This window comes from Staurois parvus, unplaced genomic scaffold (genome assembly GCF_062004578.1).
Source record: "Staurois parvus isolate SC_StPar_1 unplaced genomic scaffold, SC_StPar_1.0 ptg000395l, whole genome shotgun sequence".
In the NCBI taxonomy this organism is placed as follows: domain Eukaryota; kingdom Metazoa; phylum Chordata; class Amphibia; order Anura; family Ranidae; genus Staurois; species Staurois parvus.
The window spans coordinates 3,485,777-3,629,955 of NW_028318191.1; the positions used below are offsets into that span (position 1 = coordinate 3,485,777).

At 42.5% G+C, this 144,179-nt stretch overlaps 1 protein-coding gene across 1 annotated transcript; it reads right to left on the bottom strand.

Moving 5' to 3' along the window:
* Nucleotides 1-9,330: 9,330 nt before the first annotated feature.
* On the bottom strand, nucleotides 9,331-107,522 carry CUNH1orf116 (chromosome unknown C1orf116 homolog). The gene is made up of 4 exons (XM_089686371.1): nucleotides 107,350-107,522; nucleotides 34,667-34,831; nucleotides 27,513-27,690; nucleotides 9,331-13,905 (listed from the first exon to the last, which is right to left on the bottom strand). Exons 2-4 carry the CDS (start codon nucleotides 34,778-34,780, stop codon nucleotides 11,855-11,857), a joined length of 2,343 nt encoding a protein of 780 aa, XP_089542497.1. The 5' UTR covers nucleotides 34,781-34,831; nucleotides 107,350-107,522; the 3' UTR covers nucleotides 9,331-11,854.
* Nucleotides 107,523-144,179: the final 36,657 nt, after the last annotated feature.

Genomic DNA, 144,179 nt, shown 5'->3' on the forward strand with positions numbered 1-144,179 from the left:
GGAATCCAATTTTCTGGGATAGAGGACCAGGATTTCCTACAAAACTCCTACAGGGTAATGGTGCCCCTTTGCACATGTGTATGAACGAACAGTCCCAAACTCAAACTTTGCTGAAAAACATTACCAACAAAAACACTGAGCCCAGGGAACTTTGCTGAATATTCACACAACTCAGTCTCATTATCTATTGGGATGGCTTCATTTTCTCTGTAAGGCTCTGGCAGACCTTACAGCAGCCACACTAGCAATAGTGCAGCCCCTACCAAAGCAAATGATGCCTTGAGTAATATATTCCAATTTTTTGTTGTTGCATCTTTAAAAACTGGAACTTCATTCACTGGGAATTTAAGGCTCTTAGATCATCTCTACCCTCTCTTTTTAAGCAAATTCTTTCTCCATAGGGTACATCTTAGCAACATGTTTGGAGGGACAGACACTCTGAGGGAAACACCCCTTCCGCACACACCACATACTTGAGATGAGTGTGTAGTAAAAATGACTGGGATTCTTGCAACAGCTGCCATGGAACTTTAGAGACCAGGGGTGGACTGAGAACTCATGGGGCCCCCGGGCAATAGGAAATCATGGGGCCCCTGTGTCCTCGCCCACACTCAAACCACACCCAAAAAAAGCCTGTGAAAAGGTACCAGGGGCATCTCATGGGGCCCCCTACTGACCCTGGGTCCTCGGGCAGTGCCCGAGTGGCTAAATGGTCACTCCGCCCCTGTTAGAGGCATACATTCAGGAAGTGGCAATTTCAGCTCAGAGCGGATCACTTCCATGGAAAAAAAAATAAATTAAAGGCTTCTGGGGCTGCTCTGACCCTGGGGTTTCTCTATTGCAGAATCCTGAGAAGAAGAGTTATCCTCCACCCCATCCTTAGCCCATCCTCTGCCTCTCTCACTGTCCGCCATATCCTTAAATGAGTGGGGAAGAGAAAATGTCCCCATTTCCAACCATCTTGCCCACTATGGCAAACTTTCCAGAGAACTGTCACTGAAACCCCTCAACAGGCCTTAACATTTAAAAAACTCTGACTCTTAGAGAAAATTGCACCAGGGGCTACATCTATAATCTTCCTGACCTGATGTAGGAAAATGGGGAGCACCCCCCCCATCATGCACCCACCTATCCTCCTGTTAAGAAGTACTCAACTGCCTGCTGATCTAAACAATGGGCACTGTGCTTTTAGGAAGCAGTCTCAAACAGCTGAGAAAACACTGTTTCCCAAATAAAAAGAAACGTAATAGAGACATATACTGGTTATCCTGGGAAACCACTCAGTTGCCAGTATCCCACAGGAGCTGGGCCCCAGGCAGGTGTTGTGGGGCAGCCCACCTCGCACAAATGAGGACTGTGTGCAACCATTCTGTAGATGCTACCCTCTTACCAAAGTACCCACTCACCACCTAGAAGGGATCAAGAGCCTGTCCAATATGTTACTGTAAAGCTGCCCCAGCAGTGCAATATCCATACCAGGCACAAAATCATACATTGCGCTAGTTCCCTCTAGAGAAACCGATCTGTTAGCACTATACTATTAAGCCAGTGACATGGCTGCTAGGACCTTCCTCCATGAAGTAACTGTGCTTGTCCTCCCAGGCATGCACGTCCTTGCGCTTCCGAACTCCTATGGCGCCCCCCCCCCCGGATGCACTGCACATTTGCGAGTGTACAGACCAGGAATTCAGAGGTAGAATCAAGTTCTGCTCAGGGTGCACAGAATTGTAAACAAAAAAAATATGCCAGTAGCTCAAAAGAAATGGAGGGTGGCAGGGACAAAACACATGCTCACTATTAGTGTGTATGCAGCCCAGAAACAAGTACAAAAAAATGGCAGGCTCCCTAAAAGACAAAAACACGGCATCCACAGAATATGTACCATTTTCACCAGGGCATATGGCTTTCCAGAACACCCCTGCCCCCTAATGTATAATAAAGAAGGAGCAATGTTACACAGGCAGCTAAAAAATACTTTTTTTTAAAAGCTAAAAAGTACACTACAGATTCCAGAAGGCTACCTGGACACCCACCATTCTAGCCACAGGATCTGCCCATTACAAGATCAAGATCTAATCTTCACCGATTATGGAGAGCAAACCCACAGGGACTCTATCACCCATTTTTCGAGGTCCACTGCCCTAGAGAGGCACCTAGGACAGTATTACTGCATAGGGTTCTGTGCCCACAGAGTCCAGCGCCAAAGGGTCACAATACAGGCAACTCCCGCCTGTTTGCCCATTTGTATTGAAGTGGGGCCTGGGTACCGTCTATCTTAGCATCCTAGCTGTAGGAATGGATCAAACTCCTGAACCCTACTGGAACCATATTAGAATCTGGCAATATGATGCAGAGAGCTGCACTTCAGTGACCATCATTTTCAGACACTGATGGAAAAACTGAGGTACTTCCTGTATGGGAGGTATTATATAGGGGGAACTTCGTCTTTTTTGCCAGTGCCCATTCAACTATAGGTTGTACATAACCCTGTGACTAAGGAATGGGATTTTTCCAACACACCAAAGTGCAGAGATAACCCTTAATAAAATAAGGCTCAACAATTACAATATTTTTTACCTCAGTCTATTAGGCTGCATTCACACTTACCCGTTTTTCTTCTGCATTTGTATTAAAAAAGTGAGAGTGGCCATGTATTTCTATAGAACTCTTCACACTGATCTGTTGCGTTTTTTAAAATCCTGCTTGCTGCATTTTTGATGCAAGTTTGGTGCAGTAGGAAAACCACACCAAAAACACACTTCCCCATTGATATCAATGGAAAACCTGGCAAAACACAAAAAACGCACCTGCGTTGCATTTTTGGTGCCGTTTTTGAGTCACATGTCCTGTAAAAACACACAGCAAACACGGTAAAAACACTACTTGTGTTTTTGCCACAATTCAGTGTGAAAGTAACCTTACATTTGAAAAAAAAAGTTAACAAATCCTTAAGCTTAAATTGGTGTTAAACACAAAACCAAATGTAATATATTGCAGTTTAAGAATCATTAAATGTGATGGTTGCATTAGTATTTTTTTAGGCTTTTCTATAGGCTCCTAGGTAATTAGCACATGGGGTCACATCTGGACAGAATTGTCAGTTTGGGGGAGAGGAGTGTTAGATGTTCTAGCAAATTTAAATACAGTAACAAAATTGATGCTGATACTTTATAATCTGTTACAGCAAACCATTTTTTTACTTTTGGGATAAAGGTTTTACATAAATAAATAAAAGTTGCTCATTTTAAGTTAAATGGTCTGTCTCATCCCTCTAACTGAAAGAGAGCTTTTCTGTTGAAAAACAACAGACTTACTGGCCAGATCATCAGATGAAAATAGAAGAAACAAGGTCTAATAAAAGGAAACTAATGCAGCCATCACATCTAAGAACTGTTAAGTTGCAATATAATAAACATTTGCTTTTGGGTTTAATACTACTTTAATGTATGAAAATTTCTGGAAAAAAATGCCTCAATAAAAAAGGAAGAAGCATGCTGACTGTTAAAAGCAGTACAGATTTAGTTGACATTTTCATGCATGAAGCACATCATGACAACCTTTTAATTTTTTTTTTTTTAATAATATGAGCATCTGTCCCATTGTACTGAGTGCACATTTATCGGTCTCTATCAAAGGCTTATTGTGTGTGATGCCAAAGTCCACCTTTCATCTACATGAGCATAGTTCAGGTTGCAGTTATTAAAGGTGATATTTGAAGACTGCTGAGTGTTATAAATGGTTCTGTGTAATTTACGCAAAAACTAATCTGTACATATCTGCATCACTATCTGCTTACTGTGTGTGATACAGAAAATAAGCAGTAGTAGACAACAGCATTTCCAGAATGTGCCAACCAACTGGCCATTGTTTTGGTAACAATGTTCATAATAACTATGCATCCCTAAATCATTTTCAAAAGTCAGCTAATTTTTATTCATAGTGGGTATATACAATTTAAAGTGGTTCTAAAGGCTAAAGGGTTTTTTACCTTTACCATTTTATGCATGAAGGTAAAAAACCTTCACTTGCAGCTTCTCTCTTAGTCCCCGGGCTCCCCTTCCCGTAATAATTACCTGAACCCAATCATGATCCAGCACTGTGCCTCAGTCTCTCAGGTATCTCCTTCCTCTTTGGCTGAAACACAGCAGCGGGAGCAATTGGCTGGATAAAGGATATCTGTTTTCTGTCATGTAGCCCCCCTTTTACCCTTCAGCCTGCCATGGCCACCACATAACTTGCACCATAAGCCAGGACTTTAGGAGAGAAGATCATTGAACAACCTAAAGCCTGGCCAGGACTTTGGGGGAGAAGATTTTGAAGTATGAAAACTCAAAATGCAGCCACCCCTTTGGGACAAATAGGCCCTGTGCGCAAGAAAAAAAAACTCTGGGCTGTAAAAGAATAGCTTTTCTGGCAGTCTCTTCAAAAGTCACTGCTTTGCTGCTACTGCAGGTATTTTGACACTAAGTGTGTTGAATATCTGCTCTCCCCACCATATGCTGTGGTTCCTCCTGCCAGCTCCTATGTATTGTGATGTATGAGCTGGTGGGAGGAATTGTAGGAGAACGTATTCAACACAGTGATATTAGAAGATACAGGCCACAGGAAAAGTAACTGTGCATGACATTCTTTTACAGTCCAGTCTTTTACAAGTGACCCGGTGACACCTTCAGCCTTCTAGTTGTCTCAGCATTGTTTTTTCCTTGGACATGCGCTTCTTTTGTCAGTACAGAACTAACAGTGCTCCTACAGATATGTTTATGGCTGTGTTTGACTAAAATTATGTATTTTGTGGGTACAAGGACAGTGGCAAATGAGTGCAACATGAACTATGGGTAGACTTCGATTCTATTTAAAGTGGAACTTTAGGTTAACAATTAAAAATTGGCAAACAGGCAGGAATTTTAATGCAGAAGAAACATGCTTTGTCTCTTCTGCATTAAAGCTACTTACTTGCCTGTCCACCCCTGTACAATGAGCTGTGCAGGCACAGCTCACTGTACAAATTTGGCAATGCTGAATTTAATGGAGCTCCCGCGTATTCACAGGAGACGTCACCCCCTGCCCAGCCAATGACATCGGCTGGAGATTGGGACCCGGAAGCCGCCCTCCTGAAGAGGTCAGCGGCTGGGCGGGGAGCTCTGTGAAGGCACTTCGCTGAATCAGAGGTGAATATACATTATATTGGCAAAAGTATTGGGATGTCTTCCTTTACACGCACATGGATTTTAATGGCATCCCAGTCTTAGCCTGTAGGGTTCAATATTGAGTTGGCCCACCCTTTTCAGTTACAACCGCTTCAGCTCTTTTGGGAAGGCAATCCGCAAGGTTTAGGAGTGTGTCTATGGGAATATTTGACCATTCTTCCAGAAGCGCATTTGTGAGGTCAGGCACTGATGTCGGATGAGAATGCACTAATTCATCCCAAAGGTGTTCTATCAGGTTGAGGTCAGGACTTTGTGCAGGCCAGTTAAGGTCCTACACCACAAACTCGTTTATCCATGTCTTTATGGATCTTGCTTTGTGCACTGGTGTGCATGTTGGAACAGGAAGGGGCCATCCCCAAAGTGTTCCCACAAAGTTGGGAGCATGAAAATGTCCAAAATGTCTTGGTATGCTGACACCTTAAGAGTTCCCTTCACTGGAACTAAGGGGCCAAGCCCAATTTCTGAAAAACAACCCTGCTGTCAGGGAAAGAGATGAGGAAGTCCTGGCAAATGCAGCAATGCCCAATATGGCCACGCTAATTCGCGCACAAATGTGCGCATATGCATAGGTGCACAGCATGCAATCACGCATCTTTGTGCACGAAAACGCACCAGCACACGCAAGGTGCGATAATTTCTGACACTCAGTGGCCTTTATAAGGACTGCAGCTCCTCACAATAATTGCTAGACTGTCAGCCTCCTGTTCCCGTGTTCCTGTGTGTATTCTCCTGCTGATTATCTGTTACCGACCCGGCTTGACCCTGACCTGCTTTGGTGGTTCTCGTGGCTCTCTACCTCGGCTTGTCTCTCGGATCTGCTCCTGTTTACTCCTGGTCGATTACCAGTGTATGACCTTGGCTTGATCCTGACCTTGCTCTTGCCTGATGTTCTGTGTTTAACCCTGGCTCTGGCTTCTGAGTTTGCTTCCTGCTTTGCCCATCCACCTGGCTCCACTAGTCCTCTGGAGAACCCCCTCCTGCATCTGGTCCACCCATGGGTATCGTCTCATCAGGCATCACCAAGCATCCGTACCATTGGCAACCCATGCTTGGGCACTGCACCTTCTGTTAACACCTTCAGGGGTACATTGCACTCAGCAGTATGGGGAGCCCTCTATTCACCTCAGTCTCCGGTCAGGTACATGACACCGCACCATAATCCCCCCTTCACCAAACTTTGCTCTTCGCTCTTGTGCACTTCGCACAATGCAGTCAGGCAAGTACCGTTCTCCTGGAAACCGCCAAACCCAGACATCCATCGGATTGCCAGGCAGAGAAGCATGATTCATCACTCCAGAGAACACGTCTCCACTGCTTTAGAGTTCAGTGGCGGCGTGCTTTACACCACTGCATCCAAACCTTTGCATTGCACTTGGTGATGTAAGGTTTGGATGCAGCTGCTCAGTCATGGAAACCCATTCCATGAAGTTCTCTACTCAATGTTGTTGTGCTCATCTGAAGCCCACATGAAGTTTGGAGGTCTTTAGCTATTGACTCTGCAGACAGTTGGCGACTTCTGTGCACTATGCGCTTCAGCATGCGCTGACCCCAGCTATGTCATTTTCTGTTGCCTACCACTTTGTGGCTGATTTGCTGTTATTCCCAGTTGCTTACACTTTGTTATAATACCACTAACAGTTGACTGTGGAATATTTAGAGCGACCTATTCTTTCACAAATGTCTGCGTGCCTGAATCCAATGATTTGGAGCGGTATCCCAATACTTTTGGCACTATAATCTTCAAATATATTAATAGCAAAAAGGCAAGGTCTGAGCATGTAGGCCCTTTACAAAATAATCTAGAGTGGGTTACAGGGGACAAAGAGAAGGCAAATGTATTAAATACCTTCTTCAGCTCTGTGTATACAAAGGAGCATGGGGGAGCTCTTGTCCATAATGGGCATGGTACTGACACAGCTCCAGATGATCCACATTGGCTTACAATTGATATGATCCAAAAATATTTAGACAGAATAAAAGGTGAATAAAGCGCCTAGACCAGATGACACACACCTATGGGTCCTTTAAGAGTTTCTAATTTTTAGGGACTCTAATGACTGCCATAGTACCACTGGATTGGCATAAGACCAATGCGGTGCCGATTTTTAAAAAGGGGTCAAAATCGTTACCATGTAATTATAGACCTGTTAGTTTAACTTCTATAGTTGGGAAGCTACTGGAGAGTTTAATAAAAGACCACAGACGAGTTATTGCTGGAAAAAAAATATTTTAAGCAACAGACAGCATGGATTCATGAAAGACAGAAGTTGTCAAACAAATCTGATTTTTTTTTTCTGAAAAGGTTATCAAAACTTTGGACAGAGGGGTGGCGGTGGACGTGGTATACTTGGATTTTGCAAAAGCGTTTGACACAGTTCCCCACACACAGCTAATGTGTAAGGTAAAGTCTACAGGCTTGGAAAAATCTGTATGTAAATGACCTCATCTGGAATATGCAGTTCAATTTTGGGCACCAATTCACAAAAAGAACATTGGGGAACTGGAGAAAGTACAGAGAAGGGCAACCAAACTGATAAGAGGCATGGAGGAGATCAACTATGAGGAAAGATTAGAGGAACTGAATTTATTCTCTCTTGAGAAGGAGATTAAGGGGGGATATGATCAACAAGTATAAATACATTAGTGGTTCACATAGTGAACTCGGTGTAGAGTTATTCATCCTGAGGTCATCACAGAGGACAAGGGGGCAATCTTTACATCTGAAGGAAAAGAAAGTAATCTCCAAACAGGGAAAGGTTTCTTCACAGTAAGAGCTGTGAAAATGTGGAATACACTCTCTCATGAGTTGATTCTGGCCAGCTCAGTGGGTTGCTTTAAAATAGGCCTGGATTCTTTCTTGGATACACAGAATATACCTGGTTACTAACATTTAAAGGTAAAGTTGATCCAAGGAATATCAGATTGCCTCTCTGGGGATCATGAAGGAATTTTTTTCCCCTGCAGAAGCAAATTGGATCATGCTTTACTGGTTTTTTGTGCCTTCCTCTGTGTCAACTGTGGGTGTAGGATTATAACTTTTTTTTTTTTTTATGGTTGAACTGGGTGTCTTTTTTCAGCCAGACTAACTATGTAACTAGGTAACTATATATAGTACATCTTCTGTACCTTCAGCAGCTCAGGGATGACCTGATGCTCTAGATTTGTTCCTCATTGGGCCCAGAGTCCCAATCTGCCCCTGAATCAAGGCCACCTAAATGTTGTGTCTAGTAATTCTGGACACGTTGGGGCTGACTTGCTAAAAAAGCAGAGCATGCTCACTTTGCAAATGTAATTTTTACTTTCTAAATAAAAATAAAATAATATATATATATATATTATACAATTGCTACACAAGCCATACTGTATTTGAATGTTACTACATTTACCTTTCCTTTTCAGTCTGCAGTGCTGTAATATTCTGTAAAATTCAATGCAACATGGCAACCTAGATGCATTCCATACGACCCCAGAAATGTATTTCCTGCTTCGGTGATAACAGAAGTCTGCATTAAGATAAGTCAGATTTTAGGCATCCTTTGCAACAAGAAATTACTTTTGTTAACATATTCCCAAAAGATAATCATGTCTAAAGGGATGCTAACACTGCCATTTCCTCATAAGAAACTCTGCAAATGTATCAGCAGATTAATAATGAAAAAGTCACTCTCATTCAGATTCACTCTGTGGACCACAAACAGCTTTTTCATCAGTGCAGAAATAGGTAGTTTGTTAAAATCCTGCAATGTACATACATCCGCTACAGGAGATTGTTTTTTCTCAACAAAATTGGAGTTGCTCTTTAACAAATGAACTGGAATCCTTGATCACATGCAAGGAAATTTTTTTTGTTGTTTTTTTTTAAATAAAACACTGGATTTTTACTTGCTTGTTTGGATGAACAAAGTCAGCTTCACTTCAGTCACTAAGCTTAGTGAAAATTCACTTTGCTATGTAAACAGCCTATACTCCTTCAGTAAATGAACTCAAGGGTGCCAAACACAGGAACTTTGTAATAGACCCTACCACACAGAAAATGGAATTTATGTAAGAAACAATATAGCACTATTATTTTAAGGATTCTGATATTCAGCATTAAATGCAAAAACTAGTGATTAATTCAAGCTTTCTTTCTAAAATCTTTTATTTTATGTTCTTAAGCAAATAACAGGCAATAAAATATGGTAATAAAGCCAAATCAATAAAGACATGAACCATCTTTAGACAGACATACAAATGAGAGCCTGTAATTTGTAGACATTTATTTTGCATGTATTTTAGAACATAAAAGTTCAAAATTTAAAGTGACTGAAAACAGGTAAACGTATATTCTGGCTTATGAAGTCTGGTTTCACAATTACAAGAACACCCACCAAATTCAACCACTTACATCAAAAAGTGCAGATTATATATTAATGGCAATGCAGAAGTATAATAAAGTGTTAACCGTTTCTCTATTTACATTCAAGATAGATGAGTGCCCGTTGCCAAGGCACTAACCAGTTCATCAAGCAATGTAGATTATTTCCAGTTGATATGGTTAAGGTTCAATTAAAAGAATGAGAAAAGTTGTTGTACACAAACAGCAGAATTATTTAGGACGACGATGGAACAGCAACATCCAACCAGTTCATTAAAAAACATTGATTACATACAGTAAATTAAATACAATGATATTGTTTAAATGTATAACACAGAATGTGCACCAACACCAGAAGAGCTGACGTTAAAGGGTCCATCCAAAAAAAAACCAAACAAACACAGTTATTGTTGGGATTCTCCCCCCCCCCCCCCAAATCTGGATTTCCAGCTGAAAACCACCTACCAAGAATGGCACTCTTCATATGCAGCAGTGGGAGCCTCACTCTATATGCTGCAGTCTCTAGAATTGAAAATAAATGAAAAATCAAGTAGAAGGGGATCCTTTTGCAAGATCTGTATAAGGTTAGGTTGGGAACCTGAGGCCAGATATTTCTCTGCTTGAGTTCTTCAGGCAAAATGAGAAAAAAAGTTTTTTAAAAAAAAAAAGATTTTAAAAAAGCAGCTACCCAGCTAGCAGCTACCCAAAACAGAAATTTCGTTTTTTTTAATGAACATATTATTCAAATGTATCATTTGTAATGAATGTTATTCATGTATGCACTAGCATTAAAAATTTCTATTATGCTGTTTTTTAATCATAAGGATATAAGGTATCTCATGTGAAATCGTCTGAAAATCAAATATCCCTGCTAAGTGTTTTTTTTTTCTTGCAAATCTTGCCTTATATTTTATCCCTTTAAAGACCCCAGAAGTAGAGAAAAATATGTATCGATCTGCCAGAAATGCATTGTTGTCGACAACACACAACATTTATGTGGACTGAGTGGTGTCAGCTCTATCCAATGTTTTTTGTGAAACAATTCAACCACGCCTACTATCCCACATCTACAATGTAAAAGTTAATCATTCAATAGTCCAAGAGAAGATCTAGGACTCTTCTTTAAGATAATATAGAAGTCTCCAGAGGACATAGAACAGTTTTATATTTCTGACAAGATAAACAGGTTTTGGCACATATTGAACAGAAATAACAAAATGCTTTAAATGGTGTAATAAACAGACCAAAATGAAACAAATAAGAGAATTGCATTGCTAGGGTGTTCATATACATAATAGGCAGTGAAATGGAGACATTCCCTTTCATTTTCTGTGCAGCACTGTTGGAGAAAAATAGGTGAGAAAGGGAAGGCCAATTTAGGCTTTAGTACCAAACTATATTTACCCATGCTAATGTCACCACTGTATGATGCCATTTGTCTGTTGGACACTTACTGTATGTATGACCTGAGAAATAATCAACAGCCCAGTAAGTGTATGTTCTGTAAAATGTGATATACTGCATGTGTATATTACACATCTATGCATTCATATGTACACCTAGATGTATATCTTCTTGTATAGATGTGTATGCACATATATATATATATATATATATATATATATATATATATCTCCCAATACATGCACAATAGGAAATATGTACACGTACACGCTCCAACTTGTTTTACAATACACAGGGGTTGATTTACTAAACACAAATAGACTGTGCACTTTGCAAGTGCAATTACAGTACACAAGGGCATTTGCTCCAGAGTTTAGAAATTGAGGGGAAGCTCTGATGACTTCCATCATTCTATCATGTGCAAGAAAAAATGCTGTTTGTTTTCCTTGCATGTGATTGGGTATTCCTTGCAACATCATTTACTAAGCTCTTGGAGCTACTGCATTTGCAGGGTGTAACTGTGCTTGAAAAGTGCACAGTCTATTTGCCTTTAGCACTGTGATAACATTCAGGTCTGCACTTAGAAAGGTTTTCACCCCCTGCTCAGAAACAAGTTGGCAAAGACCTGTAAATCTGTGTGTCCGATCGCTGCAGATAGACTCTTGGTACACGCAGGGCAGGGCAGGGCAGGGCAGTCTTTTCACATCCTATTGAGGACCACAGTCTTTATTTCACTTGTGGTACAACTGCATTAGCAATAGAAAACAGGGAGGAGAATTAAAAGGAGAAAAACAAATGTTTGGCTGCAGCAATTCATCTGGACACTTTCCAATAAAAGATCAATAAGGTTTTATAAACAATAGTACTTCAGAGTAATGTCTATTGCTCATTCTTTGAGAATGCCAAGCTTTTTCAAGGCTTGTCGCCTATGCTCATCTGTGGATCCTTTTGGTGCAATCTTAACGCTTGTGACAGGCGCAGATTGACGAGATGGCCTTGAAAAAAATGAATGCTTCTCTGTGCTGTCTGCAGCTGCAGTACTGGGTTCTAGGTTTGCAAAGTCTTTCCCTGTACCAAGGGATGCTGGTCTTGGTCTGTTATTTCGCAAGAAATTTCCAGAAAATAGTGGCTTCTTAAAGAAAGAATTGCCTCCCTTTTCGATACTCGGAAGAGAATTACTAAGACCCACTCCAGATCGTTCCAAGGTATTTGACTTGATGCTTATTTGTCGCAGACCAGGGACTGAACCCTGAGGAAGACGCAAGTATGGTTCATCAGACGGTTCAAAATGAGTGCTGTGTCTATTGCTCTTATCAACAGGTGGCCTGTCTTTTCTGTCTTTTCCATCATTACGATTAAATTTAGGACTGTGTTGAGTAGCCAGCGGTTCTTTTGGAGGGGAAAAACTAGCCCTATTCCTAGGGCTGGTACTAATCATGTTAATATTTTCTAAAGAAACCGCTTTATTTTCTTGGGCTATGCTACCATGAAAATGTTCAACTATTTTAAAATGTTCAGATGCTTTGCCAAGCACAGGATTTTTTTCTGGTACTGCTTGAACGGGTGCTGTGCTTGTCTGCAACTTTACAGGATTTTTACTACTATCTTTACCCTGATTCAGAAAAGAGTCTGGGTTAAAGTAAGCTTCTCTGAATGCATGGTCGTGTTCACCTGTCAAATTTTCCTTTCTTTGAGGAACTGGATTCAGTTGTGGGGCATTTTCATGGCTTTCAGATTTTACATTCTTGGAATTATTATTTGCTTCATACACATCAGGTAAAGATAAAGTAGGCAGTTCATTTGGCTTTTCTTGGTTGTTGGTCTTCTCACTGTGTTTGGTCTTTACATCACTGGGTATGGGGCCATAACTCATAATATTGGTTTCTTTCTGATTCACTAGAGGAGTTCCACTTGCAGGCTGTCCAGCTTTCTCAGACAAGTTTGATTTCATGCTTAGCCTATTCCTAGCAAATGCTTCATTTTTTACATTCGGTACAACAAGAGGCTGTACTGGAATACTTTTTGATGAATCCATTTCCTCTTGTTGATTTGTTACAACACTTTTGCTTTTATCTTCGTTCTTCCCTGGTTTACTTCCACAAGGTGCTGCAGGATGGTCTGTTTTGGACAGTGGAACAGAATTATTTTCCTGAGAACTAAATTTCTTCTCCAAGCCTAGTTTTTGAAGTGCCTCATGCCTGGCTCGTTCTTGTTCTTTAGAATGGAGAAGATTTGTAACCCCAGATTCATTAGCTTTGTCTGTGCTCTTTTCATGTGCTGAAAATGTTCTTAATCTTTTCTGTGGGTCTAGATTTGGAGTATCTCCCCTGCTTGTTTTAATAATTATATGAGGTGGTAAAGCACGTGGCTTGGGTGCTGTAGGTGGACCCTGTTTAATGTGTGTCTCTGAAGGCTTTTCTATGGCTTGACTGAGGTTCTCCTGTTCACCTGGTAAGAATTTGTTTGGTGAAGACACCCTTGGGTATACAAGCGGTGGTAATTTTTGGTCAGATTGCTTTAATGTAGCTGGTGCTTCTTGATGTTCTGAAATTACGGCAGGTTTCAGTACTATTCTATCAAACCGGACTTCACGTGCATCTGTGGGATCAGTGACGGAATGTCGTTTGTCTACAATCTGGGGGTCTCTGAAAGCCTCAGGAGGTGGTAAAATTAAGAACTCTGATAGAGGAGATTCTCCTGTGTACTGCTGATTAATCATAAACTTCCTTTTGGGTTTCTCAGGACTTGGCTTTGGTTGGTCTTTTTGGAGACCTGCTAGTTTATTGTCAAATGGTTGCTTTGTACTGTCTTCTTTGGGAACTTGGACTCTTGGAAAACTGTGATGTCCCTGTAAAACTGTGTTTAAGCTAATAGCTGTATTTGTCCATTCTTCCTGTTTAGGCAGTGCTGCGACCTTCGGTGATATTTTCTCATTGCCTGTAAAAAGAAAAATTAGAACAAATTACTTTGACATAATTCTTTGGGTTAAAATTACTTATCAAGTGGATTCTATAGTGAATTAAATGTTGCTTTGATACCATCAAGATACTAGAAACATGCTTAGTTTATGTTTACTCTACAACAGAGGTATCTAAACCTCCTGGGCCACATTGAAAGAAGAATTGTCTTGGGCCACACATAAAATAACAACAATTAGGCCCCATTCACACTTCATGATTTTTAATCCCAGGCAGAATCCAGCCATGAGGCACTTACCTGGCTGGCACTAAGTTAGTGGGAGCCCCTGCATGTGCCACTGATGCTACTACAAACACAGCATCCCTGGCATCCCTCAAGACATGCCCAAGCCCTGTGTGTCTGTGCTGGCCACTGCCCTTGGTGCTATTAAAAAAAAAACAAAAAAAACACAGCATCCCTGGCAACCCTCTAGACATGCCCTGGCCACATTCATAGCCATAAGTTTTGTGTTGGGCAGCATATGGCCCGCGGGCTGGATACCCCTGCTCTACACAGTCCAGTAAAGAATGAATCTTATCAATTACACATTTTTTCCTATTGTTATTTTTAATAGGATTGCAGGCATTTAAACATGAGTGTTTACTAATTTCTCACTCATGCCAGTAAAAATTACTAATTTCTAGGTCTCACATGAAGCATGAAAGGCACTTATAATTTATACTAGATTTGAGGCCACTACATTTTAATTATCCCAAATAGGGTTCATCAGTTGCTGCACGTATAAAATGATAGTTTCTGTGCATTCCTAACAAACCTTTAGATACTTAATTAGAAGTCAGCCAAAAGCTGGCTTCAACCCTATGCATTTTTTACTGCTTTTGGGCATGCGTCGATGCGTGCTGCCATTTCTATGATCAGGCTCTTTAACATGCCATGACACATCAAAAAAACGACATGAACTTTTTCACCAAATGCACATCAATGCATTGCACAAAAAGCAACAATTAGCAAAGTGCTGTAAAGATTTAACTGCCTATAGAGATTTCCTCTTCCTGTTTTGTCTGATACATGTCAAATGACCAAGCAGTAAGAGAGAAGAAAACTTTTGGCAAACTTTCAATCCAAAATAAAGCTACACTGCAAAACAAAAAATGTATTATACATAAAATACCTCTATAAATGAAATCTTTTGGCATAGAAAAAAAAAACTGCTTGGATAATGGCATTGTAGCATGAGTTAGAGCATGGAGTGCCGGCACGGGACCCGAGAAGAGGAGGATCGGGTCTGTTCTGTGCAAAACTATTGCAGAGAACAGGTAAGCATAACGTGTTTGTGATTAAAAAGAAAGAAAGAAAGAAAAGAAGCAAATATTATATTGCAGCTTACCAATTCTGGGATGTGATGGCTGCATTAGTTTAGTTTTAAGGCTTTTTCCCTTCTATCTGGTGTAGAAAATACATATAACTGTAAACAAACAAGCATAGTATAATAATAATTTGTGTGAAACAGGTTATATACTATATTCGTTTGTTTATGGTTATATGTATTTTATACATTGTTATTTTCTTTTATGTTTATCTTGTATCTACATACCCTCCTTGTCCTGATGAAGGTATCTTATTGCAAAATGCATTCACAGATCTGGATTTGGAGAAACATGCCTGCCTATGTGCATTGAATACTACACATAAGTATGCATAGCAGTTAGGCTAGCTAATACACTAATTCAGTAGAGAGTATACTGTATGTATGTTTTATCCTTCCAGGATATACATTTCTGGATATATGCTTTTCCCCTTTTAATACGTGTCATTGTATTTTATTAACCACTTGCCCTCCAGAGGATTTACCCCCCCTTCCTGACCAGGCGATTTTTTGCGCCACGGCGCTGCATTACTTTAACTGACAATTGCGCAGTCATGCAATGCTGCACCCAAATGAAATTTACATATTGTCCCACGAATAGAGCTATCTTTCAGTGGTAATTGATTGTCTGCATGGTTTTTATTTTTTACACTGTAAAAAAGATCGACAATTTTGAGAAAAAATGATATTTTTTACTTTTTATTATTTTTATAATATTTTTACATTTTACTACATGTCCAGTAAAAAAAAAAAAAAATCAAATTTCATCATAAATGTAGGTCAAAATGTATTCTGCAACATGTCTTTGAAAAAAAAAAAATCCCAATAAGTGTAAATTAATTTGTTTATGTTAAAGTTATAGCATTTACAAATGGTAGTATATATACTGGGATTTTGTTTTTGTTTCCTACATTTTTACTAGTAATGGCAGCAATCAGTGACTTATAGCAGGACTGCAGGACTGCCACACACATTCTGACACTGGGGGAACTGACTTGATGTCACTGACATCCCCAGTGGCACCAATACAGTGATCAGTGCGAATAACAAGCACTGACACTAATGGCACTGGGCAGGAAGGGGTTAACATGTGGGGCGATCAAAGGGTTAACTGTGTGCCATTTTACATTGTGTGTTTTTGCTTCACTGTAAGCACACTGCTTTGTATGGCTCTGCTATGCACAGCTATGCAAAGCAGTGTGCAGGAGCTGACAGGGGAGAGAACTGTATTGTTTACAAACAGTTCTAACCCCCCCCCCATCGGAGATGCTCGGCAATCACTGGGTGCCAGCGAGTAATCACTGGCCCGGGACCCAGTGATTGACAACCGAGGCTGCGAATGGCTCAAACCCAATACCTGGAACTACAAAATCACGTGTGTATGTATATATATATATATATATATATATATATATATATATATATATATATATATACATATATATATATATATATATATACATACATACACACACACACACACACACACACACACGTGATTTTGCACACCCATCCCGCCCTGTAGCAGTACTTCTTCTTTTTCTCCCTTTTGATTATAAAAAGTGTAAGCTGCGGTTTGGCTTTAATTTGTCAATGTATCTATATCTGCTAATACAGAGCTCACTATTTCAAGTCCTGAGCAACTAGTCAGGCCTTAATAGTTACTCACCACCAGTTGCCCCACCCAACCCCGCCCCCAAACACACCCTCATAAATTATCTCACAAAATTACACTGTTAAAATGTTTTATTCAGAATAAAAAAGGTACAAAAATAAACATTAACAGCAGCAACAACTTTAACAATACTAACATAAAGCAATGTAAACATGAAAGGAAAATAAGTGCTTTACATCAATAGAGAAACAAAAAGACGCACAGTGCGGAGGTCAGCGGTGTGACGCAAGGAGAGGGGTACAGAGTGTAGAAAGGGAGGAGAGGAAAGGAAAGGAAGGCAGGAAAGAAAAGAAAGTAAGAAAGGAAAGGAAGAAGAAGGGAGGGAAGGGACAGAAGGGGAGGAAGGAGAGGAAGAAATGTCAGACTCACTGGCTCAGTCCGAAACATCACAAAGCTGCCAGCTGCTCTGTATACAATATTCCACTCACACATCCCCTTCAGAGAAGCTGCACAGACTAGAGTGTAGGCAGGCACAGGGGGAGGCAGAGTAGATCCAGTCTCTCTCCTCTCCTATTGGTGGGGGGAGGGGATGGGCACTGAGGAGCACATGGGGGGCCCAGAAAAAAAAAGGGAGATCCAATGGATGGTCAGGGATGACCGATGCAGTGGTGGGGGCAGTTACAAGCACCAATCTCCCTGTATGGCTTTCAATGAAGCAGTTGGAAGCTGTGTCTCCTCCTGTCCATCCCACGGCTTTCAGCTGCTTCACTGAAAGACATACAGGGAGATCGGTGTTGGTTACTGCCCCCCCCTTCGCCAAACCAATCAGCCACCCCTAGTCCTGGCCCTGCTCACCCCTATATTATTTCCACTGGCCAAATGCGAGCAGGCGAGTGCAAATGTTGAGGGCTGTGCTAATACAGTTAACAATACTCCCCCTGACTGACAATGCTGTTGCCTGTTGTGCTTCCTGTGCTTATTCCTCCTGAGTTGTATCTCACCAATAAAGGAGGGGTGTTACTAGCCAGATCACCAGGTGTAAACAGAGGGGAAAAATGCCAAAAGAAAAGAAAACGGATGCAGCCACCACATCTAATAACTGGTAAGCTGTACTATATTACATTTTTTGTTTTGGGTTTAATCTCACTTTAAGGATGATCGAAAAAATACCTCCCGCAAAAAGCATGTTTCTATGAAGCACATCTCTATATTTGTTTATGAAACCCAGTGTTCCAAGCAGCTTAGGACGTGCTGAAAATAGAAGGGAGGCTCCGACTTTGCATTAATTTGAAATGACTCACATGCTTATAGACGTATTAAATTATTCATAGCTGAGTATTTGGTCATACATTTCTGCAATTAATTGTTGCGTTTCTTATGTAAGATTAATTGTCACATACATTAAACATGACAAAAGTTTATCTCTTTCTCAGACGTCAGGTTGCACACAAAAAAAAAAAACAAATATCTCTTGTGATAAATTTTGAACACTAAATTAAATTCTTCTTCGGTTCATTACTCAGCTATATGAATCATGAGACTAGACACATACAACATTATCGTCTGCTTTCACCCATCTATCGTTACCAGAGAAAGAACACATTCAAACTTCTGCAAACTGAATTCCTTAGCACAAGCATGAAAACATAGTGTAGAAAACCACTGACAAAAGGGACTCGTGGACTTATAAAATTGGTTCTACAGTAATGCCAGTTTCACACTGCTGCACTGTGCTGCATATAATCTTGCTGTATAGAGGATGGGAGATTTTTCCCCAGAGTTCTGCTTTAAAAGTGGTTGAGGCCTCGGCTGTCCCCAGTCTCCCTCACCTCATTGGCTGGGACAGCAACAGGAGCGGTCAATCACAGCCAGTGAGCCAATGAGGAGAGAGCAGGGGGCAGGGCTGAAGCACAGCTCTGTAAGGCTAGGTTCACACCAATGCAGTTTGGGTTTGACCCGTTTCTGCATTGAATTTTGCGTTTTTGCACCTGCGTTTTTGATATGTTTTGCATTTTCTCTTGTTGCTAGGCAGATTTAAAATGCAAAATGCATCAAAAATGTGGCAAAAATGCACTACGTGCTTTTCTGCAGCATTTGCATTGAAGTTTATAGAACCAAAAAAGGAACATTTTTGCATTCAAGAAGTCCCTGACCCTTTCCAAAAAACGCACAGGGTGAAAACATGGATGTGAATGTGTCCCATAGGAAATCATGCTAAATGGACTTTAGTGCATTCCTGCAAAACGCAAAACATTGCGGAAAACACTTAGGTGTGAACCTAGGATTGACGCTTAGAGCAGGGCTTGGGAGCAAGCACTTACCAGTGCCCTCATAGCAAGCAGCTTGCTATTGGGCGCACTGGTCAAAGGGGAGGAGCCAAGAATAAGAGGTTCTGGGTTGCTCTGTAGAACACCATTGTACAGAGTGAGAAAGTATGACAGGTTTGTTATAAAAAAAACGATCTTTAATATCAATTTAAAGTCTAAATCCACAAAACTAACAATGGAGTGTAAAACATAGAAACTCACACCTTAAACTGTATGCTTTACTTCACTTGTAGACTGCACGTGAGGAACTCAAAATTTTTACTAAAGTCGAAACATACTAAATCCACAGCTAATCTCTCAGTCCCAGTTTTGATTCACTTCTAGGTCTAGGAGCTTGTCAAAAACCTCCTATTAAAGTGTTACTAAATCACAACAGTAAAGTCAGTCTGTAATTGCAGTAAAGCATGCTTGATTTACTCACTGTGGAACCCAAGAGGTTAATTCTCTGTATTGCATAAAAATACTGTTTGACCCTGACTTCTCGGATCCTCCCCTTCTTCCAGTGTCCCCCCTCTTATCTCCTGATAAGACATATCATGTGGAGACACTCTGCACGTGCTCAGTTTTGTGTGTATTGCTAGAGAGGTTTTTTTTTTATCTTGGGAGAGTGCATGTGATCAGCACAGGGCCAATCAACACTGTCCAGACAGAGATAAGGGGTTCTGCATCCTCCTAGAGCAGAAAGAAAACTCCTCCTACAAGCTTTAACATGTGCTCTGCTGAACACTGATAATCACAAGACTGCACTAACTCCTGATGAGAAAAAGGTATTTAGCAGTTTATATTTACTAAAATAATTGAATTTCCATGTTCTGTGTACTGTGGATATAGTGAATGCAGGATCCTGGGTTTAGTAACATTTTAACTGTATCAGATCTATAGTGCATTGTAACACACAAAAATATATGCTATGTGCATTACCTGCATTTAAAAATGCTGCAGGACCTATATTTTGTGCATTTACAGGGCATTAGTATTGAATACAACACCCCCCCCCGCATGCAAAAATGCGTGTTGTAGGCACTGTTTCTGTGTTTAGTTATCTTATTTAAAAAAAAACATAGGATTTTTGTATGCGTCACAAAACAAACCTCACTTTTCATACTTTCCATAAATCAGCCATTGTGTTTTCACCTAACCCTGGATTCACTTAAGCAAAATACTTCCAATACTTCCATGTGAATGCTGCATATGCTTTTTGCATGTGTGTTAGGAAGGAGGTGAACAAACCCATTGTCTGAGGGGCACAATGTAGCTGGACTAGAAGGCAAAAAGTTACAAATCTGGCTCTGCTCAGTGGTCACTTTGTCCGGTTTATAACAAGTCTTTGCTTTTTAAAATAAAGAATGGGCTTTATTACGGAGGGGGGGTATTTTGGGGCTTTCATTACATTTGGGGTATATTATTTTTTAATGGGTTTATAGGATCTTTTAGGTTTGCGATGCTCAAAGCTGAACTTAAAGATATTGATCACTGGTCATCCGCACTCTCTAATCTTCCAACTAGGTCCACTGAAAAGCATGTTTACTGCCCTGCATAAAGCATAGCACCCCAGGTCAAAGAAAACAGGCAAGTGGTGATCTTTTTTGGTCAGCAATACAGTGAACGCTGTATGGTTTGTTTGAAAGAAATTAAAAATTTGTAAAAATGTGCGCACCTAGCCCTACCTCACAATATACCACACAGATTCACTACATTACCATTTTTATACCCTTGTATGCAGTATTAATGAAAGTTAGACATGAACCTGGTTAGTCCTTTTCTCTGTGGTTGCAAATTGCACCTGTCCAGTTTTACACTACGATCTCCTAATTTTTCAATAGGAATATCTGCTTGTATTCTGTGGCTAGTACATTTAAGTCCAGTTTTGCTCATCGAAAATTACCTGCTGACAGCCAATTTAATATTGCTGTATCATCTGTGTTATGTAGTTCTTTTTTTAATAGGTCTAATATCTGTGACTGAGCCACTGGACAATTTTACACTGCTTTATTGTCTCCATTCTCTTATTTCTTCAATGAAAAAGCCTGCCTATACTTTGTTACTCTAGTACATTTGTGCCTTTTCTTGCTCACATAAAAACTGTTCTGCTGCTGGCTAATTTTGCACTTCTTAATGAGTGCTTGCGGAGCTCTACCCCCTTAGGAGTCACCAAAGATTTGGGTCCCCCTATATTCCTGCACATCCAGACAACACGCATTTTCCACATCAACTTGCATCCGGGAGACAGTAACCAGTCCTTGAGCTTGTTTTGAAGTTTTAGTAGGAGATTTAGAATTTGGATAGGGTTAGGGGTGTATGGGATGCCCAGTGGAACTTTGAAACCGAGGACAACTTCCTGGAACTATATACAAGTTTTTCACTGCAAAATCCTCTTCTTGGAGAGCTAGCCGGTGTCTCCAGTTGTACCACACCAGATCCCAGATTAATCATTCTCTCATCCAGCTATCTGAGGGAAATCCCTGAGCAGGGGAATCAGTGCCTGCCACGGTAAAGTAAGACAGTCCCGGGTAGTTAATCTTGTTTCCCACCAGAGTGTTCCTTCCCCTATCTGGCCCAGGGGGTGCAGGTCTACTTACTTAGTCCTTCTCCTGTGCTGCTGGTGGGTTGGTGGCCGCTACCAGGCCTTCTAACTGGGCCACTCCTTCCCTGCCACATAGGTGGTCCTCTCTCAGGGGGCCAGTGAAGTTCCAAGATTTCCTTCTTCCAAGGTTCCTGCTTTGAGGTTAGCCACTTCACCTCTGGGCCCCTCCCAGGCTTCTGCTATCCAGCCTCATTTCCTCTCCATCTTCTACTCAAACTCCTCTGCTGCTAAGCAGGCTCAGTAACTCTTAAAGGCTGTCCAGGCTCCTTGCCAAGCCTCCTGTTGGGGATTGGCCAGGATCTTCTAAGAGTACAGACCATCCACTCCTCACCTCCACTCACTGCTTCTAGATCTTTCTCCAAAGTTCTAGAGCAGGGGGAAGTCCCAGAGATCTGGTCTACAGAGACTCACAGCTCTGTCTGCAATTTGACCCTACTAGCTATCACACGCAGACTGCTATTCAGCCCTCCTAGCTAACAATTAGAGTCTAGATCCCCCTAGCTGACTAGGAGGGTGCTACACTTGATAGAAACTGGCCAGTGAAACCATGGACAGCATGAGAGAACTAATAACTAATAAAACACAATGCATTCCAATTAAAGTCCATATTCCCCATGCTTATATTTTCCAATACCAGTGTTCCCTATTTTAAGCTATTCCAATCAAATTGTGCTTGGTGTTCCCTCCCCTATGCACTCCTCACTCACCAGACGAGGTGGACTCCTAGCTTTATTTGGCTTCAGAGTCAGGAAACACTTTTCTCTAGTGGGGTGTGCTCACGGATGTTTCCAGGATTCCATCATATAGAATACCAGATCCACAGTTGTAATAAGAAAGGTTTAACTTGCCAATGAATTCCATTTGTCATCAAATGTGTACCAAAGGGAAGCAGAAGAAACTCTAATAGTGTTATTTTGTCATACTATTTATTATCTCTCATAAAAAAAAAATATTACATTTACATTTCATAAAACACAAAATTGCCTTGTACACAGGTGATGCAGTATCCTGAAATGGCACCGGAGCGCCGCCGATTTGCGTGCGCTCCACCTCACCAGATCTGACATCACTCCAGTCGACTGTAAACTGAAATGTGTGTCAATACGTTTCACCCTCCTACAGCTCTGTGAAAACGCCTTGTAGGAGGGTGAAATGTGTTGGTGCAAATTCCAGTTTACAGTTGATGCAATTTCTGGTTGATTGGCGTGATGTCACTTCCGGTGAGTGGAGCGCACGCAAATCGGTGGCACTCTGGATCCATTTTAGGATACTGCATCACCTATATACAAGACAATTTATTTTTTATGAAATGTGAGTGTAATATATTTTTTAATTAGAGATAATAAATGGTATGACAATATTACACTATTAGAGTTACACAGGCGCTGACTTAAGAGTGTTTGATTGCCAGTCTCCCAATCTCCTGAAGGTATCAGTATAACCCAAATGTCTAAGAATTACTAAACGCCTGTGGCCCTCAATGAACAATCAAGAAAAAAGGTCTTAGCCATAGATACCCTTTCATGACTGTCAGATGTCCCCTGCTATCCTGATGAACCATCTTGGTAATAAAACGCAGCACTAACTGCTGTCTATGGAACCACTTTGATGTCAATTACAAAGCTGAGTTTTGCCACACTTGATATGAACTTGGCTTTAGATATACCCAGGGGTGGACTGACCATTTGGAAACTCTGGCACTGCCCGAGGGCCCGGGGTCAGTAGGGGGCCCCATGAGATGCCCCTGGTACCTTTTTCATAGGATTTTTTGAGTTTGGGCAGGGACACAGGGGCCCCATGATCCCCTATTGCCCGGGGGCCCCATGAGTTGTCAGTCCGCCCCAGGATTTACCCTAACTTGCATGCAGCAGAGTCTCCTTTATAATGGCAGCTTGGCACCAATGCAGGAGGACATGCGTACAAGGAAATGCCGCTACATGCCAGTGCATGCTGGATATTAGCCAAAGCTCGTCTTTGTGCTGGTACATGTGCACAAGCATTAGCTGCACAAGAATGATCACTAGGTGCATGAGAATGGGCATTAGCTACATGAGAATTGGCATCATCTGTACTAGTTTCCTGACACTTACATGCATATCCACCATCGCCCAGCAGACTACTTAAACATGAACTCTGTACAAGCTCTTTGTTGAATGGACTTCAGTCTGGCGCCTGTGTTCCTGATCTTGCTCAATGTGATTCTGTGACTGACCCGGCTTCCTCCCTGACCTCACTTTCAGATTACCCTTCTCTGCTTTGTTCACTGTATCTCCACTACCAGCCTTTTCCTGGATTACTGGCTATACTCCTGTCTAGCAAATTTGTATCTCACTGCCTGCACGTTGTCAACCTTTGCCTGTATCTGACTCTGATCCTGCCTATTACTCGGTGCCTTCCAGCTCTGCTACTACTAGACCAGGCTTGCAACCCGACTCCGCCTTTAACTCAACTCTCAACTTGGCACATCTTCATTGTACTATCAGCTGTACTCCTGCTCACTTGATACCAGTGCCCTCAGGTTCCAGTCCACGGTATTGGCACCCTGGCACATGAGACAGGCCCTTGCAGACCCTGTCTCAACTTGCAGGGGTGCTTAGGCAGGAACTGTGCAAGTGGTCACCCTTGTCATCCCAGGGTCCACATACAGGTATGTAACACCGAATATTGGACACCTGGTGGAAAACAAGGCAGTTTGCCAGTTGAACTATATAAATTGCAAGGACTTTAGCAAACTTTTTTTGCAAACTGATACCTTTCTCTGTTCTGAAGAAAATGTTTGTTCTCCATGTCTTTTCTTAGACTGATAAAAAAATCAGTGAGAAAATCGTCCAGGTCTGCATCCCTTCTTTTTTTTTTTTGGTAGAAAAATTGCTGATGGTTATATGCACACATCTTGTTGTGGTAGAGTATGGTCCTTTATGTGCCTTCTGCAATCAGATGGATGCTTGTGTTTTCAATCAAACATTTGCTTATTTTTTCTCCAAAGAACGATATTGGCAGCATAGTTCCTAGGATAAGCAGGGGGCTCATATTTATCTGGACAATTAATTTGTTGGAAATATATATTTATGTACTGCAGTTTGATGTATATTGTATAATTATGATTGACTAATGTTGTATTTTTGATACAATTGTAGACTGTATTGCGGATTGCCTTTTTTTTTCTTCCTCTGAGGAAGCCTAGGTTGGGCGAAACATGTTGGGAAGTACTGTTTGTGCACCGCAGGAAACAGTCAAGCATGTTGTGATTGTCAAGTTTGTTGTAACTATTCATATTTGATCTATTTTTTTTTTTACATTAATTGCAAAAAAAATGTTTTAAAGATTATTCTAATTACTACTATGCACCTTCAAAATACCACAACCTACTATTTTCTGTATACTTAAAGAGGGAAGGCCTTAAAGGGTATCTGAAAAAAAAAAATACTTACTCAAGGAGATGCCTAAAATTTTACATTAAATTACAAAGGCCTCTGTTGGAGTGATATATTTTTTTTTATTTTTCAGCAAATGTGGTGCTTTCTTTTAAGGGAAATTTCAGTACCACTAAAAAAGTAAAACTAAGAAAGATAATGCTCTTCGACAGAAAATGGTTTCAATGTGCTGCTTTTCTAAATCAATATAATATATTTTTATGACCCATTGCAGCTCTGTGACTTTCCTTTTTTTCATTCTATATCCTACTCTTTACTTCTTATCTGACTCACTTTTATTACACTGTTTTTCACTCTTCCTTAACTTTCGCAGACTGGTGTTATACTTTGTGAAGCACCACTGCTTTGATCAGAAGAAAGAAGTGGATCTCCTAAAAGATTTTCCTAAATAAGATGTTAGTACAAATTACAGAAGTGTCATACATAGAATTCAACTGTGTGGTTACAAATACTCTTTTCATGTGATAGAATCCTAACCATACCCTGATGCTAACAGACTTTGGGCACTAGAAAGAGAAAAGCTATGATTCAAAAGGGCATGTATTAAAGTGATTATAAAATGAATTTTGTTATTAAAAGAAAAAAAATTACTACTTACTAACTCGGTGCAATGGTTTTGCACAGAGCAGCCCCAATCCTTCTCTTCTGGGGTTTCCCGCCTGTGCTCCTGGCTCCTCTCCCCTGACGAGTGTCCCCATAGCAAGTTGCTTGCTATGGGGATACTTGTGCAAGCTCGATCCAGAGCTGTGCTATTTGTGTTCATAGACACACCCTGGCACTGTCCCCCCACTCATAGGCTGTGATCGATAGCAGTAAGAGCCAATGAGGAGAAAAGGTGAAGAGAGTGGCAGCTCTTGGGCACAGAGCTGGATCAAGATTGGGCTCAAGTAAGTGTTTACGGGGAGCTAAGGGGATCCTATGCACAGAAGGTTTTTTACCATAATGCTAGGAATGCATTAAAGGTTAAAAAAAAAAAATTCTACTTTAACAACCACCTTAAATTCAGTCATGAAATAAGTGTTGTTTTTAAAATTAACAAAAACAGGGTGAACACTTTGTCTGAACTTACTATAAAAAGAGCTTTTTTTTTTTTTTTTAAATAGTTGGGAAATACATAACCAGCAACAGTTGAGATAATGAACATGAGAATGCAATGCTCTGCAGTCCAGAGTATGAAACATATAACATAGGGTACAGCAGTAAGAAGTATGTAACGTATAGCACAGCTTACAGAATGTAGTGACTAGACATATGTCTAGGGTATACACAGTGCAAAGCTCCTCACTCAATTGGTGGTTGAATGTTTTGCTTACCCGTGTGACCCACAGTTAAATGGCTTACCCATCCTTATCTGACCATCAGACAAGCATCCCTGTCCCGTCAGACCTCAGCTTTGATGGTCTCTTGTCCATGGAGGAGTTCAATACATTGGGAATGCATGAAATTAACTATTTAAAACATACTACCAACAGTTAACCAGAAAAAAAGATCAAAATTGAACAAAAAATAGTGAACATTACTGCAAACAGCAGATGTACCAGTCACCTGGGCTTTTAAAGACAAAGAGCTAATTCTAATTCAACTACAGTATATTGCCAGTATTGGAGTTGGAGTCATTGGTTGTTTTTTTGTTCTCAGGAAGCACTGTGAAGGGTGGCCACTGCCACACACGCAGTCAGAGGGATCCCCTCAGAGTGTAAACCTGTACCACTGACCCAAACACAAAGGACAATCTGAGAAACTGAGCAATGAGACAAGAATTAGATTGCCCCATTTTCTACATTTCAAACCCGCTGACTAAGTTTGCCAAATTCCATTGTGGACTGTGAACCATTAGGAATTTTTGCTACAAAAAAAAAAAAAAAGATAGTGGTGTTCCCTAGACAATTATTCATCTGAAATCTGTAGTCCACTTTCTGATAAGATTTATTAAGAAATTATGTGGAAACACCACCATATAAAAATAAGGCAAACCTTGCAGCAGGTTTTTCCTGACAGTTTTCTCAGATTTTTGGGTATATTCTGCGGATTACAAATATTGTGACCTTATTATTTATATGCTGCCAAAAGGTACCAAATCTGGATTGTCAGCCAGTTGTTTTGGAGCGGAACACTCAAAAACAATCCTGCATTTCTGGATGAAAGATTATTGCCTTTCATGCAATGCGTCAAAGAATTTTTTATTTACTGTGATTGATAAGTTTTCAGTGGCTTGAAACCACCCAACTTTGTTTTATCACTGTCCATGATGTTTTTTTTTTACCTCGATTTCATGGAAGTTGAAATTTCAGATACTTACCAGCAGAAAAAGCAAACTTCATTTGTTCTGAAGGTAGGAGGCTATCCGCATTATTTATTTCCACTTCATCATTTGATAATCCACTGTCTTCCTCATTGTCTAAGGACTCTATGGTTTCTTCAAGAAACATCAAGCATTCTCGCTCCTCAGCAGAAAGATGGTCATATCCTTCTCCACTCTGAAAGACCAAAAGCAAAAAAGTCTAAAGGACAGTGGTACTTGGTTTGTAAATGCACACTTTTGTAAGTAAGGTGTACTGTTACTTGAGTCCTTGATGGTATAGCACTGCAAGATAAAGTATACAGTATGTGTCATATGGTCTTTGTTTGTAAGTTTCATATGTCTTTGTTTACAAGATTATTTTCCATGGTTATAAAAACTTTCTTGCGTACATGATATGTGTAGCACTACCCCCTTAGGAGCCGCTAGAATATTTGGGTGCCCCTATAGCTCTGCACAGCCAGGCTTTACACATCTTCACAAGAGCTTGTATCCAGAGTCCTGCTCCATTCCAACACATAACCTTTATTTTGGAACTAACCAACGACTCCAGTTGTCTGTGCTCAATCAATACAGTGAAGGAAAAAATATTTGATCCCCTGCTGATTTTGAATGTTTGCCCACTCACAAAGAAATGATCAGTCTAAAAATCGAATGGTAGGTGTATTGTAACATACAGAGACAGAAGAACAACACAAAATTCAAAAGAAATGCATGTCTAACACATTATGCACTGCTTTTCATGTTCATGAGGGAAATAAGTATTTGATCTCCTATCATTCGGCAGGAATTCTGGCTACCAGGTGTCTTTCATACAGGTAACAAGCCGAGATTAGAAGCACTCTTTTAAAGGGAGTGCTGCTAATCTCATTTTGTTACCTGTATAAAAGACACCTGTCCACAAGAGCAATAAAACAATCGGATTCCAAACTCTCCACCATGGAAAAGAGCTGTCCAAGGATGTCAGGGACAAGATTGTAGACCTACACAAGGCTGGACTGGGTTACAAAACTATCGCCAAGCAGCTTGGTAAGAAGGTGGCAATCATTCTCAAATGAAAGAGACACAAAACAACTGTCAGTCTCCCTAGGTCTGGTGCTCTATGCAAGATCTCACCTCGTGGAGTGTCAATGATCATGAGAACAGTGAGGAATCATACCAGAACTACATGTGTGGATCTTGTCGATCTCCAGGCAGCTGGGACCACAGTCACCAAGAAAACAAATGGTAACACACTACGCCGACAAGGATTGAAATCCTGCAGTGCCCGCAAGGTCCCTCTGCTCAAGAAAGCACATATCCAGGCCTGTCTGAAGTTTGCCACTGAACATCTAAATTATGCAGTGGACTGGTTGAGGTCCGATGAGACCAAAATCGAGCTCTTTGGCATCATCTCAACTTGCCGTGTTTGGAGGAGGAGGAATGCTGCCTATGACCCCAAGAACACCATCCCAACTGTCAAATATGGTGATGGAAACATTCTGCTTTGGGGGTGTTTTTCTGCTAAGGGGACAGGACAACTGCACCGCATCAAAAGGGACGATGGACGGGGCAATGTACCGTCAAATCTTGGGTGAGAACCTTCTTCCCTCAGCCAGGGTATTGAAAATGGGTCGTGGATGGGTGTTCCAGCATGACAATGACCCAAAACACACAGCCAAGGCAACAAAGGAGTGGCTCAAGAAGAAGCACATTAAGGTCCTGGAGTGGCCTAGCCAGTCTCCAGACCTTAATTCGATTGAAAATCTGTGGAGGGAGCTAAAAGTTCGAGTTGCCAAATGTCAGCCACCAAACCTTAATGACTTGGGGAGGATCTGCCAAGAGGAGTGGGCCAAAATCCCTCCTGGGATGTGTGCAAACCTGGTGGCCAGCTACAGGAAGCATCTGACCTCTGTAATTGCCAACAAGGCATTTGCCACCAAGTTCTAAGTCATGTTTTCTGAAGGTGATCAAATACGTATTTCCCTCATGAACATGCAAATCAGTGCATAATTTCTTAGACATGCATTTCTTTTGAATTTGTTGTTGCTATTCTGTGTCTCAGTGTTACATAGGCCTACATATTTACATAGTTAGTCTGGCTGAAAAAAAAAAAAGTTCATCCAGTTCAACCATAGGAAAAAAAAAAGTTATAATCCTACACCCACAGGTGATCCAGAGGAAGGCAAAAAAAACCCCAGCAAAGCACGATCCAATTTGCTCCTGCTGGGAAAAAAAATTCCTTCCTGATCGTCTGAGAGAATAATATGATATTCCCTGGATCAACTTTACCTATAAATGTTAGTATCCAGTTATATTCTGTGTATCTAAGAAACAATCCAGGCCTTTTCTGAAGCAATCCACTGAGCTGGCCATAACCAACTCTTCAGATAGTCTATTCCACATTTTCACTGTGAAGAAACCTTTCCATGTTTGGAAATTAGATTTCTTTTCCTCCAGATGTAAAGAGTGCCCCCTTGTCCTCTGTGATGACCTCAGGGTGAATAGCTCTACACCGAGTTCACTATATGAACCACTGATGTATTTATACACGTTGATCATATCCCCCCCTTAATCTCTTCTTCTCAAGAGAGAATAAATTCAGTTCCTCTAACCTTTCCTCGTAGCTGATCTCCTCCATGCCTCGTATCAGTTTAGTTGCCTTTCTCTGTACTTTCTCAAGTTACCCAATATTCTTTTTGTGAATTGGTGCCCAAAACTGAACCGCATTATTCCAGATGAGGTCTTACTAATTATTTGTACAGGGGTAATATAATATCTCTCTCTCAGGAGTCCATACCTCTTAATACAAGAGGATTTTGCTTGCGTTAGAAACCGCAGCTTGGCATTGCATGCTATTAATAAGCTTTTGATCTACCAGAACTCCCAGATCCTTATCCACCATTGATTTCCCCAGTTGTGCTCCCCCTAGTATGTATGATGCATGCGTATTCTTAACCCCCAAGTGCATATCTTTACATTTATCAACATTAAACCTCATTTGCCACATAGTTGCCCAATTAAACAGTGCATTGAGGTCGGCTTGTAAATTAAAGACATCCTGTAAGGACGTTATTCCACTGCACAGCTTGGTGTCATCTGCAAAGACTGAAATGGGATTTTTAATCACAGACCCTATATTGTTTAGAAATATATTAAAAAGTAAGGGTCCCAACACTGAACCCTGGGGTACACCACTGATGACCCCAGACCATTCAGAGTATGAATCAACCACTGCTCTTTAAATAAGATCTTTTAGCCAGTTATCTATCCATTTACGGATTTTTCCAAGCCCGTAGACTTTACCTTACACAATAGCCGTGTGTGGGGAACTGTGTCAAACGCTTTTGCAAAATCCAAGTATACCACGTCTACCGCCACCCCTCTGTCCAAGGTTTTCCTCACCCCCTCATAAAAAAAAAATCAGATTTGACAACTTCTGTCTTTCATGAATCCATGCTGTCTGTTGCTTAAAATGTTTTTTCCAGCAAGAACTCATCTATGTGGTCTTTTATTAAACTCTCCAGTATCTTCCCAACTATAGAAGTTAAATGAACAGGTCTATAATTACTTGGTAAAGAATGCCCTGAAATCTATCATGGATTGTTTCCACAAGTGGGTAAAAAAAGGGGGAAGGGAGGAGAGAGAAGAGAGGAACAACGTCCCCTTCTCCAGGAGCCAAATGTCCCTGTCCCTCTTTCTTGGTCAGCGGTCTCTTCCCATGTAAGGATCTATATAAAAATGTACTATTCAACTATTTAAAGTGTTTCACTGCACAAAACTTTATATTGTTTTGAAAAGCCAAAATAAAGTAAGAAAAAAAAAGTTATAAAAACTTGGATTAAACCAGTCATTTTTTGCACATTACCCCTCATGGTCCATGTTACTGGAAGCATGGCAGGGGCATATCATTTGCCTATATGCTTCTATACCAAACAGTTAGGAGGTATGCTGCTCTAATAACTAATTATGAGTAATAGGTTTACTTCTCCATAACCAACAGGATGAATGGTAATTTTGTGTTATTACCATATCATATGGGAATAAATGCACTACCAAAAATAACACAAGAGGAATGGAAGAATTATTCTGTGACTATATGTTGTATAAAAAGATTGAGGGTCATCTAAATAATTTTATTAGGAAAAGGATATGTACATTGTGTTTTACATGACCAAAGGCTACATGAATAAGGCTAGATAGACATTCAGTATATGTTGTGGACACCCTGTAGGGTGTACAGTCCCTCTCTACTGACATGCAATAATGAGAACCGTGTAACCCCAGATATAGTCATACTGTCAAATTTGAATTATTATTGATTTGCACACTTACCATAGAGATTACTGAATAGAAGTGGTAAAGGTTTATTGTACCACTGTCCATGCCGATTATTTAAATTATGATTGTGATTCATTTTATTTTATAGATCTTTGCTTTTTTGATGTTGGTGTGTTTTGGAAATTATTTTTAGTAGTCTGTCCTACTTCTATAGGTGTACGTTTCACATTTTACACTTTGATTAAACTTGGATTCAACCCATCCCTTCTGACCACAGGTGTCAGTTACTTGAGGACTGGTTACAGCAATTAATAATGCTGGTGCTTAGCTTAAAAGCCCATTTCCACCTTGTTAATAAAATTACAAAAACAATATAGCTTCGCACCTTTAAAAATAAAAAAAAGCATTTTTCCCTGAGATATCAACAACCAGGGCCAGTCCTAGACTATTTTGCGCCCTAGGAAAGACCAGCTACTTGCACACCTTCTCCCCCCCCAAAAAAAAAAAAAAAAATACAAAAATAAATACTTCACACACACATTTTCTTTCTGCTCAAATGTTCCACTCTAGCACAAATCCTCTCCCCTAATTCCCCCTCCTAGCATAAATACCCCCATTCCCACCTCCTAGCACAAGCATTTCCAAATTACCCTTCCCAGCACAAATCCTTCCTCCCCACCCAAGTCCCCCTTACTAGCCCACAATTCCCTCCCAAATCCCCCATTCTAACACAAATCCCCCCCATCCCGCTCCTAGCACAAATCCTCTTCCTTCAATCCCAAGCCTAGGACAAATGCCTACAAATCCCTCCTCTAGCTATAGCCCCTCCAAATTACACGGGCCAGTATAAATTCCTCCCACCTTACCCAAACCCCCCCCCCACCCTCTTTTAGCCCAATCCCCCCACCAAACCTCCCCTCTACTTCTAGCACATATCTCGCCATTGCATCTACTAGCACAAATGTCCCCTCCCCCATCATCCCCATTACCCTTCCCAGCACAGATAGCCCCCATCCCTCCTCCTGCACACACCTCTAATCTCAGTACAAATGATTGTTATCCCTCCCCAACCTCCTTTCATTGTGTACAGTTCCCCCAGTCTGTAAGCTCCCCCCAAAACTTACAGGCGGGAAACAGCTAGAAGTGCGGTTTGTGCTTTGCTCTCACTCCTGTCAGTGGAGCTCCATACAGCAGATGAGACAGGATCTCTCTTGGATCAGACTGTTCACAGCTTGATTACCCCGCCCCCCTATCTCCTCCAATAACCGTTCATCTCCTGGCAGCAGGGGAATGAATCAAACACTAAACATGAGGATGAACATGCTACACTGACAGGAGTGGAGAGCACAGCCCACACCTCCCAGCTATCTCCTGTCATTTTTTTTGCAGGCTTCACTACTCCAGGCTGCTCTCCCCTTGTCCCAGCCAGGATTGCAGGGATGGGGGAAGGCATTCAGCGGCAAGGCACAGCACCCATGGAAAGACCAACCTGGGGGGTGTCACAACTGAACCCAATACCCAGCCATGGTGGACAGTAGGGAAACCAGCGGCCGTGGCTGCACCCTAGGCTGCTGCCTAGTTAGCCTAATGGTAGCGCCAGCCTTGTATACAAAAATATTACAAAGATATCACCCAAACTTCTAATCCTTGCTGTACAAAATAGGTTGTTTGACTTGTGGCTTCCTTAACAAATGCAAAACCCCCAACCTGGGATATTTCTAGTCCCACAGTTCACAATAAAACCTATGATACTACTCCTGTCAGAATAGAGGACATGCACAAATTATGTTCTGCTTTCTCAAAACCTAGTTAGCTTTACTAACTCTTCTTGGTTCTACATGCTTTGACTTTCCAAGATCTTACTGTCTTCGCAGCCTATATTTGGGTTCATACAGGTTTCTTCTTGAGTGAAAATACACATGGACACAGACAAACAAACAGCTTTCTTCAGAATAACAAAAGAGTATTTCTGGATGTCTGGAATCCCCCTGCTGGTTAAGGAAAGGTGTATCCCCATCAGAGTGACAGCCTGCCAGATGATCTACACTGTTTCAGCTTTCTAGGACCAGGAGTGGTCTGACAACTCAAATGCGCATATTATGCGCTTTCTGGTGAGTGCATAATATTATACACCTTTCAGCACGGAGTCAACCACCTTTGCACTGTTTACTGGGACTATTGTATCATGATATGAGGACGTTTTCCAATCACTTTTAAGCACCAGTAGCCCATCACTTATTATCCTTTATACAACATATATTAACCTTTTGTAGCGCTGCATGTGTTATTATTTTTAGGTTTCTTATTGACACTGAATGAACACTGGCTTCCCCAGTAACCAGGTACAGTACTCGGCTTTGGACATCTTTTTATGTCCTTTTCCATCTTTATAAAGCTCCATTACCTTGTTACACAGGACTTTTGACAGTTCTTTTCTGATCCCCATGGCTCAGTATCTAGCCTAGTCAGTGCTTCCACGTAAGAGCTAACAAATTCATTGACTTTTTATACGCTAACACTAATTGCAATTTAAAAAGCCACAGATGTGGGACATTAACCTCTAATTGGCATTTTAACCTGAGTGTGTCTCCTTGTGTGTCTGTACCAAGGCCAAACATTCCAGGGTATGTAAACTTTTGATCATGGCCATTTGGGTGATTTCTGTTATCATTATGATTTAAAAAGGAGCCAAACAACTATTTGATAATAAATGGCTTCATATGATCATCATTCTTCAATAAAAGAGCATTTTTTGGCATGATCAGTCATATTTTCAATATCAATGCCAAAATTTCACAATTTCTGCCAGGGTATGTAAACTTTTGAGCACAACTGTATATAATACTTTTCAAATGTCACTTAGCACATATATCTTGAAGATAAAATATACTTACAAAGGTAGAGTGGTTGGAGGAGATGCTTTCAATACTGTCACAGCTACCAGTGCTGCCCACGCTGTTCAAGGCTTCCATACCTACATGCCTTGTCCAAACTTTTTTCTCTGGCATCACCCAAACCAGATTTCAGGACAGACAACTTGACCAGTCTCAAAATAGATGCTGTAGAACAGAAGACAACATCCAATTACTAGGTGTTAATGTTACAAATAAAGTGGTAAAAATTAAACCATGGTCTGCTGTCCCAAAATATTATTTGTAATAATGGTTGCGGTCTCACAATATCAGATTTGTAATGACAATGTATTCTTAAATAATTAGTTTAATAAATAGATTTTTTAAAGTAGATGCAAGCCCTCCTTTTTAGAAATGCATATCTTGTTTGTGTAGCACTACCTCCTTAGGAGTCATTGAGTTTTGGGTTCCTCCTATAGTCCTGTACAACCAGGTAACACACATTTTCTTCACAATTTGCACAGTGGAGACTGTAAACAGTCCTTGAGCTTGTTTTTTTTTTGTTTTGTTAAGGGTTATTAAACTTGGTTGGGGTTGAGGTGTAAGCCGTGTACCGGGGTGGGCTCCCCAGAATACAGTGAAGTCACGAATGAGGAAAGCAACCCCAACACCAGCTTTTGTCACAACAGAATTTTAATTAGATGTGGCAAATAAACACAACCACAAATGCTGGAAACATACAATAAATTTACATACACCCAACCCAAAGGCTGAGACCCTTGTGCTGCACAACTCGGCGCATTCTGATGAAGGTAGAAAAGTGTAGTAATTTACCTACTGGCGGGCACAACTAAGCTGTCACACCTTACCTGTTATTACCCTAAAAGTACAAGAATCAGTGTGGGTGTATGGTATTGGCTAGCCTGCGGTGCAGCACAACAGCTTACAATCTTACACAAGTCTACAGTTTTCCCCCTCCCATAACTGGTCCTGTAACACGTGCCTGAGTATTCCTTCTGAGCACAACGCCAGTCTGTTTTGAGTTTGTAGGATTTTATCAGCTCTCCAATGTGAAATGTCACTTTAAGTTGTGGAGTCCTTCCAATAATCAGTAACAACACTTGCGGCCTGACACAAACAGAGACCCTAACTAACTATAGGCCTGGAGTCTATAGGTGCCAACAATAAAATGATGTGCATGCACGATCTTACCAACCCGGGTCTGCTTTGCATCCACTGGTGACTCTGAACAGAACAACTGTCTCTCCAACAAGCATGCGATATCACAGTATATATATATTGCTTAGTTCCTCAGCTTCCCATCAGCTTCCTGGCCGCAATCTTCCTTTCTTTGAACAGGGTTAGCGTCTTGAACACCATCAGCTTCACTCAACTGAATTTCTGATTACGGAGGGCTGTCCTCACATCTGGATGGCATCGGATTCTCAGATCACACAGCCCCCCTTCTCTCTCTCAAGCATGGCTGCTCTCCTCTCCTTTTCCTGTTCACTTCCCAAGAGTAAAACCCCACCCCTTCATGAATATAGAAATCTCTATGCAGTCTAAGGCTGTGTTAGAAAAAACAGTGACATCTTGTGGCTAAACTGCAGAATGTCAGTCAGAATGTTTTTAATTTACTTCAATCAGTGTTCAAACAATGAAAGCTGTTTCCCCATCTCACAGAGGGGTGTGTGGGATGCCCAAGGAACTGCGAATATGGAGGACAAATCTCCTTAGCAACTATGTACAAGTTTATAGACAGTCTCTCTTGAAGAGCTCTCCAGCCTGTTTGGTGTACCTCATCAGACCCCAGACGAATCCTCTTCACCCCGCTGCCTGAAGGAATTCATGAGCAAGGGGACCCAGAAACTGCCACTGTAGTAGAGCAGCCCCAGATACGGAGCTAGTTGGGTTTGCCATCTGACTGCCCTCTCCCTTTAACTGGCCCATGGGGTTCAGGATTACTCTCAGTCCTCTCCTGTAAGCTTGGTGGGTTGGTGGCTGCTTTCAGACCTCATGCTGGGATGGCTCCTTCCCTGCTTCCCAGGCTGTCCTCTCTCAGGGGACAGTTGAGGCTGAGAGATTCTCCCTCCCAGATCCTGCTTCTAGGTAGGCCCCTCCCTGGGCTCCCTCCGAGACTCCACACTCTAGCCTTCTCACATTATCTTCCACCCCACACTAACCATTTCCTGATCAGGCTCTCCCATACTTGGGAGTTGGTCAAAGTCCCTTGAGTATGCAGATCAGCCCTCCCACACCACACCTTCTAGAAACTTCTCAAGCTTCTAGAGCAGCGGGTGGCATCACAAAATTGACCTGCAGAGTCCTCAGCCCTGACCTAAAGCTACCTGGCTGACTCATCCCAGGCTCTAACCAAAAACCTAGCTAGCTCCCCCAGGCTAACTAGAGGGGCACTACATTTTTTACTTTAAATATAAGTAAAAGCACCTTATCTGTGTTTTCCTCTACTTCATAAATTGTTTCAAAAGTATTGATCCTGTCTGGATCACATAAGTGATTTGCAAAAGCTAATGGAAGATGGCCACAATGTTTGCATGCTCTCATATGCGGGCAGCTCCAGGACTACATTACCCATGACCACCAATGCCCAGCTGCACTAGTGGAGGCATGTGGGAGGGATAGACGGCAAGGCCAGATTTCCCCTTGCTATGCAGAAGCAATTAAGGAAATTAGAAAAGGGTGACGTACTTTATATATATGCACATACATATACATACACAGACACACACATACACACACACACACACACACACACCAGCACCGTCACATGTTCTCCAGACACAGATTACACATGTACTGGGCTGACATCACTGCTTAGCATTTTCTTTTTACAGTGTCAGCTTTGTCAGCCCATAGACAAGAAGTTTGCAACAGTCGGTAATATGGGCAAAATCACAATTTTAAAGAAAATTACCATAAGAGAAGGACATGTATGGGAAAGTTCTGCATATGATTTTATTCATATTTGACCACAAGTACACTTTAGCACTGAGGTTCTTACAAAACAGCATTGATTTGAATCATTTCTGAACACAAAGTAACACTATTGAAATATGAAAAGGTAGTGATTGAAGGATTAAGAAGAGCAAAAACAAAATTTAGTTGTTGTATAGACTTCACAGAATATGAAGAGAATCTTGAAGTACATAAAAACAAGGTTGTAGAAAAGAAAAAAATGCATCAGATATGTTATGAATTTCAAGACAGGACAAATATACACATAGGTGATCATATAGACTAGATACACAACTGACGAGTAGCGAAACCAATTTTATTGCAATTGTTAACAGTCAAGAGGGAAGCACCTTCAGATTAAGTTTTCCCCCATATTTAGGGAATTGGAACAAAATGGATATTGAAGTAAAAAGCTAAACCAGACACTCTTCAATTCTTCAATGAGTTCTCCAGATCTGGTCCTTAGGTGCAAATCCCTTGATTAGCTCCCGAAAAGGATTTTTGAAATAGGCCCTCCATCTATTCCAAGCTGGGACCTCCAGTCATCTGCCCAGAGAAGCAGAGCCTCTCAAGCTGGGAACTTCTCCTGAAGGACTAGACCCAGGACGTAAAACAGGGCTTCTCCAGGCCTCAGACTATTTATGTGCTCTTCAGCCACCTATTGGGCACACTCCCCAGGGTTTAGATGCAGCACAATAAAGAATTATGCTGCCCTTTTGCCTTACTCAACCTCCTATGTCTTAAGTCTCCAGAAAGCAGGGGAAAGCAATCAAACCTGCAGCCTGGTAAACCCAGAACAGCCAAAAGAAGTCAGCAGCTGCTCCAATGGTTACAGATGAGCAAAAAAACTAAATTTACCCAACATCCTAGTAATGTATCTAGAAATGTGCTAAACTATTTTTTAGGCATATTTTACTCCTCATCTGGTTGCAGGATTCTCATAAATTGATAACTATGAGCAATATAGGTCACAGAAAGGGGTACAGGAGTTAGAGATAGTAAAGTTAAATGCAGAAGGAGTGAACAGGCTGTAAATATTCATTCAGTCTTAAAAAAAATTGGATTGAGTCCCTATCATATGGCATATAAATGTATATAAAATGTATATCTATAAAAAATACATTAGACTTTCCCTTCCCAAGCCTGAGAGGTTACATGATATGCGGACCTCTTAAGCAACCTGTATCATGTGGAAACAATAGAAAGCCACATTCAAGAGCATCATTAACAGCACAAAAAATTCAAATTTAAACATGGGACTCACAACTGTCCAATGTACAGATAATTTGTAAAACATTTAAGTGTTGATCATTCCCTTTTCTATCAAAGGAAACAAACCGTTCCCCAAGCACGTTACATTGTACTTTCAACTGAGTTGGGGGAGAATATACAGTATGATGCATATAGGTCTCTGTAACATTCACGAAAACACAATCATACAGAATTATACCTGCAAGCAAAAAGGATAGTATATATAGTATCAGGCAATAAAGGGATAAGGCAGATGACAAGCAGAAATAGCAGTTTAACTAGTGTCAGCTTCATATCAACAATAATGTGGTCATGTGTCACAGAATTAACTTGACAAACCGGGTTTACAAGGTAGTGTACACAGGGTGTGTAACATGGAGAGAGGATGTGACATAAGTAATAAAGCAGTATGGGAATAAAAATTATGCAGCTGAATCTTTATTGCTACTAGGTATAATGCTACTGATCAGAAAATGAATACAGATGTAATACAAATGTAGTAGTTCCATAACTGCTTTTTGAATCAGAATGTATTTGCATCAACAGCATCTTCCCACAAATGTGAAAAGAAATGTACAGTATTCCATTTGCACACAGAGTAACAAATGGGTTCTAAGACTATAGCAGTTTTAAAAGGAAGACAAAACAACCCCCCTTAAATAGCTATGACTAAATTTATGTAACAGAGAACATTTAATTCTGGACTCCACAAAGGCACTTCATTTCCTGCAGCAAAATATTTTCAAAGTATTCCTTAGCAATTAAAAAACAGTGAACACTGTTAGCTGTAATAAAGGCAGTAATTAAAATTATACATTTGATTTTGCCATCACTACATTAAACCCAAACGTTGACCATTTCCTGGGGGAGGAAGTTCCACATTTTCACCACTCTAACAATAAAGAACCCTTTCCACAATCTATGATTAAACCTCCTTTCTTCTAACCTCAAATTGATAATTACATAGTTATGTGATTGGATATAACTTCAAAGGACCTCACATTATATAAATGTAGACTCAGATAGACAATGGTTTTGCACAGAGCAGACCCGATCCTCATCTTCTCAGGTCCCACAACGGCGCTCCTGGCTCCTCCCCTCTGTTGAGTGCTCCCAGAGCAAGGACACACAGAGTGCAACTGGGCACCACTCCCTCTTTACTGGCTGTGATTGACAGCAGTGGGAGCCAATGGCTAAAAAAGGGAAGGGAGAGACCCAGGAGAGCCAATGCTCTTGTGCACATTGCTGGATAGAGATCAGGCTATTAGGGGGAGGTTAGGGGGGAGCTGCACACTGATGGGTTTTTTTACCTTCATGCACAGAATGTGTGAAGGAAAAAACCTTCAGCCTTTAAAATCACTTTACAGTCTTGACCCCTTAATGCCAGCACCTCCCAGCCCATTAAGAGGTTTCAGATGCCGGGAGGTGGGGTTTCTGATCATGTGACTGGCATGATTGGCTGTCACTGTGATCACATGATCAGGAAGCTCCTGATTGCAAGTAGAGAGTGGGAGCTTTCCGTTAGTCGCTAGTAATTGTGCTTGGAGTGAGCTGGGTGCGCACTCCCTGCACAGCTGTGTTCACATTCTGAAACGCATATATGCGGCCTCTCTGCGTTAATCCCATCTGCCCAGCAGTTGCATACATGCGTACGGTCACCATGAAGAGGTTAAACAAATGTTTCACAAGGCTACAGTATAATGTCTAGCGGTCTCTAATGCACCTTTTTTTGCCTACCCTGAGGATGCAGCAAACAGCGCATTACTAAATTGCAATACAATTCTAATTGCAAATTATCCAAAAACATAGTAAATCTAAATATAAAATGCAAAAGCAACCAAAAACATCTGCTCACAAGTACTGAAAATCTGGCATGTAAAATGCTAGTGCTTGAACTTCGATGCATGAAGAACACAGCTTGGTGTTGCATAATCAAGGACTGATTCTTCACAAGTGAGATGAAAATATTCCTGGCTTTTGAAGACATCAGTTGAATGAAAAAGGCAGTGGGGTCTATTTATTTTATAGAAGTTATTTTAAAGATAAGTTCCTTTTTAAAAAAAAATTGCATCTTTATTTTTGAGCCTATAAAGCATTGCACACGCGATTAGCAGATCAGAAGTGCACTGCCAGGCTCCTGCAAAATGTAAGTGTAGCTGTCTGCCCATATCTCGTACAAGCAGACAGTTACTTCAGTCCAGGCACTGATCTCATGATAGTTTATTAAGAACTACAAGTTGTCAACCACAATGGATGACGGTATTTGTAGGCATTCATTCACAGAACTCTCTGAATTACTCGGCCATGTGGACAGAGCCCCACTGAATTGTGACAGCGGGCCAGAGATCCTCTCCCCACATGTGCTGTCACATGAGGGGGGGGGGGGGAATCAGGGAGAAGGGGAGGCAAATGCTGAACATCCATCTAAATATAAGTTTAATGTAACCAGTTGACAAAGATGAACATATCCTTTAAAAAGTGAGTTTGAAATGTGATTGTATTGGGAGTGTGTTATGATGCTGATGTATCATGGGAGAGTTTACATATACAGTAGGTGTGCATGCTGCAAATATTATGTTACAGGCTGCCAAGTGTCCTGAAAATAGAAAGGGCTTCTACCACACACACAATATACAGTGGGTGTTCTGTGTGATCAGCAGGGAATGAAAGTTTCCCAATGAGGCACAAATCTAAAATGTCAGGTCTTCCCTGAGCTGCTGAAGGTTCAGATGATGTGCAGAGATACACTATATTGCCAAAAGTATTGGGATACCCCTCCTAATTATTGGATTCAGGTGTTCCAATCACCTCCATGGCCACAGGTGTATAAAATCAAGCACCTAGGCATGCAGACTGCTTCTACAAACATTTGTGAAAGAATGGGTCGCTTTCAGGAGCTCAGTGAATTCAAGTGTGGTACCGTGATAGGTTTCCATGCAATAAGTCCATCCGTGAAATTTCCTTGCTACTAAATATTCCACGGTCAACTGTTAGTAGTATTGTACCAAAGCGGGAGCAACTGGGAACAGCAGCAAATCAGCCATGAAGTGGTAGTTCATGTAAAAATTACAGAGCAGGGTCAGCGCATGCTGAAGCACACAGAAGTCATCAGCTGTCTGTAGAGTCAATAGCTAAAGACCTCCAAACTTAATGTGCCAAGTATAAAGTTTGGTGGAGAAGAGAATATGGAGTGGGGTTGTTTTTCAGGGGTTGGGCTTGGCCCCATCGTTCCAGTTTAGGGAACTCTTAAGGCGTCAGCATATCAAGACATTTTAGACAATTTCATGCTCCAAACTTTGTGGGAACAGTATAGGGATGGCCCCTCCCTGTTCCAACATGACTGCACACCAGTGCACAAAGCAAGGTCCATAAAAGACATGGGTGAGCTAGTTTGGGGTGGAGGAACTTGACTGGTCTTCACAGAGTCCGGACCTCAACCCGATAGAACACCTTAGGGATGAATTAGAGCAAAGACTGCGACACTAGTGCCTAGCCTCACAAATGCACTTCTGGAAGAATGGTCAAACATTCCCAAAGAAACACTCCTAAACTTTGAGGACAGCCTTCCCAGAAGAGTTGAACCTGTTATAGCTGCAAAGGGTGGCCCAATTCAATATTGAGTCCTACGGACTAAGACTGGGATGCCATTAAAGTTCATGTGTGTGTAAAGGCAGGCATCCCAATACTTTTGGCAATATAGTGTAGCACCAAAGCAGGACCCTTGGGATTGCCTAAAGGGTAAAGCTTCAAGCTGTGGGGTTAAAAGAGGAGCTCCACCTAAAAAGGGGGAAGTTCCGCTTTAAAGACTGGTCTCTCGCTCTTAAGGATTGGCACATTTGGGCAGCAGGGGTGGAGCAGGTACCCAAAACTGACAGGTACCCGCTCCCACTTCTGCTGCAATCGCCTAGGCAATCAGAATCAGAAGTTGTCCTCCTACCCTCCCTCCCCGTAGTCTTCTGGGATACATGACAGCTCCCAGACGACTACAGGGCCATTCAGGAAGTGCAGCGCTACTCCCGCATGCGCCATGCACTGCAAGCTGTCACGGCCAGGTGCCCACACTGAAGATGCCGGAGCCTGGTACACAGGATGGCCGGTGAAACGGACTGCAGGGAGGACACCGCGGGATTGTGTGACAGGTGAGTGGCTGTTTTTTTTTTTTTTAAAGTCAGCAGCTACAGTTTTTGTAGCTGCTGACTTATTTTTTTACAGTGTGAGTGGAACTTTGCTTTAAAAAGGCAGTCAAAAGGGAAAAACCGAGGAAACTCTAGGTGACCATAACATGATTTCAGTTTACATAAGTTGTGAACAAGAACATGTTGGAATGACAAAAGCATTTAAATTAGAAAAGCTATTTTCCTAATGCTGAAGGTCACTCCCTACAACACAGTGTCAGAAAATATTGTCAGCACAAAGAACAAAAAACAGAGGTGTTTCAAAATGATTTGACGTAAACACATTACACAATATAGTCCCTGAGGCAATATTTTTAAAATGCTAGAAACAAAAACTATGTGGTTTAATGTCTAGTGAAAAAAAAGTCTAAACAATAAGAAGATATTACAAAATATAAACCTTACAGAGTAACCGAATTATGGAAGCTGTGGCCAAAAAACTTCACTTGGAAGACAAAGGACCAGTCATCAGTATTGTCTCTAGACTACCTGTGTTTTAGTTTTTCCCTAAGAACAACCTTCCATGATTTGTTCTGCACTGTGTCTGTGTGAGGATGAGGGTTTTCCTCCATCATGTCAGAACTGCTCATTTGATGACTGGCAGGGGCGGACTGACCATTAGGAAACTCGGGCACTGCCCGAGGGTCCAAGGTCAGTAGGGGGCCCCATGAGATGGCCCTGGTACCTTTTTCATAGGCTTTTTTGAGTTTGGGCAAGGACGCAGGGGCTCCATGATCCCCTATTGCCCAGGGGCCCCATGAGTTGTCAGTCCGCCCCTGATAACTGGTGATCTGATGAGTACTAGATGAATAATCAAGTAAAGCAAGGTTCAGAAAGCATAGTCCAAGGGTCCACAGAATGAATAAAGGAAATGCTTGTGTAACAAGATCCATTGTAACTAAATATGCAGGTTTATTAATGAAATGTTATAGTTAATCTTTCCTGCAAGACGTTCCCTTTTTCTGCCACTAGATAGAGTTATGTAAACTCTGATTTATAGTCAGTCAAGAGCATTGCACTGTGGAAATTGTGGTTCCAACCAGAAGGCACTCCATTACTAACCAAAACCAATAAACTACAAAAGCCAACATGCCTCAAGTCTGGATGGGTCTTATAAATTATAAGTGACTCGTGTCCAAAATAAAGTCACTCCAATCTTTGTATCCAAAAATGCAACTGTTCAGATCCTTTGGTATCGAGCCCTCCCAATGGCTCCCAAAAGGAAAGTATGTACCTCAAAAAGACATCCTTACAATGTCATCAACCACCTTCTCCTAGATGTCATCATGGCTTTTAAGGAAGTACTCCATAGTACTTTATTAGTACCTATGCTCCATGCGAGTGATATATGAACAAAATATAATGTAATTCCATTATGGGATTAATACACATACACTTTATTTACTGCTTACATTCATAAATATAAAAAGACGCTTATTCCCATGCCCTCAAACCTCTAGGGTCGCCGAGCAGCCTCCAAATCGTTTGACATGTGAATTTCCAATATCCAAAATGACCGACACGCCACTTCTGGTTCCTCTCCTGTGCATCCGATGTCACTTCCCTTCACATAACGGAATTACACTATATTTTGTTCATATATCACTCACATGGAGCATGGGTACTATAAGTACTATGGAGTACTTCCTTAAAAGCCATGATGACATCTAGGAGAAGGTGGTTGATGACATCGTAAGGAGTACTATTCAGGCTTGGAGGAAATTTGTGGGAGCGTGTTGCTTATCTCTGCAGTATTGATATGGTGTTTTTTGTTTGTTTTTTTGGTAAGGGTATATATGCCTTACACTATAGAAGTATACACTGAATGGTCACTTTGATTACTTTATTACAGAGTGACGCACTATCACGATTTTACACAGTGTTCACATTTTCACTTTAATTTTCACGGTTTTTGTAGTTGCACAGTGCATATGGTATATGGGTATGATATTGAATTTATTTAGTTAATGCACTATATGAGTTTTCTTTCTTTCTTTTTGAGGTACATACTTTCCTTTTGGGAGCCATTGGGAGGGTTCGATACCAAAGGATCTGAAAAGTTGCATTTTTGGATACAAAGATTGGAGTGCCTTTATTTTGGACACGAGAGTTATACATTTTGATAATTTTTTGTCTTATTATCATTAATTTTATTTTATATATTTTATTTTTTTAATTTTTTGGATATTTTCGGGATCATTTATTATATAATTTTTTGTGTTCATTATATGTACATTTGTTTACCTATTTAGGGATATTTATTTAACATAAATAGGAGATATATTGTTGGTTTGCACTTTCAAGGGTGGAAGCTAGATCTTATATGCTAGAGGGTGTAGCTGATATATTATATTTGTTTGGTTGATACTGTAGTTATAGATTTATTGTCATATAAATTAGAAAGCCTGGAAAACCACAAGGCAGTCTGGGAAAGACACTTGTGTGTGGTGAAGGGAAGGTCCTATCAGAGGGAGATAGAGGATGATACAGGGAAAGACTGTGCATTATAGGAAAGACAGTGTCTGTTAGTTCCAAAGAATGGAGTAAGCTGCTGCAATCTGCAAAGTCCATTTTGTGCCCTTGCCACTGTCTGCTGGTTCCGGGGATCATCCTGAGGCCTAGTACTGGAGCCCCCCGAGATCCAGACTTGCTGATTCCTGCCGTGATGCCTACAAGTCTAGCTAAGGGTGCAGCTGTATCGCAGAGCCACCACTGTCTGATCGCAGCAGAAGCTCATCTGGAATCATCTCCAACTTAAAAAAGGATCCCCCCCCCCCAGTTCACTGAAGGAGACCTGCTACTACAAATATCCCGGAGTGGGTGAGTGGACATTAGCCCTTTGTGTCATATTGTCCAGCCCTGTATTGATTTAACTGGAAAGTCATCCTTCACTACCCCTCTCAAAGGCACCCCTATCATCCATAAACCTTCTGCCCCCCTATCATTCAAACTTTCTGCAACAGTCCTGCTGCCCAGAACTGTGTACCTGAATATATGAGAGATATCGAATATTATACCTCTGATAACCCCTTGCTGGATACTTTGCCACTTAGTACTCCAAAGAAATCAGTGTTCTACAAATGTTTCCTTGTTGCAAACATTATTCCCTCTAGTGCTCAAACTTATTAAAGAGCTCCAACATGGTCGGCCAAAGACTTACTTTGAGGACTGTATTAGAGTACCTGTTATCCTGCCTAGTTAAGAGTTTTCAGTTAGCTTTCAGTTATTGCATTATAGCCTAGGCCCTAGCCTCCTCACCATAAAGGACTCTAGGCAACTTAGTCATTCTATTGATAAGAAGTTCACCATCGCCTTATATTGCTGATTTCCAGTGGAGAAAGCTAAAGTTTATGCAACCTTACCAGAACCTAAGGAGACACTCCTACTACATTGTTTTATATTTGAAACTGGATATGTCAAAAAGTGTTCCACTTTCTGTCATTTTTGAGTACTCATTCTCAATATATTTTGTCATCATACGTCAGGGTCATGAGTCTCATTTCAAGGTGATTCAAAAAAATAAATATACCACAAAATAAAGGTGGGGTAACTTAATAGTGAGCTCAAAGAACGCACCTTTTATTGGTGTGGGTGTAAACCAAAAAATATATAGCAAAAAGAATAGTAGTTGCAAGAAGCAGACTATCCAAGTAGGTAATGAACACCCAAGCAATGTAGCTCATATGTAAAATCACATATTTTTATTAATCCCATGTAGGGAAAAAGAATAATATCCGTGGATAGTGACACATACAATCACTGAATACACATTAAAAACAATGAAAGAAAAACAATCCGGAGTGCAACATAAATATGTTTTAGTGGTATTCACTGAAGACTGGTTAGAGATAATTAACAGCGCTGTTTTGTTTCATAAAACACCATATTTTACCATGTAAATCATGGCTTTATATAATAGAGATATTAAATGATAGTAATAGACCAAAAAGTATGACTGAGAATGTATCTTGACATATATGAACTTCAGATGCGTGGGAACTATATACAGGGGTGGACTGACAACTTATGGGGCCCCTGGGCAATAGGGGATCATGGGGCCCCTGAGTCCTTGCCCACACTCAAAGCACACCCAAAAAAGCCTATAAAAAGATACCAGGGGCATTTCCTGGGGCCCCCTACTGACCCTGGGCCCTCGGGCAGTGCCCGAGTGCTCGAATGGTCAGTCCGCCCCTGCTATATACAGTATATCAAGATACATGCTCAGCATTACAGGAACACTTTGAAAACACATCAGATCTCAATGGGGAAAAATCTCAATGGGGATATGGACTGGGTAGCGTGTTAGGAAAGTAAGGATGCCACATCGTTTAATGGAAATGAAAATTATCAACCTACAGAGGACTGAATTCAAAGACATCCCAAAAATCAAAGTGAAAAAATGATGCAGCAGGCTAGTCCATTTTGATGAAATTTCATTGCAGTAACTCAGAATGGTACTCAGCAGTTTGTATGGCCCCACGTGCTTGCATGCATACCTGACAACGTCACGGCATGCTCCTAGTTAGATGATGGATGGTGCCCTGGGGTATTTCCTCCCAGATATGGACCAAGACATGACTGAGCTCTTGGACTGAGGTGCAACCTTGCGGCATCGGATGGACCGAAACAGGATATCCCAGGTGTGTTCTATTGGATTTAGGTCAGGCGAGTGTGGGGGCCATTCAATGGTTTCAATTCCTTCATCCTCCAGGAGCTGCCTGCATACTCTCCCCACGTGAGGCCAGGCATGATCATGCACCAGGAGGAACCCAGGACCCACTGCACCAGCATATGGTCTGACAATGGGTCCCGGGAATTTCATCCTGATATCTAATGGCAGTCAGGGTGCCATTGTCTAGCCTGTAGAGGTCTGTGCATCCCTCCATGGATATGCCTCCCCAGACCATCACTGACCCACCAAAACGGTCATGCTGAAAAATGTTACAGGTAGCATAACATTCTCCACGGCTTCTCCAGACCCTTTCACGTCTGTCACATGTGCTCAGGGTGAACCTGCTTTCATCTGTGAAAAGCACAGGGCGCCAGTGGCAGACCTGCCAATTCTGGTGTTCAATGGCAAATGCCAATCGAGCTCTATGATGGCAGGCAGTGAGCACAGGGCCCACTAGAGGATGTCGGGCCCTCAGGCCACCCTCATGAAGTCTTTTTCTGATTGCTTGGTCAGCGACATTCATACCAGAGGCCTGCTGGAGTTCATTTTGTAGGGCTCTGGCAGTGCTCATCCTGTTCCTCCTTGCACAACGGAGCAGATACCGGTCAAGGACCTTCTATGGCCCTGTCCAGCTTTCTTAGAGTAACTGCCTGTCTCCTGGAATCTCCTCCATGCTCTTGAGACTGTGTTGGGAGACACAGCAAACCTTCTGGCAATGGCACTTATTGATGTGCCATCCTGGAGAAGTTGGACTGCCTGTGCAACCTCTGTAGGACCCAGGTATTGCCTCATGCTACTAGTAGTGACACTGACCCTAGTCAAATGCAAAACTAGTGAAAAAAAGTCAGAAAAGAGTAGGGAAAAAAATATTTGTGGCCTCCACCTATTAAATCATTTCTGTTTTGGGGGGTCGTCTCGTTGCCCATCTAGTGCACCTGTTGTTAATTTCATTAACACCAAAGCAGCTGAAACTGATTAACAACCCCCTCTGCTACTTACCTGACCAGAAAAATATCCCAGGAGTTTAATTGACTTGATGCTATACTCTGATTAAAAAGTGTTCCTTTAATTTTTTGAGCAGTGTACACACAAACATACACACAATATGTGTATGTATATATACCGCATACCTGAAGAAAATCCATGCAAGCACAGGGGGAACAAGCAAACTCCATGCAGGTGGTGTCCTTGTTGTGATTTGAACTGGACCTTAGTGAAGCAAGGCAGACATTCTAACTACTAAGCCACCATGTTGCCCACTACGTATTCTCTATACTCATAATGAACTCTGTTACAAGCTAAATATGATTTTTGAAAAAGTGCTGTCTTTCTACCACAACAGTATGAAGAGTTATATTGTTGGTTTTTTTGTATACCTTGTAAATATAACTATTATTTGAAAATTATCTTATTCAGATCAAAAATGAGGCATGGTGTATGTATGTTGTTGAGTAGGCAAAGGTAGAATTCTTTAATGTGTGACCCCCAACTGTAAAGCATGGAAGAAGAAGTGTGATTTTTGTGCTCTTTAGCTGAATCAAGAGTCACATGACTCTGCATAGGTGCACAGAGGCAGGGCACCCAAGCAGACTGCCACACAGCATCACACACAATCACGCATGTGGGCACACACACACTCAAACATTGTTAAAACAGACACACACATGGAGGTTGATTTCCTAAGGAAAAATAGGCTGTTCGATATGCAAGGGAAGTTTCCCTAAGCATACAGGACTTTTGGTACACTTTCAAAAAAACACACCCAAATTCACCGATCTAATAGAAGTCTATGGCAGAGTGTGGCTAACCTGCGCAAAAAAAGTGGGCTCACTGCACTGTGGAGAAACCACAGCAGATCAGTGTGAAGCCGCCAATATTCTGACAATGAAATCATTTACCTTTTGTGTTGTTATGCTCATATTTTGTAACTGCCCATTCTTTGCAAGTACAGATACAAGTTTTGGAGATTTGCCCCTGAAAATCACTAAAGAGCTCACCAACACATCATGTTCTAAAAAGAATGTAGTTTCTTTTATTTGCCCACAAGTAAGAAGGTCCTTAATCTTTTGGAACCATGCAGGATCCCTTTATCAAGGTAAAGATAACTATATACAAAAATGCGATTCTGGAGACATAGCATAACAATGGTTGGACCAAAACAAGAAAAATCTGCCAACTGAAAGGCTCATTTTAACCTGTGTTTCTCTTCATTTTTTCCCTGTCTTTATTTTCATTGAAATAATTTGAAACACATCATAATGCATGTCAAACAAATGTCAATACATTTTGCTGTGCATTTTATGTCTACACATGTCATAGACAAGTATGAGAGAACCAGGGGCGGACTGACAACTCATGGGGCCCCTGGGCAATAGGGGATCATGGGGCCCCTGTGTCCTTGCCCAAACGCAAAAAAGTCTATGAAAAAGGTACCAGGGGCATCTCATGGGGCCCCCTACTGACCCTGGGCCCTCGGCAGTGCCAGAGTTTCCAAATGGTCAGTCCGCCCCTGGAGAGAACCACACTCCTTCAAAATAGGAATTTATAGGTGCAAGGTCATTCAAACACTACACAATCGTTGAGATAAAACCATTGAAGATTGTATTGAAAAATGTAGAGTTAAAAATCCACAAAACAAAAAAAAAAAAAAAAAAAAAAAGAAGAATAAAAGCACATATCAATGTATGTTGACATGCATCAATGTGCATTTTAACACATGTAATCTGCATGTAAAAACAATGTACAAAGCAGCAGGCAAAAATGTAAAAGGTGTGTTTCAAACGTTAAAGGTCAAAATTCTTTCCTGTACCCAATGTCATTATAATATTGCGTACTAGTCTTTTGCTTGGTTTGTTTACTAGGATCAGAAAAACCTCACCAGATGTTCAGACTAAACCTGGTCATAATCATAAAATTAACTCATAGCATACTTAGCTAGAAAATTGGCTGATTTCAATTAATAAATGCCAGGGTGGTACTTGGGGCACAACAATTTTACTTGGTCTGTTCACATTCAACATACTTGGTCTGTTCACATTCAAAGTACTGCAGCAATGTGTGGTACAGGGCGTTTTTTCATGGAGCATTCCAACACAATGTATATGTTCTTTGCAATTTATACAGAGCACCGCAGTACACCACACACACAATGTGCATTGTTGTATGTTAAAGTGTCAAACAAGATAGAACAAGAGTGATTTTGCTTGCATTGGGCCCACTAAAAATAATCAGGTCATGGTGATATAGCTCTTACCCCCGCAGGAGCCAATGGTGATGGTGGGTCCTTGTTCTGCCTTAACTGCTCGATTTCCACTGACACACTTGGCCATAGACATAAAACCATTTACGGTTACCACTGTATAATAATGCAAAGGAATAGGGCCACAAGCAACATGGAGGTAAAATTAATTAAATGTATTATGGCAAATGCAATCAAATAAGGCATGAATCGGTTTACAGATAATCACACAGAATTAAGGGCACTAAAATGAATGAATGATCAATGACCCACTAACTGGCACTCAGTAGACTATGAAGTTAAACTGAACTATAACAGATGCAACTAGAGTCTCTAAAACAGCATCCACTAACTCAGAAGAATAATAGGGTCCTCATATGTACGCTATGCCCACAATCCCAATAGCTGGTGAGCATGTATGTTTCTAGTGTAGGGATACTCTTGAAGGTGGCACAAAGTAACTTGTGCCATATTATTTCTGAACCTTACCAGTCTGGGTGACCTCCTATTTATGCCCGAAACAGAACAGACTCCTCTCTTTCATATGGGCCTACAAGCAACCCAGAGTGTAGCACCTTACCCTGTACACCTATAGATTGTGTGTAGGATTTGGAGTCCCTAACGTCACCAAATATTACACAGTGGCACACATTTCTCAGCTCACTCTCCACAACAGATATCACCTTTTGGGTATTGCTGGAGCTCTCCTATTGTGCATCGGTCTCTATGGCGGCACTCCTTTGACTCCCCTATAGACATCGTCCTTCTCCACTTATCCCTAAAATGCTTCATAGCCTGCGCATATGGGACTCCATTCGTTACTCAGGTAACCTTATGTCCCCTTTTCTGCCTCTCCTTTCTCTTTTCAATAACCCCCTTTTCCTTCCAAGCCTAGATCAGCCTAAAGCATTTATGTGGTGGTCCTCTCATGGCTTCACACAGGTCCGCAACTTTCTCACTTCCCATGCTTTTTGTTTCTTGGCCATCTTTCTAGGAGACCCAAGATGCCCCACTTGTGGAGTTTTTTTTGCTATATACAGCTTCGACATTGGATGACCTCCCTGAAATGTACTCTACCTTCCCATACCGAACTACAGTCTTTGAACATAATCGGTCAACATTCCCCCGGGGCTTCTGGCACCATTTCCTCAATCTAGTCTTCCTTGAACACTGTTAACCACTCTACACCTACCTCTTATAAATCCAGTTGGGAGACTTGGGGTCCTCCATTGACCCTGAGGACTGGAACAAGGCGTGGTTGTCCATAACAAAATGCTCCTTCAACAAAACCACGCTGGAGGCAACCTATAAGGTCCTCCTGAGGTGGTATTGGGTCCCGGGTAGCATTGCAGGTGTAAACCTTACGATGACAGGTGTTTCAGAGGCTGCGGCCAATGGGGGGGGGGGGGGGGAATGTGCTTCATACCTGGTGGTCATGCTCACGGTTAACTAGATTCTGGTCTCGGGTTCTTTGCCTCCTTCACACACTATTCCATATTCCAATCTGCAAATATGCTAAATTTGCACTATTACACTAGCCTCTCCCAGGCCTATTTTCACATCAACAGAAACATGCCACGTACTTGTTCATTGCCACAAAGTGGGCCATAGCTCGGGCTTGGAAATCACCCTCGGTGTCATTTGCAACGTTAGGGAACATTCTGACCACCTTGATGATAAATGATCTTGCATGATAAACACGCCAAATTCCTGAAAATTTGGACCCCCTGGTGGTCGTAAGTTCTCCTTACACCCGACCAGTCTGGGCAACTTATAACAGTTGATATCCCCACCTTAGCCTGCAGGACTTACCCCTACCCACCCCCCCTACTGCCCCCCCCCCCTCCTTCCCACATTTCTACTTCTCCTTGCGTTTCCTTCCTTCCTAGGAACGGCTGTTGGTTTTCTTTTCCTTTTTTTCTTCACACTTTACCTCTGTTCTCTTTGCAGAGTATACACCCAGGCCCACGGGCCCAGGAAATATATGTAGACCACGGCTTCTCCTGTGCGGTTGTCGCTCAGCTTTTATTCTTGTTAAAATGTTTGTTGCATGTTTTTCCATCCATGCATGTTTGATTGGACTTTCATCAAGCTCCCCTGCATGGGTGATCTGTGCTGTATTCTTCTACTACAACAATAAAAACTATTGAACCAGAGAAAGTGACTTGTGCCTTATAGTTAATGTTGGCTAGCTTTCAGTGGGGCCCTTTTAGGTGGTGCACTGTTCTTTTAAGAGTGTTAGTGGTGAATGCAGCTGAGTAGCTGGGTAAAAGCTATCTCTAAGGCATTAACTGTGTGTGGCAAATATTTAAGATGTGTAAACATATAGGAAAAATAACATGCAGCGCTAAGATGAAAATAATATACCTGAATACATGAGAATGCAATAAAGTATATAAGATTTTATAAATGAGAGTAGCTCATTAATTCAATGCTTCATAGATAAATTGGTGATAAACAGTGACAGTCTGTGTCTGACGAAAGACAATAATCGTGACACTGGTGGCAAGTGTGAGAGTGAGCTGCACTAACCAGATAGCGCTATATTATGCGCATGTGAATGATGAAATCATCTGGATATGGACATCTGGACCTGGGTTTTCTGACGGGCAGCGGCAGTAATCACAGCATGTCAGCCAGGCTTCTGAATGACCGAATTCTGATCGAAGACCATCAGAGGGAGCCAATAACCAGGATGTCATCAAACCTTCTTTAAACCAGGTATCCAAAAGAGTGTAGTATGCTCAGAAAGGACCACCAGAGGAAGACTGCGCCTTGAAATGCATCTGACGATTCCCTTAGAGAGGACAGGCTCAAAAAGAAATGAGCCCAAGCACAAAAGGAGTATCTTAGTGCAACACTGTTTTAATAGGTGCAAAGTATTAACAAGAAGGCAAGCTGCTCTTTAAATACAGATCTAGCGCTCGTTTCCTGTACTATTATTTAAGATGTGTAGTTCAACTCAGCACTCCTGGCAGGCAACCAGCAAGCTCCAGAAGTCAGGTCCCAAAGGCTCAGTCTCTTGTCCCAGATGCTCACACAGGGTACAATCTCTCAGCTCCTGGAGTTGCAGAGACTCTCCCTCTCAAGCTCAATCTCTGGGGCAGTTTTGGCAGACACAGAATTCAGTTCCGTCCTCCCTCCTCGATGTAAGTGGACAATCAAGTCCGCTCAACCTCCCTCCTTGGCCCTGGTTCCTCAGACTTAGACCCTGACTATAGGTCCGCACTCTTTTTTTCTCCTTGCTGGATTGGCCCCAATCTTGATCAGTTTGCCTGGGAAAATGGTGACGCTCTCTTCCTGTTGGTGCAGTGGCTTGTAGGAATTGAAATCCGGTAGCCATTAGCCTCCTCACAAGTATGGAACTACAGCTCCCATGATCCTGCACAGCAAGTTCTCCCTGTTGTTCCCATTGGTTCTTACTCTCCCTCTCTCGGATTGGATACAATCTGCACTGCCAAAAGGGAAGAGGCCGTACAAGTGGGGATTAAAACGGATCCGAGCCTGTCAGCTGCTATAGGAGAAGAGAGATAAGCTGGGTGCAGTCACACAGCCCAGTCCTCCTTCCATGACATGGAGTGGGGATTAGAGAAAGCTCTAAGTAAGGCTGGCCATACATATTATTATTATTATACAGTTATACAATTTTCTTATTCAATTTCCTTTGAATTTGTCTTCAACAATGTAGAGCAATGGCATGCCTGATTGAATACAAATTGAAAGTGTTTAGGTTTGACCTCATATTATATGGTTTGGTAAATCTAAAGGAAATTGTACAAGAAAAGTGTATATGGTATGGCCAGCCTCAGGCCCTGCTCTGAACAGTGGGGGATAACTCAAGCTGACAACTCTGCACACCCAGCAGGGGAAGCGTGAGACGGAAGGCAGATTACACACAGCCTGTAGAAGTATCCAGCTACAGTAATAAGCACATTACAGTTCACAAATTGTCATACCACAACATAGCTAAACCAGATCTTACCATGTGTAAATCTGGTCATAGTAAAACTGACAAAAAGCAGTAAGCATCTGAAATATTTTGATATTTCCTCCAGAACTGTACACAGTCAATGCACTGATTCTTTTATCAGGGCTTATAAAACAAATGTTGCTGGAAAATCTCTGCAAGAGCCTTCTATCATAACTAGCACTTGACATTAGTGTTTGAATGTCTCCTACAATATGCCAGTTCAAATCTGCTTCGCTGACAATACATTCATCCTTAGATAAAACCTTGCTAATGGCTACGGTAATGTTTTTGTTTTTTTGTTTTAAAGTCTGCTGTGATAACTGCATGAAGAAAATGAACTTTAAAGAAAACAAAATAAGTATAAAATAGTAATAGTAGTAGCAATAGTAAATGCATACAGTAAATCTGGTTTAGTTCTGAAAGCCTTAAGTGATAAAATGGGATTATGCAACGAATTACATTTACATACCAAATACACTGGTTATATCTGGATTGAAGCATTACACATACCAGTTTGTATACAGATACAAATGCAGTGCAGATTTAATAGCCAATAATATACTATGTAAATGTAATAAGAAACAGTAAACCATGTTAATATACAACCACAATCTGGGTCTCTGGTCAGTGCTGTAAAAGCTCACTTCTGTTTACCACTTAGGCTCCCTTCGCAAGTGCAATTACACCTTCTTCGCTCTCCAGTGGCAAGAATCTGATTCTTGTGGCTCGACATGACAGATGACACAAAGTACATCCAGCCACGACCACAGCAGGTGATCGCTGGTTGTGCAAATGATCATGAATAGCTGTGGCTGCTGACACCCTTTTCTTGCATTGTGCAGGTTCAGTGCAGCTTTCCACATACATCTAGCATTTCCAGCCACTGGAAAGCAAGAGTTCATAATCGCGTATGTGAAAGGAGCTTAATGTGAATGAGAAAAAAAAACTGCATGGAGAATCAATATAGGAAAAGGTAGAAACACCATTACACAGGATGTATCCTTGTGTGTATGCACACATGTACACATACACTTATATACATAAACATACACAAATATACACACACACACTTTCTGAGATAGGAAAAACTAGAAAAACTACACCGTTCAGCATAAAATATGACGGTAAGGGACACACCACTGTCATGCCCCTAGTTGTGCAGATCATAAAAAGATTTGGTTCCAAATGAGGGACTCTTGGTAGCTATGAACTACGAGCATATACAGTGCATCCAGAAAGTATTCACAGCGCTTAACTTTTGCCACATTTTGTTATGTTACAGCCTTATTCCAAAATGGATTAAAATTTATTTTTTTCTTCAGCACTCTACAAACAATACCCCATAATGACAGAGTGAAAGTAGTTAGTTTTTAAATCTTTGCAATTTATTAAAAAAAAAAAAACACATGTGCATAAGTATTCACAGCCTTTGCCATGACAGTCAAAATTGAGCTCTGGTGCATCCTGTTCCCACTGATCACCCCTGAGATGTTTCCACATATGTTTCTATATAAAGGTTCCACAGTTAACAGTGCATGTCAGAGCACAAACCAAGCCAGGAAGTCTAAGGAATTGTCTGTAGACCTCCGAGACAGGATTGTATCAAGGCACAGATCTGGGGAAGGGTACAGAAACATTTCTGCAGCATTGAAGGTCCCAATGAGCACGGTGGCCTGCATCATCTGTAAATGGAAGAAGTTTGGAACCACCAGGAATCTTCCTAGAGTGGGCTGCCCAGCCAAAATGAGCGATTGAGGGAGAAGGGCCTTAGCCAGGTAGGTAACCAAGCACCTGATGGTCACTCTGAAAGAGCGCCAGCGTTTCTCTGTGGAGAGAGGAGAACCTTCCAGAAGAACAACCATCTCTTCAGCACTCCACCAATCAGGCCTGTATGGTAGAATGGCCAGACGGAAGCCACTCCTCAGTAAAAGGCAAATGACAGCCCACCTGGAGTTTGCCAAAAGACACCTGAAGGACTCTCAGACTATTAGGAACAAAAAAACTCTCTGGTCTGATGAAACAAAGATTGAACTCTTTGGCTTGAATGCCAAGCGTCATGTCTGGAGGAAACCAGGCATCGCTCACCACCGGGCCAATACCATCCCTGCAGTGAAGCATGGTGGTGGCAGCATCATGCTGTGAGTATGTTTTTCAGTGGCAGGAACTGGGAGCCTAGTCAGGATTGAAGGAAAGATGAATGCAGCAATGTACAGAGACATCCTTGATGAAAACTTGTTCCAGAGCGCTCTGGATCTTAGACTGGGGCAACGGTTCATCTTTCAACAGGACAACAACCCTAAGCACACAACCCATATAACAAAGGAGTGGCTACGGGCCAACTCTGTGAATTTCCTGGAGTGGCTCAGCCAGAGCCCAGACTTGAACCCGATTGAACATCTCTGGAGAGATCTGAAAATGGCTGTACACCGACGCTCCCCATCCAACCTGATGGAGCTTGAGAGGTACTGCAAAGAAGAATGGGAGAATTTGCCCAAAAATAGGTGCGCCAAGCTTTTAGCATCATACTCAAAAGGACTTGAGGCTGTAATTGGTGCTAAAGGTGATTCAACAAAGTATTGAGCAAAGGCTGTGAATACTAATGTAAATGTGTTTTTTTTAATTTTTAATAAATTGCAAAGATTTCAAAATGAACTTCTTTCACGTTGCCATTATGGGGTATTGTTTATAGAATGTTGAGGAAAAAAAGTTAATTTAATCCATTTCTGAATAAGGTTGTAACATAACAAAATGTGGCAAAAGTTAAGCGCTGTGAATACTTTTTGGATGCACTGTTCAAACATACATTCAGTGAGCATGCCCCAACTCCCTGTCTGCATACATCCCAACAGACCTGAATTCTGTGGGATTGTCCCACAGATCTGTAAGGTGTCCTAATACTGACACATTTGTGCCAGCAGCTAGCTTTGGCACCTTTGCTGCTCTGTTGGGTGGTGTGATCTCTTGCTCCCAATATGACATCTGTGTAAGTGAGGTTCCCCGAACTCGCATTGTCCACGTTTGGGAGCCATGCACCCATAACCACATGGATGCCATATTTGGAGAAAGGGTCGTGTCTAGAGATGAGCGAATCGAAGTAGGCGAAGTGGAATTCGAGTCGAATATTGGAAAATTTTCGATTCGTGCCGAATCCGAAAAATAGCCTACTTCGGACACGCGAATCGAAATTTTTCCTAAAATGGCGGCGGACATGTGCGGCGACGGAGCGGGGATGTCTGGGAAGGCGCGCAGACAAGGCGCGCTGACCCATAATGCATTCCTTAATGACATGTGATCGCATTAGCCAATCAGCAGCCAGGCAGCCAGCACTGTGTAATGGTAGAGCTATAAATAGCGGCCATTTTAGAATTCTTCATTTGCCTCCAGTCATTCAAGAGAGGCAGACCGCTCTGTATTAGGGACAGAGTTAGGGCCACAGAAACGTTACTTGGGGACAGAGAAACGTTACTTAGGGACAGAGAAGCATTACTCAGGGACACAGAATTGTTAATGAGGGCCACAGAATCGTTACTTAGGGCCAAAGAAACGCTAGTTAGGGCCACAGAATTGTTACTCAGGGACAGACAGAATTGTTACTTAGGGCCACAGAAACGTTAGTTAGGGCCACAGAATTGTTACTCAGGGACAGACACAGAATTGTTACTGAGGGCCACAGAACTGTTACTTAGGGCCACAGAAACGTTATTAGGGCCACAGAAACGTTATTAGGGCCACAGAATTGTTACTCAGGGACAGACAGAATTGTTACTGAGTGCCAGAGAATTGTTACTTAGGGCCACAGAAACGTTACTCAGGGCCACAGAATTGTTACTCAGGGACAGACACAGAATTGTTACTCAGGGACACAGAATTGTTACTGAGGGCCACAGAACCGTTACTTAGGGCCACAGAATTGTTACTCAGGGACAGACACAGAATTGTTACTGAGGGACACAGAAACGTTAATCAGGGACACAGAATTGTTACTGAGGGCCACAGAACCGTTACTTAGGGCCACAGAATTGTTACTCAGGGACAGACACAGAATTGTTACTCAGGGACACAGAATTGTTACTGAGGGCCACAGAACCGTTACTTAGGGCCACAGAATTGTTACTCAGGGACAGACACAGAATTGTTACTGAGGGACACAGAAACGTTAATCAGGGACACAGAATTGTTACTGAGGGCCACAGAACCGTTACTTAGGGCCACATAAAAGTTAATCAGGGACACAGAATTGTTACTGAGGGCCACAGAACCGTTACTTAGGGCCACAGAATTGTTACTCAGGGACAGACACAGAATTGTTACTGAGGGACACAGAATTGTTACTGAGGGCCACAGAACCGTTACTTAGGGCCACAGAAACGTTAATCAGGGACACAGAATTGTTACTGAGGGCCACAGAACCGTTACTTAGGGCCACATAAACGTTAATCAGGGACACAGAATTGTTACTGAGGGCCACAGAACCGTTACTTAGGGCCACAGAATTGTTACTCAGGGACAGACACAGAATTGTTACTCAGGGACACAGAATTGTTACTGAGGGCCACAGAACCGTTACTTAGGGCCACAGAATTGTTACTCAGGGACAGACACAGAATTGTTACTGAGGGACACAGAAACGTTAATCAGGGACACAGAATTGTTACTGAGGGCCACAGAACCGTTACTTAGGGCCACATAAAAGTTAATCAGGGACACAGAATTGTTACTGAGGGCCACAGAACCGTTACTTAGGGCCACAGAATTGTTACTCAGGGACAGACACAGAATTGTTACTGAGGGACACAGAATTGTTACTGAGGGCCACAGAACCGTTACTTAGGGCCACAGAATTGTTACTCAGGGACAGACACAGAATTGTTACTCAGGGACACAGAATCGTTGAATTAAAGAGTATGTCAGACAACATGCAGAGGAGTGGCAGAGGAGGCAATGTTTTAGGAGCGAGCAGACGTGGCAGCAGAGGAAGGGGTCGAGGCAGCACTATTCGCAGCCAGAGGCCAGTGCTCCCGGTGTCATCCAGCGGTCGTGTCTCCACCGACAACCCTGCCGTCGTCGATTGGTTGGCTCGGTCGTCTTCCTCTTCCCAGGTCACCTCTGACACCTACAGCCAACGGTCGGTGGGTACGTCAGACACAACCGTTAGTTGGCATGGCCCGGGAGCAAGCCCACTGAAATCACGTGTCCTCTACCTGCCCCTGTCCTTTGGTGTTCCCTCACCAAGCGAAGTATCGCATGCTGTGGGCTCAGCCCCACTGTACAGTGAGGAAGAGCTAACAGAGGGCGGTCAGGAACGGGGGGAGACATCCGCCTTTTCAGCAGCCAGGCGAAGAAGTAGTGGCGAGGAGAGTGGCTCGGTAGCCGGTCTAGAGACAGGTCTGTCTCCTGACCCACACGCAGCCGAGGGGGCTAGTAGTGAGGCGGAGACCCTACTTGATGATGAGGAGGTTGATCGCACTTGGCAGCCTCGTCGTCATCAGGCAATTTCTTCCGCATCATCAGGAGAAGAGGGTGGCAGCTTGGCAGCGAGCAAAACAGTCGGTGGGTTGCCCAGGAGACAGCAGCAGGGTCGCAGCAGTGTCAGTGGAGCCAAACGGCCACGGAGTAGAGCACCAGCTCCACTGCAGCCTACCACCACGGCCAGTAGTGGTGCCGGTGTGCACGGAGGAAGCAGCAGTCAGCCAGTGAGGAGTATCGGGGGCAAAGTTTCCTACTCGGCGGTGTGGCAATTTTTTGTCAAGCCGCCCGAGGAAGTAAACGTAGCCGTATGTCGACTATGTGGCCAGAAAGTCAAGCGTGGCCAGGGGGCCCATGTTGGGACTACAGCGTTGCGGCAGCATATGCAGCGTCGCCATTTGGTGGCCTGGGAAAACCGTGATAAAGATACGGCGGTTCTGCCCGCCCCAGCCCCCGCTCCATCACCCGCTCCGTTACTTGCTCCGTCACCTGACGTCAATCGCCCTCCATCAGCCAGTCAAGGCTCCAACACCTCTGCTGAGGGGAGTTGTCGCTCGATGGCATCTTCCGCTCTTTCAGATGCTCCTTCTCCTGCTACTCCTCTTCACGGATTCCGTCAGCAGTCTTTCTTGGAATCCGTTTCCAAGAGACAACAGTTTGCGAGCACGCACCCGACGGTGCAAAAGCTGAACGTCCTCCTGTCCAAGTTGCTGGTGCTGCAGTCCCTCCCTTTCCAAGTGGTGGACTCAGCACCTTTCCGAGAAATGATGGCTTGTGCCGCGCCGCGGTGGAGAGTGCCAAGCCGTCATTTCTTCGCCAAAAAGGCAGTGCCAGCCCTGCATTCACATGTAGAAGAGATAGTGGGCCAGTCTTTGAGCATGTCGGTCTCTGCCAAAGTGCACGGCAGCGCCGACGTGTGGAGCTGTAACTACGGTCAGGGACAGTACATGTCATTTACGGCCCACTGGGTGAACGTGGTGCCGTCACAGCCGCACCAGCAACTTGGACAGGTCACGCCGCTTTTGCCTCCACGTTTGCACGTCCTTGGTCCGGCAAAGATGTCCGCCTCTACCACCTCTTCTTCCGCCGTGTCCTCAGCCGCCACCCCCGTGCCAAGTCCCATTACCCGACCGGCATATCACATGTGCAGGGCGCAACGGTGTCACGCTGTGCTGCACCTGGTATGCCTTGGCGAACGTAGTCACACAGGGGAGGAACTTCTCAGTGTAATGAACAGAGAAATCGACAGATGGCTGTCTCCGCGCAAACTCAAAATCGGAACCATGTTGACCGACAACGGAAAGAACATGTTGTCTGCTCTGCGTCAAGGAAGGTTGTGCCATGCGCCATGCATGGCTCACGTGTTCAATCTGGTTGTCAAGCGGTTCCTAAAATCCACCATCCCACTGCAAGACATCCTTAAAATGTCACGTAAACTTTGCATGCATTTCAGCCATTCCTACACCGCAAAGCACACCCTCCTTGAGCTGCAGCGGCAGAACGGAATTGCACAGCATCGCCTGATCTGCGACGTTGCAACAAGGTGGAACTCAACCCTACACATGTTAGACCGCCTTTACGAACAGCGAAAGGCCATCGCCGATTTCCTGATGTTACAAGCGGATAAAGGTACTCCCCTGTGTAACTTTGATGTCAGCCATTGGCAGCTCATGCGTGACACCTGCCGCTTGCTCAGGCCCTTTGAGGAGGCCACGCTATTCGTGAGTCGGCAGGACTATGGGATGAACGACGTCATTCCTCTGTTGCACGTCCTGGAACAAATGCTGTTAACAATGGCTGGTCAGGGTGCGGTAGACGTGGCGCACAGATCTCAACGCCACATGACCCCTGTGGGGGCAGGACAGGAAGAAGAGGAGGAGGTAGAGGAGGACATTTGTGCTCAGGAATTATTGAGTGAAATGGGTGGTTTTTCCACTCAGCGGACAGGAGTGGAGGAGCAGGAGCATCTGGTAGAGGAGGAGGAGGAGGAGGAGACAGAGGACCCAGACGCACCGTGGCAGTATGCTGTGGAGATGGAGGCAGGGAGTCCCTCGCATTCCTTGGCACAAATGGCCCATAGCATGCTCGCTTGCTTGCGTAGCGACAGCCGAATAATAACCATCAGACAGAGGGATGACTTTTGGCTGTCCACCTTGTTGGACCCTCGCTACCGTTCAAAAATGGTGGCCTTTTTCACACCTGCTGAGAGGGAGGCCAAAATAACGTACTTTAAAAACCACCTATGTAGTCAGTTGGTCTCTGCCTTTGTGCGCCAACGTCCATCCTCAGACACTGTGGGCCCTGTGCGCTCGCGTTCCGCTGCCATGGCAGCAGGGGAGGGGTGGGGTGGTAGGAGCAGTGGCAGCTCCACCAGCAGCGGCTGCCTCAGTCTGCAGTCGATGATGAGTAGCTTTCTTCACCAGCGCAGTGAGGAAACTACTAACCAGCCGCAGCAGCAGCAGCAGCATCAGGTGGACCTGGAGCAGGACCTCAAACAACAGGCTTGGGCCTACTTGGACAGCACCCTGCCAACCGAGGTAGACAATCCCCTTGACTACTGGGCAACGAAACTTGACCTTTGGCCCCAACTAGCTGAATTTGCCCTTGAAAGGCTGTCATGCCCGGCCATTAGCGTGGCATCGGAGCACGTGTTTAGTGCGGCAGGAGGTATTGTAACTCCGCGGAGGACACGACTGTCCACCCAAAGTGTGGAAAGACTCACGTTTGTGAAAATGAATCAGGCGTGGATTAGTCTGGATTTCAAACCACCAGTTCCTGACACAACTGACTAAATCCGCCATGAATCATGCCTCAAACATGTGCCACTTTCAGGTCTCCTCACACACTGCTGGTGTGTTCCATTTTTTGTCATAGGGTGCTGGCAGATTACGGGCCTCCCATAGCTGCTGCCAGGCCCCTAATCTGCCATGGGCCCCTATATACCGCCTCCTCATGCTGCTGCCAAGTCCAGAGTCTGTCATGGGTCCCTGTACGGCCTCCCATTGCTGCTGTCTCCATCGCCACACTCTGCCATGTGCCACTTTCAGGTCTCCTCACACACTGCTGGTGTGTTGAATTTTTTGACATAGGGTGCTGGCAGATTACGGGCCTCCCATAGCTGCTGCCAGGCCCCTAATCTGCCATGGGCCCCTATATACCGCCTCCTCATGCTGCTGCCAAGTCCAGAGTCTGTCATGGGTCCCTGTACGGCCTCCCATTGCTGCTGTCTCCATCGCCACACTCTGCCATGTGCCACTTTCAGGTCTCCTCACACACTGCTGGTGTGTTGAATTTTTTGACATAGGGTGCTGGCAGATTACGGGCCTCCTATAGCTGCTGCCAGGCCCCTAATCTGCCATAGGCCTCTATATACCGCCTCCTCATGCTGCTGCCAAGTCCAGAGTCTGTCATGGGTCCCTGTACGGCCTCCCATTGCTGCTGTCTCCATCGCCACACTCTGCCATGTGCCACTTTCAGGTCTCCTCACACACTGCTGGTGTGTTGAATTTTTTGACATAGGGTGCTGGCAGATTACGGGCCTCCTATAGCTGCTGCCAGGCCCCTAATCTGCCATAGGCCCCTATATACCGCCTCCTCATGCTGCTGCCAAGTCCAGAGTCTGTCATGGGTCCCTGTACGGCCTCCCATTGCTGCTGTCTCCATCGCCACACTCTGCCATGTGCCACTTTCAGGTCTCCTCACACTGCTGGTGTGTTGAATTTTTTGACATAGGGTGCTGGCAGATTACGGGCCTCCTATAGCTGCTGCCAGGCCCCTAATCTGCCATGGGCCCCTATATACCGCCTCCTCATGCTGTGACGTTGCAACAAGGTGGAATTCAACCCTACATATGTTAGACCGCCTTTACGAACAGCAAAAGGCCATCACAGATTTCCTGATGTTAAAAGCGGATAAAGGTACTCCCTGTGTAACTTAGATGTCAGCCATAGGCAGCTCATGCGTGACACCTGCGCTTGCTCAGGCCCTTTGAGGAGGCCACGCTATTCGTGAGTCGGCAGGACTATGGGATGAACGACGTCATTCCTCTGTTGCACGTCCTGGAACAAATGCTGTTAACAATGGCTGGTCAGGGTGCGGTAGACGTGGCGCACAGATCTCAACGCCACATGACCCCTGTGGGGGCAGGACAGGAAGAAGAGGAGGAGGTAGAGGAGGACATTGGTGCTCAGGAATTATTGAGTGAAATGGGTGGTTTTTCCACTCAGCGGACAGGAGTGGAGGAGCAGGAGCATCTGGTAGAGGAGGAGGAGGAGACAGAGGACCCAGACGCACCGTGGCAGTATGCTGTGGAGATGGAGGCAGGGAGTCCCTCGCATTCCTTGGCACAAATGGCCCATAGCATGCTCGCTTGCTTGCGTAGCGACAGCCGAATAATAACCATCAGACAGAGGGATGACTTTTGGCTGTCCACCTTGTTGGACCCTCGCTACCGTTCAAAAATGGTGGCCTTTTTCACACCTGCTGAGAGGGAGGCCAAAATAACGTACTATAAAAACCACCTATGTAGTCAGCTGGTCTCTGCCTGTCTGCGCCAACGTCCATCCTCAGACACTGTGGGCCCTGTGCGCTCGCGTTCCGCTGCCATGGCAGCAGGGGAGGGGTGGGGTGGTAGGAGCAGTGGCAGCTCCACCAGCAGCGGCTGCCTCAGTCTGCAGTCGATGATGAGTAGCTTTCTTCACCAGCGCAGTGAGGAAACTACTAACCAGCCGCAGCAGCAGCAGCAGCAGCAGCATCAGGTGGACCTGGAGCAGGACCTCAAACAACAGGCTTAGGCCTACTTGGACAGCACCCTGCCAACCGAGGTAGACAATTTCCTTGACTACTGGGCAACGAAACTTGACCTTTGGCCCCAACTAGCTGAATTTGCCCTTGAAAGGCTGTCATGCCCGGCCAGTAGCGTGGCATCGGAGCGCGTGTTTAGTGCGGCAGGAGGTATTGCAACTCCGCGGAGGACACGACTGTCCACCCAAAGTGTGGAGAGACTCACGTTTGTGAAAATGAATCAGGCGTGGATTAGTCTGGATTTCAAACCAATAGTTCCTGACACAACTGACTAAATCCGCCATGAATCATGCCCCAAACATGTGCCACTTTCAGGTCTCCTCACACTGCTGGTGTGTTCCATTTTTTGTCATAGGGTGCTGGCAGATTACGGGCCTCCCATAGCTGCTGCCAGGCCCCTAATCTGCCATGGGCCCCTATACCGCCTCCTCATGCTGCTGCCAGGTCCAGAGTCTCTCATGGGTCCCTGTACGGCCTCCCATTGCTGCTGTCTCCATCGCCACACTCTGCCATGTGCCACTTTCAGGTCTCCTCACACTGCTGGTGGGTTCCATTTTTTGTCATAGGGTGCTGGCAGATTACGGGCCTCCCATAGCTGCTGCCAGGCCCCTAATCTGCCATGGGCCCCCGTACCGACTCCTCATGCTGCTGCCAGGCCCGTAATCTGTCATGGGCCCCTGTTGTCGCTTGTTGGCATATTCCGCTCGTTCAGATGCTCCTTCTCCTGCTACTCCTCTTCACGGATTCCGTCAGCAGTCTTTCTTGGAATCCGTTTCCAAGAGACAACAGTTTGCGAGCACGCACCCGACGGTGCAGAAGCTGAACGTCCTCCTGTCCAAGTTGCTGCTGCCAGGCTCGTAATCTGTCATGCGCCCCTGTACCGCCTCCTCATGCTGCTGCCAGGTCCAGAGTGTGTCATGGGCCCCCGTACCGACTCCTCATGCTGCTGCCAGGCCCGTAATCTGTCATGGGCCCCTGTACCGCCTCCCCATGCTGCTGCCAGGTCCAGAGTGTGTCATGGGTCCCTGTACGGCCTCCCATTGCTGCTGCCAGGCCCGTAATCTGCCATGGGCCCCCGTACCGACTCCTCATGCTGCTGCCAGGCCCGTAATCTGTCATGGGCCCCTGTACCGCCTCCTCATGCTGCTGCCAGGTCCAGAGTGTGTCATGGGTCCCTGTACGGCCTCCCATTGCTGCTGTCTCTATCGGCACACTCTGCCATGTGCCACTTTCAGGTCTCCTCACACTGCTGGTGGTTTCCATTTTTGTCATAGGGTGCTGTATGGCCTCCCATTGCTGCTGCCTCCACCGCCACACTGTGGCTCCACACTCTGGTTTTGGCCCCGTGACTGCCCAAATGAGTGAAGTGTGCGGTGATTCTAAGATGGACGGCACTCATCTGCATGTCATACTGACTGACAGTATTATTTCTCTTCCCCAGCAGACTCCAAGGGCATTTAAATTAAAGGTACAGTGTTCTGCACTAATATTAAGTCTCTCTGAAGCCTAGAAACACCCTTTTTTAAGTTAAATTCACAGCGAATATATTCGACTCGAATCGAAATTTTTCCACGAATTCGCCGAATCAGTCTAATCGAATTTTTGAATACTTCGCTCATCTCTAGTCGTGTCCATACAGCCACCATGTACATACAGCCACCATGACCCATTTAACATCAGTGGGACTGTCTGCACGGGGGTGCATGGAACACTTCTGCATACCTGTGTTGGTAAAGACAGCCCTTGCATAGGTATGTATTAACGTGCACCCTGTGAAAGAAACCTTAAACCTTTAAAGTTGTTAGACTTTTAGATAAAATGAAGATTGAATTGGGAGAAATACCAGTTTGTTTCTTTTCCCCAAAGGTTTTGCATGCATGCTTATCTGTTCTACAATAGAATAATACAATCACGAAGACCAGACAACTGCACATACTTTACTTCATGCATAAAATAACAGGGCAAACTATCTTTCTGCCTGATTTGCAAATGGATTACCAATTTTAAACTATTTTTGTATCTTAAATCTTTTATCAGTAATATAATTTGCGCAATAATGTGTGTGTGTGTGTGTGTAGTTTTTATTGTCTAACAATTCCCAGTTCATAGTTTACCTAGAACAGTTTCCAGTAAAGAAACCTTTCCGCATTTTAAGGTTAAACCTCCTAACCTCAAATCGTGGCCACATGTCCTCTTCATGGACTTAAGAGTAAACAGTTTATTACAGTTACTGAAGTCACCTTTATATTTGTACATTATAACCATATCCCCTCTTAAGTGCTTCATCTCCAGAGTGAATGTATGCCTTTTGTACTGCATAACAGTATTTTGCTAGCTTTGTTAGTTGCAGCTTGGCATTGCATGCTATTGCAGTTATAAGTTTGATCTACGTCAACCCCACATCCTTTCCCATCACCGATTCTTTCAGGGGAGCCTGCCTTAATGTGTATATTTGTCAGCCAAGTATATAACTGTACATTTCTCAATACTGAACCTCATCTGCCATGGAGCTGCCCAACATCTAGTTTGGCAAGGTTTTCATGTAATGAAGTTATATCCAGGGGCAGACAAACCATTTGGAAACTCGGGCACTGCCCGAGGGCCCAGGTTCAGTAGGGGGCCCCATGAGATGCCCCTGGTACCTTTTTCATAGGTTTTTTTTTAGTTTGGGCAAGGACACAGGGGCCCCATGATCCCCTATTGCCCGGGGGCCCCATGAGTTGTCAGTCCGCCCCTGGTTATATCCTGTGCTGAACCATAGGCAAACACTAAAGTTTGGTTCTTAATTTCAACTTCTAGATCATTAATAAATGAATTGAACACTATTGGTGCCAAGCAAAACCTAGAGCACACCACTCACAACTTTAGACCATTCTGAGAGTGACTCATGTAGCACCCTCCTAGATAGGTGCCAGTATTCAATACATTTAGTTCTGGCTCACTATTTCCAGTGGAGCTGCTTTCTTGTTATTAGGCAAATTTAGTTGGGCTCACTGTGATCAGTGTGGTTGTTTGTGATTGCTTAGGTATGTTCTGTGATTCACAGGCTCCAGGTTTGATTACTCCTGCAATCTAGAACTGTCTGGGTGGTTTTGAAACATGGGTGTGGAGTAAGGCAAATACGCAGCATGAATATTTATAATGTCTCAGCCAATCCATGTGGGAAGATTGCACAAATGGTTGTTGGGAAAGTGAATAAATATACATACAAAATCTAGATAAAATACGTCCACTGGATTTCAACCATCCAATTTTTATCTTACTTTTTCATACAAACAATAGCAGGTTATTATTATTATACAGGATTTATATAGCTCCAACAGTTTGTTCAGCGCTTTACAATATAACGGGAGACAATACAGCAACAGTACAGTTCATTAGGGAAAGGAAATCTATGCCGGTTGTTGCTTATGATACCATTATTGCAGACAAATACCTTACATACTATTGATGTTAAGCTGTCTGAACTGTAGTTTCTTTATATACATCTCAAACAGCTTTAGTAAATAGGTACCACATTTGTTCTACACAAGCCAATCACTGTAGAGCTGATCTGTGTATTTTTGACAGGGGAGTCCCCACTGTTAAAAAAAAAACTGTGCTGTTGTATCTTGTCAACCGCATACAAACCTTCAGTGAAACATCATTAAAATTACTGTTAAGACTATCAAACTATCTTTTTCAACTGTATAAACTGAAGAGAAAAAAATAATTTAATACATCTGCTTTTTCCCTGTCATCTGTGCCCAGCCTAACATGTTCATCTCTTAAGGGGTCTATCTGTTCTTGTATAGCCTTTTTACTACTGACATATTTGAAAAGAAAATGTGGCATTTGTTTTACTTGTTTTAGTAATGTGTTTCTCATATTCTATTTTAGCCACTCTGATTGCTCCCTTGCATTTCTTGTAAATGCAGAATGTTGAGGGTGTCCCTTCTACTTTGCAATTTTCAAATGCCAGTGTTTCCCAGTTTTTCTTTTTACACTAGAATTTACCCAATTTTTATATTTTGTTTTTTTATGCTTGTTACACAGTGGAATACAGCAAATGCACTTGTTTAATTCATCTTTAAATAACTTCCAATTTTCTAGTATGCACCTTTTCCCAAATATTTGATCCCACTGAGTATCGTGCAGGAAGGAATATTTTTTGTTTGATGACCTGATTAATTAAAGTGACAAATATGCAAAGAAAAAAAAAAAAAAAAAGCAGAATGGGAGCAAAAACATTTTCATGTTTTTGTGTAACCCAGTGGCTTTGTGGACCTTTGGGTGGAATAAAGCCTCCAGTCCTAAGCTAGACTTCAGTAATTAGTCCCCTCTGACCTCAGGCCTTTTTACATCTGAGCTAACTGATGGTAAAGGCTCTGTCTTTCACTCTTCCTGCTGTGGGAGGCTGCTGCTTCTGGATAAATAGAACATTGAAAAGTAACAAAAATCTTCCAACATCTATCTTTCACTATTATTCTAATATGATTTGAAAGTGCCTTCTGTTATGCTCCCCTTTTTTTGGGAGGTATTCTTGTCAATTTTTTTTCACTTTTCTTTTTATACCATATACTCTTGAAATACAAAAGAAATAGATTGTTTGATATTATTTCTACACAATCATTTTGACTGTATCCAACACACTTTGGCTTTTGTACATTTTTTTTTGTACCATTTACAATAAGTTTCCAAAAAAAAAAAAAAAAGTTTTAACTATTTGCTCGTCAGACTGAAATTTTGATAAAAAAGGTAACAGAAAATGTCCATGCCTATTTTGATTTTTCATAGAAATCGAATGACCTAGTGATAAGATTTGCCATTAGTGATGGGCACACCTAGTTGGCATCCTTTCAAGAGCAGGTTCAGTGAATTTGCTCAAATAGCTGCTAGTGCCCTAGCAACCAATTACATCATCCATAGTTATGACACAGGTGGTCAGTCTGCACAGCATCCTTAGATGCAAGGGCACAGGCAGCACAGTAAGAAGTTGCCATTTATCGGTGGTGCCTCTTCCTTCTACAGTAAGAGCTAGAGGTTCACAGGGGTGAACAAGCCAAATCTAGCTTTTCAGTTTATACAGTCCATGAATCACAATCATGCAGAGTTCAGTGTGAACCCTAAATGGCCACAAACTCATGCTGATGTGCAACCCATCAGCAATGACCGTAAATGCTATTCAGCATCTACATGCCTGCAAGGTCTTCGGACCATTTATCCACACACACCCCAAACCTATTTACTTGCAGGGTTAACAGTTTATAAAAAGGGAACATTACAGTTATTTATCATGTATTATGGTTAGCCTTAAAGGATACATTTAAATATTATATATTTTTTAAGCTGTTAAATGTGAAATATTGCTTTTGAATATTTTGCATTCCTATTTTATAAATAAGTACTAAGTCTCTCTCTAAGGTTTTGGTTCACCACAGCAAAATAAGCTATTAAAAAAAACAAACACTATATTATCATCAAAATGTAAAAAAGGGACCTCCTACAATTTGCTACTATATACAATATATGCACTGTCATGAAATCACTCCTACAGGAAATTGCGAATCAGAGCAAAATCCTTGTTTGGTGGAGGAGGGATGAGGAAGGAGCTTCATTGGGAAGGCAAAACAATGCTGTAAAACCGTTATAACAATCAGCCATAACCTTCAGCCATCACTAGAGAGAAACTCACTGTAAGGCTGGCCATACATTAATTTTTCATACAACCAGCTGGTTAGGAGGAAAAAAAAAAAAAAAAAAGTAGCAGATTCCTCCATCCACACATTCAATTTGAATCCTTCCCTTTGAGCCTTTGTACACAAAGTTATAGATCAACAGCCTGCTCAAAAGAAATTCAGCCAGTCCTTGTTGAACCAGCTGAATTTCGATTTATGTATGGTCACCTTACATCTAATTGGCTGCATACACAGAAGATACACATTTTCCATACAATCTGGTGCACTCTTAGGGTTTTGTAGCAGCTCTGTGGTTACCATGTGCTTGTGAGATTCCCCAAATTAACCAGTAGGCAGAAATACCTTGTGTACTTTCACCTTTTCTCACTGCCCACACACACACACACACACACACACACACACACACACACACTTCAGGGTAGTTGGATACCACAACCATACACACAGATTCCTCTCAATGGCAAGGATATATATATATATATATATATATATATATATATTCTAACAGTACCAAAAATTAAACCAGCAAAGCTAATCAACGCTAAAAAAGTGTTTCACACTATTAGAAAAAAAAAAAGTGCAGCACTAATAAACTAGGACAAAAAACTCTTCTACAGACACCTTCCGTATGTAAAGTTAGAGATAGGAAAGCCTGGAAAAAACTGAACAACCATCTGGGAAAAAAAAAATATTATTTTACCACGATAATGAATACAATGACATGGTATTCAAACTATAGAATATTAAGGTCTTAACAAAAGATTTGAGACTTTATGTAAAGCTGAAGACAAGCAAATCCTGGAATACAATTCAAGTAACTATGTACTTCTCAATGCAGTTCTCAAAAATAAATATGCATTTATGCCACTAGGGGGCACTGCAGGGGAAATGCTCTAAATTTGTTTGCTTGTAGGCTCCATCTTGTACCTCCTACAGTTGGGTGATTGTTGGGATACAGCAGATCATTTCTGTCCTCCTCTCAGACCTTAATTGTCAGGTAGGAGGGTAAATTTACCTGAAAAATTAGTTTATCATCCTGACCTGTGAAAGGGTAGAAAAGCTTGTTGCAATCCATGCAAACATTAAGTAGCACAGAAAGATTGCAGTAGTTCAGAAAATGATCTTAGATTGCATGTATATGTTGTGTTGTAGGTTTCCTTTTCTCAATTTATTATGTTTTTAAAGCACCACTCAAAAGTGAAATCTTGCTGAGGGGCTTAAAATATTGAGCTGGAACTTACACCCCCCCCCCCCCCCCCCCATTGTCCTACAGCCACAAATAATGTCAGTTACCTTTCTATTTGCCATTTGTGCTAAAGGGCAAATTTGATTTTTTTTTTTAGTTGATGTGTTCTTGCTTTTTAGTTGCTTTTGAGGAACAGGGATGGTTATCTGTTCTTATGTATAGGGAAAAGGTTTAACATATACAGTCCTTGTTATATTTGTAATAAAGAATAAAAAAAAAGTAAGTTGTTTATTTACTGAATAAGCTGTACTTTTTTTAAAAGCATAACACTTTTATATACACTGCATTTCAAGTTCCCAGTGTAAAAAAATGACTTATTTTGTAACAACTCCACACTGAGCTTTTTTAATCAATGTTTCAGAAAAAAAAAAACAGGGAAAACCACAATTTTTTCTCATGGCTTAAAAATTTCCAGAAATGTTACACCTCTATGCAAAATACACAAAAATATAATAATAAATGTCTTTTGATATACACAGTCCCAAAACCCACATAGTCCCAACTTCACAGAAAAGTGAACTCTCAATCCTCAATTATATGCAGTGAATCCACAAGCAAAATATTCACCAAATCCATTATGTGCCTATATTGCTCACCTCCACTAATAGACCTCCTAAAGTATAAAGTCTATACATGCTCATAGATAAACGATGAAGAGGGTTTCACTAATACTCCTTAACTGCAATTCATGAACATGAGTGAATCCAGCATCCTATCTCGTATGTCCACAACAGCTCAAAAAAGGAAGAAACACAAACCTACAAAAATCACTCACTTGTAACAAAGGATAGTGCTTTATTAAATACCAATCATTTAACTAGCCAAACACATGAGCTCTACAAAGTGCTCCTTTCTCAATGACCGTAAAAACCCATCTATGTGGTCTTATATTAAAAGATCCAGTATGTTCCCAACTATAGAAGTTAAACTAACCTGTCTGTTGTTACTTGGCAAAAACACTTGCATCCAGTAGTCTGGATTGAAACAAGTACACACTATAGAGAGATATGCTTTATTCATATTTCATGTCAGAGGTTTACAGCCACTTTAATCATATATCTCAGTGTAACACTGAATAATGGTACACTTCTAAATCCTCTATTTTAGGCTATGCTAGTCCTAATACATTTTTTCAACTACTTCAAGGTGTGTTGGTAAGGGCTGGGTGAGCAAGGCATGCAGAGAAATCACAATACAACTCAGTGGCTCTTCTGGGGGTAGTGCTACAGTAACTGTCCATATTCTCAAACACACTCCAAACAAACTACACTTTTCAATTTCATGCTACTGAAAGCCTGTGGGATGGACTCTTACCCTTTAGTCATTCAGTTATGGAGGTGGTACATGCCTGGTGGACATTTCTTGTCTTTTTAAGTGGCTGTAGGGCATATGAACCAGCTAGTTTTGATGGCTGGGTTGGAGTTCGTACACCAGTTCATTATCCATGGGCAGCACAGTGAATAAATAGCACTTCCGCCTGGCAGTACTAGGGTCGTTGGTTTGAATCCCAACCATGGCACCACCTGCCTGGAGTTTGCATGTTCTCCCTGTGCCTGCATGGGTTTCCCCCAGGCACTCCGGTTTCCTTTCACATTCCAAAGACATGCTGGTAGGTAAATGGGATCCTGTCTAAATTGGTTCTAGTATGTGTATGTATGAATATAAGTTAGGGATCTTAGTTTGTATGCCCCTTGAGGGTTAATGACTTATGTGAACGTACAATATATGTAAAGCGTGAATTGATGGTGCTATACAAGTACCTGAAATAAATAAATAAAAAATAAATAATCCCTAACACAGCAAGCACATATACTATATCAGCTAATGTTCCTGGTCTCTTTCCTTGGTATTTTGTTGCAGCCAAAAATACATTCAACACCAATTATCAATATTACAAAGTCCCAAGCAAAAGAGAATAGGAACATGAACCGATTCGTTTTTGAAAATGAGCAGCACTTGCTCTGTGTTGGTGTAATGGTAGTCCAAAGACCACATTGGCTGCTGCAAGCAGAGTCCATAAATGTGTTTAGTCATTCCGCTTGCAAACTGATCACTATCTCCTCCTTATCCATCAGTAGTGAGGTGTTCACTCCTCTAAAGTCCAGGTCCAAGCTGTCTTTTCTAATTCTAAATTGTAAACATTTCTCCATACTTCTGATAATTTATAATATCATCTCACTTCCCTTGTTCGACTTTAAATGCAAATCCATAATGGTCATACTCCAATGTAATAATAAAATATTTTGTAAACCAATTTAGAGTTCCACAATCTAATTCAAATATAGTAGAATTTGGACTATTGTATTGATAACTTCTCTAGTTTTTGCTTTTGTTATTATGAAACTGTTTACTTATAAAAGTGTAAGTACAAATGAATAAATCAGTCAACTGTGTACACAAACTTGAGTCAACATCTGTCCCATCATGGTTATTTTAACCAACAAGTCGAGCTGGTTAAAATAACGAGATCCTTTCCATATTTTTTCCTTGCTACCTCCATCTGTTTTGCTGAAAAGCTCAATAGCTTAAGCTGAAATTTTCATACTGTAAAATAACTGATTTACTGCAGTGACAACCCCTCCCTCCCCATTCCTGCCTAGTCTGGTTAGAGGGGTTATTATGGATTGAAAACAGGACAGGGAAAACAAAATTTTATATACTAAATTATATTGTATAATCATCAGAGCCACCTGGGCACTCGGAACAGGTGAAGGCAATGGGTGGCACAAAAAGACTAGAAAAATACATCTACCAACATGGAGATTGTTCTTATAAGTACGAAAACATTTTGGCTTTGTGACTGGATACTTCAGGCCTCAGCCCTCTGGATTTAATAGTCAGTAGACTACTCTAAATTGAATGAACATGTGTCCTCTGTGTGTTTTCTTTGGTGATCTATGGCTACCAGGGGCGGACTGACCATTCGAGCACTCGGGCACTGCCCAAGGGCCCAGGGTCAATAGGGGGCCCCATGAGATGCCCCTGATAAGTTTCATAGGCTTTTTTGGGTGTGCTTTGAGTGTTGGTGAGGACACAGGGGCCCCATGATTTCCAATTGCCCGGGAGCCCCATGAGTTGTCAGTCCGCCCCTAATGGCTACTTGTTCATTGCTCAGCCTATGCTGTTTGGCATGGAACGTTCTGCTCTTTTTCATGGGGTGTGTTTATGTATTACTTGACTTATTGAATGCTTCAATTGCTCTGCAACTTTATACTGTGTATTTGTTTCAATAAACGTTTTCCGGATTTATAAAAAAAAAATTCTATTGTATATAAGCTTATATCTTTTAGACACAGCAGGTTAAGAAATTACACAATTCATCTAAAAACAGCCTATATTTTTCAATGCTGTCTTGTCTCAATAACACATTGCTAAAGTAACAAAAGCAGGAAAATTACCTAATAACCTATACACCATAAACAATTTATAATAAAATGTATCGATTTAAGAAACTATTTATAGAACATGTAAGTTACATGTAGTCTTAGAAGTGGTAATGGGCCTGTTTATCTACAGAACTGGACATGCCCTTGAAGTGAACCTTTACATGAGCGACTGTAGATAAATCAAAAGTGCACATTAGTATTACAAATGATCCTTCCAATTAAAATAAAGTCCCCTTTTCTTGACATGAACACAAATCCGGCTAACAGTCTAGGCAAATGTTAAATTTCCCCTGACTGCCAATTACAGTATATGGTGGAAGCTTCACATCATTACAGGCTGGAGAAAGTTAATTGTTTTTAATAGACATACCTTATTAGTGAGATTAAATAATCAGTTCCAAAGGAAGGCACTGTTATTATAATTGGGAGGGTGCTATTTATAGTTCTGCTCTGAGTGTTTTGTACATGTGAGTGTGATTTAAAGGGGTTGGTACTTTGTTATTGGCTGTCATTTTTTTCCTTTCATGAACTTCATGTCCCCTTGGATAATTATATTATTATGCCGTCCAGAATTTGCCAACCTTAAAACATTACCGCAAAGATTATTACAAAGTGGACTAGACCTTCCCAATTTTGTGGTCATATATTAGCAAGGAATATAGCTAGTTCACACTTTCGCATCTGCCTTTTCATGTATTTATGCCTTTTTCATTCATCCCCATTGAAGTCAATTGGGCTAAAAATGTGCATTGTAGCACCAAAAAAAAAAAAAAAAAAAAAAAAAAAAACACCTGTAATTTTTCAAGGATGCATGGAAGAGAAAAGCAGGGGTGTGACTGGGCCCTTCCTATCCAATTTTACTGAAGGAACACAATTTTGAGTGGTGCTGCATTATACACCCCTGAGCATTTATGAAAACTAAGGGACCACTCAAAATGTACTGAGGATCACACCTACCACTATATTTCCAGTCAAAGATTGGAGAATTTTGGTATTTGACATTATAATAATAGCAGGGGCGGACTGACCATTTGGAAACTCGGGCACTGCCCGAGGGCCCGGGGTCAGTAGGGGGCCCCATGAGATGCCTCTGGTACCTTTTTCATAGGCTTTTTTGAGTTTGGGCAAGGACACAGGGCCCCATGATCCCGTATTGCCCAGGGGCCCCATGAGTTGTCAGTCTGCCCCCGAATAATAGTTACAACTTACAATATTTTATCTCAGAGAAAGGGGCTATATAACATTAATCAAGTAATGAGCTTTAAAAATAAGTGTTGCTTTTACTAACTGGAACAACAGGAGCCTTGTTCGACTCAAATTGTTAACACATTGGCTGCACAGAAGGCATGAGAACCACATGAAGCCCAAAAAACACAACAACATGCCTCATATCAGAAAACTACCTACTCCTCCTCTGATATGTGAATCCATAACTAGCCTTCCATGGCTCAACTACAAGATCCGGTGTATCCTATCTTAAGCATTTACACAGTAATCCCAAATAATCCATGTAGTTTGCCGAATACATCTATTTTCTGAGATTATCACCTTCATCTAGTGAATATGCTGCTTTAATTTTCCTGAAAAACGTCAATCAACCCAATAATTAAGAAATATGGCATTATGGCCACTAGATGGATTTGATGGTCATAGAAAACAAAACATACAAATTGTGGGAGATTTTTTGTGATGGTTTTGCAAATACTTGCTTGACACCTTCACACGCAATGTTTTATAAAATAGATCCCTATGTGAACCTGTGCTTTTCACATGCTTGTCAAAGCAACAGGTTCACTTTAATGGATCAACTGTGAGCTTAGGACTCAGAGAATGCATCGTTTGATTTATTCATGTACTTTGGTTAAAGTTGATGGACATGTGTAATTTAGTAATCCAATAGGGGTCTTCAGGTTCGGGTAGTAGTTTGAAGTTCAGGAATACAGCATCAATGCAGCCATTCACTGTTATAGTAACCAATTACTAACCGTGCATTTCTGGTCTTTGATTTGTGGTGGGGTGACTTAAAGCGGAGCTCCAGTCACATTGGAAGTTTTCTACAAAAGGCACCCCTGTGATTCTCTTTAGTTGCACAATATAAAAAGGATACTGTTATAAGTGTTTTTCTTCTTCTTACATGGAAATATGACATTCATCGCAGGATCCCAGCAGACAGGCAGTGGCCATTACTAGCGTGGGCATCTGAAGCCCGCTCCTACATGCTTCTGGGATTCTGTGTAGCTGGCTACCCAGCATGCACCTCCCAATTTTGCGGCTGCGCAGTAAGGACAGAGCAGCGCACTGTGTTGCTTACAGGTTGCCATAACAATGGCGGCGGTGGCAGAAGTTCCCACCCCGTTGGTACGGCAACCTGTCAATCAACACAGAACCCAGAAGGAAGGCAAGTGGGGTCTGAAGGTTCCCGAGACAGATGATGGCGATATCCCAGGAGCCCTAGGGAATCGCCTAATGGCGTAATCGCCTAGTCGTCAGGGACCGGACATGCAGACTACAATAGAAAAATAAGGTATTTAGAAGGAAAAAAAAATTTAAATAAATTGCCATTACAGACGGTTCTGCAGATGAGCATAGTGTTGCAAGGAACATGAAAAAATGGGTGGAACTCCACTTTAAAAGGGGCAATATTGGTGGTTTCCCTATATGCTAACCCACTCCCTATAAATGCCAGGGATCCCACAAGCCTTTTGTCAGTGTGTGTGGAGACTTGGAGTAGATAAGGACAGTTGACAGTGTGTTTGCAGGGATAGTTGCTATTAGGGCTTGTTCACACTTGACTAAATTTCTAACTCTTCAAAAATGCCCCTATAGCGCTAGACAGGCGTTAATGAGCTTTAGTATGGGCATTCTACAAGCTTCCCAAATGCCCTATGCATGGTTTTGAGGCATTTTACAAGCGTTAAAAACCGCAATACAAATGCTTATAAAACTCTAATGGCATTATCAGCCCGCAAACGCCTGCCAGGCGTTTCAGGAGCATCACCATAGCCTTGAATGGGAGGCGTTGAAAGGCTTCAACACCTCCTGACTGGACATGAGGCTTAAGTTTTGATGCAACGCTAACAGTTCATGTTTTGCTAATGTGAACAGCACTGTGTGCTGCCCATAGTATAATTTCCATTCTGCTTGTGTGAACAAAGCCTTAGATAGGTGAGCACATCAGTGCATTATACAGTACTACAGAGTGCTGTATTGTGCTAAACTATTACAGTGAATTGCACTATGGTGGCCACACCTCAGCCTCCCAGGAGATGTGACTCCCCTCCCCCCACACAATGCAGGAGGACTCATACCCCTCAACTCTGTTTCTCTTAGCCTATGAAGGGGGGGGAGGGGTGGAGTGTCACTTATCCTCCAATCAGGTATCAGATTTCACAGAGCTGTGTGCTCTAGTTCTGCAGTGTGTGTGATGGCAGATCCCCACCTCCTGTTTTCTGCAGTTCAGAGATGCTGTGCATTTTGGAAGAGCACAGGAGGACAGAATGCTGCAGATAAACAGGAACAACTTATGTAGGATAATTTGTTTCATCTCTGCATTTCATCCGAGGCTAGTCACTTCATTGAATATGTAAGGGTTTATAACCACTTGAATCTCTCATTATGTGTGCCTACATAAATATGTTACTTCTACTCCTGCCTATTTAAAAGACACAACTGAAATACTGGGCATTTTGTCCTGCATCGCATGGTCATAGGACTATGTACTAGATACTCTAGATGTGACATAAATTTGATCACACCAGGGCTGTGAAGCAGTTCAATTTTTCTTTGAGGTGAATGGTATATTATCACAGTCTAATATTGCGCTTATTTTGAAAGTGAACAGATTCATACTCATAACTATTTTAAGGTTAATTACTTTTTCCTACACACACAAACCACAGAAACAGACAGAACAAAGTTTGCACCCAACTATGAAACTTTTGTTTATGGTCTATCAGTTCAGGTTCATACGGAATCATGCTTGGCCAACAGATAGCAAGGAGATTATAGCACGTGTCAAAAAGGGGACAATACTTGAACCATTTTACTAGAAAAGCCACACTTTAATTTTAAACATGCACACAATCGATTTCTTGCTCCTATGACCAAAGACAAGAAAAGAATGAAGGGTGGGAGTAAGATGGATCTAAAATGGGGATTTATCAAATGCTTGAAATGTGTGTCCTCCAAATGCTATAGAATAAGCCACACAATATCAAGTAAGTAGCAATTTTTTTTTATGTCAACAAGTATAAAGAAGAGATTTGAAATTAAGAGTTTACTGACATGCAACATTATTATACTGTATACAATCCCCATGTAAGAAACACTACATCAGGAGAACCAAACATGATCTGAGGGCCTGGATGAGGAAATGCAGTATTTGATTATGAAGAAGTCAAAACAGTTACAGTATGACAAACTATAGACAAATTCAAAACAATTTAATAGGTACTGATTTTTGGCAATCCAGAAAGTTCAGAAGAATGTTAGAGGACACTGACTTCAGCAATATGTTGTCCTGTGCAAAATCCAATTGGATTTATACTATGAATTCATTGCTTCCCTAAATAATTACAGATAAGCTCTTTGACTTCAATTAACTTTTTTATCAGGCTTATTTGAGCAGTTCTTCATGTAATCCTTTAACAATTTGTTACAATGCCATCCAGTAATTTTGTTCTATACCTTTTATTAATATGTTTTTCAGATCTTGATATGGCATTTTGTTATATATATATATATATATATATATATATACACATATACACACACATATATACACACACACACACACACACACTTTTTCAGTTTTTGCATTTATTTTTTACTTTTTGGGTACTTACATAAATTTGTTTTTACTTCACTTTTCAATAGAGTGGAATTCCAGATTTACCCTAACTTCTGTTAAAACCATATCTTCCTCCCTTAGGAAACGCCTAATTAATCTGTGTAAGAAAATGTATATACTTACCTATTTTTCAGGCGGGTCTGATCACGTGGTCTCCCCTGTGTCAGCCAGGAGCAGCTGCAGGTAAGAGGAGGGAGAGGAGACAGCATTCCAACAAAGGTTAGTAAAGCTTGGAGCTGGAATACCACTTTAACTGCTTTACCTTTTCAACAAGGTTAACCATCACTCTCCACCTTTCACAACTACACAATGGAGCCTGAATAAATGAGCTAGTGTACCACTACTATGAATGCAGACTACACCCATGTGTGTTTCCCTATTGCAAACAGTAAGTACTGAAAGTACAAAAGCAGTTAATATCTGTAATTCTATAGAAGTGAGGTTCTCCTACCAGGGGTGGACTGACAACTCATGGGGCCCCCGGCGATAGGGGATCATGGGGCCTCCTGTGTCCTCAAAAAAGCCTATGAAAAAGGTACCAGGGGCATCTCATGGAGCCCCTTACTGACCCCGGGCCCTCGGGCAGTGCCCGACTTTCCAAATGGTCAGTCCGCCCCTGTCTCCTACATGTCTATTCCCGAGGAAGGGAAGCACTCTTTTCCCTGAACAGCTTAAGAGTTCTATTTCATCACCCTGCATGCCCGCCTTCCTTCTGAGACCTGCTACCTTGCTGGCCATGAGTGAGTGGTGTTTCCCTGCCAAATCCTTACAACATTCCTCTTCCGATAGTTACAGCTATATTGGGAAATTCATCGAAGAACCCTGCAACATCAAGCTAAGATAACAAACATTTTATAAGAATGGGCTTTTATCATGAAGAAATTACACTCAAGTCCTATTTTCAACAATTGTTTACAATGGGACTGAAACTGTTTGCATAGATTAAGATCATAGATTTTAATTTGAATAGAATTAAAAAGGATAAACTTTCTATTGAACACCTGAACCTGAACCTGTTTTATTCTCTTTAAAATGCCATCTATTAAAAGTACTTAAATGCTGCCCATGGAATCAGAACAACATTTCTCTCCTTCTGTAAAATATTTACACTCTGTTTATTTTTGCATTATGAGCTGCCTGGTGTCTGGCCTTTTCAAACTGCGACACACTAAAAGTGTTTAACAACTTGATTACCGGGCACTTTCACCCCCTTCCGGCCCTTTCAGCCCTGTCGCACTTTGAATGATATTGACTTTGAATGACAAAGCCAATCATTGTTTTTGCAACAGATAGAGCTTTCTTTAGGTGGAATTTAATCACCACTGGGTTTTTTTATTTTTTGAAAAACCAAAAACTGAAAATTTAGGGAAAAAAAAAAAAGCTTTTTTCTTAGCTTCTGTTATAAAATTTAGTAAATGAGTAATTTTTCTCCTTCACTGATGTGCGCTAATGAGGCTGCAGTGATGGGCACTGATAGGCGGCACTGACGAGGAGGCACTGGTAGGCGGCACTAACAGGCATCACTGATGGGCATTCACAGACATTACTGATGGGCACTGAAAGGCAGTACTCATATATGACACTGATAGGCAGCACTGATAGGCACTTATAGGCAGCACTCATAGGCGGCACTGACTGGCAGCTCAGATGGGCACTGATATGTGGCATTGCTGTGCAATGGTAGGCACTGATATATGGCATTGATGGGCACTGACAGGTGGCACTGATGGGGCTAAACTGATCATCAGTGCCCAGATGATCAGTGTAGATGTCCCCTCTGAGGACAGCTCGTGAGGAGAGAAATGCCGATCAGCTGTGATTGGACACAGCTGATCACATGACAGAGCCAAAGTCATTGGCTCTTTCCACTGATCAGTGATCCGTTGTGTCCCAGGGACACAGCGCACCACCAATCGCTGTGCTGCATGCCCCTGGGGGAGCGTATGCACTTCCTCCCAGAATGAGAGAACCGCCTTGCACCTGTCATTTTCTTATATGGCGGGCGGGAGGCAGTTAAATACTGTCTATGGAGTACACTACACTATTTCTGACTTCTCTGTGAAATGCACATTAATGTACCATTTTTAATGAAAAGCTATATACAGTATATCCTTTTCAAAAAGGTGATCTACCACAAGTGCTTAAATACAATATTGCTGCCCTTTTTTCTGTGAAATATGACAAATGTTGATTTTTGGATATAAAGCTGTCATAGTCAAAATATGGCCTACTACAGGTGCTTACATACCATCTATGAAGTCAGTGCAATATATTAGACTCTGAAAATCTGACTGCAATCTATTTTTTTTTCAAAATACAGCCTACTAAAAGCTGTTTAAATAATGTGTATGGGGTCTGTACAATACTTCTGATAAAACCTGACCAGTCTGAGTCTGTGTCCCAGAAATTGTGGCCTAGTAAAAAAAAGTCTGACAGTGTACATGGAGTCTGCTCTACAGTATTTCTAGCTTTTGTCTCAGAAAGAATGCATTCTAAATTTTATTTATTAAAAAAAAACCTGCCCAGCCTTTCCCTCTTAAATTGTCGTCTAGTGAAATGCTTCCATAATATGCAGCAAGACAATATTTCTGGCTGTTATCACTCTAATAATACACTTTTTTAATGATATAAAAGAATTGCCTCATCTCTTCCTTTTACATTGAAGCCAAATCAAGCTGCTTACATACTCTCCAGCCACTGTGCTATATGTGTGGCTATTGTCTCTGAAAAGTGGCATTCCAATTTTTTTTTTTTAAGTGTTTTAGTGGACTGTGTTTGAACATTGTATTGTTCTTTTATTACAATACAGTGTGGAATTGCAAAAAAAGAAAATTATAAGCTATACTATGATACGGTTTTGCCACTGGCCAATTAGTATAAATTCGAGAACTTTAGCTTATTTTTTGTAGGAGTAAAACCTTTCCTATAGATTTTAGATCTGTTGAGTCTGCTACTTCCATTGATCATTTCAGACCTATTACTTCTGAATTAGGTGTCACAGCCAAAACTACCCAAATGTACTTGTTTAAGTTTAAATTAATCCGATAGTGGTGCTGCTTCTCTATTTAAACCAATCAAAAAAAATATAATGTAAAAATCAAATTCCACTTGCAAAATATCTAAGGACAGAATACAGTTTAACTGACACTATCTGTGAGAATTGTACTGCATATACCTTCAAGGCATGTTTCAAGCCAATAATAGAAATGCATGGGGTTTTTCCCATTTCACACCCCAAATCACTTTATTTGCATTGTTACATGGCTCCTATCACAGTGACCAGCTCCCCATGCCCTTTGTTTTGCAACCTCTTTCCTATTATCCTTGAAAATGAAATGAGCGGAATTGATTTTCAGTATTCTCCCCCATAGGACTGACTCGGGCCAATTCATTCTTCCTTACTGATTTCACCTGGTAAAGTAACATACTTGGTACTTACTAGAATGGGATGCATGTGACACACTTCCAGTTCTTACCAGGTTGCAGTGCTGGTGTGTGACAATTGGCTGCTTAGGCACTGAGGCACCAAGTGCTGTTACAGTACATAGAGAAGGGGAGAGGGTTCTCAACCCTGCATAAGTCATAACTGCAAGCTTTCAAAAGAATCTTCTTTATTCTTACAGGTGAAAGAAGTAGCAGGTGAGTGAAGGCATAGTAAAAATAAGCACTGTGGAAACTGTCATTGAAGTAACCCCATTGATTTACCCTGCATAGACAAGGCACTTGTTCATGTTGAGAACGCTCTCTCTTCTGGAACTACATAAACCATTACATGATTGCTGTCAGAACATACAACATAACATTGCAGCAGTCAGGACTGTGTAAAAATACAACATAGTAGATACAGTTGGTTAGATGTATGCAATGTAAAACATATTGTAAACCAAGAGCCATGATCTTGAACACCTGTATGTAACTTAGTGCCCATTAAAATGCTGGTAAGAATGAGGGGGGCAAGGGTCAGTGGGAGAAAAAAAACACTTACAATGAACCAGCATTTAAAGACACAAAAATCTTGCCTGACATTAGCTGTTGGTAGAAGGGAAAAATGTCTCATTATCGCTGGTTACCAGGAGAATGAAATTGTCCACTGTCATTTAGTAAATGGAGGAGAAAGTATTTCACATTGGTGGTCACTAAAATGAAGATGCGGTCTGGCAATATTTGTTAGTGGGAAGAAAAAAGAATGTGTCACATTAGGAGAAAAAAAGGGCAGCCTTCCTTTACCCTACAGAAAGTATCCATGAGTCCTCTCTACTGTGCACATGGGGTGGCATTGCTTTCCAAAGACTCCCCATGACATTGTTGGAAAACAGTGTTGAATCCTACAGAATACAAAACACTTGATGACTGTTAAAAGAGGAGATCGATCCACCCACTGATTTATTAAAGTATGCAGGTCAATATCCAGCCTCCAAGGTTCTGGTCTCAGACCTCAGAAGCCCCTGTGCAATCACATAAAGGTGCACAGGTGATATGTCAAACAGTCAGTAGATGTACAGCCCTATCAGCTAAAATTATTTACAATATTCAAGATTTCCCCAAACCCTGCCAGTGGATTACTCTGAATTTTAAAATAGGAAACCTGCATTGAAATAATACATTGTGTCTTTGACAGAAGTCAGCAAAATCCCCAGAAAGTGTATTTGGCATTACTGCTAGAACTAAAATTTGTAGATTTATTAAGCAAGCCATATTTAAAAGGGTCAAATATAACTTATCCAAAAGAGACACTGAAGCTCATCCCTCTTTACCAAGTCTATCAGTAATGACAAATAGAGGAAGTCCTTCTAATGGAAGCTGTGGTTGAGAGTTAAACCCGCACAAAAACTATATCCAGGCAGTAAACAGAAATCTCCTTCTGTTCCACTAGAACTGGACAGAGACACAGATGAAGTGTCCTGGTTGAGGTTTAAGAACAGAACCACCGAAGGAAAGAAGCTCTATGCTTCTACAACACATTATCCTTGTGTAATACAGACTTTAAAGAACAAGGTTTTCAGTTCAGACACACCTTGGAGAAGGACTTCAGCCTTGTGAGTGATAATGGAAAGAGGATTATTCTTTGTAGGTTCCAAAGATAGTTTTTGAAGTGCCTGAGAGAACCAGATTCAAATCCCAAATGATTCACAGTTGGTTGCACAGGAGGAGCCACATGAGAGGCACCCTGTACAAAGGTCCTAATCAAGGAATGGAAGGCTGTGGATCTTTGGAATAAAATCTCAAGAGCTGAGATTTGACCCTGGATGGTACCCAGGGAAAAATGCTGTTCAGATCTGATTGCAGAAAGGAAATTTTCTCTTTTTGCAGAGTATTTTCCTGGGTAGAAACTTCTTTCCTTGCACAAGGTAAAGTATGCCTTCCATTTGCAATGATATATTTTAAAGTTAGGAAGTCTACCTCTTGCAAACAGTATGGGAACTACTGAATTCAAGAGACCCCTGTCTCTTAAGACCTGTGCTTTAACATCCATAGATTAAAGCCAGCAGCAGGGTAAAACGGTCATTGGGATAGGAGATCCAGGTGATCTGGAAATTACTACAAAACTGTCTGCCAGAAATTTTAGCAGATTGCTGTACCAGATATGAGGATCACCGGAATGCCCTCATCTTAATCCTGTGGAGTGGAGGAGGAAGGAGTTTCAGAGGAGGAAAGGCTTGGCCCAAGCTGTACTGATTACAGAGTCACCAGAGCATTCACTGCTTCTACCAGAGATTATCTGCATCTGGAGACAATATCTGTCCAGTTTGTCATTGAACCTGAATTCCAGGAGGTCCACATCAGGCATCCCCTACTTGTGGCAAAGTTCCTAAAACACTTCTACATATAGGGATTATTCTCTTGGGTCTAGGCCCTGCTAGCTGAGATGGACAACTGTTCATATGGACAATTGTCAGTCTAAAAAGTGTTGCCTGTCTTGGTACCTATCAGGGATCCCAGACTAGTACAGGCACTATTAGAGGCTATAGGATTTTCTTCCATCCTTAAAAAGGTGGTACACACTGCGCAAGTCAAAACTGATAAGTTATCTTTAAACCTGGGAACTATGGCAGCTGCCTGTGGCTCCTCAGGGACAAAACCATCCATTATAGTTTTGTGAGACACTACAACAGAAAGGCTCAGAAATCGCTACAGCTGTAGGTCAGACAGTGATTTTAGAGGGCAGGCTTTGCATTCCTAATCAGCAATCAATTTGTAATTTGGCCCATAAAATGAAGCTAGGTTGACTCCAAGGAGTGTATGGACAACAGGCGACACAGATCCAGGCTATCAGTGTCAGGTCCATGAGGTGGAATGCTGCAGGTTTCCCTGAAACTGTTAGTGGATAATGAGCTGGAGAGACCTGATGCAGCAAGACTGATTTTGATTGTACTGAAAACACCAGGAGAGGCTTAACTGACTGAAAGTGACTAGGTCACTAGTCCAACTAGTCAGCAAGGACAGACCAAGCTGGTACTGCATGTCCCTTGGAAACAGGAGCAATGGCAGAAAGTTGCAACCACATACTGAAAAGACAGGAACAGAGTGCATGTGTGCAACAGTTTGGCTGGTGACACAGCACTTAATTCCTCAGTGTGTTAACCCTTTCCATGGAAATCAAATTTAAATGGGGATAAGAATGGCACCTAAAAAGGTTCCAATAAATATAGTAGCTTACAATGCACATAACATTCTCATTAAAGAGTCTTCAAAGACTGGCTAACGTTGGCCACAACTCTAGACTTAGTGCTCCATGGCCAACATAGCTAGTATATAAGTGACACAAACAAAGGTTAGTGCCCAAATGTCACATTTGGTATTCTTCGAATTCTAACAGCAGGGTATAAATAAATATGCATTCAACAGACCATCTAGCACTTAGATGGTCAGTTGATCATGTACTGTATCTTTAGCATTATAACGGAATGTCAAAAGTCATTTAGTCAGCTTTTTAAAATGTACGGCTTTCATAAAAAAAAACAAAAACTGGTAAGCCTATCATAATGGTCCCTACTTTACGTTATAGGGTGTTACATGATCAGTGGCCTCTCAAATCACTGGAGGAGGGCACTCTAGGAGGCAAGTGTTCCATAATGTACAAGTGCTCTGTGCATATCTGCACAATATGGCAAGAGATCTGGGGTCCCAAAGCAGAGAGGGTAATATATAGGCATAACTATAAAACTGTATTAAAAGCAAAATTATTTTATGTCACTCAGAGGCAGGGCTTGAAGTATTTTTCAACTTCTAGCATTTGACAGGCCTTGCACAAAGACTGTCATCTTTTGAAGCTTATGACGTGTAATCTTGATGGAATTTGTCATTTCAAAAAACTATACATGCAGCAAATATTCTCCCTGGTAGTTCTAAAGTGTGTGTGAGAGAGAGAAAATAAAAAGAGTCTAGAAGCAAGAGAGAAAGGAGAGAGGGGAGGAGAGAAAGAAGCAAGTGAGGGGGATCAAAGAGGGAGGGTGGGGTGGAGAGAAAGGAGAGAGAAAAGGCCATGGAAAATATAGGGGGTAACTGTAAATCAAAGTACTTTATATGGCTCCCAGCATATGGCAGTTCTTCAAGCAGAACCTGTATTTGAAGGTAGGTGTGTGTGTGTGTGTGTGTGTGTGTGTGTGTGTGTGTGTGTGTGTGTGTGTGTGTGTGTGTGTGTGTGTGTGTGTGTGTGTGTGTGTGTGTGTGTGTGTGTGTGTGTGTGTGTGTGTGTGTGTGTGTGTGTGTGTGTGTGTGTGTGTGTGTGTGTGTGTGTGTGTGTGTGTGTGTGTGTGTTAATTAAAATGTTAATATGTGGGCACACCTCTCTAGCACCTGGCATGGTGTACATCTGAATACTGTTTGGGTTTGAGGAGGAACTGAAAGTACTAGGAGGTGACTAATAAACTCTGAAAAAAGACTGATGTCTGGATGAGCCCTGGCAAACATTAAAATGTTGGCCAGAGGGCTGGAAATTTGTTTTATTACTTGTAGCCCATGACAGAAGACTTAGTGTTGCTCTTTCAGTGGACAAAAGTGAATAAAAAAAAAACAAACAAATAAATAGACAAGAGTAAACCTACTGTGTTGTTTGTCTCTGCTGGGGTCACTGATCTGTGAAAATTCTGTGTCTGCTATATGGAGGAACATAAGGCAATTTGCTAGAGCTGATACTCTCCAGAAGGAGGCTCAAAACGAAGAATGTGGTATACCAGAAAAATGCAAACAGACTGCTGGCTGCCCAGGTGGAAGGTTTGAAGACATTCTGTGATGCCCAAGCATCAAGTCAGTGGAGAAAAAAAAGGAAGAGGTATAGTCCAAAGAACAGACAGTGGGGCCTTTCTTGTCTGAAAACTCCCAAAAACCTTATGATAAATGAGATAACCCATTGCGGTTGCCCAAAACTATGAGAAGTTCAAAATAAATTCTGTAGTGTACTGGAGTGAGCCATGCTGACGCAAAGTTGGGGGACTGGTTGGCAGAAGGTGTTAAGCAATATTTAGCAACTGTTTGCCACATCTTCATTGCTACAAGCAAAAAGAAAGTAGTGCATCCCCAGAAATGTACAAGACTGTTTAATGACGGGTGAACACCCTAAAAGGGATGAGACAGAGAGGGTGCAGGAAGCCATAGTATGGTTTAAACATGGTGGGTAATCCCACCTAAGAAGTCCTTGCAGAAACAAGCAAAACACATTACTGATGGTTTCCTTTTCTCCCTGGAAAATGTGAAATGGGACATGTGGATGTTTCGGTATATACCACAGAAAAAGTTTTACCGGTGTAATGTTTTTGGAATTCTTAAACTGAAATTCTGTGTGGAAATCTGAGGGTGATGTTATTACTTCTGTATGCAAACCTTATTATTTGAGCGCAGTTCCAGTGTAAACGCTGATCATTCCTCTAGTGGGTGAAACAAGGTGTCCTAAGAGACTTCAGAAGTGTCTCCAATGTTGTATAATTCTTGAAACAACTTTGGAATCACCCAACTGAGTGATCTGATTCTATCATGAGAGAATATTAAAGTAAGAAATGGAGTGCAAAATGTTCTAGTGTTAAAAATGTTTTTCATAAAATTGCAGTGAAGAGTTGTTGCACAAGACAAAATCTGTGGCATGATTGTGAAGCAACTAATGATGCGGAGGTTCTTTTGGCTAGGTGTTATGTAGATTTTTGGATGTAAACGGGTATCATAAGCAGGGGTGGACTGACAACTCATGGGGCCCCCGGGCAATAGGGGATCATGGGGCCCCTGTGTCCTTGCCCAAACTCAAAAAAGCCTATGAAAAAGGTACCAAGGGCATCTCATGGGGCCCCCTACTGACCCCGGGCCCTTGGGCAGTGCCCGAGTTTCCAAATGGTCAGTCCGCCCCTGATCGTAAGTCATATCCAGAATGCGATAATTAAAAGAAAATGGTGAAGCGCAAGCAATAAAGTACAAAATACAAGAAATAATAACATAAAAGAAAACATAAAATACATTCGTCACATGCTAAATAAACAGTGCAGTGAAAACTCAGTGTGCTGATTCAATCGGATCTCATAAAGTGCTATAAAAGTGAAACAGGTAAAACCTGTAACCATAAAGAATGACCCTTTTTCCTGATGGAAAAAAAAAAAACACACTCCAGCCTCCCCCTGTCCACATAGGGGACTGATAAATGATTATGTGACCCCTCAGGGGGTAACAACACAACACAATGTGACACATGCCAGTAGTGAATGATACCAAACAGTACCATACACTATAAAACATGCATAAACATAAATGTCCAGAAACACTAAATGCACAAGTGCATGTAATCAGTATAAATGTCCAAAACGCAGAGTAACTGCAAGCCAACAAACTGGTGCTCGTGATAAGGTGATCTTCACAATAGGTGACAGGAATCCTAAATGGCAGAATTGCCCCCTCACCTCCAAGAAGTGACCATAAGGGCCTGGTCACCTTATAAATCTCACCACGATCCCAGAGAACAGGCCTCGTCCAGATAAAGATGTTGCATAGGATCCTCCCCAGTCATAACCTCAGGTCACATTCCCATCAGAGCCATGCCGTCAAAAACATAAGCAAAGAACATCCTCCATAGTGTAATAGGTTTATTTGGATATCAACAAGTAAATTAAAATTGCCCACTCACATGAGATGTACAGTCATGGCCGAAATTGTTGGCACCCTTGATATTTCTCCAGGAAATCATGTATTTCTCACGAAACGTATTGCATTAACACATGTTTTGCTATACACATGTTTATTCCCTTTGTGTGTATTGGGACAAAACAAAAAAAGGGAGGAAAGAAAGCAAATTCGACATAATGTCACACAAACCTCCAAAAATGGGCTGGACAAAAGTATTGGCACCCTTTCACAACTGCGGATAAATAAGAATGTTACAAGCATGTGATGCTCCTGTAAACTCACCTGGGGCAAGTAACAGGTGTGGGCAATATAGAAATCACACCTGAAAGCAGATAAAAAGGAGAGACGTTCACTTAACCTTTGCATTGTGTGTCTGTCTGTGCCACACTAAGCATGGACAACAGAAAGAGGAGACGAGAACTGTCTGAGGACCTGAGAACCAAAATTGTGGCAAAATATCAACAATCTCAAGGTTACAAGTCCATCTCCAGAGAACTAGATTTGCCTTTGTCCACAGTGCGCAACATTATCAAGAAGTTTGCAACCCATGGCACTGTAGCTAATCTCCCTGGTCGTGGACGGATGAGGAAAATTGATGAAAGATTGCAACGCAGAATAGTCCGGATGGTGGATAAGCAGCCCCAAACATGTTCCAAAGACATTCAAGCTGTCCTGCAGGCTCAGGGAGCATCAGTGTCAGCGCGAACTATCCGTCGACATTTAAATGAAATGAAACGCTATGGCAGGAGACCCAGGAGGACCCCACTGCTGACACAGAGACATAAAAAAGCAAGACTACAGTTTGCCAAAATGTACTTGAGTAAGCCAAAAGTCTTCTGGGAAAACGTCTTGTGGACAGATGAGACCAAGATAGAGCTTTTCGGTAAAGCACATCATTCTACTGTTTACCGAAAACGGAATGAGGCCTACAAAGAACAAAACACAGTACCTACGGTAAAATATGGTGGAGGTTCAATGATGTTTTGGGGTTGTTTTGCTGCCTCTGGCACTGGGTGCCTTGACTGTGTGCAAGGCATCATGAAATCTGAGGATTACCAAAGGATTTTGGGTCGCACTGTAGGGCCCAGTGTCAGAAAGCTGGGTTTGCGTCCAAGATCCTGGGTCTTCCAGCAGGACAATGACCCCAAACATACGTCAAAAAGCACTCAGAAATGGATGGCAAAGAAGCGCTGGAGAGTTCTGAAGTGGCCAGCAATGAGCCCAGATCTAAATCCCATTGAACACCTGTGGAGAGATCTTAAAATTGCTGTTGGGAAAAGGTGTCCTTCCAATAAGAGAGACCTGGAGCTGTTTGCAAAGGAAGAGTGGTCCAAAATTCTGGGTGAGAGGTGTCAGAAGCTTATTGATGGTTATAGGAAGCGACTGATTTCAGTTATGTTTTCCAAAGGGTGTGCAACCAAATATTAAGTTAAGGGTGCCAATACTTTTGTCCAGCCCATTTTTGGGGTTTTGTGTGACATTATGTCATATTTGCTTTTCTGCCTCTGTTTTATATTTGTTCCAATACATACAAAGGGAATAAACATGTGTATAGCAAAACATGTGTTAATGCAATACCTTTTTTGTGTGAAATACTTGATTTTCAGGAAAAATATCAAGGGTGCCAACAATTTCGGCCATGACTGTATATCATAATAGCATTGCCACCACTTAGTATGGGTGTACTGCATGGATCTTCATACCAAGCCAAAGATGGCGTCCAACCGGAAGTGAGTCACCGGAACTGACGTACCGACGCGTTGCAGCCCGATCACGTGACTTCATCAGGGTATACGAATGCAACATGTTGGCCTTTCATGGTCTCAATATGGTAGCTTTTGGTTATATTGTTGTAATTGAAGTCCCTTGCAAGTGAATAGTGATGGATCTGACTGATCAAGTTGGATAGAGGATACTAGTAAATCCTTGTGGTTAGTCATGTCATCACTATTTTGTGGCTCTCTCTTTAAGAATCAGCTCTTCCAACACTATAGCCAAAGAGTTATTTCACATGTTCAGCTGCACATGAATCCCTAAAGAAATCTTGATGTATCAAAGAACCCCTTTGGCTAATTGTTGAAATTAGACAGATGAGCTCTTTGAACAATTTTATAAAATCCTAACTACTGTACTGAAGAAAGTTGAGAGAGATTGGGACTGTTGTTATATCTTGTTTGCTAATAGAAAAGTGCTACAGTCCTTTATTGTTTCTCTTCCTTTGAAACGATGTGTGGTAAACACCAGTGGATCTGCTACCCATAGTAAAAAAAAAAACAAAAAACAGAAGTGTGAGACCACTCCTTACAAAAATGTTCTAGAATATATACAATATTTCTCTAATGCAAGACAGAATTGCTACAGTCATGATGACAGAACATATGCAGCAAGAGTAGATCCATAGTCATATTTACAACTGGCCCTCTAAAGAAGCTATCTTCATCTGGGATGCTGTGCAACCCTAGGTTCCTCTAAAGTTCACTAGGGACTCCTGGAGCAATGAACAATTTCTGACTCTCAGGTAAGTAACTACAGATAACAGTTATATTTTCAACTATCTGGAACTGGAAAAAAGGGACATTCTTTCCACTGATCACCAGTGTAATGGTTTTCTTTCTCACCAACTCTTCCAATGACCACCAAGGCAAAAGGATCCCTTTCCCACTAATCACTTGGTATTCTTGCTCTGGTTTACCATCACCATGGGTTTGATGTAAACCTTGTGTGCTCTAGGTCCCTTGTCACAGCGGATTAACATGGAACTGAATTCTTTTGTAATCATAATGCACTGCCTTACCTTTGAACTTAGGTGAGCTGGCTTAGAATGGCCAATAACAGACTGTTATGTGCCAGTCCCTTCACTACATAAGTTTCCAGCAGCCATTTGGCAGCTTGTGTTGGAGTAGTTTTGGCAGAGCTGGTTAATTACGGTGTTATATTTCACTGACTTACTGTAAACTGAAGTGTGGTAGGCTACAAATTCTTGTGTAACCCCCTTACAGTATGTCTGCCTTTTGCCAACACTGTCAGGAAATACATGACAGTAAGCATAGGCAGAAATGCTACATATCCTTCATGGCACACTTATTAGTGCATAAAATTGGTAGTTCCAACACAACAAACACTTTACTCCTGCAGTAGGAATGGACTCAGTAGACCCAATAGGAAATAAAATTGGTAGTGTTGGGCTCGATGTTCGACTTGAACATCGGCCATTCATGTGTTCGCCGAACACATGAATGGTACGGGGGTTCGGTGGGCTGTTCACCCCCCTCTGAGCGGCCCAGAATGCACTGTGCACTCTCAGTGCATTGTGAGAGCCATGATTAGCCAAAACAATGCACTTGACTATGGGTCAGGTGCAATGCTTTCGCCATTCACAGCACAATGCACTGTGAGAGCCATGACTGGCCAAAGGCGTCTTTGGCCAGTCATAGCTCATAGCTAAGTCCACGCCTTACACTATACAGGCTGCTTACACTGCAGCCTTGTGCAGTGTGTTGCTGGACACTGCAGAAGTCAGACGGGTGAATACTCTCCCTGAAAAAAAAAAAAAGAATAAAATTAAATTAAAAAAAAAAAAAAAAAAAACAGCAAGGGTTTCCCCACCCCAAATTTATACCAGGCCCATTAGGTTTGGAAGGAAGGTTAGGAGGGACCCCACAATAAATTAAAAAAAAAAAAAAAGTGCATGGGGTTCCTCCTAGAAGCCATACCAGGCCCTTTAAGCATGGGGTACCCCCTAAATTCCTACCAGACCCTTGATCCAAGCACAGGCCTGGGAAGGCAGGGAAGGTCCCCCCCCCCCCCCATCGGCTTATCAGGCCACTTGCCCTAGGCATTGGGACTGTGTTTTGTGGGAGTCTGGGGGGCTCATTAGCATCATAATACTCCTACCAATTCCCTAAACGATAAATTTAGAAAAAATAAAGACGCCAGACTTTTGTAAAACTCTGTTAACCACTTTCCCGTTGCCCTATAGCAGAAATACTGCCACAGGGCAGCAGGGGTGTGCAAAATCACATATACATACACACACATTATACATATGCTCCGCAATCACAGGGCTACAGCGACTAATCACCGGCCAGGACCCGGTGATTGACAGCCGCGGCCTAGCATGGCGACGCAGGTAGGGTGTGCACGCGTCCCCCTCTGCCCAGAAATGCAAAGTCACGTGTATATATATACACACACGATTTTGCGCACCCATGCGGCCCTGTAACAGTAGAACTTACTTTAAGCAATGAAAAATGACTTCTTTTAAAAACGGTACTTTATTAAATTGTTTTTTCACCAAATCATGTCCTTCAGGGCAGTCCCCAAGTTCCTATACCCCTTTTGGGGCTAATAGCTTGCATATAAGCCTTCAAAATGGGCACTTTTGAATTTAAAAGTTTGAGTCCCATAGACTTGAATTTAGTTCGAAGTTTGTGGGAGAACATTCATTAGGTTCAAATGTTTGACTGCTGTTGCATGTCCACTGCTGTACTTCTGACACTGAGCCCTATTACATGTCTCTTGCTGTACTTCTGTTGGCAAGTCCTGTTACATGTCCCTAAAAATAGGTGTTGATAATTGGTATGGGTGAGTATTTGAAAAAGTATCGGTACTTGTACTCGGTCTTAAAAAAGTGGCATCAGTGCATCCTAAAAATTGGAATCAAAACAAAAAACAACTTCAAATACATACACCAGATCAATATTAATCACTAAATGTGGGTCATATAAATGAATGCATAGAAGCCTACAAAAACACACACACACACACACACACACAAATAAAATGTCTCCATTATCTTTTTTGTGTTTGATTTTCTTCATCCATGCATAAACACTTAAAAAGCAATGCTATGTCCCACACCCATGTTTCTCAAACAAACTCACCAGAGGTGAATGACCTCACTCAGTATTTAGGTCTTAAACCTTTTTATCAATAAATCATCTACTCCGTTGATTAATCACTTTTTCACACGTCATTACCTCAAGACAGCACAAACACAGCTCCTTGTAGTGTTGTAAATAAAGCAGAAAGTTTTATTTATATAAGCACATCTTATGGTGCCAACATTGGCACTGGTAAAAAAAAAAAAAAAAAATTAGTATGAACATAAACCCTACCTTTGGGACTACCACTACAGGACACCACTCACCCATCCACAGAGAACGGCCCTGAACCATCCTTTTCTGGGTTCCCCCACCTGCGCTCTCGCAAGATGCTTGCTATACGGGCACACCTGCAGATGTACTCTCGACCTGGGCTGTGCATGTCCATAGATGCACAACACTGCTCGGCAATGCCCAGCTTGACCCCACCCCCTCTCTTTTCTTATAGGATTTGACAGCAGCAGGAGCTAATGGTTCCTGATGCTACCTCTGTGTCCTATGAGAAGAACACAGAGTGGCACCACTACAGAGGGGCACAACCCTGGATCAAGATAGAAGTCAGGTAAGTATATAGGGAGGGAATTTGTTGCCTTCAGAACAACTTTAAGCGGGCCATACACTTATTGGAATTTTGACCAGTGTATGGCAGTCCTCGTTTGAAGATCATTTGATTGACCTCTGTCAATAGGACATGTTGGAAAATTTTTCCAATCAGCAACTGAAGCTGACAGCTGTGGGTGAACTGTCAGAATACAATGTCCCAGCAGGAAGGGGGGGGGGGGGGAGCAAAAGCGGAGCACTTAACCCGTTCCAAACCCCAGGATTAGTACATAGGTGGGGTGAGATTGTGGAGTACACTGTTGTCCTAAGCGACACCGAGTACTTTAGAACTTTTTCTGCAGGCTGTTTGGGGTGAATAGGGTCTTTTATGCTCAAATTTCCATGCAAGGGCCCTAGGATTTTGGTCATCAAAAAACAAGGGACTGCTATTGGCTAGTAAACCTATTAGATCCCCAATACAAGAGTAAAATGACTTATCTACAGCCAACTTCTGAGAGGAAGCACAAAATGCACTACTTTGAGGAGGAACGGCAAAATAACTTCTTTACATTTCCTCATAGTGGCAGGATCTCTTTTGATGACCATTGTGCTACTGATTCTCAGATCCCTGAAAGGAGAAGCAGCAGTGGATCAGTTCTGTTTCCAAGTTTTGTTTAATCCTCAGCAGCCAGGCCAGCTGGAAATGGCACTCACAGACAGCATGATTGCTGACTACATAGTATCCTGGGGTTACACAGACACTCTTAGAAGTGAGGAACCCATGGACTCTTGGGTGTCCAGGCTTGACCCATGACTGCAGCTTACAGGCCTTCAACACAGCAAATGGGTTTGTTTGGAGGTGAACCTCCCTGTCCCCAGGCAGGGTGTATGGTCTTCATACCATTAAAATTAACTGGTTTTGGATTATCATTGGCTTCAAAACTTCAGCCCCTCTTCTACAAGTCAACATTATTTTTAGTGATAATCATGAAATAAGGGAACAAAAAACATATTTGTTAACTGTAGTGTATATAATCAGGTCATTAAAAAAATAAATGTTAAATGGTTAATAATGGCACAGCAAAACATGGGGATATAAACAACGCGCTGTAATACCAACAGGCCTACAAAGAATCAAATTATAGTAATACGGTCCTCTAAACAGCAGTGACTTTGAAGGTATACGCACACGAAGGGCATTAGAAAAAAAAAAAAAAGTGTCAGAAAAAAATGCTCATAGTGGTTCGGATTGCACAAGAGCTTATAGTCATTTTCTTTTATAAGCTTTTTTCCAAAACATTCTCCTCTGGTCATTTTTCAATGTACACTTGAAAACGCTGAACTCTCCTAAATGCCGTGTTTATGGAGCATTAAGCATTTTTTCTACCTGAAATCTCTGAAGGAATTTTTTTTTTCTACATCCAAAACGCTCTTCTGAAAATACACTGCTCAAAAAATATTAAAGGAACACTTGGAAAGCACATCAGATCTGAATGGGGAAAAATATCATGCTGGATATTTATACTGATATGGACTGGGTAATGTGTTAGGAATGCAAGGATGCCCCATTGTTGATGGAAATGAAAATTATCAACCTACGGAGGACTGAATTCAAAGACACCCCGAAAATCAAAGTGAAAGAATTATGCAGCAGGCTAGTCCATTTTGCTGAAATTTTGGTGCAGCAACTCAAAAATGGTACTCAGTAGTTCGTATGGCCCCCACATGCTTGTATGCATGCCTGACAATATCGGTGCATGCTCCTAATGAGATGACGGATGGTGTCCTGGGTCGTTTCCAGATCTGGACCAGGGCATCACTGAGCTCCTGGGCAGTTTGAGGTGCAACCTGGTGGCATCAGATGGACCAAAACATGATATTCCAGAGGTATTCTATTGGATTTAGGTCAGGTGAGCTTGGGGGCCATTCAATGGTATCAATTCCTTTATCCTCCAGGAACTGCCTGCATACTCTCGCCACAAGAGGCCGGGCATTGTCATGCACCAGGAGGAACCCATGACCCACTGCACCAGCACAGGGTCTGACAAAGGGTCCAATGATTTCATCCCAATACCTAATGGCAGTCAGGGTGCCGTTGTCTAGCCTGTAGAGGTCTGTGCGTCCCTCCGTGGATATGCATCTCCAGGCCATCACTGACTCATCACCAAAACAGTCATGCTGAATGATGTTACAGGCAGCATAACGTTCTCTGCGGCTTCTCCAGACCCTTTCACATCTGTCACATGTGCTCAGGGCGAACCTGCTCTCATCTGTGAAAAGCACAGGGTGCCAGTGGTGGACCTGCCAATTCTGGTGTTCAATGGCAAATGCCCATTGAGCTCTATGGTGCAGGGCAGTGAGCACAAGCCCACTAGAGGACATCAGGCCCTCAAGCCACTCTCATGAAGTCCGTTTCTGATTGTTTGGTCAGAGACATTCACACCAGTGGCCTGCTGGAGGTAATTTTGTAGGGCTCTGGCAGTGCTCATCCTGTTCCTCCTTGCACAACGGAGCAGATGCCTGTTCTGCTGATGGGTTAAGGACTTTCTACGGCCATGTCCAGCTCTCCTAGAGTAACTGCCGGTCTCCTTGGGTCTCCTCCATGCTCTTGACTGTGCTGGGAGACACAGCAAACCTTCTAGCAATGGCACATATTGATATGCTGTCCTGGAGGGATTGGACTGCCTGTGCAACCTCTGTAGAGTCCTCGTGCTACCAGCAGTGACACTGACCCTAGCTCAGTGGTGTATTTAGGATTCGTGCTGCCCTAGGCAACACAAAAATTGGCTCCCCTCATTGACCAACAACACCCCAGCACCCCCCCACCCCTACCAGAGAGAGCCTTCCACTACCACCACCCCCCATACACTGGCAACCCCCCCCCACCCTGACAAGAGATAAGACACTCACCTTCACAGTTCCGGACATCCCCGGGAACAAAAGTCAGGCTCTGCATACACCATCAAGCAGCCCACAGCCTCTCTCAGATCCCACCTGGTCCCCATGCTGCATGTGTCCCTTCTTCCTTTCCTTCATTCGGGGGATGGCGCTGCCCCCCTGAAAAATGCCGACCTAGGCAAATGCCTTGTGGTAAATACACCCCTGCCCTAGCTAAATGCAAAACTAGTGAAAAACAGTCAGAAAAGATGAGTAGGGAAATGTCAGTGGCCTCCACCTGTAAATCCATTCCTGTTTTTGGGGGTCATCTCATTGTTGCCCATCTAGTGCACCTGTTGTTAATTTCATTAACACCAAAGCAGCTGAAACTAATTAGCAACCCCATCTGCTACTTAACTGACCAGATCAATATCCCAGGAGTTTAAATTTACTTGATGCTATACTTTGATTAAAAAGTGTTCCTTTAATTTTTTTGAGTAGCGTATGTCTGTAAACTCCCTAATGTTCATTGCCACATAGGCTAACAGAGCCGCTTCTACAGGCTGAAGAAAAAAAAAAAAACCATGAAAAAAAACCTCTATAAAAGCAGAATTTTTGCATGGACCCTAAAAACATGTAGAAGAAAAAAAAAATTGCAATCCGTACAAATGGACAACAGTCCAATGTTACAAAACATGGGTCACACACAACAGTGGATTGTTAGAATATTGAGACCATTAGAGAAACGGGGGTGTAGACATGCAAAAGGCCTGTGCTGAGGTCTTTGGATGAAGAGGACTGGATATTAGCTGTCCATAAAGTAAGTGTGGCCATGAGCCTCTAGTTAACGTAACAGAATTCAGCAGAATTAAGCCTCATGCACACTCTGAGTTTTGCCTCCAGATGCATGAGGCTCCAGCGTTTAGCTGTGGCTGTAACTATCCAGCACTAGTACCAGCAGCCTGTTAAACTCTTTGAGAGTCTGACAGCTGCTGCAGCAAGACGGGATTGAGCAGTGCATTCAGCAGTGCTTCCATTTAGAGCAGTATGTGCCCAGGGATGAATGCATGGACCATAGACTGCTTGCATTCCAGGAATACTTGTCTTGTCTATTACCACCCCAAGCCCGGGTTTACACCGATGTGGTGCCGCACAAGGCATGTGATTCGCACAGAAAACCGCACCACATTCCTGTGCAAATCACATGCAATTTGAGCCACACATTTTGTATGGCTCAAAATTGCACCGCATACACACCAAAATAGCGCGGGATCCTTTTTTTGTCCGCACCATAATCGGATCGCATGGGTGTGAACACCCATGCGATTCGATTCTGCACATCGCACCACATTTTGTGAACAGTTTTTCGGGGTGTTGTTAACACACCCGCAGTGGTTTGCATGAACAGGGCGCGAATGTGATGCAGTGCAGAAATTGCACAGAAACCGATGAGAAATCTGAACTACATCAATGTGAACAAACGTTCAGTGTACATACCACTGAGTGCACCACCCAGTGCAATGCAGCCACAGCAGCTGTCAGATTCTCAGAGTTTGATTGACAGCTGGATGGTGAGCCTGTGCCCTCCACCCACAGCTAAACGCTAGAGCCTCATGAACAGAGGCTAAATGCCCAACATGCACAAGACCTTAGATGTACATTGTACAGGTACAAAGCAATGTTGATGTCTGAAGGTTACCTCATTTTTTCTCATTTCTGAAAGTCCATAAGTGTTATGTTTACAATATAATGTCAATTATATTGTAGACTGATGTATAGTGTCAATTATACAACACAGTCTTTTCACATTAGAGATTGCTTTAGTTGCTCCCCAAGATAATCTGTTGCACTGGCAAGGAGCAAAAGCTCTGTGACCTGTCTGCAAAGGCCTGTGCTAAGTAAAACAACTGTGCACACCCATGGTAAGGGGTTGATGTGTTTGCTGCCCCAACGTTTCCCCATGGTCCTTGCTATCTGTAAAGTCATAAGGGCCATGAAATAACACTTAGGTGACATGTATACGGAAGCTCCCTTGGACGCCAAGCATTCCTGGCCACTGAAAATGTTAAACATTTCAAAAACGTGTTTAGCTGCATTTACCCACATTTAGCGCTTGGGTGTTTATTCATTTCAGAGGCCAGGAATTTTTTTCCCTGCAGGAGCAAATTGAATCATGCGTTGCTGTTTTTTTTCCTTCCTCTGGATCAGCTGTGGGTATAGGATTATAACTTTTTATTGATTTATTTTTTTTAACGGTTGAATTGGATGGACTTTTGTCTATTAACAGCCAGACTAACTGTGTAACTATGTAACTTGCCATTGAAATAAATAAACACCAAAGCAATAAACGTGGCTAGCGCTTAGGTGCGTTTACATGCGTTTTTGCCATGGTTTGCACTCTTTGTCAAACACGTTTCTCTCCTGAACACAATTCTCCTGCGCTCAGCTAAACTCTGGTAAAAACCTACATGTGCATGGACATATTGACTATTATTGAGTTTAGGGGTTTTGGTAAAAACATATTGGACTATTATTGAGTTTAGGGGTTTTGGTAAAAAAAAACATCAAAAGCTCCTAAACTCATGTCTAGGAGCAGCAGTATACATAAGGCCTTATGTTTTTTACATTTCAGATTCTAAAATTTAGACTGGAGCACCTCAAGATTGTGGATACTTTTAAAGAATGCCATGACTGAAAACATGTTGAGAAAAACACTAAATCTAGACAAATGTGGAAATCTTTAGCAGCAGTTGGGAAAATCATCTTCCCAGAGTGCAGGTAAATGCTAAATTTCATCTGTAAGGCTATGTAAATGGTGAACCCAAAGAAAGGTGCCATAGACATAGAGTAAGTAGATTGCCTTAGATTCTGAGGGTGTAACAAAATTCACAAGGTAGAAGCAGCCAGGGACTTTGCTCAACGTCATGGAAAAAAAAAAAAAAAAAAACAGGTCTGAACTTTCCGAGTATAGTGGGAATTAGAGCTTGTTCATACTTTATGTGGTGACCTGAATCTTTCTACACAGAACAACAACAGGTCAATCATATGGCACATAGAAAACAATTGTTTCCTATGTGCCCTGTTCACACCAAAATGCTGTGATGATGTGCAATTCAGAAGGACGCAGACATTCTGTCTGTTTGTAATTCACCCTGTATCACGATGGCACAAAAAAAAAAAAAAGTAAAAAAGACTGTTAAATAGAGATGGGCTTCATGTTCGAGTCGAACGCAAGTCCGACTTGAACATGGGCTGTTTTTGTGTTCGCTGAACACAAGAATGGTAAGGGCATTCGCAATGCACTGTGCCCTGACAGGTCAGGTGCAATGCTTTGGCCAATCACAGCGCATGAGGACATCACAAGAGGGCAGGGCAACTCCGCCCCTTGTGATATCATCACAGTATTTAAGAACTGACATCCTGGCGTGGCTGTCAGATGTCGAGAGCAGAGCAGGGTTTTTTTTTTTCTTTTTTCTGGTGGCGGGCGTCGTGATTGATGGATGTACTTCAGGGAAATTTTTCTTATTTTTGTTTTTAATAAAGAACTTGTCAAAGACTGTCATTTTTTACAACACTTTTTTTTAAAATGGGTAGCGGTACCATGTACTGCATACTAATTCACATAGAGGGGGCGGGATCTGGAGGCCCCCTTGTTAAAGAGGGCTTCTGCATTCCAATAAGCCCCCACCCACAGATCCCCACAACCACCGGCCAGGGTTGTGGGGAAGAGGCCCTTGTCCCCATCAACATGGGGCTCCCCCACCCCATAGTACCCCCTCATGTTGAGGGGGTGTGGCCTGGTATGGTTCACGAGGGGGGGGGTTGCTTGTCCCCCCTTTTCCTGACCTGCAAGGATAAGGGTGTGGTATGCATTTTTGGGGAGAGGCCTTGTGCCATTTTTTTTTTAAATGTTGCTTTCATTTCATTACTGGACGTGAGGTACAGGAGGTACACTGGCTGGTGAAGTGGTGTGGTTTGGCCCCCCCCACCTCAAATTCAACACATGTAAATACACTGGGAGTAAAGCAATGGGAAAACTCTTGGTAGAGAGAAATATGGCTTTATACTACTTGCGGTGTCAACTGATCTCTGAGTTGAGAGGTTGCCTTAATGCTAGATCAGGCATTAGTGAGCATGCCTTTGGCAAAGGTACCCCGAGTGTATGGGCGTGCTGAGTGCATTCCACGAATTGGCATAGCCGGAGTATAATAACACCCCACCCTGCCTGCATGCATGCATCTTCTGCTGGGGGCTGGTCTTTGGCCATCTTCATTGGCTGGCTTGGGATTAGGTCACTCCTTTGCAGGAATCAGTCATTCCAGCACACAGGGACCGTGCTGGTGGTGTAAGCTGAGCTGCAACTCCATTTACATGCTGCAGAAGACAGTGAGCAGGTAGATAAGCATATTTTATTTCAGAAGAGACATTGCATGTCTCTTCTGAAATAACGTGACTGCTTGCTCGCAGTTTGTGACAGCAGGACTTTAATTCCACTTTAAATAGTGTGATGCGGTAAAACAGTGAATTGTACCACTTCTCATTACACAGCAAAATGGAGGACACTGATCGTTTTAGTGTGCTGCAGATATGAACAGGCGTTAAGAGATTTATTCTAAATTGTAATAGTATAGTAGCACTCTTATCAGACTTATCCAAAGGTAATAATGCCACATAGTTAAGTGGGCCCCCAGATTTTGGAAAGCAGTTCATCGTACAGACTGCTTCTCTAGTGTATGTTCAACCATTGTCACTAAGAAAAGCCTTCCTGAGAATTGATATGCAGCTGCTGAAGTGCATTCATGTAGACCAGGGGTGCTCAACCTGTAGCCTGTGAAGCCCTTGAATGTGGCCCTCATGCTCTGGGATGGTGGGTCGGCAACCCTAGGCATGGTCGGCGCCGGCCACAGTGGAAGCAGGTGGCGGCTGCTGTCCCAGGCGGAGAGATACCAACTGCTCTTTGCCTGGAACCTTTCTACCAGCCTGGTAATGCCAGCAGAAGCTGGAAGAGAAAACGTTCAGTTTATCAACATTACAGTTTTGCAATGGACATTTTAGCACTTTTTAAAAGTGTTATTAGGCTGCTTTCACACTGAACCACAGGTGCAGTGCAGAGCGCTAGTTAGCTGCGAGTTTGCTGCACTGAACCATAGATTGCTATTATATCCTGCGGGCTTGATGTGCTATTAGAAAGTGCACCACACCTGCAAGATATAATAGAACTCAATGGCAAAGCACAGCTAACCTGCAGTGCAGGTAAACCGCAGCGCATCAGGTGTGAAAGCAGCCTTATAGGGGGCTCAGGACAGTAAGGGCTTGTTTACATTGGCAGTTTGGGGGGGCAGTAAAACACCATAATTTAGACATGCTTTTGCCACCTCATTCCAACCAACCCCCCCAACCACTGGTGTAGCATCAATAACAACCCTGCCACATGCTCCAGGGGGCCCGTATGTCCTTCCTTTCACTATCTGTTTTACACTTGGATAGGAGGGATGGCATATACAGGAACTGATCCTCTGCATTTTCCTCCTGCAACCACTGAAACCCAGCTTCTCCTCCTCACCCTCCCGACAGCATTCAGTGGCTGCAGGAGGAAAATGTTCATTATGCTATTCAAAATTACTAATTTTGAACCATTTAAATTCATTGTGGCCTGCGACCAGTTACCAAATCACTTAATTGGCCCTTGTTCTTCAAAAGGTTGAGCACCCCTGATGACGACAAAAAAATAGCTGAAGGTGATCAGCAGCACGAAGATATTAATATTGAAAAAGAAAGAAAAATGGATGTAAACAATGATAGCATTTCTAAAGAAGCAAAATTAGATATAGCTCATGATACACAGTAGTTTAGAAAAAAAATGTCTTCCATTCAGGGTTTATATCTGCTATATTTATGAACATGTTTACTTTGTAAAACAGATAAAAATTCTCTTTTTTTCCCCCATCCTTAATGTACAGCAATGAGAGAAATTTGGCATGTGATATTGGGCTACAATAAAGAGTACAATCAAGTGCCAGAAAGTGCTTATAGCTTAAGAAGTCATCTTTTCATGAAAGAGTTCAATTGAAGACAGGTATGTACTTTTCTCTGTTTACTGGACGTTGTGCCAATTTGTTTCACATGCTCTGCCTGCATAGCTAGAAGTGACAGCTAAATACTGTATATCTGTTTGTATAAAGTTTAAATAAAGAGTGTGGCTGATGTTAGACAAGCATTCTATGTCCATTTCAGGATAAACCTCACCATGATCCCCACTTCCCCAGACCTTGCAGTCAACTGTTTATCAGTCATCCTCCAAGACTCACTTGCTCCCAGTCATTCTCCTTGAGGAAGTCTCAGAAAGATCTGAGGATAAGGAGTTAGCAACAAGTTTGTCTAAAATAACTAAAGCAGAGGAGTTAGGGACATGTCTGAAAAATTTGTATGCCTACTGTATTAAACAAATCTGCAAATGGTGTATGGGGTCAACCGATGAGGTTGATAACTGAACAAGAACAAATGGCTGACAATCAACCAGTGTTCGAAGGATGACATTACAGAGGTTCAGAGTAGTAATGAGAGGAGTATGACTAACAAGTGACTAAGGTTTAGAGGAATAATAATAATAATGACAGGTAACCAATGTTTGGAGCAGGAAGACGGACAAGTTTTGGAGGTGCAGTGAGAAAGGTGATGACATATCCTACAATAGATATTTATTGGCTATTTTTAGCAAACAATTATAACAGTATGTTGTGCATGTGTAAAGTGATAAGTTATTTGGCTACAGTCTAAAAGTAGCCCTAGAATGATGGACCAGCACAGTGGCTTAGCGATTAGAACTTTTGCCTTCAGAAGAAGGGTCCTCAGGTTTGAATCCTGACCAGGACCCTACCTTGCATGGAGTTTGCTTTTTCTCTCTGTGATTAGATGGCTATCCTACCAACTCCATGTTCTTAGTTCACATGGCTCAAACAAATGCATTGCTGTCTCACCTCAAACTCTTTAGATTCCCAGAGCCATGATGGTTGTCACCTTAAACTCTTTAGATTCCCAGGGAAAAAAAGCCCTTTAGAAATACAAATTAAGTTAAATAATCTACTCAGCGTGCCCAAGATGGCTGCCCAACCACCAATTTAAATAACTATTTGGTCTCCAGGCAGAAAAACAGAATAGAAAATGTAGTTTAGAAGGATAAGTTCACCTTTTCACAAAAGATGAAAAGGGGGAATTAACTCCAAATATCCTAGGCATGCCTCCGGACCCCACTGCCATAACAACTGTGATGCCCCATACTACCAGTCCATACACTGCCCTAGAATGAGTATCCATAATAATACTCACAATGGCAAGCACTCATTGGTCAGCACAGCTGACCAACAAGAAGCACATCTGAGGCTTCTTCTGGTAAGGTGTTCCAGATTAAAAAAAGAGGCACTTCATTGGTCACATTGACCCAAGAGAACTTGCCACTGTGAGCACTATGTATATACTTACTGCAGGACTGTATATTGCAGCGTATGGACCGCTAAAGTGACAGAACAGGACATCATAGCTGCTATGTGCAGTAGGGTCCAGAGGGGTGACAGGAAATTTGGAGTTAGATAAGATTTTCATTTGAGTGTGTATGTAGTAGCATAGCCCTGCTACTTCTAATAGGCATTTTTTCCAGGCTATTGAAGAAGACGAAGTTGTCTATCATAATACAAAGCCTAGCAATACCTCAAATGTGTAAGAAATGTCCAACTGAGACATAAAAAGTAGTTTTTTTTTTTCCCCTGTGTAAACTGCCAGCACACGCCTAACAGCATATCAGGGACTATCACCAAAATAAGCATTACAGTTTTTAAAATGCAAGAAATGTTGTATTTCTAGTTAAAGTAGGCCCCGTACTAGCAGATTTTAGAACGAACATTCATGCAAAACATTTGTATGAAAATTCTCAGTACCTTTGATGTCTTTACAAATTTTGTGCTTCCAAATTTTATTTGCTTTTAACATTTTATTTTGGAACAAATGGACTTTACAAATGACAACCACATACATACACTGTTAGAAATTTGTTAATTTGAGATTTCTCATCACTGTGATTGAAAATTAACATCAATTTGATCCCGTGAATGATTAAACAAAAAAAAAAAAAATTTGTAAACGAAATTCTACTATTGTATGACCAGCTCCGCCTTCGTTGGCAGTCATTCAACTCTGCAAAACACACTGACAATATACTGGCAGTATCGTAACACAAAAAATGTGTAACACATGAACATATACACTATATATATGGAGGGCGCAATGACTCTAGAAGGCCTATGTTTGAGCTTTAGATCGGAAAGTTGATGCAGAAATAGTTATTTCAGATGTCCTTATCTAAATCAGCTGCTGTGTTTATTAGAGAGAGCAGGGTCCACAAAGTTCAGCAACTGCAAAGTAATCAAGTTCATAATTTACGATAACCCTGGTTTATCTCAAGTTCCTTTTCCAAATAAAAGCATGCTCACATTTTCACTTCTGTGCTACGTTTACAAAAGCTGAAGGATATTTGAAAATATAAGACAAGCCATTTCCACAAACCATGAACACACTTCTTAGCACTCTATGCAAATATAAAAATAGTTACTAATTAACTTACCTTGGCAACAGGATATTAAAAGATTAAAATAAAGAAGAAACCGAGAAAGAAGACACTCGATCCTTTCAACAGGACCCACAGGCAAAACGATTAACTACAAATTGACTTTCCTTACTGAAATCTTCACAAGTCAGTAACTCTGGATAAAAGTCACCTGCCTCTCCCTCCCTAACCTGCGCTCTACCTTTGCTTGGTCATGGAAGGGGCGGATAGACAGGTTTTACTATCCAACCAGAAAGCTTAAAGTGCAGGTACACAAGGAATGCTGGAGGAAGTTAACCCTGTACTCTCTGATGATGACGCGATTGCTAGCAAACAGCCAATTCCTGTATGACACACTGTCCTAAGAATCTAACCTTTATGTAAATAAAGGTTTGCATAAAATGTACTGAAGAAATGCAATCAAGTGTTCGATCACCATGATAAATACTGTACAATATGTTAGAGTGAAGCACGGGTCTTGTTAGGTGTAATATAAAGCTGAGATTTTAGCTTTGCACTAATTCATATTGATAGGCTCACTTCTTAAGATGTCGTCACTGATAGTATAAACAACACCCACACACTACATACTAAAACGCAAAGCTTTGCATTATAGAAAATTGTTACAAAGCAAACACCTGTCTCTGAAACTTGTGCAGAAGGCTGCCAGCTCACAGATTTAATGGAGAAGTATAGCCAAAGCTATTTTGGCCGTACGTCTGTAGATCAGAGGAATGCAGTTCGTTCAGCTCTCCTGTGACCCATTTTCTGCCGGCAGCGGGCTGAACTCTGCTCTTGGCTGACGTCACTCATATGCTGGTCAATTGGTCAGGATTCACCCAGAAGTCTGAACTGTTTAGTTCTCACTGCAAAACCAGCAGGGGACAGATGCAGCATCTGAACTAGGTAAGTATATATATATATATATATATATATATATAAAAGGTAAAACGGAATGAGTTGTGCTCTGGAGCATATATGTGGCCCAAGAGTCCAGATATGCCTGCCTTAGGCTTTTTAGTGGTAAGCTTACAGTGGATCGCTTTTCAGAGGGTGGTATCAGTGGCTGTTCAGCTACTGCCACCTCCTGAATGCCTTTTCTTTTTAAGAATATGTAAACCCAACAATTCATATTCCTGAGATGTGTCTGCTGTACCATGTACTTGTATGAAATAGTATTCTGTTCTTTTTGTATTGCTTCCGTTGTGTGAGATTCCTGGTGTTCCTGCCAGTCCCTCTGCTTCCCTATTAAAAACGGACCACACTAGGCATGGAAGAACAGCGTGGTCAGTTCTCAATCTGTGCTTTCCTCCAATGATCAGATTTCTGCCAACATGCCCCCCCGCAGAGCCATTCACTGGGAAGACCAGTGTTCTGTTGTTTCTCCTCCCTCTCCTGAGAACAGAGAGAGCACTTACAAAAAAAGGGGGAAATGGGTATTTATATTTTTCATATTTATACATAACTGTTTTGCGTTTAATTTTTATTTTAAACTGAATGGGTTGTTATACAAGGTGAGGGTTTACAGTGATACTAAAGGTTCAGATGTTTTTGTCATACTTATTTGTTCTGTGCAATGGTTTTGCACACTGCAGCCCTGATCCTCCTCTTCTTGGGTGCCCTGCCAGTGCTCCTGGCTCCTCCCCCCTGCTGAGTGTCCCCAAAGAAAGCTGCTTACTGGGCGCATTCATGTGTGCTCGCTCCCTACCCGCCCCTGTGTGTCTATAAGACCCCACCACTCGCTCCCTCTTCATTTGTTGTAATTGACAGCAGTGGGAGCCAATGTCTCCTTCTGTGTCAGAGCCAATGAGAAGGGAGAGACTCGGGAGAGCTGCTGCTCTTGTGCACATCACTGGATCAAGATCGGGCTCAGGTAAGTATAAGGGGGGCTGAGGTGGGAGCTGCACACTGAAGGTTTTCTTTACTTTCATGCATAGAATGGCAAAAGGGGGCGCAATTAATATGTGCCCAAATGCATTAGTCGCTACACCCCCCCTCCCCCTGCCTCTCATTTTGTTTTTTAAATTCATTCATTTACTTCAGGTGTATATTTCTGAATTAAGGTCACTGGTCCTTTAAAATTCTTGACCTTGCCTGTACAGGTGTTTCCTGAGTGGTCCCATAGAAGCATGTGACTTTAAAGAACTTTCTGGAAACTGACTGGACCATATTTGAACACCTAAGAAACAGCAATAATTCTGGCTCTCAAAGACCTGTTACTGTGCCTTTAAAAAGTCCACCTCTACTCCACTCATTAATCTAACTTAGTAGCACCTGCCTGAGCTCTTTAAAGACACCTGTCCACCCCACAGTCAGTCAGACGCCAACTACTACCATGGGCAAGACAAAAGAGCTGTCAAAGGACACCAGAGACAAAATTGTGGACCTTCACAAGGCTGGAAAGGGCTACGGGGCAATTGCCAAGCAGCATGGTGAGAATAGATCAACTGTTGGAGCAATTGTTAGAGAATGGAAGAGGCTAAAGATGACTGTCAGTCTCCCTCGGACTGGGGCTCCATGCAAGATCTCACCTCGTGGGCTATCACTGATGATAAGAAAGGTGAGGAATCAGCCCAGAACTACAAGGGAGGAGCTGGTCAATGACATGAAGATAGCTGGGACCACAGTTTCAAAGGTCACTGTCGGTAGAACACTACGCCGTCATGGTTTCAAATCATGCATTACACGGAAGGTTCCCCTGCTCAGGTCATCACATGTACAGGCACGTCTGAAGTTTGCCAATGACCATCTGGATGATCCAGAGGAAGCATGGGAGAAAGTCATGTGGTCAGATGAGACCAAAGTAGAACTTTTTGGTCTAAACTTCACTCGTCGTGTTTGGAGGAAAAAGAAGGATAAGTTGCATCCCAAGAACACCATCCTTACTGTGAAGTGTGGGGGTGGTAACATCATGCTTTGGGGGTGCTTTTCTGCGAAGGGGACAGGAAGACTGCACTGTATTAAGGAGAGGATGAATGGGGCCATTTATTGTGAGATTTTGAGCAACAATCTCCTTCCCTCAGTCAGAGCATTGAAGATGGGTCGTGGCTGGGTCTTCCAACATGACAACGACCCGAAGCACACAGCCAGGATAACCAAGGAGTGGCTCCATAAGAAGCATATCAAGGTTCTGGAGTGGCCTAGCCAGTCTCCAGACCTAAATCCAATAGAACATCTTTAGAGGAAGCTGAAACTCTGTGTTGCTCAGCGACAGCCCTGAAACCTGACAGATCTAGAGGAGATCTGTGTGGAGGAGTGGGCCAAAATCCCTGTTGCAGTGTGTGCAAACCTGGTCAAAAACTACAGGAAACGTTTGACCTCTGTAATTGCAAACAAAGGCTTCTGTACCAAATATTAACACTGATTTTCTCAGGTGTTCAAATACTTATGTTCAGCAGTGCAAGACAAATAAATTCTTTAAAAATCATACAATGTGATTTCCTGAATTTTTTTTTAAATTCTGTCTCTCAGAGTGGGAATGCACCTACAATGTGAATTTCAGACCCCTCCATGATTTCTAAGTGGGAGAACTTGCAAAATCGCAGGGTGTTCAAATACTTCTGTTCCTCACTGTATATAAGGCAGCAGCCGTCTCGTGGCTGTTGGCTGGACACTGGACTTTGATCCTGTGGGTCCGCCATGAAGACGTTAGTGAGAAGACTCCTGGAGCAAGCAGAAGGCATTGGAGAAGAAGAGAGGCTTCACCGCTGCCTGGCCATCAGGGACACTGAAGAAGAAGGATGGCGGGAAGAGAAGGAAGACTCCACACTATCTGCCAGACCATCGGGATGCCCTCAATATGTGCCTCTCTGGGAAGATCAGCTGCCCCACCTCACAGACTTCACCGCAGGTGGGTCTTGGAGTGCCTGGCATCCACAGAAGCACCAGAGGTGGAGCTCCGATGTCAGCAAGAGGAGGAGGCTCGTGACACAACCCCAGCAATGCGATATGGCACTAGGTCTGAGCACCCTCTCTTGCCATCTCCTGTCAGAGCCAGTGATGCCTTCACTGATGGCTCCTGTTTCCAAGTAACCAGTGGAGTGGCCATCCAGGCGCTCCCTACAGGACACATTGCCTAATTCTTCGGCTGCTTTGCAACAAGGTAATTTAACCTCATTCATTGTCATCTCCTACTGTACCTAAACAAGTGTGGGCTCCTGTTCCTAATGTTTCTATCCCTTGGGTGTCTGTTAGCCCTCACCTCTTATCTGACAATTCTTCTGTTGATTTAGCTTGTTGATTCAGCTAAATCTGTCCCTGAAATTTCTGTAAAAGTGGTGCTAGCTTGTGAAATTTCACCTTTGGCATTTAATTGATCTACTGTAAAAGGAAAAATTTGGAAGGGGAAATTCACTGATATTTTATCATTACTTCCTTATTCCAAGGAATTTCTTAAAATGGACAAAAAAACAGATGACAAAGCTGAAGATGAAAAAAGAAGTCCTGTACCTAAATATTTCTTTCCCTGGCTTCAGGCCTTTTGTATTTTCTTGAGTGTTATGGGAGAAAAATTTCCAGAATGCTGTAGTGGTCTTTTTTCAGCATTTGGAAATTATCCTTGAAGCATATAAACTTTTTGGTGGCGTAGGTTGACTTTTTTTCCAAAGCAATTGCCTTCTACTAATAGCTGTCAATCCCCCTACAGGAAAGAGTACTGCTATGCTTACAATGAGGGTCAGTGTAAGTGGAATGCTTCTTGTTGTTAAAAGCATGAATGCACCTTTTGCTTTGGCCCTCACCCCTTATCTAGATATTTAAAATAATACTTGTGTATTGCTATGCAGAAAGATATTTTTCCCAAAAGCATGCATGCCTGTGAGGCTGGAAAAAATGCTGCAATGGCTGTCCATTTACCCAGACAAAGAGAAGGCCAATCTACTAATTAAAGGTTTTGCTGATGGTTTTCCTTTACCTACCTTTACCAGTAAAGGTTGTACATTGGTAAAAAATTTTAATTCTATTGAAATATTTAGTGACATAGTTGGGGAAAATTATTAAATGAGGTGAAGGAGGGGCATGTTGCTGGCTCTTTCAGTTCTCCACATTTTAACGATTTCTGAATCTCTTAGGTATTGTACCTAGAAAAGAAAATAACTCTTTCAGATGAATTCACCATTTATCTTTCCCCAAAGGAAAGTCTTTGAATGATGACATCTTTGTCACTGTCTTTTTATTGGGATTACTGACTATTTTGACAGTGCAGGGCGCACTATTTAAAGATGCCCTGCACTGTCACAGATTGCCGCAAGGTCTATCTGTGATCCTGAGTTCCTGCATCTGTTCTAGTGACCCTGATTGACCCTGACTACGCTGCCTTCTCCTGTGATTGACCCGGATTGCCCTGACTACGCTGCCTTCTCCTGTGATTGACCCGGATTGCCCTGACTACTCTGCCTTCTCCTATTCTGACCCCCAGCTTGCCTGACCATTCTACGGACTGACTTACCCTGCTGATCCTGTGTGTGACCTGACTATTCTTTGCCCGCCGATTCGGTACCCCGCTTACCCCCACGGGACCACGGTCCGTTACCACCCTGCTAGAGCCACCATCCTTTTTACATCTGGCTCTCCCGGTACCTGCATATGTCCCCGGAGGCTTCCTCAGCCACTGGTGGGCCTGCTCGGAGGTCGTGACCTGGCCCGGGTCTGTTTCAAGTCCATCCCCACCATCAGGGGCCCTGGTTAAAGCACAGCCCGGGCTTAGACCCCACGCTCTGGGTAGGTCTGTCAGTTGGCAGCCTGAGGCACCACCTGGCAGATCATAACAATATATTGTAATCTGTTAGGATTCCATTACTGCATCAAACCATTTCACCTACATTTTGTCCCTAGTGCTTTGTCCAGTGCCCTGCCTGCACTTTTACCGTTCTTTCTGTCTGGAAACTTGAGAACGTCCATGGCATCCAAAAAGCGTCACTTTAGGTCAAAAGTGGTTTTAGACCAGCTAGAATACAGCGATAGTGAATTAGCATCACTTGCAGAATTGAGCGATAGTGATTCGTGTCATTATCAGACACTGAAAGTGAGGACAGCGACGATTCTATGACTGAGCTCAGTGATGTGCGAACTTGGTGCTCTATTTCAAATTTCAGTGTTTTGGGTTTGATTGAACTAAATTTATTATTATTATATTATTATTTTTTATAATTATTTACTATATTATAATTTGTGATTTTGTATTTCAAATTGTATCATACCCAAAATGTTTACTAGATTCTTGTATGGACAGATTTAAGTGAGTTACAGGCCTACAATATAACACAACAAATTTCCATTCAAAACAATGTACCGCTTTGACATTCAAAAATACTGATTAGTTAGACTGCCAGGGAGTTTAAGAGCCTGTTGTTTTGAGATTAACATTATTGATTTTTTTTTATGTGTCTGCATTGCGTTAAATATTGTGCTCAGCTAGTAACGCTATGCAAATGCATCTCAAACACGTTGTAATTGTCATAGGGCTTTCTATTGTATTGTATGTACTATCATCTTGGCTAGTAATGCTGTCTAAATACATCTCAAAAGCGCTGTAAATGCCATAGGGGCATTTATGCGACATCTACGGAGCATTTGTGGTATGTTCACTTTGACATGAATGAATGTATTTGGGGAGTGGTAAAGCCAATCAAAAGCTACATGCCAGGCAAATTTTGGCAAGCAACAACACAAAGCACCACAATTGCGGCCATATAAAGTACACTGTTAGCTTTAATGGACATAATTGGTGCAGAGCATTAACAGGCAATCATGAGACTGAAAAAATGCTAATTATTATTACTATTATTATTATTATAATACAGGATTTATATAGCGCCAACAGTTTGCTCAGCACTTTACAATATAATGAGAGACAATACAGCAACAATACAGTTCAATACAAGAGGGAAAAGAGGGCCCTGCTCCTTGGAGTTTACAATCTAGGAGAAAGAAATGACCATTCTTGACCATTCTTGACACACTTGTAAACTTAGCCTTAGGGCCCATTCACCCCATCAGTTGGAGTGCAGTAAAACCCCATAGTTGAATGTTGTTACCTCCCCCCAACAGTGACCTCTTTAACCGCAGAAGTAGCGGCCAGGGCTGTACACATGAAGAGGTCATGTTGCTTGCTTCATGGCCGTGACAGGAACTATATCCCCTGTCTCTTTTGGTGGACCAAGTAAATAACTGCTCTGCAAGCACCCCACAATGCACACAGTTGCAACGTGTTAGTGCAGGGTTCAAGGGGTTAAAGCAGGCAGATGAGCAGGCCTCCTCCTCACCACCTTTCAAATGCTCTCTGAAGAGTGATGGCAAGTATGAATGATCCCCTAGAGCTCTTTCAATCTGGTGGCCAAATGGCAGTAAAACAGGCAGTTGAGCTGCGTTATAATCACCCCTGATCACCCAGCTAAATTCTACTATTGCAGCCAGACAGAGCTGCACACATGCCACCCCCAGGATTTTAACTTGGCTTGAAAAGTTTGACAGCTGACACCGCCTCTCGATAGTGTCCGTTAAGGTCAATGGGAGTGTGCCACATTTGTGAGCCAAACACTTGGCTTGCTGGTGCTGTGCTGTATTTTAATACAAAACCTCTTTTGGGATTTGAAAAAGAAAAGACAGAAAACAATAGGGCTCTTTCACACAGGTGGCTGGGAAACAGTAAAAAAAAAGTCAGCCGAGCTGTGGTTTTAGTGCCCCCCCTTCCCGACCACACATCCAATTGCTAGCATTACAGTCTGACAGAGCAGTGGCTGTGATGCTTTGCGGCCGAGGCATTTTTAACTCGGGCTGTAGAGTGAGAAAGGTAACTCCACCTGGCAAATTCAACAATTGAGCTCAATGGGAGTGCACCACAACTATGAGCCAAATTTACTACAAAATCCCCCTTGGGACTGAAAAAAAAAAGCAGACATTCAGAAGGTGGTAGGATCGCATTCTTAATGCCTGCCAAACATTGCTATATTACCAGGGTTTGCATTTCAGTGGGTGGTAGCAGTGTTATTTTGATTTCACATTTCGATTTAGTTTTAGTCATAATTTTTTTACTAAATGCCATTTTAGTTTTAGTCATATTTTAGTCACCTGTATTGTCTTAGTTTGTCGTATTTTAGTCAACTAAAATCTAATGGGTTTAGTTAAATTGTAATGCATTATATAAGCATTTCTGTTGAATTTCCAAACTCATTATATACTAGTGGAGTAAAAATCTAATAATTCATGACAGGGCTTAAAATTTCCACTCGCCTGCTCGCATTGTGCGAGTGGAAATAACGTGGGGGCGAGTGTTATTGTTGGATACTGCTTGCCCATTTGTCAGGAATGGACTTGCCAATAGTGGTGGGACTCACCTGCCTTGTGGGCTGCAGTACCAGGGCTGGCCAGCGGGTGCTCTCAACAACCAGAGGTTCACTTCGGCAATTAGCCATCACCTGGGGCTGATTGCAGGTGTATTTAAGGGATGGCCAGACCTGCAGTCTGTGCCTTGGTGTGTGTTTTTCCATGGGCCCCTGTACCTTGTAATCCTGTGTTCCTGTAGTGCGGTCCTTGTTGCCGACCCTGCCTGTTCTGATCCATGCTGACATTCTCCTGCTCTGACCCCCGGGTCGTCCCTGACCATCCTTCTGCCTGATCCTCTGTACTGTGCTGCCTGTGAGTTACTGAACCCGGCATGTGACCTGACTACCCTTGTCTGCTGCTTGTACCGTGCTTGTCCCCACCGTTACTGACCCGGCTAGTCTGACCACATCGCTCCTGACTATCATCCATCCATCCCGCTCGGACCTGGACCTGCCAGCACTCTCTACCACAGCCGGACGCACTCAGGGGTCGCGACCTGGTTCCAGTGTGCACCAAGTCCATCCCCACCATCAGGGGCCCTGGTGAATAGCAGGCTGGGACTTAGACCCCGCACCCTGAGGAAATCCGTGCTGTGGGCTTGGCCTGCCTGACCACTCTACCTCTCCAGCCCTGACTGCACTGTGTACCTATTAGTTTGTTTGTTAGCACTGTGTTACCTATTAGCTTAAGGTTAGCTTGTTTGCACTGTGTTTGTTTATTTGTGCAGCTAATAATAAATATTATTATTATACCATACCTGAAGTCTGCGTTTCCCTGTGTCAGTCCACACACCTCTGGTCATACCCGGATCCCTAACACCATTACTGACCGCTCCTGCACCTTCTATCACTCCCTTTTCTTTACCTATCAACTGTGCTCTGTATGAAGTTCTCCCGCCTCCCCCAGTACTTGTGTCCTGTGGCTCATCTAGCTGTCTGTATCCGATGGCCACTCTGGCATCAGATGTTGCTATGGTGATGTTGGGAGCATGCGCACCCCCTCACACAACCTCCTCTCTGCTCCTGGGACTGGAAGACAGACTTACCAGGATCCCAGAGAACATGACAGACTGAAGGTACAGGCAGCCAGGGACTGCTCCATCTCACATCACATAGATTAGCTGGATGGAGCAGATCACCTCCTGTCCTCACCACGTGCAAGACGAGACCCTGCCCGCTGCTGGCTATCATGCACATCCTGCTGGCATGGAAGGTATCGTACTGAGCATCACACACTGCAGATGGGTACTGGGACAAGGTGGCACAGGAGAAACTGCAGACAGCGTGTGTATCAGTGGGAGGAATTATACCCTGTCATTGGTATCAGTAAACGGAACAATACCCAATGCTTGGTGTCAGTGGGAGGAATAGTGCCCCACGCTTGGTGTCAGTGGAAGGCATAGTACCCCATGCTTGGTGCCAGTGGGAGTAATAGTGCCCCACGCTTGGTGCCAGTGGGAGGAATAGTACCCCACGATTGGTGCCAGTGGTAGGAATAGTGCCCCACGCTTGGTGTCAGTGGAAGGAATAGTACCCCATGCTTGGTGTCAGTGGGAGTAATAGTGCCCCACGCTTGGTGCCAGTGGGAGGAATAGTACCCCCCGATTGGTTTCAGTGGTAGGAATAGTGGCCCATGCTTGGTGCCAGTGAGAGAAATAGTATCCCACGATTGCTGCCAGTGGTAGGAATAGTGCCCCATGCTTGGTGTCAGTGGAAGGAATAGTACCTCATGCTTGGAGTCAGTGGGTATAATAGTGCCCCACGCTTGGTGTCAGTGGGAGGAATAGTGCCCCATCATTGGTATCAGTGGGAGGAATAGTACCTCATGCTTGGAGTCAGTGGGTATAATAGTGCCCCACGCTTGGTGTCAGTGGGAGGAATAGTGCCCCATCATTGGTATCAGTGGGAGGAATAACGCCTCAGCTTTGGTATCACTAGTGCCTCAGCATTGGCGTCCCTAATGATGTAAAATTAAATCTATGTTGTAATTGCAGTTTTTTATATTTTGGACTCTTTATTCTAAAGAAAAATTTAATTTCATAAGCTTTAAGGGGGTGTGGTTGGGGGCTGGGTGGGGGATGGGCCGAGGGGTGGGGTTGGAGGTGGACCTGGGCAAGGTTGGGTGTGGCAACTGGTGGAGAGTAAGGTTTGTGCCTGGCTAGTAGGTCTAGACTCAAAATTTTAAGCCATGACTTATAATATTACGTCTTTAGCCCTCATGCACACTGGAACATTTTTCTGCTGGCAGCAGAAAATGCTAAACGTGGCAAAAATTAGCAATTAGCTGTTTATTCATTTCACTGGCCAGAGTATTTGCCTGGCCTATAGCAGATTGACGGCCGGGTGGGACACTCGGCATTGTGACTGGGCGTCATATGATGTCCTGTCAAAATGAGCAGCTCACAGCGGTGCAATCTGTCCCCGGCTGTGTCCTGTGGATGACATGTCACTAAACCGGCCCGTTGCCAATGTCATGTGACCGCTGTGACCAATCACAGCAGATCACATGTCAATTGTATTCAATGGATGGCTTCCTGTCATGCCATCCATTGTATACAATTATGTTGTTAGCTGTGACTCGTCAAGACAGTCACATGATACAGACAGGGCCAATCACAGCCTATCTGTATCATGTGATCAGCTTTGCCCAATCACAGCTAATTACAACAAAAGACTGAATCAGTTTCATTCAGCAAGAATTATTGAAAATATCAATGAAATACATTGGTATTTGCAATCCTAATGTGTTAAAGAAAAAGTAGTTCAGTGCTACTATGGTAACATTGTATTGCTTTGGTCACAGTGTGCTGAAAAAGAAAACAGTAAAAAAAGAAAAAATGTAATAATAATAATAATTGAATTTGTATTTTTTTTATCAAATGTTTCTATTTTTTTTTATTTTCACCAAAGAAATGTAGCAGAATACATTTTGACCTAAATTTATGAAGACATTTTATTTGCAAAGTTTTATAACAGAAACGAAGAAAAGGTTTTTTTACCAAAGTTTCAGAAGTTTTTTGTTTCATTTAGCAAAAAATAAAAAACTCAGTGGTGATTAAATGCCACCAAAAGAAAGCTCTATTGTGTGGAAAAAAATTATAAGAATTTCATATGGGTACAGTGTTACATGACCGCACAATTGTCATTCAAAGTGCGACAACGCTGAAAACTGAACACAACAAAAAATTTCTGTAGCTAAAAGCACAGCATAGCCAAACCAACACTCAAGGGTAATGCTTACTTCTATAATAACAATTAGTTTCCTGTTCACAGTAAAAGCAATTTTAAGCAGGAGTTCCCTCACATTTTTGTTCCGTTTTCATTCCTTGCAAAAATTGGAATTGATTTTCGTTCTAGGATTCGTCAATTGACCAAAACTTCAAACTGATTTCCATTTAGTTTTCGCCACTGAAAACATGCCGCTGATGAAAGCTTGAAAAAAATATTTTCATCAATGAATTTAACACTGGATGGTAGGGCTCATAACCATAGATTTCCTAGACAAATATTTTGCTATATAACAGATTCTCTTTAAAGGAAACCTGAACTGAAAGAAATATAGGAGATACCTGTAAGCAGGTGATTCCAAAATGTTCTATGTGTTAAAAGTTTTTCTTTTACTGTGTTATGTACTCAGGGTTTGCTTATTTCAACTGTATTCATGTGGAAAAACCATTTGTTACAATTGATCTGTTTGCACTGAAGTTCTGCCTTGTTTGCACTCTGCTTTGGCCTGGAATTAAATAGTGTTATGTGAAATCTTGCACCCGTGTTTTCTGTTGCACCTCTATGTACTCAATAATGTGTGATTGTGTATGTGTCACCAGTATTGAGTGAAGTTTAATACAAAGACAGATCAAGGGTATGGGGGAAAAAGAGAGTGTAAGCAGGTGCTTCCATAATGTTCTAGGTGTCAAAGTGTAACTAAAGACATATATTTTTTTTTTCTTATTTTGGATAGAGTACGGCCCCTGCCAAGTTATTTTTCCCTCTGTGTCCCATAGAGCGATTTCCCTTTATTTCCTGTCCCATAGCCTAAACAGGAAGTGAGAGAAAATCCCTGAAAATCAAGGGAATCCTGGGGTGTCACCAGGGTCACCAGAACTAGTGTCCCCATTGGAAAATATCCCCTCTATTACTGTTCTGGTATCAACCCCAATTTTGGAATTTTTTTTTACTTTCACTTTCAATTATAATGGTAAACAGGACAAATAAAGAGGGTAAATCTCCTTAACGGGGGCACAGACAGCAATAAAAATTGACAGGCGTTCCAATCTCTCTCCAGTCTATCCAAAATTAAAAAAAAAATAGTTTGCCTTTAGTTACACATTAAAAGATTTTTTTCTGTGCTATGTGCTCTGAGTTTGGTTACTTCAACTGTATTCATAGAAAAGCCATTTGTTACAAGATAGGTCCATTATATCCTTGGTTGCCCTGTTGAACGGGTGGTTCCTGAGAAGGAAGGGTCAATACTGCACTTTCAGGAAGGTTACTACCCCCTGAAGTTTATAACATATAAACAGGGGTTCATTAGTGCCCCAGAGAAAAGAGGAAGTCACATTGCCAAGATGTAGCAGTTACAAAGAGTATGGATTACATGGACTTTTAGCAACCGGTTATAGATTTACTGCCAGTTATGGACTTATGCCTCGCAAAAGCCTCTTATTGTCAAATGTCTCATGTAATTACTCAGTAATAAGAGTAAAAGATCTTTATTATTCGTCTAAATTACCTGGAATTAAGTCTCTAAAGGGGTGCATGTATAAAACATGAAAAAACGGGGTTTACAACAAGGGACTGAAGAAAATACAGTACAATGGTCTAATGAGCAGAGAAGCTGTCCTAAGGAAGCTACATGCGTACCTCGGTTTACAAATTTAATTTGTTCTGCGGGACTTTTCGTATTGCGAAAAAATTGTAAACTGAAACATGGTTTCCCATAGGAATGCATTGAAAACCAATTATTCCGTTAAGGAGGTCAGAAAAAAGTGAAAAAAAGTATTTTATCTGTTCAAAACTCTTTATAGAGTGTACTTTAAAGGCATAAATACTGTACAGGGACATGATTAAAAATTAATTCATAAATGCATTGAAACCAATTAATCCTTTCCGGAGGTCAGAAAAAAGTTTAAAAAAAAAAAGTCTTATCTGTTCAAAACTCTTTATAAAGGCATAAAGGGACATGATTAAAAAAAATTGTAAATGCATTGAAAACCAATTACAGTAATCCATTCTGGAGGTCAGAGAAAAGTCAAAAAAAGTTTTATCTGTTCAAAACTATTAAGTGCACTTTAAAGGCATAAAGGGACATGATTAAAAAAAAATTGTAAATGCATTGAAAACCAATTAATTCGTTTCGGAGGTCAGAAAAAAGTAAAAAAATCTTATCTGTTCAAAACTCTTTATAAAGTGCAGTTTAAAGGCATAGTACTGTACAGGGACATGATTAAAAAAAAATTGTAAATGCATTGAAAACCAATTAATCTGTTCGTATTGCAAAATAAATTCATAACTGAGCCATTATTTTCAATGGATTTTCATTTGTAAATCAAAAATTAAGTTAACTGAGGCGTTTGTAAACCGAGGTATGCCTGTATATTGCTCTTGCTAATGACTACTTGTGTCACTTGCTAAAGCAACCAATCAACCAGGAAAAGGGTGGCGTGACAGCTACTGAAGGGGTGTTATGCTTGATCCATTCGTTAGCAAATACCGGGCTTGACTTCATGGCACAGAGTACCTAGAGACCTAGCCTGGAGTCACAGAGCAAGACACACAGGGGGCCCCAGGAGAAGAACAAGCATTACGTTTTGGAGAAGTGTGTTTCCTGTAATCCAGTAGCAACATAAGGATCAGTCACTGGGAGTGAAATGTAGTGACTGCTGAGTCGGTGAAAAGCAGTAAACGTTTTGTGGTGCCAGCTCAGAAAGGCTGCATGCCTGGCGAGAGGTGTTCTTTAACAGACGTTGTGTCCATAGTGCATTAGTGTCAACAGTGTAGAAGTATGGCCATGGATGACAAAGCGTTACTGTGCACGTTGCTTGCTTTCAAGTCTAATGTTGATTTCACATGACCATAGCTCCTGCCTGTAATACAAGCATTAAGAGTGCTGTTACAGTGTCCCCCACTTGGTCACCTTAACCACTTCCCGTCCGGCCCATGTACATAAAGGGTCAGATGGGAGCACTGCAGGAGCGGGTGGCTGTTTATAAACGTCCCCCCACATCCATTGCCTGTGCGCGCTCCCTGGGAGCGCAATGCACCACGATCCGGTGCCCACTGTGTCCGGAGAACACAGCGGAACACCAATCGCTGTACGGGACCTCTATGTGATTGGCTAATCAGTGATCACATGAATAGTAGTAAGCAAGATGTCACTTGCTGACATCATTGCTTACTATTAGTGAAATCTGTGACCAATCACAGCTCTCACAGCATTTCTCAATGGCTGCAAGAATGCAGCCAGAGAGAAGGAGAAATAATTGCTTTTACAGCCTTTATGGGTGTAAAAGTAATCAGTGTAAAAAAAAAAAAAAAAAATCTTCATCACCCCCCACAAGTAGTACAGTGTCACTATGGTGACACTGTACTGCTAGGGGGACAGTATGTTAAAACATAAATAATAATATAAAAAAAATAAAATGAAAATGTAAAAAAAAAAATTGTATTATTATTTAAAACATTTTTATTATTACTATACAGGATTTATGTAGCGCCAACAGTTTGCACAGCGCTTTACAAAATGAAGGTAGACATTTCAGTTGCAATACAATTTGGTACAAGAGGAAACAGAGGGCCCTGCTCATTAGAGCTTACAATCTAGGATACAAGTTTTGGTTATAAACTAATTTGGGTTATTTTTTTTTTTTACTAAATAGATAGATGAATACATTTTGACCAAGATTTATGAAGAAAGATTATTTATTTGCAAAATGTTATAAGAAAAACGCTTTTTTTTTCAAAATGTTTGGACTTTTTCATTTATATAGCAAAAAAATAAAAATCCCAGTGGTGAATAAATACCACCAAAATAAAGTTTTATCTGTCTCAAAAAATGCTAAAAAATTCATATGGTAGAGTGTTGCATGACTGCGCAATTGCCATTCAAAATGTGATAGCACTGAAAGCTGAAAATTGGCCTGGACAGGAAGGGGGTGGAAGTGTCCGGACTTGAAGTGGTTAATTTCCTTAAACATACCACTAACCCCTATAGAAAATGCTAGATTTCTGGCTGTCTCTGGCCTCAATACCAAAGAAGAGTATTCAAAGGAAAGTTAGAACTCCTTATCTGCATACTAATTTAACCACTTCATCTCTCACACCTGTACACCCCCTATGGACCAGAGTCAATTTTACATTTCTTCTTTAGGCCTGTTCATTCGACAAATAGCACTGTCATTCTGTAAAGTCCAATTACAGAAAATAAAAAAGAAACCCATCCTTGCAGTGACCCCATTACACTACAAGGGTTAAGTGCTGTTTATGCACTAAAGTACAGGCTGTGGTACTTGCCGTACACCCCCACTCTGGTGCTCTCCTCCTCTGTGCACAGCTCCAGTCTGTGGGTGGAGCCTCTCCATCATCCCGTACAATACAGGGACATTAACCCTGTATTATACGTTCAGGAGGCTGGACTGCGCCCTGAGGTGGTTGCAGCTTAGGGGCATTCCAGGCTGCAGGGGAATTGTCACAGTACTGGTGGGTGCCTGTTGGAGAGAGGAAGAGGTAACTACTTGCACCTTATTTATGCACTCTTAAGCTGGCCATACATGTATAGAGTTTCATTCAAGAATTTTCATTTCAAGAATATTCGTTTGATTTTCTAATCGTTTGTGGGGTCATATCGATGTTAGTTTTCGACAGCAATGACAGGAAAATTTGAAGGGCAGGAATGAAAACTGCTCGTTCAAACGACCTTTCGGCCACTGTATGTGGTTATCGTTCAAAAAATACATTCATTTTAAAGTCGAATGTTAAAAGCAAAAGACAATTTTCGAACGACATTTGTCCATTCATCAATAAAGACATAAAAAGTGCAGCGCTTAAAAAGTTACAAATAATCGTAAGAAAACAGTGAAAAACGTGTCAAAAAATAGTCCATGCAAAAATAAAAGAAAAGTCCCAGAGGCTGTGATGAAACAAAAGAAAATCACGGACAGTTGTCTTGTCACCAACCACTAGTACAGAAGGCTTACCAGAAAGGCATGACCCCCTGTTAAGAGTGGTCAATCGCGCTTTGTTTAACAATCCAGAAAGCCAGTCACTTAAATCCTCCTCTAGATCACCAAAACAGCAGATAAGAATCTTCCAAACAATGGACCTTAATTAGGGTAGCTAAATCATTCAGGATAAGGCTTGGACTTGTAGCGGAAAACATGCAAAGAAAGAACGCTCCACATAGTGTAAAACCATAATCACAACATTTATTTATGTATGGTTGCACTCACATGTAAGCAAACATCATTAGGCATTGATTGGCGAAAAAATCCAAATTTTCCAGTTTCCAAAATGGCCACCGGCCATTCGCACCTCCGCAATAATGTGTGTGCATGGCTCCACCCTACACATTTCATCAGAGGTAACCTCATCAGGAGAGGAAGAGGTAACTACTTACACCTTATTCATGCACTCTTAAGCTGGCCATACACGTATAAATTTTCTTTAGAGAACTTTTGCTTCAAGAATATTCGTTTGATTTTCTAATCGTTAGTGGGGTCAAATCGATGTTCGTTTTCTACAGCAGTGACAGGAAAATTTGAAGGGGCAGGAAGGAAAACTTCTCGATCAAACGAGTTTTTGGCCAGTGTATGTGGTTATCGTTCAGAAAATACATTCATTTTAAAGTCGAATGTTAAAAGCAAAAGACAATTTTCAAACGACATTCGTCCATTCATCCAATGTTCAAAGAATTTTCGTACGACTTTTCTTGCAAATAAAATCAACACGTGAATGGCCAGCCGTAGACATAACAAGCTTTTAAACTTTACAGTACAGGAGTTATTTTTTTAGTTGCTGGAGTTGAGGTTTAACTTGTTGCCGACCACAGATAGCCGAATGACGGCTGCACTGCGGCGAGCCAGTTCTGGGTGGACGTCATATGACGGCCTCCCAGAACGCGCTCTCCTGCGCGCCCCAGGGGGCGCGCACCCGGCGATCTCCGTTATCGCTGTGTCCTACGGACACAGCTGATCACGTGATGTGGTAAAAGGCCAATCACAGCGGCCTTTTACCACCTGATCAGCGGTGTCCAATGACACGCTGATCAGAGGGAAATGCAAGTGCCGGTTCTCGGCTGCACTTTCCTCACGCTGTCAGATCGTGAGGAAAGTACTGCCGAGAACCAGCAGTTGTCAGAGCGGGGATCGGCACCGATCATCAGGGCACTGATGATCAGTGCCCTGATGATCGGTGCCCAGCAGTGCCACCCGCAAGTTCTGCCCACCTGTGCCCAGCAGTGCGCCCACTAGCTCCGCCCACCTGTGCCCAGCAGATCACCCACCTGTGCCCAGCAGTGCACCCACCTGTGCCACTCTGCAATGTCACACACGTGTGCCCAGAAGTGCCACCTACCTGTGCCCAGCAGTGCCACCCACCTGTGCCCACCAGTGCCACCCACCTGTGCCCACCAGTGCCACCCACCTGTGCCCACCCACCAGTGCTGCCCACCAGTGCCACCCACCAGTGCAGCCCAGCAGTGCTGCCAGTCAGTGCCACCAGTCAGTGCCCAGCGGTTGTGCCAGTCAGTGCCGCCAGTCAGTGCCCAGCAATGATGCCAGTCAGTGCCGTCTATCAGTACCCATCATCAGTGTCACCTATCAGTGCCGCCTATCAGTGCTGCATATTAGTGCCGCCTATCCGTGACACCTCATTAGTGCTGTCTATCAGTGCCGCCTATCCGTGCCACCTCATTAGTACTGCCTATCAGTGCCCTTTAGTGCTGCCTATCAGTGCCCATCAGTGCCGCCTATCAGTGCCCATCAGTGCTGCCTCATCAACGCACATCAGTGAAGGAGAAAAATTACCTCTTTGAAAAATTTTATAATAGAAACAAAGAAACTTTTTTTTTTTTCAAATTTTTGGCAATTTTTTATTTATAGCGCAAAAAGTAAAGCGCCCAGTGGCAATTAAATACCACCAAAAGAAAGCTCTATTTGTGAGAAAGAAATGATCAAAATTTCATATGGGTACAATGTTGCATGACCGCGCAATTGTCAATCAAAGTGCGGCAGCGCTGAAAGCTGAAAATTGGCCTGGTAAATTAGGGGGTATAAGTGCCTGGTAGGCAAGTGGTTAAACTAACAAAGTAATATGTAATGTATACATCCTTTTCTTAGAACAAACAAGGCTTTCTTTGGGCAATATACAGTATAAAAAATAAAATGATAATCTAAGCTAACACAATAAGCAATAGTTTATGACATAAACAGTCTTTTTATCAGCAGCATACAGAAAGACCCATTTTTATTATACAGAGATTATTTAGCGGTTTTACACTTGCACTTTACAAAATAAAGGGAGACAGAACAGTCAAAATACAATTCAAGATAAGAGAGTCAGGACCTATATAAAGAAAAATCCACAATTAAAAGCTCTTTAAACTTCAGCGCTTGAAGTGAGATTTCCATTATGTATTATATAAAACTATGACCTCCACCAAAGAAGCAGGAGCACCTTACAAGAAAGTAAGACACATTATAAATCAAATCCTTATAAGGTGCAGCAACTTGAGTGAGACTCCCTTGATGTGCAGACTTCCACCACACAATGCTCAATATTATTTTACCAGAAAGCTGGACCCCACATGACAGAGGTCAATACATGCTTATCAACAGTTCAGGAAACCACCAAAACATTTTTCACAATGATATACCTTTGACTCTTACTCAGAAGTTCAGCAAACACACACATGCAATGCTGCACCCAAATGAAATTTACGTCCTTTGTTTCACATGAATTGAGCTTTCTTTCGGTGGTATTTGATCACCTGTGCAGTTTTTTATTTGTTGCGTTATAAAAAAAAAAGACCGACAATTTTGAGAAAAAAATATATTTTTGACATTTTGCTATTAAACATGCCCAGTAAAAAATTAAAAAAATTGAATTTCCGCAGAAATTTAGGCCAAAATGTATTCTGCTACATGTCTTTGCTAAAAAAAATCCCAATACGTGTAAATGAATTAGTTTACAGGAAAGTTATAGCATTTACAAATGGCGGTAAATACACTGGAATTTTTTTTTTACTAATAATGGCAGCGATCAACGACTTATAGTGGGACTGCGGCGGGCATTCTGACACTTGGGGGGAACTGACTTGGTGTCACTGACATCCCCAGTGACACCAATACAGTGATCAGTGCTAAAAAAAAAGCACTGATATTGTACTAATGGCACTGGGCAGGAAGGGGTGATCAGAGGGTTAACTTTGTGCTGGGAGTATTTTATTGGGGGACGGTGTGTTAGTGCTTCACTGTAATGACACTGCTCTCCAGAGCAGTGTGCCTCAGCCGACAGGGAGGCGGACTGTTAGTAAACAAAATAGCCCTCCTCTCCGTCGGAGATCCTCGGTAATCACCGTGTAACTACATACCAGCATACCTTCATACATGCATACTTGTGTAACTGCATACATGCATTTACCTGCATACTTACATAAACTGCATACTTATATGTTTGTGTTCATAAACTGCATACTTGCATAAACGACATACTTGCATAAACTGCATACTTATGAAACTGCATACTTATGTTTGATGTACTCCATCAGAAGTCCCGCCTCTCTTTTCGGAATTTCATTGCTTGCTACAAAACTGAAGTACTTCCTGTATAGGAGGAGTTATATAGGAGGACTTCCTGTTTGATTGATCTGCCAGTGTCCATTCACCTGTAGGTGGTGCATAACCCAGATAGTAATGATTATAGCCTGCTCTGTGTCCCCCCGTGATGTACTCTTTTTTTTGCATGTCAGTTTGCTTTGACTGACATCATTTGCAGATCAATGCTCATCCCTTTGATTTGCAGCCGAATGAAACAGAGGAGATAGAAAAGTAACTGTTATTTTGTATGTCTCTATCTTACTTCTGAACAGCATATATACAGTAAACACTTTGTCAGACAGTCCGTATTTTTGACAGCAGCATATTCTACAGCTGCTCTACTTAGTTACAGAGTCTGGCTGAAGCCCCAAAAAAGCATGAACTAGTTTGCTCCAGCAGGGGAGAAAATTCCTTCCTGATCCCCTAAGAGGCAATCAGATATTCCCTGGATCAGCTTTACCTATAAATGTTAGTATTCAGTTATATTCTGTGTATTTAGATAATAATCCAGACCTTTTTTACAACAATTTACTGAGTTGGCCAGAACCAGCTCTTGAGGGAGTCTATTCCACATTTTCACAGCTTTTACCGTGAAGAAACCTTTCCGTATTTGGAAATTAACTCTATACCGAGTTCACTATATAGACCACTGATGTATTTATACATGTTGATCATATCCCCCCTTAATCTCCTCTTCTCAAGAGAGAATACATTTAGTTCCTCTAGTCTTTCCTCATAGATGAGCTCCTCCATGCCTCTTATCAGTTTGGTTGCCCTTCTCTGCACTCTCCAGCTCCCCTGATATCCTTTTTGTGAATTGGTGCCCAAAATGGAATTGTATAGTCCAGATGAGGTCTTACTAATGATTTGCACAGGGGTAAAATGATATCTCTCTCTGCAGTCTATACCGTTTTTAAAAGAAGAAAGGATTGTTCTCTGTTTAGGAACCGCAGCTTGGCATTGCATGCCATTATTAAGCTTATGATCTACCAGAACCCCCAGATCCTTCTGCACCATTCATTCCCCCAGTTGTACTCCCCCTAGTATGTACAGTGAAGGAAATAAGTATTTGATCCCCTGTGTTACAATACACCTACCATTCAATTTTTATACTGATCATTTCTTTGTGAGTGGGCAAACATTCAAAATCAGCAGGGGATCAAATACATATTTCCTTCACTTTATGATGCATGCATGTTCTTAGCCTCCAAGTGCATAACCTTACATTTATCAACATTAAATCTTACACAGCAATTCCTGGCTGTCACTTTGGCAGCTGGGATTTGCCATCAACTGTGAAGGGGAGGTAGTGGCAGCAAGGCAGAAAGACTTGGCATACTACATACAGAAGCTGTTGCGCAAAGTAACAGCAAATACTGGGTGGAGGAATGTACAGTTTTCTACCACCCAGCATGACTAGTGCACCAGTTATAGGCTAATCCAGACCCCACTACACCACCATTTACCCTTCCATACCAACCCACTTTACTAATTATAGTTACAGAAAACATAACACCAATTTTGGAGTAAAAATGGCCAACACGGCCTTTTATTAACAAATCAACTTTAAATACACCAAACATTCCTTAAACAGAAACACAGAGTTGTTGGTCTTCGAAGGCACCCATAACGAGCCAAAATGCACCTGCGGACAACCATATTACACTAGGCCTCCAGCCGCAACCCACCGGCTCCAACAACCATACCGTCTGCAGTGCAGCACCACCACCTTCCAGTTAAACCTTGGTTAACTGGAATGTCCCCCGGGCACACCATACCACCGATAGGTCCCACACCATTATTTGTACCTTCCAGAATAAGAACCGCCTCCAAAGACCAACAACCGCCCACGAACCGAAATAACCCCCCCTCCCCCGGGAGGGACACAATACTTACCAAAACAGGGAGGGCGGGAGGGAAGCTCTCTCTCCTCACGCCCAGCACCGACTGATGCCCCTCACCAAAACCCCCCACCCCAAAGTGCAGAAGATCCCACCTACACTCCCCCTCTACCAACCAGATCCCAGCTATCCCTTACATTCCCCTAGTGCTATCATTAACCCTTTCCTGTCTTACTTATCACTCTAGGCCTAGTCATGCCTGCCCTGCGCTATTTCTTTTCTCTTCTTTTCGCTACGGGCATTTCTTGACTAGTGCACCAGAGATAGGCTAATCCAGACCCCACTACACCACCATTTACCTTTCCATACCAATCCCCTTTACTAATTATAGTTACAGAAAACATAACACCAATTTTGGAGTAAAAATGGCCAACACGGCCTTTTATTAACAAATCAACTTTAAATACACCAAACATTCCTTAAACAGAAACACACAGAGTTGTTGGTCTTCGAAGGCACCCAAAACGAGCCTAAATGCACCTGCGTACAACCATATTACACTAGGCCTCCAGCTGCAACCCACCGGCTCGGAGACAACCATACCGTCCGCAGTGCAGCACCACCACCTTCCAGTTAAACCTTGGTTAACTGGAATGCCCCTGGGCACACCATACCACCGATGGGTCCCACACCATTATTTGTACCTTCCATATTAAGAACCGCCTCCAAAGACCAACAACCGCCACAGCACGCTGGGTAAGCCCTTACCCATGCGTGCCACGCCACACCCGAACTGCCCTCTGTACTCCATCCTGTAGATCCACGGACCATAAATCCGCCCCAACCGCATTCAGATGCACCCCATCGCTCCAAAGGTACTGCGAAGTATCCACCTCCAACTCTAAATGCCGGACCACCATCCCCCCATTGCGGATAAAGACGCACCCCACCTCCTTGTTGACCTTTATACGGGCCTTGTTAAGCCGCTCCACCAACCGCGCCAAACGCCAAGAAGTGCGGGCGACTATGTCTGACCACACCACCACCATATCCGGATAATCCCTTCACAACTGAAGAAAGTCCAGCTTGACATCCCGCACCAGCTCCCGCATGGACCTAACCCCCAAGACGTTGCCACCTGCATGAAGCACCAGAACATCCGGTGGCCTATCCAGGCGAGCAAAACACTGCACCTCAGGTAGCACACGACCCCACAACATACCCGGCACACCTATTCAGCGGACACAAGCCTCCTGCCTAGCCAACCCCAGCTGCCTGCCATTAGGCCTCACATCAGCCCGCCTGGCCCCCCAAAACACGTAGGAGTGACCCAGGATCCACACCAGGCACATCTGAAAGAAAAGGACAATCAATACAACCAGAACAATACATCACAGAGACAGGACAGAAACTCCCCCCAGCCCAGGGACAAACGGAACACAGGACCCACCCACTAGTCCCTCAAGAGATGCGGACGAACGTACAGGCGAAATCTCTGTGAATCCTACCTACCAATACGTTTCACCACATCATCCGACAAACCCCACCGGGCAGCCTCCGTAGCAGCCCCTGTCCAAAACGAATGCGAAGCATACAAAGACGCATACAAACCAGCCGCCGTTAAACACTGTCGGAAAACTGACACAAATTGAAAGCGAGATAAAGGGGACCCATCAGCGTGCCTGAAAAATTACCCCTGCCCCGCCGGACAACGGGATAGAAACTCTCAAACTGCACGCAGTGGGCACACAGGTGATGCTGGAAGAGCAAAAAACTGCACCCACGCACCGGGACCCAATTGGTCCGTCTTAGACCAACGGACGAGCACCTCCACAGATTCACCAGAGCACATGACCTCATCCACAAATAATCCCCCAAGAACTGATTTGGACGGACTAACAAGCTCACCATTACACAACTCCCCAAAAAAGACTACCGCAAAGGCCGCCCGAAACAAGCACACCTCGAAGTCCGAGGAACACGTAGACCGCAGATGCTCAAACAAAGACATCAACAATTCAAAGGACACCGGACAATGGGAATCCCTACAGCGATGAGCCCTACGGTAACCCCGAAGGGCCTGTCGAACCCAGAAATCTTTCGTGAAATCCCTACACCCTTGTAACTTAAAGAAAAAGGCCAAACCAGCCAGCCGGCAATCCACCGCAGCAGCCGACACCCCCCACTCCAAGTTCCTCACCAAAAAGTACAACACTACCAAACCCACCTCCGGCCCCCATGGATCAATATCAACCCGGTGCAGCAGGTCCAGCCACTCCCGCCAGACCTTGGAGTATGCAGACCATGTTGCCTCACTCACCGAACGCTGGATCCAGCCTGCAACGACCCCAAGGCAATCTCCCACAGCCAGTCGGGACAAGGAACCCCGCGTTGCTCCACCTCCAACTCTCGGAATTTGCCCCACTGAAAACGAGACAAAGCATCAGCCAGAGTGTTATCAACCCCAGGAAGATGCACAGCATGGAGAAAAACGTTCATCTGTAGGCAACGCAACACTAAATGGCGAAGCAGGCCAACCGCTGGCCGCGAAGAAGGCAAGACCCAATTGATGACCTGAACCACCCCCAAATTATTACAGTGAAAACGAACCTTTTTATTCCGAAAATACTCCCCCCAAACTTCAACCGCCAACACTACCGGAAAAAGTTCCAACAGCACCAAGTAAAGAAGAAAGCCTAGACTTCCGAGCACGTGGGTGCTCCCACCCCCCTGCCGCTGGTGACGAGCCCGGGTCCCTCAGCAATTCAGAGACTCGGCTCTGCAGCCAGTCCATCCCTCTGGAAGCTGCAGCCTCCCGAAGCTGGGCCAATAATCCATCCATGACAGCAGCCACTGTCCGCACACAGAGTCCCTCAGGGAAGGCAGCCGGCAACAGGACACGCTGTTGTGCAAGCTCTCTCTCCTCACGTCCAGCACCGACTTGACGCCCCTCACCACCACTTTCTTTTGTTTTTTTGTCTAAACCAGCCTTTTTCAACCATGGTTTGTCTTACCTTTAATCTGGCGATCATACTAATGCGGTAAGGTCCAGTCCAGTAGGTGTAGTAGAAGTAAAATATTATTTATTACATAGTTATTATTATACATGACTTATATAGCGCCAACAGTTTGCTCAGCGCTTTACATTATGGAGGGAGACAGTACAGTAACAATACAGTTCAATACAAGAGGGATTAGAGGGCCCTGCTCCTTGGAGCTTACAATCTAGGAGGGAGGGGATAGTGGTACAAGAGGTAATTAGCTGCTGGGGATGGAGTGGTAGGAGGAGTAGTGGATTCCAGTATTAGCTGGGGGCGGGGTAGGCTTCCCTGAAGAGATGGGTTTTCAGAGTGCGCCTAAAGGTGAGCAGAGTAGGCGATAGCCTGATAGCTTGGGAGGAGGAGACAAGGGAGCTAGAGAGTAGGAGGTCTTGCGAGGAGCAGAGAGTACGGTTTGGGTGGTATTTAGAGACAAGGTCAGTGATGTAATTAGGGGCAGTGTTATGAATGGCTTTATACGTCAGTGTTAGTGTTTTGAATTTTATACGTTGGAAGCCACTGGAGGGATTGGCAGAGAGGGTGGCAGATATAGATAATATATATTATAATTATATAGATATTATATAATAATAATATAATAATAATACATAGTAAAAAAATAATCAAAGCTGTTTTTAAATTTCTTTGGCATGTTTGTACGCAGATATACTCTTGGGTTGGTCCTCTTGAGTTTGACTTAACCAAAACTGACATTCAATAATACAGGAGTGTATTCCACCAGCCCATCAATATAGTATTTGCCTATATGTACAGGACACACAGAGCCTTATATCTCAAGATCATCTAATCATGAACTGCTATGAACTTTCCTGTTTCTCAATTTTTGCTTCTGCTTTCCAACACTAGGGTCATTGTTTCAAATATCAGCTATATCACTACCTGCGTGGAGTTTGCATGTTCTCCCCATGCTTGCATGGGATTTCTCCAAGAACTCCAATTTCCACCCGTACTCAAAAAACATGCTGGAACTATAATTGGCTCCTGTCAAAATTGGCCCTAACATGTGTAAGTATGCATGTGAGATAGGGACCTTAGATTGTAAGCTTCTTGAAGGAAGGGATTGATGTGAATGTACAACATGTAAAAGTGCTGTGTAAATTACCAGCATACAGAAAAACCTGTAATAAATAAACAAAATAAAACAAATTAAGTTTGCTACCTTACTGATAAAAGTGTCTTTGAAAAAAGTGTCTGGCTCTTAGGTCTGTAATTTTAATAGCCCCTATAATAGGCTGGTTAAATTCAAAGGATTAGCAAAATGAGTCTGTTGGATGGCTTTTTCATAACTGTGTTTTAATTAGGTTTAAATGATCCTAAAGCCTAAGTGCAGTCAAAATTCTCCTCTGTCGCCACCCCTATCCCTGCTGCAGTGATTTGTCAGGTGCAAAAGCGTTTAATACAGCTTGGGGGCTTTATTCATAGCAACTGTAGTACGGCTTCTATAAATGGAGAAGCTGGGTGGAAGGGCAGGCCTAGTGGGAGCCCGTGACAGCCCCTTAGTTGCATTAACCACCTCTGCACTGAAAAATTATGGCAAAGGAGAATTTCAAAAAGAAGCATCAGCACAAAGGCCACATACTACTGACCAGGGGTGTATTTACCACAAGGCATTTGCCTAGGGCGGCATTTCTCGGGGGGGGGGGCAGCACTGCCCCCCAGAAGAAGGAACAGAAGAAGGGACACACGCAGCATGATGACCTGGTGGGTTCCAAGAGAGGCTGCGGGTTTCATGACGGTGTATGCACAGCCCAACTCTCATTCCCTGGGATGTTCGGAGCTATTAAGGTGAGTGTCTTCCTTTCGCCATGGGGGATGGTTGCTGGTGTATGGGGGGGCAGTGGTAGTAAAAGGCTCTCTTGGGTGGGAGGCAGGGGTGTTTTTGGTCAATGTCAGGCTCTCTCTGCAGGGGGCGCCAATTTTTTTGTTGCCTAGGGCAGCACAAATCCTGAATATACCACTGCTACTGACTGTAAGTTATGTCTCTTGTGCTGATGTTTTTGTTTTTTTATTTTGGCTACACATAAGCTTTAAAGTAGGGGTAGGCAACCTTGGAGTGGTGGAGATCTACGTGAACAACATGGGACAAGTCAAAAATCTCCGGGCACAGAATCCTGTTTTTAGGGAGATAATCTAACAAGGCCATTAAAAAGTAAGGCAGTTTTGAAGAAACATTCCAGCTAAGTTCTGGCAAGGCTGGGTTCTGGTTGGCTGGCTGAGCTGAGTTCTGCTTGGCAGAGCAGTATACCCTGTGGCTAGTAAAGTGCAGTGATGAGGTATAAGTAAAGCAGATTTCAGAGGTCAGGAGTAACTAATGATCAGAGTTCACAGGTCAAGAGTAGGTAAAGCAGAGTTCATAGGTCAAGAGTAACTAACGTTCAGAGTCCAGAGATCCGGAGTAAGCAAGTGGTCATTCAGAACACAGGCCTTCGGATCCATGCACTTGCTCCTGCCCTCATGTCAGATTTTGATATGCAATTATGTGCGTGTAGCCGCTGTATGAGTATCCAGTTCTATGAGCTGTAGGCAAGCTCCAAGATGGATGCAGACGCAGCAAAATGCAGCTTTGAACAGAGGACAGGAAGCAACATCCATCTGAATGAGCCCTAAGCGCCAATTCACACTAGGTTATACGGTTGTCAATGTCATAGTTCACATCAGTGCTTTCCGGTTGGAGAAAAAAAAAAGTAGAACAGGCTGCATTTTTTCTGCACAGAACTGTACTGGAATGCAGTAAAACGCATAAAAAATGCATCAGAAGGCACTGGACGCACCAAATAATGCACTAGAATGCACATGTCTCTATTTAAATTGAAGAAAAAGAAAGGAGGAAAAGATGAACTCGAATGCATTAAGAATGCATGAAAAACGCATCAGAACATGCCAAAAACATGCATGCAGAAACGCATCCAGAATGCATCTGGACTGCATTTCTATAGTGTGAACCAGCCCTAAAGCAAAGGTCATGGGTCAGAAGTACATAATGCAGAGTTCAGAGAGTGGCTGCTAGCATGTATGACCCAGTGCAAACCTGACATGTCCTTAAAGGAGTTATTTATTTTCTGTTTTATATTTATTTTTAAAATTTTAAGCACTATTTTTGCAGATTGTATATGGAATAGTGGTGTTTTATCTCTGCTCTATTAACGCCGGTATTAGGAGCTTTATTTCCAATCACCATTGTTACCTTTTAACCTATTTGGGGCTCTATTTAAATGGATGCTTGTCACAGGGCTCCTTACCCTGATGAAGTCACGTGACAAGTGACATAACGCTTGAGTGGAGCCTAGTGATGTCACTATTGCGCAAACCTGGAAGTGTGGTGAGAGGAACCAATTTTGTCATTGGAATTACATGCCTTCACTGTTTTGCACTTTGTGGGTGGATTTTAACTTCTTGCCAACCAGCCACTGTAGAAATACAGTGGCAGGTCGGCACGGCTGGGCAAAACCACGTTTTAAAACGCGCGTTTGCAAAACAGGTAGAGGGCACGCACGTGGCGTGTGCCCGCCCTACCCGTCCCGCCGATCGCGGCCGCGGGTGTCAGTCGCCGGGTCACGGCCGGTCATTACCTACCGTGTCCCGGCGATTAGCGGCAATCACTGGCAGAGAGCAGGGCTGCAGTAGCTCTGCTTTCTGTCAGTCCCCTGTCAGCTCCTGACATGCTGATCCGGAGAGAAGAGTTTATCTCTTCTGATCAGTGTTTCCCTGTGCAGTACACACCCCTGCCCCCTAGTAAAACACTACCCTCACACAGTTAACCCTTTCAGTAAATAAAAAAGTTAACCCCTTCCTCCCCAGTACTATTAGTACAGTGTCAGTGTTTTTTTTTTTGCACTGATCACTGTATTGGTGTCACTGGGGATGTCAGTGACCCCAAGTCAGTTCCCCCCCAGTGTCAGAATGTCCGCCACAGTCCCGCAGTCCCGCCATAAGTAGCTGATCGCCGCCATAAGTCACTGATTGTCGCCATAAGTCGCTGAACGCCGCCATTATTAGTATAAAATAAATTAAAAATCCGAGTATCTTTCCATTTGTAAATGCTATAACTTTCACGTAAACCAATTAAATTACATGTATTTGGGGGTTTTTTTTAGCAAAAAGACATGTCGCAGAATACATTTTGGCAAAACTTTATGACTAAATTTGATTTTTACATTTTTTTTTTACTGGACATGTTTTATAGCAAAAAGTCCAAAATATTGTTTTTTTTCCTCAAAATTGTCAGACTTTTTTTTTATAGCGCAAAAATAAAAAACACACAGGCGATCAAATACCGCCAAAAGAAAGCTCGATTTGTGAGGAAAAAAAAGATGTAAATTTCATTTATGTACCGTATTGCATGACCGCGCAATTGTCCATTAAACTAGTGCAGCGCTGTTTAGCAAAAAAATGTTGTAAATTGCAGTATCTATACCATAGTTTGTAGACGCTATACCTTTCACACAAAGCAATCAATATACACTTATTGGGATTTTTTTTACCAAAAACGTAGCAGAATACATTTTGGCCTAAATTTATAACCAACTTTTAGTTTACTATATATTTATTATAGCTGAAAGTAAAAAATATAATTTTTCTTCAAAATTTTTGGTCTTTTTTTGTTTATAGCATGAAAAATAAAAAGCGCACAGGTGATCAAATACCACCGAAAGAAAGCTCTATTTCTGTGAAAAAAAGGACGTAAATTTCATTTGGGTGCAGCATTGCATGACCGCGCAATTATCAGTTGAATTAGTGCAGCGCCGAGTAGCAAAAAGAGGCCTGGTCATTAAGGGGGGTAAATCCTCAGGAGGGCAAGTGGTTAATAGCTTAATAAAGGAAATCTTCACCCCCCAGGTCAGATAGGGGAAGAAGCACTCTGGTGGGAAACCATATTAGCCACCACTCAGGACTGTCTTATTTTCTGAAAGTGACAGGCACTGGATCCCCTGCTCAGGGATTCCTTCAGGCAGCCAGATAGAGGAGCTTCTGGGGTGGTACTACAGGAGATACTGGCTAGCTCTCCACGAAAAGGATTTTTTGTGTAAAGACTTGTACATAGTTCAGGAAGTTGTTTTAAGTTTCTCAGTTCCGTTGGGCATCCCGTACCCCCTTACCCCATCCAAGTTCTAATATCCCCTAACAAAACATCAAAAACAAGCTCAAGGATTAATTACTGACGTCTGAATGTAAGTCTGTAGAAATGTGTGTTGCAAATCTTCAGCAACTCCTAAGGAGGTAGTGCTACACCATTATATTCTGGACACAGCTTGTATACATCTTTCTTACATAGCTTGGTCAGTATAAGTGTTGGGGGGGAGGGGGCATTTTTAAGGCTAGTTAGGTTTATTCTGGAATTCTACTATACAGTACTTTATTTGAAAATGAAAAACAGCTGGATCAACAGGGCATAAAACTGTGTTGGATGACTCTGCAAAGCAAAGACTGCTGTGTCAATGCTAGACACAGACCACATCATTTATGTAATTTTTAAATTTTGTCTTTAGTTTAACTTTGATAATCAAATCAACTTCTAGGCTATAATAAAAAAAAAAGTAATCAACAACAGCAACATTTCATTCTTGACAAAAATATCGAATCTGTTACCACATGATGAGACACAATGCATTATCAGCAAAAGTAAAGGCCATGTGACACTAGCAAATTTGCAGCAGCTACAAATGTTTCTGCTGTATCTCTGGTGATTTGTAGCCAGCTATAGAGTTGCTGCTGTGGTTGATTACAATGTTTTATCTATGCAGCTACACATTACTGGTGTGCCATGATCATTAGCAAGTGTATTGGCTAACATGAGTAGCTACTGAAGCTGACTGGTGGCTCTGTCAATAGCTCCAAACACTGCAGAAAGTCACTCACTCAATGAGCTACAAATCACCTGAAATTTCAGCAAAAAAATCTTTTATTGACTGCAATTTATTTTTGTTACAACTCAAAAAACAGGCTACACACCAATGACATGTTTAAAATCCAATAGGTTTATTGAGCAAGCAAATAACTTCCAGCACACACTGCAAGCCTTCTACCATTAGTCACACCACCAATGCATTTCAATAATTTCCAATAATCAGAATGTGAGATTACCGTATTTTTCGCACCATAAGACGTACCTAGATTTTAGAGGAGGAAAACAAGAAAAAAAAATTCTGAACCAATGGACTGCAGACATAGTACAGGAGATGACCAGAGGCTGCGGACATAGTATAGGAGATGGCGAGACTGCTGACATAGTACAGGAGATGACCAGAGACTGCAGACACAGTACAGGAGATGACCAGAGACTGCAGACATAGTACAGGAGATGACCAGAGACTGCAGACATAGTACAGGAGATGACCAGAGGCTGCGGACATAGTATAGGAGATGGCGAGACTGCTGACATAGTACAGGAGATGACCAGAGACTGCAGACACAGTACAGGAGATGGCCAGAGACTGTGGACATAGTACAGGAGATGACCAGAAACTGTGGGCCTTTGGGGAGGTGGGTACCTGAATTTGACAGGTACTCGCTCCCACTTCCGAGGAGTTGTCCTCCCCCCTCCGTCCTCGTAGTCTTGTGGGACACATGACAGGTAGGATGGAGGAGCAGGTTCTTCTTCATAGTAGACCCAAGTGGCCAGCCCGGTATTCTAACACGGCGGCAGCGGGAATACCGGGCCGGCCACTCCATATATTCGCTCCGTAAGACGCACAGACATATTCCTCCATTTTTTTGGGGGAAAAAGTGCATCTTATGGAGTGAAAAATACGGTACATGGTGGAAAGAGAAATCCTATCATAATTATTTATTGAAATATGTATCCTATGCGTGGCATGTATCAGTTGAATGAGTTGTTGACTATAGATTGATTATTCCTATTGTAAGTGATCAAGCAGAAAAGGAAGCAATCATTTGTCAAATCATGTTTGGTCACCATTAGAGACCAGCAAAAAAAAAAAATCTATGTTCTAACCCCTAAGTGTTAGGTACAAAAGTGAGATACAGTTGCAAGAAAAAGTATGTGAACCCCTTGGGATTCCGTGGAGTTTTGCATGAATTGGGCATAAAATGTGCTCTGAACGTCATCTAAGTCACAACAATAGAAGAACACAGTCTGCTGAACATAATACTACACAAACATTAGCTGTTGCCATGGTTTAATTGCACATAACATGTAAACATTCACAGTGCAGGGAGGAAAAAGTATGTGAACCTTTGGACTTAATAACTGGTTGACCCTCCTTTGGCAGCAATAACCTCAACCAAACGTTTCCTGTAGTTGCAGATCAGACCTGCACAACGATCTGGAGTCATTTTGGACCACTCCTCTTCACAAAACTGTTTCAGTGTAGCAATATTCTTGGGATGTCTGGTGTGAATCGCTCTCTTAAGGTCATGCCACAGCATTTCAATGGGGTTGAGGTCAGGACTCTGACTGGGCCACTCCAGAAGGCGTATTCTGTGCTGTTGCAGCCATTGTTTTGTTGAATTACTTGTATGCTTTGGGTCATTGTCCTGTTGCATCACCCATCCTCTGCGGAGCTTCAGTTGGCGGACAGATGGTCGTACGTTTTCCTGCAAAATGTCTTGATAAACTCTGGAATTCATTTTCCCATCAATGACAACAATCTGTCCAGGCTCTGAGGCAGCAAAGCAGCCCCAAACCATGATGCTCCCCCCGCCATGTTTCACAGTCGGGATGAGGTTTGGATGTTGGTGTGCTGTGCCTTTTTTTCTCCACACATAGTGTTGTGTGTTCTTCCCAAACAACTCAATCTTGGTTTCATCTGTCCACAGTATATTCTGCCAGTAGTGCTGTGGAACATCCAGGTGCTCTTTTGCAAACTTCAAACGTGCTGCAATCTTCTTTTTGGGCAGCAATGGCTTCCTCCGTGGTGTCCTCCCATGTACTCCATTCTTGTTTCATGTTTTCCTTATTGTAGATGTGTCAACAAAAATGTTAGCATGTGCCAGAGATTTCTGTAGGTCTTTAGCTGACACTCTGGGATTCTTCTTTACCTCATGCAGCATTCTGCGCTGGGCTCTTGCAGTCATTTTTACAGGACGACCGCGCCTAGGGAGAGTAGCAACAGTGCTAAACTTTCTCCATTTGTAGACAGTCTGTCTTACCGTGGACACAGGAACATCAAGGCTTTTGGAGATACTTTTGTAACCCTTTCCAGCTTCATGCAAGTCAACAATTCTTGATGGTAGGTCTTCTGAGAGCTCTTTTCTGCAAGGCATGGTTCACATCAGACAGTGCTTCTTGAAACCAGTAAACCCAAAACAGGTGTCAGCAACACATCCAATATCATCACACTGATTGGAGTCAAGGTTGGCTCACTCCTGGCTCCAATTAGCTCTGGGAGAAGTCATTAAGCTAGGGACTCACATACTTTTTCCTCCCTGCACTGTGAATGTTTACATGTTATGTGCAATTAAACCATGGCAACATCTAATGTTTGTGTAGTATTATGTTCAGCAGACTGTGTTCTTCTATTGTTGTGACTTAGATGACGTTCAGAGCACATTTTATGCCCAATTCATGCAAAACTCCACGGAATCCCAAGGGGTTCACATACTTTTTCTTGCAACTGTAGCTGTTGCAGAATGGGGGTTTGGTTACCAGCAGTGTTATCTTTTATTTGTACCTTAGTGTTCTACTCTTTTACTGGGTTTGGCATCTTTTTTTAAAATCATCTCATCTACGCAGCACATGAGCTGGGCTAGCACCTACAGTAGGAGTTGTGCTTGGAGACTGGGAGTCTCTGTACCCTGAGCAGCAGTAAACAACTAGCAAAGCCTTACATAATAGTAAGAATGACATGAGGAAAATGTAGAAAAATTAGAATAAAAGTAATGTCACTGTAAAAATATAAACTTAATTTCCCTTAAAAGTTAGCTTCAGTGAGCAACTCATAAACTTCCATACACAATATTTTCATATTTGGAGAGTAATTGGTCACCACCACTGTTTCTCCCTCCAGCTATGGGGGACTGAGGGATGACAGCCTGCTGGGACTTGTAGTGCCCTAGACTCACAGAGGGCAGCATAGCGGACTGTCATTCCTTAGTCCCCTACAGAGGGCACTACAAGTCCCAACATAGCTCCATGCCATGCCTCAGTCCCCACAGAGAGCACTGCAAGTCCCAGTGTAGCAGGCTTCCATTCCTCAGTGAGGAATGCAGCCTGCTACACTGGTACTTACAGTGCCCTCTGTGGGGAATGAGGTATGGCAGCCTGCTATACTGGGACTTGTAGTGCCCTTTGTAGGGGGCTGTGGGATGAAAGCCTGCTATGCTGGGACTTGTAGTGCCCTAGACTGTGGGGACTGAGGAATGGAAGTGTAAGGGGGACTCTAGAAAATATTATGTAAAGGGGAGCTCTGGTGAACACAGGACTCCCCTTACATCAGAATACCCAGAGTTCCCCCTTACATTGTAAAGGGGAACTCTGCAGACTCTGATCTAACTATGATTTAAGAGGGAGATTGTAATGTAAAGAGGGATTCTGTGGACTCTGATGTAAGGGGAAATGCTGGCGATGTAAGGAGGGAATGCTGGGAAAAATCTGATTTAAAGGAGAACTCTGGTATAAGGGGGGACACAGTGGACTCAGATGTTAGGAGGAACTCTGGGAACTATGACCTACAGGGAAATGCTGGGAACTGTGATGTAAGGGGGGACTCTGATGTGAACAGAGGGTTCATCCTGACTGCTGCACTCTATATCCTGTTTTGTAGGTTAGTTACTCCTGACCCCCTGCAGTCTATAGATTATGTTGTACATTACCTAGTCCACAGGTTAGGGGGGCACCATTTACTTGCCTTTCCCCGTACACTGACAACCCACGGTATGTCACTGCCACTAAGTCTGTTATTTTTCATTTCCCCTTAACAAAACAAGCTGTGCAGAATTAGTGGCAATTAGAGGGCTGAAATTAGAGGTTTAACATTGACAGAGATGCTTACAACTATCAACTATTATACAATAATGTAAAGCTCTTATCCCAAGAGGCAAAAAAACTGTTGCTGCTTGAAAGCTGTTTGCTGGAGTTTAGCTATAGGCGTATTTACCACAAGGCAAACAAGGCATTTGCCTAGGGTGGCATTTTTAGGGGGGTAGCACTTCCCCCTGGAAGAAGGGACATATGCGGCATGGGAACCAGGTGGGATCTGAGAGAGGCTGTGGGCTGCTTGATGATGTATGCAGAGCCCGATTGTCATTCCTGGGGATGTATAGAGCTGTGAAGGTGCGTGTCTTTCTCTGCCGATGTCAGGCTCTCTCTGCCAGGGAGGTGGGGAGTGTCGGATTTTTGTGTTGCCTAGGGCAGCACAAAACCTAAATACACCACTGGTATTCTCATGTATCCAACACCGCCTTCTCCACAGGTTAACAATTCTACTGACCAAGGTAGGCTCCATTGCTCCTCCATGGACTGTAGACACCAAGATAGGTGTGTTACTGGATGGATCACCACATGAAAATAAAAGAAAAAAAGCCTTAAAAAGAACACTAATGCATCCATCAAATTTCGAGTTTGCTATATTGCAATATATTATTTTTTTGCTTTTGGGTTTAGATATGCATTCAAGTTCAGCTCTGGTAAAGAAAAACTAATAAAGAACAAAACATTAGTGACATACACTCTGGCCACTTTATTAGGTAAACCTTGCTAGTAACGGGTTTGGCCCCATTTTGCCTTCAGAACTGATTTAATTCTTTGCGGCATAGATTCAATAAGGTGTTGGAAACATTCCTCAGAGATTTTGGTCCATATTGACATGACAGCATCACACAGTTGCTGCAGATATATCGTCGTGATACGAATCTCCCCGTTCCACCACATCCCAAACGTGCTCTGTTGGATTTAGATCTGGGGACTGTGGAGGTCATTGGAGTACAGTGAACTCATTGTCATGTTCAAGAAACCAGTTTGAGATAAATTGAACTTTGTGGCATGGTGCATTATCCTGCTGGAAGTAACTATCAGAAGATGGGTACACTGGCACCTAGTGTGGTCTTCTGCTGCTGTAGCCCATCTGCTTCAAGGTTCGGATATTGTGTTCAGAGATGGTATTCTACATGCTGTGGTTGTAATGAGTAGTTACTTGAGTTACTGTTGCCTTTCTATCATCTCAAACCAGTCTGCTCATTCCCTGACATTAACAATGCGTTTTTGTCCACATAACTGTTGCTCACTAGAAATATTTACTCTTTTTGAGACGATTCTCTATTAACCCTAGAGATGGTTGTGCGTGAAAATCCCAGTAGATCAGCAGTTTTTGAAATACTCAGACCAGTCCATCTGGCACCAACAACCATGTCACGTTCAAAGTCACTTAAATCCCCTTTCTTCTCCATTCTGATGCTCAGTTTGAACTTCAGCAAGTTGTCTTTACCACGTCTAGATCCCTAAATGCATTGAGTTGTTGCCATGTGATTGGCTCATTAGAAATTTGTGTTGCCAAGCAATTGTACCTAATAAAGTGGCTGGTGAGTGTAATTTGCCTCTAATAAAGTGTATGTACTACAGGCGTTAAAACCAGAAAATGCAACTGTGAGGGATCATGGCACTTGCCTCCCCCCATCCTAAACCTCCTAATATTCTTCTCCCAGAAAGTAAGGCATTCTGTGAAGGAAGGAGAGGCAGATGAATGACAGGATCTCTCCTGTTCACTCAAAGAAAGCTCTGTATTCTAGAAGAATGCCAGCAGTATTTTGTGATTACTTTTGTTACTGGTAATGTGTGTCCAAAACATTTTTATTTTTTACTGGTGTTTAGCTTTAAATGAACAGGAGTTAAACTCAGAGTGAGACATTTTTCTTTATGAA

Excerpts from the sequence above, each read along its gene's own strand:
- CUNH1orf116 (XM_089686371.1), bottom strand. The coding sequence starts at position 34,780 with ATGCCAGAGAAAAAAGTTTGGACAAGGCATGTAGGTATGGAAGCCTTG. Across the intron at positions 27,691-34,666 it reads CCTCCAACCACTCTACCTTT|AGTGGAGAAGGATATGACCA; the intron begins GTAAGTATATTT and ends TTGGTCTTTCAG. Across the intron at positions 13,906-27,512 it reads GAAGTTTGCTTTTTCTGCTG|GCAATGAGAAAATATCACCG; the intron begins GTAAGTATCTGA and ends TTCTTTTTACAG.